The following is a 140,343-nucleotide window of genomic DNA, read 5'->3' as shown; positions in this document are numbered from 1 at the left end:
ATGTTTTGGGAGGAACGGTGGAGGAGAGTATCATGGTGGAAGACCAGCAAAGAAATGTGTTGTAGTTTGTGTTAACGTTTGGTTTGTCCTAAAAGTGTCTGGTTTGAGTCATTTGTAACTCTTCGGTTAGTTATTGGTAACAGCTTATTATTGGGCCCCTGAGTTTGAAAGGCTGCTCTTGCAGATTTTAGTTTGTCATTGTTGGAAGGTCAGTTCAAGAGCTGCTTTCTTAGTCTAGTCCGTGAGGGCTCTTCCTTGCCGCCTCCTTAATATACCTTCCAGAAGGTGATTGCATGGTTTCCTCGTCTTCCACAGAAGAGAAATTGTCCATCCCTTTCCTGTTGGGAAAACACCAGTGTTTTAACTTAGGAAACGGTAAACGTTTGCCCAGATGAGGGCTGGTTCATAGGAGCAGAAGAAGAGGAAGGTTGTGGCCCTTTGAGTCAGATTTCTGGCGTTTCAGGACAGAATGAACCAGCCGATCACCTCAGAGCGACTAAGGGGCACCAATGCCCCAAATGGCGAGGAATTGCTTTGATGCAATTTACTGTCTGTTTGAGCTAGTTCTGTGGGAAGGAGCAGAAAGAGCCTCGGGGCTGCGGAATAGCGCTTGCATAGGCTTTCTTTGGCCTGTTTTGCTGTAAGAGTTTCACGTTAGAGTTTTGTAGTCCAGGTCAGTGGGTGGCTTTATGGATATAGGAGTATAGTTGGTAAACCAGGTAGTGGAATGCATCTGCAAGACTTGTCTGTCTTTGAACAGAATTGTGTGTTAAGGGTTCTTGCTTTGAAGTCTTCCACTGGAGTCATTTTGGGAAGTGATTCTCAGGTAGAGTTCCTGAGTTGTGGTGTTTGTTGCGGTTCTGGGAGCTCGTCCTGGTGAGGTAGAAATGGGTGGGCGCAGGGGTGTCCGTGCGTAGCAGAGTGTGAGTATTGATTCGCGGCGCCTTGGAGATCAGATCAAAGTGTCGTGTCTGTGCTTATGAGTTTAATATAAGATACATCCATGATGGGAGGACTGTATATTAACTTGATTTTTGAAGCGGGGTTAGAACAGAAGCTTGTTTTGTCTGCCCTATGCATTGACCTGGTATTGCAGTGCTTCCAGGAATGGTGTATCTCCTTTAGAGGAGAACCTTCTGGTTAGAAAAGCAGAAAAGAGTTGAAGTGTGATACTTTCTTTAAAGCAAATGTTTTTTGAAGTAGCAGAAAAATCAGGGTGTTTTTCTTTCTTTACAGTTTCTTGGAAGTGTTTTGTGAGTCTATAGATGTGAGAGGTTCTTCTTTTTCTTGCTAGAGAGTTATTTAAGAAGCTGGACTCCTTCTTTCTGCTGTGAGTCTTTTCAACAGTATGAGGGACAAATGCTTTCCAGATTCTGGGTCTGTTGGGGAGATGGGATTTTTGTTTTTTTTTTTGTATTTTTGGGGGGTGGGGTGGGGCAGTTGGTAATATTTGAGGTCACGTGTATATCCACAACTGCATGAGTTACATAGACTTCTCCCCACCCAGCCTATGTTCTATGTATCTTGGTTCGTAAGATCAAGACAAGGCACTAGGTGTCGTGCTGCACCCGGCACACAGGGGCCCCAATCCTGATTCCCAAGCCTACTGTAATCTAAATGCTACATAATAACCCTTAGCTTCTCATTGTTGCCATCCTCATTGGAAAATCCCCAAATCATGACAGTGGCTTACAAATCAGGAGGATTCTTTTTAAAAAATGTAATGTGGGTTCTCTTTCTTTCCCTTCTGGTTTTCTGAACCAGGCAAGCTAGAAACTTACCTTTCTAGTGTGGCCAGAGCCCCAGAGAGCAGCAGCCCCCGGCGCCTGGGGCTGGCAGGCAGCGGGGCTCCTCACGGTTGTGTGTTCCACACTTTGATTTCACCCACCAAGTATCAAGTGTGAACTCCTCAGGCACTAGAACAGCCTTAACATGGAGTCACAGACAGACCCCTTGGGCACCCTGACTCTATCTTGCCACCCAGGGGTAGTAGAAGCTGCTGTAACACGCAAGCTCTGTATGTCCTTTAGGGCTAACCCTAGCCAAATAGCCGGGATCCCTTGTTGCTGCTTAGAAGGTGTGCCGTCTCCCTGAAGTCCAAGCAGCATCGTGGGAGGGGAACAACAGTTTCTTCCTGACAGGGATTTTATTCCATTCCCCAGAGCTCAAGCTGATGGGGGCAAGTGTTGTGCAGGGCTCTGCCTCCTCGTAGGTGTGTGAGGAGGAGCAATCAACCAAGTCTTTTGTCCACGGATGATCCATAGTGGCTTGTCTGATGTCTCAGTCAGGGCCTTCTCTTGTTGGAAAGGAGATGACGCCTCTTCTGGTAAACTACCATTTCACACTTGGTAATACTTCTCTCCTGACTGGTGGCGTGGCGGCGGCAAGGGGGTTTACAGCTTTAGTGCCAATGCTTATATATCACCTTACAACATGGGCTACGGCTATTATAGGTGAGAATAATGCATGCAGCAACTCACGAGCTTGTCATAAACTCTAAACACGTTTTTATAAAGCTAATGCCTGTTTTAACAACACTAACAAACAGGTGAGCAAGACTAGTTTCCAGCCATGCGTTTGTCACTTTTCAGTAAGGCCTAGGAGCCTTGGCATGAGCTGGCACCTGGTCTGCCAGTGTCAGAAGAGGATCTGCCCTCTCTTATCCCCAGGTGTCTGTACTGGGAGCAGTACTGTTCAACTTATTCATAAATGATCTGGGGAAAGGGCTAAACAGTGAGGTGGCAAAATTTGCAGATGATACAAAATTGCTCAAGAGAGTTAAGTCCCAGGCAGACTGCCAAGAGCCACAAAGAGATCTCACAAAACTGGGTGACGGGACAACCGAATGGCAGATGAACGTCGGTGCTCATAAGTGCAAAGTAATGCACATTGGCAAACATAATCCCAACTATCCCTATAAAACGATGGGGTCTAAATTAGCTGTTACCACGCGAGAAGAGATCTGGAAGTCGTTGTGGATAGTTCTCTGAAAACATCCACTCAATGTGCCGGAGCATTGGGAATCATTAAGAAAGGGACAGGTAATAAGACAGAAACTATCATATCGCCTCAATATCAATCCATGGTACGCCCACATCGTGAATACTGCGTGCTGATGCGGTCGCCCCAATCTCAAAAAAAAGATATATGGGAATGGGAAAGATTCAGAAACGGACAACAAAGATGATGAGGGTTATGGACCAGCTTTCATCTAAGAAGAGATTCATAAGATTGGGACTTTTCATCTTGGAAAGAGACGACTAAAGGGGGATACGAGGAGGTCTATAAAACTATGAACTGCGTGGAGCAAGTAAATAAGGAAGAGTTATTTACTCCTTCTCATAACACACGAACTACGGGTCACCAAATAAAATTAATAGGCAGCAGCTTTAAAACAAACAAAAGGAAGTCTTTCTTCACGCATCACACTGTCAACCTGTGGAACCCTTTGCCAGAGGATGTCGTGAAGGCCAAGACTATAACAGGGTTCAAAAAAGCACTAGATAAATTCATGGAGGATAGGTCCATCTATGGCGCTTGCCAGCGGTATCCCTAGCTAGGTATCCCTGTCTGCCAGAAGCGGGGCATGGGCGACAGGGGATGGAGCACTTGATGATTCCCTGTTCTGTTCATTCCCTCTGGGGCACCTGGCATTGGCCGCTGTCAGCAGACAGGATACTGGGCTAGGGCTTTAACTTGGATGGGTAGCTGGGAAGACGATAAATCAGACAGAACCCGTTCGACAAACCTCTTCATTTCCTTGTTATTGCCTGACTCCTTTAATTCAGTTCCTTTTCCTTATTTCCCAGCAGACCGACTAGCCACAGATTTGGGTGTTAGCAGAGGACCTGACGAGCTCCTTCTTTTCGGCAGTGTTGAACTTGCCAGAGCACAGTCAGATTCTGGATGCTCATCTGAATGTAACGCCTAGCGCTCACCTTTATTTCTGTTTCTTAGCTCTTTTGGGCCATCGATCTTTGGTCTGACCCGTAGGATCCCTGCATTAGGAGAGATGGCTAATTAATGAGCCCATAAACCTTGGAAATCAAATAAATCCTGAAGTCCGTAGAGGACCTCGAAAGGCGCTTGGGGGGTGCGGTGCGAGCTGAGGAAGAGTTCCCTGCACAGCTTACCTCTCCATTCTCGTTTTCCTGTCCTGAGCGCAAAAGCCAGGAAGCAGCTCCGGGTAGGAGGGGATACCATATGTGTGTGCAGTGGTTAGACAGGAAACAGCAAGGAACTGGACTCGTATGGAGTGAAACTGTAAGCATCTTCTGTATGCCTGATGACTGCAGGTTTGAGAGAGTTATGTAGGAAGTGGAGGCTTTGGTGGGCTTTCAGAGGAAATGGAATGGAAAGGCAGCCAAAGTGGAATCCCAGGTTTTTAAACAATCCTCCACTAACACGCCAAACAGCTCAGGTCTAGTTACTCATTGAAAATTAGAATAAAGTTACAGCACGATTTCATCATAAATGAAGTCAAACCCTAAAGATTTCAGAACACAACTGCTATAAGGAGCCACGAGGGAAGCAATACAAAGTCAACCTTGCCTCAGAGAAAGGCAGTTAAACAATTTCTCTTTTTTAAAGCAGCATAATCTCCCCAAACGGAAGGGTCCTGTTCCCGGAGAAGGGTCCCGGAGAGGGTTTTCTCGTTGGTGCCGGGCCATCCACCTCCCGAAGGCGGAGCTAGGTCGACGGAAGAATTCTTCCGACCAAGGCGCGGACTGATGTAGCCGCGCCGATTTACGTTCCCCGTGCAGACCAGGCCCGAGGGTAGGTGCGTGCTGAACAGTTAAGTCAAAACAGCTCCGTCCGTCAGAGGTGTGCAAAAGGGAAAACCCGCTCCTGGGCGACGCGGCCACGCCGCCCTAACCCGCAGCGTAGCTAAGGGCATTCGGGGAGGCGGCGGGTGGGCCTCAAGCGATGGAAAGCCCTCCTCCAGCATGGGGTTGTGACAGCCTAGTCTCCGTAGCACAGACAGGGTGGCCACCAAGAAACAGGAACAGACAGCGAAAGCCAAAGCGGCCCCAGGGCAGGGGGCGAGGCTGCCTGTTGGACGAGGAGACCAGGTGGGACAGGCGTTGACAGGCCGTCCTCCACAAAGGAGGAAGAGCCCGAGAAGAAGGGCCGGGCAAGAAGCTACAAGCAGGGAAAGAAGCAGAGCAGACAGGCAGCTCCACTTAGAGCCAAAGAAGGCACCGGTCCAAGCCCCCCAAAAGCAGACTAGAGAGCAGATCAGCTGCAAAAGACCAGGGAAAGCCAAGAACACAGAGAGCCTTATATGACCCAAGTAAAGTTTCAGAGCTGAGCTTTGCTTACAAGGAAGAACATGTGACAAAGATGCCCAAAGGTACAGGACCGGCAGAAAAGAGCACTCCCAAAGGCCCAGAATAACAACTGCTTTTCTGAGAATCTGCTTTGCAGTGCAGTAAGCCTAAGCAGCCCACTTTAGTTGTCTGTTGTTCCAACCAATCACCAGGAGAGCGCGAACGCAGTTCCCACTACCACAAATTATGCAGTTGAGTTTCCCACATTTGGGGAAATCACAGGGGTCAGCACACCCGCAGTGCAATGGATGAGCCTCACCCTGGGAAAACCACCTTCATGATCATGGTATCTCCCCTGCTAGGTAAGTATGAGCTCCTGCTGCCCGGCCTCCGCCTGCCCTCGCTCGCCCCGCACCTATCACACACGGGGCAGACCGCCGGCCTTGCCCACACCGGCCCCCACTGCCGACAGCTGCCCCAACGCAGCCCCCGGAGACCGCCCCTTCCCACGCCGAGCTCCCGTGCTAAAGTCGGGCCCTGCCTGGCAGCCTGCTTCCGCTCCCACAATGCTCTGCTCGCACACAGATCTGCATACCCGCCACGCGGCTCCGCCCCTCCGCTCGGGCCCCGCCCCCTGCCCACCCGGGCCGCCGCTCTTGCCTGCCCTCTAGTGGTAGCCGGGTCCCGTCCCGGGAAGCCAGGCCAGCAGAGAGACCACGTGGCGCACCTGCTGCTGGGGAAAGAGCGCAGCTTGCGTGTCGCTTCTCTCTCTCGCTCTCCCCCTCCCCCCACTGGAAGTTGGTCCCATACAAGAATGACCTCCCCTGCCTTGTCTCACCTCAGCTTCTCCTCAGGGCAGAAGGTCGGGTGTTGTCAGCCACTCTCCAGAAACTGGACGGCCACTCGATCCCTTTTGTTACCTGCCAAGTGAGGCTGAGTGCACTGGCAAGCAGGGCCGCCCAGAGGGGGGGCAAGAGGGGCAATTTGCCCCAGGCACTGAGCCCCACAGAGGCCCCCACCAGAGTTTCGGGGCCCCTGAGCAGGGGCCTTCACTCGCTCTGGGGGGCCTGCAAAACTCTTGCGGGGCCGGGCGCAGGAGCTTCTTCCGCTCCCGGTCTTTGCCGGCGGCTGGGGTCCTTCCGCCCCAGAGCATCCTGTGTGTGTGTGTGTGTGTGTGTGTGTGTGTGTGTGTATGCTCTGCTGCCCTCTTTCAGCGCAACAACTGTTTCTCTGTATGTCACAGCCCCCATACCGTCGACCCTGATGGTGATTTCCCCATGTTACAAGGGCTGGCTGGCCTGACCCTTCTCCCCTCTGCGGAGTGTGGTGGGGCTGCAGCTCACCCCCTGTGGGGCAGGAGGGCCCAGGTGCGGGGTGCTGGGCTCCGATGCACCTGGAGAGCAGCTCACATGAGGTGGGGCAGGGCATGTGGTGTCCATTCTGTGTTGCCTGGTGCTGGGCCATTGCACAATCCCCAGCCATGCTGCACAGCGCACCCCGAGAGGGGACAGGGGGCCAAGCAGACAATCCAGCACGAGGGGGAGAGGATGTGTGGTTGGGAGGAGGAAAAGCCTTGGGCTGCACTGGGGGAGTGCAGAGCAGGGGTGACACCCCAGAAACCTGCAGCAAAGGGATGGACAGGTGGGGTGGGTGGATAGAAAAGGCAGCGGGACTAAAATCTAAAAGGGGCGTGTGGGGTCTGGTGGTTAGAGCGGGGTGGGGTGGGTTTGGTGGTCAGAATTCCTGGGTTCTATCTCCAGCCCTGGGAGGGGAGTGGGGTCCAGTGGTTAGAGTGTGTGTCGGGGGGAGAGCCAGGACTCCTGGGTTCTCTCCCTGGCTCTGACTCTCTTGTGCAATCCCTCGGCAGTTACCCAACTCAGCAGCGTGTGGGAGCGAGGGGCTGGGGCCGGGTTGTGACACAGCCCAGAGTCCCGTACTGCCCCTTTGTTACCCAACCCTGGGGCAGGGTGGGGGATGGCCTGGGAGACCCGCTAAGAAAGACGCTCTGGTGAGTCTGTGTGTGGGTCACGCTGCCCCCTGCTGGATAGACCTCTAGGTCAGAACCAGTCTCAGCCTGGGTCAGATCCTGGGAGCCCAGCGCCCTCTGTCGCCACGGCCATGTCTATTGGTCTCCTGGAAAGGTCCATTCTCATTGGTAGCTGTCCAGTGGCAGTGAGTTCCACAGGCCTCGGCACACGCTGTGGGGGGCAGGAGGTCCTTGTGTTGGGAGTAGTGGGAGTCAACTGTGTGCGGTTGTGTCTCTGAGCACAATTGTGAATATTCTGGTGTGTGTGTCTGTGTGATTGTGAGTATGGCTGGAGATGTGATTGTTTCTCTCTTTGCATGTTGGGCCAGCATGCCCCTCTGGGTGTGTTGTGTGTGAGTGTTCTTGGGATTGTGTGAGTCCCTTTGTGCGTCAATGTGTGTGTGTGTCACTTGCTGCAGGATACAAAATCCTGCAAAGCCACCACACACACACACACACAGAGCGGGGCTCAGCCCCACCAGCAGGAGGCAGCAGGGACACACACGTCTCTCCTGGGCCAGCTTGGACAATTTCCCATCACGACCTGACACAGTGCTGGTGCCCCCACACGGCGGTGGGCAGCGACCGGGCGGGGGGGGGCAGATGTGCTGGATTCAGAAGGAAACACTTTGGGAAAATCAGTCATGGCCCTTAGCAGAGCTGAGACACAGACCCAGTGACCCCTGCACCACCTTGGAAGGGGAGTGGGGTCGAGTGGTCAGAACAGGAGGGGGCTGGGCACCAGGACACCTGGGTTCTATCCCTGGCCCAGGGAGTGGAGGGGGTCTAGAGCAGGGGGACTGGGAGCCAGGACTTCTGGGTTCCATAGGGGAGACTGTTTTTACCTGTGCTCCCTCCTAGAGATTCCAGCCCAGCCCCTAGTGGAGAGTGAGTGGGAGCTGGGGGATTTGCTCTCCCACTTCAGAAACATGATTCAACCTCCCTCTACCATGGGCTGTGACATCATTGACCTCCCTCCCCAGGCAGACAGTAGAAGCCCCGCCCCACCAGAGAAGGGGGCGGGTCTAGTTGCACCCACAACAATCCCACTCATGCTTGCAAAAACCCCACACCCCACATCCCCTGCTAGGACAGGATCTGCTGCTTTCTTTTCACCATGAGCTGCTCCCCGCCAGGCATCACACCCCATTCACACGCCTTTGGTCACTATGCAGCTCAGTAGCAATCACTGCCCCGAAGTGACTCCGGTGCAGGCACTGACAGCACGAGCTCCCCACACCGGAGTCTGTCCACACGCAGAGAATTCTCTCCGCCGGGCTCCTTCGGTTCCTCTCGCTGCTCTCCGTCCTGCCGCCAGACACTGCTCATCTGCATAGCCCCGCCCATGGACACGTGACACCTTCTGTCGTTTTGGTTTCCAGTGAATGAGTCGCCTGCAGAGAGTGAGCCCGTCAGCGCACGTCACCGCCGCCGGGCGGGGACTGTCTGTGAGCCCCGCGGTGGGGGCGGGGCTGCAGGGAGGGACCCAGCCCCGGAGACAGACTGGGGCAGGGAGCTATTGGGGAAGGGATGAGGGGATGGGGAGAAGGGGGAGGGAGAGACCCACCCCCGTAGACCCATACGGGCAGGGAGATATTGGGGTCAGGAGGGGAGAAGGGGGATTGGCAGAGACCCAGCCTGGGGTGCAGGAGAAATGGGGTGGGGTGGAGGGAGACATGTGGGGTGGGGGTGGGGTGTGTGAAATGTTGGTCCAGGGAAACTGAGTCATTCCCAGGACATCGTGTGCAGGGGGGAGCACAGAGGCAGGGAGAGAGCCCCAGCCCCAGCCCCACAGAGCCCCAGAGGGGTATTGGGGGCAGGGGAGGGGATGGAGGGAGGAGAGACCCAGCCCCATAGACCCCTAGAGGCAGCGGGATATGGGGGGGTAGGAGAGGGGATGGCAGAGGAAAGGCCCATCTCCATAGACCCCCCCAGAGGCAGGAAATGAGGGGAGAAGGAGGGAGGGAGGGATCCAGCCCTATAGACCTGTAGGGGCAGGGAGTTATTGGGGGCAGGAGGGGAGAAGGGGGGTTGGCAGAGACCCAGTCCAGGGTGCAGGGAAATGGGCTGGTTTGGAAGGAGCTGGGGAGGAGAAGAGACACAGGACAGGACACATGTTGGGACAGGGAAACTGACTCACTCCGAATACATGCGGAGCAGGGCAGGGCGGAGGCAGATCATGCTGGTCCCAGGGTAATTTCGGGGGGTTCTGATTCCCCACTCAGCCGGGGGGGGGCTCCCCTCTGGGCTGAGGAGCCCTGGGGTGGGCTGGGTGCAGGGGCTGGGTGTGTGTGTCAGGCTGGGGGAGCTGCCTGGGCAGAGGGGCTGGAACTGGGGGGGCTGCAGCAGCCCCTGGCTTGACGTGGTTTCCATCACACCCAGGGGTTACAGTTGGTTGGGTGGCTCAGCCCCCCACTATACAGATTGTTCTGGCACCACTGGCCTAGGGTCACCGTCTAGTGCCCTTTGCCGCCCCGCTCAGGGTCTGCCTGGCTCTCCTAGAGCAGGGCGAGCGCCCAGCTCTCCTGGGTCAGGGCTGGCGAGAGCTCTGGACAGATACTAACAGCGCCGGGGAGCCTGGACGAATATTAGTTGGACAGAGGAGCCTGGAGCAGTTTATCAGAGAGCAGAAATGAATCCTGAACACAGCGCTGGAGCTGCAGTGCTCGGGGTGTGGGCCTGGGTCTCCTGCATAGTCTCCCTGCAGCCCCTTGTGGCATAACAAGTTCCCTGCAGAGAAGCCGAGGTGCGGGACCAAGGGCTGCGGTGGGGGCTGCAGCACCCCCATGTCTCACTGTGAAAGCTCCAGGTGCTGTGGGAACAAAGCCAGCATTATTGTGCGATTCCAGAGAACCCCAGAGCTGTGCTGCCCCTGTGCAGTGTGAGCGGGAATTGCACGTTTTCACATTGCTTGTGAACACACCTGGGTACAGTTCACAGGCTTTCAGCACCCCTGACAGGCTGATTACAACACCTGCAGCCAATCAAGGCAGAGCTAATCAGGATAAAAAGGAGCTCATTCCAGTTTGTGGTGTGAGTGTGAGGAGCTGGGAGCAAGCGGTGCAAGGAGCGGAGAGGGAGAGGGAGAGGGAGAGGGAGAGGGAGAGGGAGAGGAGAGGGAGAGGTGTAGCTGCTGGAGGACTGAGGAGTACAAGTGTTATCAGACACCAGGAGGAAGGTCCTGTGGTGAGGATAAAGAAGGTGTTTGGAGGAGGCCATGGGGAAGTAGCCCAGGGAGGTGTAGCTGTCATGCAGCTGTTACAGGAGGCACTATAGACAGCTGCAATCCACAGGGCCCTGGGCTGGAACCCTGAGTAGAGGGTGGTCCCGGGTTCCCAACAAACCTCCCAACTCCTGATCAGACACATGAGGAGTTGACCCGGACTGTGGGTTCCACCAGAGGGAAGATCACTGAGGTGAGCAAATCTGCCAATAAGCAGGACCCACCAAGGTAGAGGAGGAACTTTGTCACAGCCTCTAATTGCAGCGTTTTTAAACGATCTGCATGCTGCTTGCAGGCTCCTAACACTTGCCACAGCAGCTCCTTTTAATTTCCATCCAACCATCTGTACTTATGCCGATAGGTCAACTTTAGGTCTTTAACTTTGATTGGTAGCTGAGAAGATGGTAAATTGGAGAGAAACCTCTTCATTTCCTTGTTATTTGCTGACTTCTTTATTCATCGCTTTTTCCTTATTTCCCAGCAGATTGACTAGATCTGGGTGCTAGCAGGGGCCCTGACGGTATCCTTATTTTCTGATTTCTTTCGGAAGCATTGAACTTGCCAGGGCACAGTCAGATTCTGGATGTTCATGGAAATGTAACACCTCAGGCTCAGCTTTAGTTCTGTTTCTCAGCTCTTTTGGAAAATCGATCTTTAGTCTGACATGTAGCATCCTTGCATTAGGAGATGGCTAATTAATAAGACCATAAACCTTGGCAATCAAATGGAACCTGAAGTGCACAGAAGAGCCCGAAAGGCCCTTGGGGAGTGGAGTGCAAGTTGAGGAAGACTTCCCTGCACAGCTGCTCTCTCAATTCTCGTTTTCCTGGATTGAGCGCAAAAGTCGGGAATCAGCTCAGGGTAGGGTTATACCATGTGTGTGCAGTGGTTAGACAAGGAACTGGACTGGTATGGAGCAAAACACTTATGTGTGCCTGATGACTGTACGTTTGAGAAGGAGCAGAGAAGAGCAGTGGGGCTGCGGTATAGCGCTTGCATAGGCTTTCTGTGGCCTGTTTTGCTGTAAGAGTTAACAGTGAGAGATTGTTAGTCACAGGTCAGTGGGTGGGTTTATTCAAATTAGGAGCATATAGGGAAACCAGCAAGAGGAAGGAGAGTGAAAGACTTCTCTGTCTTTGAACAGAATTGTGTGTTAAGGGCTCTTGCTTTGAATTCTTCCAGTGGAGTCATTTCGGGAAGTGATCATCACTGAGTTACCTAGTTATGAAGTGTCGTGAATGGTGTTTGGTGCGTGTCTGGGAGCTCCTCGTGCTGAAGTAGAAAGCAGTGGGAAGAGCGGCTGCCTAGCATCCGAGACTCTCAGCATCGCTTCTCTGCTCCTTGGAGCTCAGATCAAAAGTGTAGTGTCTGTTCTTATCAGTTTAATATCTGATAGGTCCTTGATTTGAGGACTGTGTATTAAATTGATTTTTGAAACAAGGGGATGGAATAGGAGCTTGCTCTGTCCACCCCGTGCATTGATCTGGTATTGCAGTGTCTCCAGGACCAGTGCTTCTCCTCCTGGGGAGAATTGTCTGGTTAAAAAGCAGAAAAAGTTTCACTTTAAAGATGCTGATTTGAGAAGATTCTTTTAAAGTAGTTGAAAAATCAGGTTTCTTTATCACTTTGGTTTCTTCATAACAACATATTGTTAAAATTTCTTGGGACTGTTTTCTGAGTCTACAGATGTGAGTTTCTTTGTCTTGCTAGAGGATTGTTTTAAAAGCTGAGATTCTTCTGTTTCCTTTGAATCTTTTTAACAATATGAGGGATGAATGCTTTCCGGACTGAGGGTCTGTTTGGGAGATGGTTGGTGGGGGGTGTGGGGGACACAGATTGGTAATATTCGAGGTCACATGTGTATCAATAACTGGATGAGTTACACAGACTTCTCCCCACCCAGCCTACGTTCCATGTATCTTGACTGAGCCTGTCGCCCACCATCCCAGAGCAGAAGCCTGAGCCCCACCGCACGTGGGGAGGAGGGGAACTCCCGCTGGTTGCCGGCTCCTGCAGTGTTTATGACTCGGGAAGGGGGAAGGGACCAGCCCCTGCAGGCAGCCCAGGGGGAAGAGCTGCTGCTTTGCTGCCCCCGATTCCCCCTCAATTACAGCCCAGGAGGCTGTGGCCACAATAAAAGCCCCTGGTGGCCACATTTGAGAAATGCTGGAGCCTCACAGTAAACAAATCCCAGCAGGTTTGTCACTCCCTGTCCCCCACCCTGGGGATTTCCTGCCCTCTCCCACCCAGACCAACCTTCCTGGAAGTTCCCACCCTCTATGTATTTACGGCCCTTTCTCCCCGCCAAGGGAACCCGCCAGTAACTCCCTGATGATCCTCCTCAACTGGCTCCACTGCAGCCATTTCCTTCCCGGCCCCTGGGAGGACCAAATGAGCTGGAGCAAAACATGGATGTTGCGCTGCAGCCTGTTAGGGCAAAAAGGGCAACTGGGGACATGTCAGAACAGGAAATAATTTCCCAGCACAATTCCCCCCAGGTTCTTTCCCTGCACACGGATATTCCAGCTCATCCTGCATGGGACAGAAACATTCAAATCTAGGGCTGTCAGTTAATCGCAGTTAACTTACACAATTAACTTTAAAAAAAATCATGATTAATCTGTTTTAATTGCACCGTTAAACAATAGAATACCAATTTAATTTTTTTTGTTTTCTACATTTTCAAATATATTGATTTCAATTACAACACAGAATCTGAAGTGTACAGTGCTCACTATATATAGTTTTATTACAAATATTTACACTGTAAAATATAAAGTACTGTAGTGCAATCTCTTTACCATTAAAGTGCAACTTGCATATGTAGATTTTTGTTGTCGTTGCATAAGTGCACTCAAAAAGAAAACAATGTAAAACTTTAGAGTCCAGTCAGTCCTACTTCTTGTTCAGCCAATTGCTGAGACAAACAAGTTTCTTTACATTTACTGGAGATAATGCTGCCCGTGTCTTGTATCGTCACCTAAAAGTGAGAACAGGCTCGCTCATGGCACTTTTGTATCCAGCGTTGCAAGGTATTAACATGCCAGATATGCTAACATCCATATGCCTTCATACTTCAACCACCATTCCAGAGGACATGCTTCCATGCTGATAACGCTCATTAAAAATAATCGTTAATTTGTGACTGAAGACCTTGATGAAGAACTGTATGTCTCCTGCTCCATGGTGTTATCCACAGTCTGCCATATATTTCGTTTTATGGCAGTCTTGGGTGATGCCCCAGCACATGTTGTTCACTTTAAGAACACTTTCAATGCAAATTTGACAAAACACAAAGAAGGTACAACGGGAGATTTCTAGAGATAGCTACAGCGCTCGAGCCAAGGTTTAAGAATCTGAAGAGCCTTCCAAAATCTAAGAGGGACGAGGTGTGAAACATGTTGTCAGAAGTCCTCAAAGAGCAACACTCTGATGCGAACAGTACAGAACCTGAACCACTAGACAGGAAAATCAATCTTCGGTTGGTGGCATCTGACTCAGATGAGGAATATGAATGTACTTTGGCAGGGGCGGCTCTAGCCATTTCGCCACCCCAAGCACGGTGGCACGCCACGGGGGGCGCGCTGCCGGTCGCCTGTCCCGCGGCTCTGGTGGACCTCCACAGACGTGCCTGCGGATGCTCCACCCAGCCATGGGACCAGCGGACCCTCCGCAGGCATGCCTGCGGGAGGTCCACCGGAGCCGCCTGCCGCCCTCCTGGGACCAGCAGAGCGCCCCCCGCGGCATGCCGCCCCAAGCACGCGCTTGGCGTGCTGGGGTCTGGAGCCACCCTTGTACTTTGGATCATTATTGAGCAGTACCTGTCATCAGCATGGAAGCATGTCCCTGGCCTCTGATTGATAGGAGGGGAGAACAGGGGCTGGAGCTCTCCATGGCCGCCTGGTCTGGTCACTCCCTCTGAAGCCCATAGCCAGGGCCAGCCTTCGAGGTGGGTGCCACCAGGGAATTGCCCAGGGGCACCGTGGTCAAGGGCGGTGCTGTACGGTGGCAGAGAGGTGTGTGCTGCAGGTGTAAAGTCAGAAACTGCTCCCGGCTGGCAGGGGAGTGCTGCTTGGGGTGGTGCCCAGATTTCTCCCTGCTCCCTCCCGGCATAGGAACATGAGGGGAGGGAGGGGAAGAGAAGGGGAGATGGCGGTGATGAGCGGATACTGCTCCCCCAATTTTCCTCCGTGCCCCCCTAGGGGGCTGTGAGAGGGCAGCAAGGAGCGACATCAGGGCTCCCTGCCTCCAGGTCACCTTCCCCACCTGGGCTGCATAAGGGGAGGACAGAGGAGCAGCCCAGGTGGGGAAGGTGACCTGGAGGCAGGGAGCCCTGATGTCGCTCCTGCTCCCCTCTCACAGCCCTAGCGATGTGCGGAGGAGCAGTGTTCAGGGGCGGCGGGAGCGAGCAGCAATGCCAGCTACTCTGTGCATCCAGGTCAGTTTCCCCAAGTGGGCACAGGAGGGTGCAGGGTTAGGGAAAGGGGGCACAGTGCGGGGATTACGGGTGCGGGAGGAGGCAGGGGTTAGGGGTGCCAGAGGGGCACAGGGTTAGGGGCATGGGGGGACGCAGGGTGAACAGTGCAGGGTTAGAAGCACAGGAAGGGGCACGGGCTCTCCTGTGGCCCAACCCCACAGGAGACTGACCCCATGTTTAAAGAACAAACCTCTATACTAAGGGCTGCAATATCCACTGGGGTGAGACAAATGGCATCAGCTCCTTGCTGCCCAGCCTGTGAGAGCTCTGACTGTGCGTCTATAAAGGGAACAGCGAATGGAAGTTAAGTGGCTCCGGTTTGCGCTCTGTTAGAGCCCCACCGGGAACAGTGAGCAGAAGTTAAGTTGCCTCCTGTTCTCTAACTGATGGGTGGGGGGGCAGCAGGGATTAGGGGCATGGAGAACGGGGGTGCCTGACAGGTGTTGGGCTGCGGGGTTCCCTGCTGCAGCTCCGCAGACTGGAGCCTGCTCCTCCTGTCCAGGGCCAGCTCCAGCTTTTCTGCCACCCCAAGCAGGAGGGGGAAAAAGGACAAGCTGTGGCTCTTCGGCGGCAGCTCAACCACACTGCTGCTTCTGTGGCAGTTCGGCGGCAAGTCCTCCCTCCCTTCCTCTTTGGCAGCAATTCGGCAGCAGCTCAAAGACTAAGACAGGGAATGAGGGACCTGCCGCCAAACCAAAGACCCAGCCGTGCTGCCCCGATACCGGACGGGCCGCCCCTTTGAATTAGCCGCTCCAAGCACCTGCTTGCTACCCTGGTGCCTGGAGCCAGCCCTGCTCCCGTGACAAGCAGGGGCTGGTGCAGAGCGTGGCAGGGCAGGGAGATGACATCTCCCCTAAGGGCGGGGCCTTTTCACAGCAAGGGCAGCACCTCCCCGCAGGAGCACAGACCCCACCTACTCCTCCTGCTTTCTCCTGACACCAGCACCACCCTTCCCAGCACCGCCTCATGGCAGCATCTGCTTCCGGACGCGCACCAGAAATGGGAAGTCTGGGCCGGGCCGGGCCTGGCAGCGGCTGTCAGGAAATGGAGGCAGGAGACACAACCACTCCCATGGAGCTGTGGGGCCTGTCCTGGCTGGTGGGAGATGGAGGCAGTGGACACAACCACTCCCATGGAGCTGTGGGGCCTGTCCTGGCTGGTGGGAGATGGAGGCAGTGGACACAACCACTCCCATGGAGCTGTGGGGCCTGTCCTGGCTGGTGGGAGATGGAGGCAGTGGACACTACCACTCCCATGGTGCCGTAGGGTTTTCAGGTGGGGTGCTCCCCCCCCCCCGGGTTGGGCTCCAGGGGAGGTTTGGCATCTTAAGGGACTGGGGGGGGGGGGGGTTGCTTGGAAGAAGTTTGAGGACCAACGGCGAAGGGGAAGTTGGACACTTGCCAGAATACCAGGAAACAAGGCAGGTGAGGTGATACCTGTTACTGGACCAGCTTTGAAGCCACACAGGGTCTTCTTCATGCAGGGGAAAGGTGCTCAGAGCACCACAGTTCAATAGAAGGTGGAACACTCTGCCCCGAACACCAGACATTCCCCTACTTCCTGGAAGCGGGGGCCTGTCCCCATTGTCCTGTAAACAGCCCCACCATGTACCCCAGAGGTGGCTGCATCTTAGCACCAAGACACCAGTGGTCACTGCTCCAGAGGAGATGGTACATACAGGCCACTGCCCTACGTGGCCCCCAGACGTCACAGACTGTGCACTGTCTTAGCTGGTCCCACACGTTACTGCCCCAAGAGGTGAGGTACACACAGGCTACTACTCAAACTGGGCCCTGGGCTCACTGCAGCAATGGTTGGGGATACATGCAGGGCACTGCCACACATAGCCACCAGGGGCACTGCTGCAATGGTGGTGGTGTGGGGATGATAAACCGGCCACTGCCTGAATCGGCCACTACCACAATGGTGGGGGGAGAGGGGGAGGGAGATACCAATAGGGCACTGCCACACCAGGGCACCACGGGAGGTCACTGCTCCAATTAGCAGAGATACACATCGGGTAGTGCCCCAACTGGGGCCCTACCCCAGAGAGAGAGGGGCTGGGAGACAAGAGGAAATCAAAGGCCACTGCCTCAGCCAGCCACCAGGGTCACTACCTAAATAGGGGAAAACACACACAGGGCACTGCCCCACCTGACCAGCAGGGTCACTGCCCCAATTGGGGATATACCCCATGGGGTATATCCCCATGGGGATGCCAGGGATCAGTGTCTGCCATACCTGGCACAGGGTTGAGGATAGGGTGACCAGATGTCCCGATTTTATAGGAACAGTCCCGATATTCGGGCTTTTTCTTATGTAGGTGCCTATTACCCTCCACCCCGTCCCGATTCTTCACACTTTCTATCTGGTCACCCTGGGGGGAGGGAGGGGGCTACACACAGGGCACTGCCCTACTTGGCCACCAGTGCACATCCCTAGTGGGGGAGTGACACACACCAGGAGCAGGGCTCACTGCCACAAAGGGGTTGGAAGATACCCAGGGCACTGCCTGACACAGCCACCCAGGCACCCTGCCACCTTGGGGGAGGTGAAGAACACACCTCAGGCACTGACTCCTCTGGCTACCAGTGCTCACTGGCCCAATGCAGGGGTTGGGGGGAGTAAATACACACAGGGGACTGCCCCACCTGGGCAACACGAGTCACCGAGATGAGAGTGGGATACGCAGAGGGCACTGCCCCAATGGCTGATATACATACAGGGCCCTGCCTCACCTACCCACCAGCGCTCACAGGCGCAATGGCAGTGGTGGGGTCACATAGGCAACTGCCCTCAGTGGCCACCAGGGGTCGCTGCAGCAATGCTAGGGGGGATACATGCCAGGCATTGCTGCCGCTCGCCACCAGGAGTCACTGCTCCTACAAGAAGGCACCTACAGGACACTCCCGTGCCTGGCCAGCAGGTGTCACTATCAGTGGGGAGGGGCTATGTGGAAGCTGAGAAAGAGCCACTAACTGCAGTGGGAAAATCGTCATCGACCGGGGAGAAAGAACGGACTCCGCTGGGACATCGCACCAACTCCGGCCAGGCTGGATACCAGCAATTCGGGGCTGGAGCAGCTCCAGCTGGAGGCTGGGCGGAGGCAGGTGACCTCGGTCTCTGTGCTGAGCAGGCTGCTTTGGCAGCGAGGAGGACAGGGAACCCCCCGGCCAGGGTCTTGCTGCCCAAGGAGGAGATCTGTGGCAGGCTTTGGAGTAGCTGGTTCAGCAGCCGTGAGCCGCACGCTTGTCCCTGCCTGAGCTCTCCAGGAGCACATAACACACAGGTGTGCACTGGATGTAGGCACCAGTGTAACAACAGGGCCAGACTCTGCTGAGTGCTGCCTGCGAGAGACAGGGGCAGAGTCAGACGGGCAGATGGGGGCAGGAGATGACAGGGCCAGCGGCCATGAGCTGAACCCATCACAAGTCCAGCCTGTGACGTCACCATCCGTCCCTGCAGCTCTCCATCTGTCCCGCTGTCCGTCCAACTCTCAACCTCCCATCCATCCCCCATGTATGCCCCCCCCCCCCCCCCCTCGGCCTCACACACCCATCTATTTCCTCATGCATCCTGCTGTCCCTCTGATTGGCCCTGCAGTGCCCAGCACAAGGAGGCATAGTGGACCCTGAGCGAGGCTTTTGGGTGATGCAGTAATGGAGCTAGCGGGTGATAAGGGGGGTTCTGGGCATCTCTAATCCTGTGCCCAAAGCCATGACTGCGAGCCCACCCCTCTCAGTCTCAGACCCCACAGCCCCAAAGACATGACTGGCCACTCACGCTGTGACCCAGTTACAGCAATGAGGTCTCCCCGAAGATAGGGGGTGGGAGGAGCAACCCCCTTATCCTGGCAGGCAGGACACATCCTTCCCAGTATGGCAGAGACCTTGCCCGTGGGCAGATAGACCCAGCTGAGCCCATAGGAGACTGGGGGAGGAGGAGCAGAGGAAGAGGATGCAGGCAACTGAACATGACAGGTGTCCATGAAAGGAGAGAGAGAGTTTGAGTGTGAGTTGGCCAACACAGAGAGAGAAACCTTGGAGAAAGAAAGAAACTCAGAACAGGAGTCACCCTCATGGATCCAACTTTCTGCTAGGAGCACACACCACTCCTGGCCAGAGAGATGATCAGCCCCACAAATGGCAACATCATCTCCTTGAAGCCACAGCTAGTCCGGAAACCACACCCAGGTAACAGGGCGTCCCTGCCTGGAACCAGGGGGGCTGTGACCAGAGCCCTCCCCAAAGCAGATACTTCTCTCACCGACAGAGACAGCTACTCTCATCCCAGCTGGGCAGGTCTTGCCTGGCATCAACAGGATTCACCCTGTCACTGCTCTTGCTCACTTTCCATCTCACCTCAGAGCTGGACTCCGTCCCCGCGACTTCTTTTCCCTTGGTATGAAACACAACACAAGAGGAAAAGAAAAAGCAATGGTGGCGAGGCTCCTCTTCTCGCTACTCCCGCACCCCAGGGCTCCGGCTTCAGCCCTCCTCCCATTCTGCCATCACAGCTACAATTAGAAATCTGAGCCCTGGGCTCACACCTTGTTGTCTCCCCAATCCTTGGCGCTGTCCAGCATGTCTCCCTCCACAGAAGTCACGTGGCCTCGTCTTAGACTCCATCTTCATATTGCTCTTCTCCTTCCCAGAGCTCCTGCTCTGCTCCTCAGGCCTGTCTGTGCTCAGCTCTGCAGGCAGAGGGGAAGGGGCATGATGGGAGCACACACGCCCCATTCCAGACACCACACAGCATCCACAGGGCTGCAAACCACGTCACCTTCGGCCAAAACCACCTCCCACCCCGAGGGAGCAAAAGCCCTTTGTGAGCTCGGCACACACAAGCCAGGAAAAGATTAACACCCACACCCAGCCCAGCCAAAGTGGGAGCTTCCCTCACTTCCCGGCCACAGGTCCAGGGGGCTCATGGATGGAGGAGTTTGGTGGGCTGTGGGGGCCCCTGAAGGACTAGCTCAGCGTGTGATGAGTGACTGGGGTGTATGTGGGGGCCGGACTGTGGGTTGGGGTGTCCAGGGGGACCCCAGGGAAGGGACTAGGGGGATTAGGGATAGAGGAGGGTGGGGTTACCAAGGTGCATTGTGGGAATTTGGGATTTAGAGAGCCCTGTGTGGTTGGGGGGGGGCGGGCTGGAGGACCCCACAGGGGCTGAAAAGGGGAACCCGGCAGGTGGGGGGGCAGCAGAGATTGGAGATGAGGAACCTCACATCCTGGGGATGGACTGGGGCAGTGGGGGGATGGGGAAGTGGGGCCCAGCAATGGAGAAATGGGCTAGAGGGAGTTAGGGGCTGGGGAGGAGGGGGCAAAGGAAAGGCCGGGCAGAGCGGACAGGATGGGGAGGGGCGCCGGGGCTGAGGATCCCCACAGATGGGGAGGGCTGGCGAGAGGGTCACAACAGATGGGGAGACACTGGGGGCCTGAAGGGGCCCTACAGAGGAGAGGAGGGGTGGGGCTGATGGCGCCTGGAACTGGGGTCTGAGCCCCGGCCCCGTGCGGAGCCGCCACTCGCCGCCCGCCCCAGCGCCCCGGCCCCGCCCCGCCGGCTGCCCCCGAGCCGCGTCCCCATCCCCCGCTCCGGGACCCCCAGCAGCGCCCCGGCGGGTCCCACTGTCTCTGTCCCGCGCTCTCTCCCCCAATCAGGGAGCGGGGAGGGGCGCGGCAAAGTGACGAGTTACGTCCCCTCCTCCAATAGAGGCCGCATGTGAGAGAGAGAGAGAGAGAGAACTACGCTTCCCAGAGTGCACCGGGAGGGGGCGTTGTCTGAGCAACCGGCGCGTCACTTCCGCTCTGGGACGAGCCAGGAACTACAACTCCCAGCCTGCCCCGGGGCGCCTCCGTCCTCTCCAGCCCAGGTGAGGGCGGGTCCCTGGGTCAACCTGACACCTCCCCCAACGCAACTCCTCATCCCCGCCCCCAGAGAGCCCCGGCCCCGCCCCCCTCCGGCTCCTGACGCGAACTCGCATGTCCGGGGGTCTCGCCCCGGCAGCGCCCACCCCCCGCCTGCTTCCCTTGGCCTCGTCTCTCCCCGCTCGGGGGGGGGCTGTTGGATGGAACCATAGGGAAATACAGGGGAGGGGCAGGGCTGGGAGCCAGGACTCCTGGGGAGTGGGACTAGGGGCTAGAGTGGGGAGGGGTTGAGTTGCCTGCTGCCCTCATTGCAACCAGCAGAGCCCCCCCCCCCTGCAGTTTGTCACCCCAACGCAGCCGCGCCTGGTTCCCCCTCTGCCCAGGCAGCTCCCAGCCCGACACACACCCAGCCCCTGCACCGCCCACCCCAGGGCTCCTCAGCCCAGAGGAGCCCCCGGCTGAGTGGGAATCAGAGCCCCGAAATTACCCTGGGACCAGCATGATCTGCCTCCGCCCTGCCCTGCTCCGCGTGTATTCGGGTGAGTCAGTTTCCCTGTCCCAACATGTGTCCTGCCCTGTGTCTCTTCTCCTCCCAGTTCCCTCCAAACCACCCCATTTCCCCTGCACCCGGGCTGGGTCTCTGCCAACCCCCTTCTCCTCTCCTGCCCCAATATCTCCCTGCCCCTACAGGTCTATATGGCTGGATCCCTCCCTCCCCCCTTCTCCCCTCATTTCCTGCCGCTGGGGGTCTATGGAGATGGGTATCTCCTCTGCCATCCCCTCTGCTACCCCCCCATATCCTGCTGCCTCTAGGGGTGTATGAGGCTGGGTCTCTCCTCCCTCCATCCCCTCCCCTGCCCCCAATATCCCTCTGGGGCTCTGTGGGGCTGGGGCTCTCTCCCTGCCCCTGTGCTCCCCCCTGCACAGCATGTCCTGGGAGTGACTCAGTTTCCCTGGACCAACATTTCACACACACACCCCCCCCGACATGTCTCCCTCCACCCCAGGCTGGGTCTCTGCCAATCTCCCTTCTCCCCTCCTGACTCCAAGATCCCCTGCCCCTACAGGTCTATGGGGCTGGCTCTCTCCCTTTCCCGCCCCCCATCCCCTCATCCCTCCCCCCAATATCTCCCTGCCCCAGTCTGTCTATGGGGCTGGGTCTCTCCCTGAAGCCCCGCCCCCAGCGCGGGGCTCACAGACAATCCCCGCCCGGCGGCTGTGACGTGCGCTGGGGCTGTGACGTGCGGTGACGTGCTCATTCCCCGCAGGCAACTCATTCACTGGAGACCAAAGCGACAGAAGGTGTCACGTGTCCGTGGGCGGGGTTATGCAGATGAGCAGTGTCTGGCGGCAGGACGGAGAGCAGCGAGAGGAACCGAAGGAGCCCGGCGGAGAGAATTCTCTGCGTGTGGACAGAATCCGGTGTGGGGAGTTCGTGCTGTGGGTGCCTGCACCGGAGTCACTTCGGGGCAGTGATTGCTACTGAGCTACATAGTGACCAAAGGCGTGTGACTGGGGTGTGCTGCTTGGCAGGGAGCAACTCCTGGTGACAAGGAAAGCAGTGGGAGCAGCAGATCCGGTCCTAGCAGGGGGCAGGGTGGCTGTGAGGTTTCTTTGCAACTATGAGTGGGTGTGATGTGGGTGCGATTAGGGCTCCCCCCCTTTTCTGGGGGGGCGGGGCTTCTACTTTCTGCTGGGGAGGAAGGTTCCATGATGTCACAGCCAATGGGGCGGGGTTGAATCATGTTTCTGAAGTGGGAGAGCAACTTCCCCCGCTCCACACACTCTCCACTACAGGGCTGGGCTGGGATCTCTAGGGAGGAAGGCCAGGAAAAGTCTCCCCTATGGAACCCAGGAGTCCTGGCTCCCACTCCCCTGCTCTAGACCCCTCCACTCCCAGAGCCAGGGATAGAACCCAGGGTCCGGGTGCCCAACCCCATCCCTGCTCTGACCACTCGACCCCACTCCTCCCAGGGTGGTGCAGGGTCACTGGGTCAGTGTCCCAGCTCCGCTAAGGGCCTTGGCTGATTTTCCCAAAGTGCTTCCTTCTGAATCCAGCACATCTGCCCCCACTCTGCCCAGTCACTGCCCACCCCGTGTGCGGGCACCAGCACTGTGCCGGGTCGTGATGGGAAATTGTCCAAGCTGGCCCAGGAGGCGTGTGTGTCCCTGCTGCCCCTGCTGGTGGGGCTGAGCCCTGCTCTGTGTGAGTGTGTGTGTGTGTTGGCTTTGCAGGCTTTTGTATCCTGCAGGAAGTGACACACACACACATATTGATGCACAAAGGCACTCACACATCCCAAGAACACTCACCCACAACACACCCAGAGGGGCATGCTAGCCCAACCCCCAAAGAGACAATCACACCCCCAGCCACACTCACAATCACACACACACCAGAATATTCACAATCATGCTCAGAGACACAACTGCACACAGTTCACTCCCACTGCTCCCAACACAAGGACCTCCTGCCCCACACAGCGTGTGCTGAGGCCTGTGGAACTCACTGCCACTGGACAGCTACCCATGAGAATGGACCTTTCCAGGCGACCAATAGACATGGCCATGGCGACAGAGGGGGCTGGGCTCCCAGGGTCTGACCCGGGCTGAGACTGGTTCTGACCTAGAGGGGGTCTATCCAGCCGGGGGCAGCGTGACCCACACACAAACCCACCAGAAGCGCCTTTCTTAGCGGGTCTCCCAGGCCATCCCCCACCCTGCCCCGTGTTGGGTAACAAAGGGGCAGTACGGGACTCTGGGCTGTGTCACAACCCGGCCCCAGCCCCTCGCTCCCACACGCTGGCGAGTTGGGTAACTGCCGAGGGATTGCACAAGAGAGAGTCAGAGCCAGGGAGAGAACCCAGGAGTCCTGGCTCCCCCCCGACACACACTCTAACCACTGGACCCCACTCCCCTCCCAGGGCTGGAGATAGAACCCAGGAATTCTGACCACCAACCCCCCTCCCCCGTTCTGACCACTAGACCCCACACTCCCCTTTTAGATTTTAGTCCCGCTGCCTCTTCTATCCACCCACCCCACCTGTCCATCCCTTTGCTGCAGGTTTCTGGGGTGTCACCCCTGCTCTGCACCCCCCCAGTGCATCCCAAGGCTTTTCCTCCCCCCAACCACACATCCTCTCCCCCTCGTGCTGGATCATCTGCTTGGCCCCCTGCCCCCTCTCGGGGCGCGCTGTGCGGTGTGGCTGGGGATTGTGCAATGGCCCAGCACCAGGCAACGCAGAACGGACACCACACGCCCTGCCCTGCCTCACCTGAGCTGCTCTCCAGGTGCATCGGAGCCCAGTGCCTGCACCTTGGCACTCCTGCCCCACTGGGGGTGAACTGCAGCCCCCGCCACACTCCGCAGAGGGGAGAAGGGTCAGGGCAGCCAGCCCTTGTAAGATGGGGAAATCACCACCGGGGTCGATGGTATGGGGGCTGTGACATATAGAGAAACAGTTGTTGCGCAGAAAGAGGGCAGCAGAGCACACGCGCGCACACACACACACACTTGCAAACATGCACAAACACATGCATGAATCCAGCCACACACACACACTTGCTAATATACACAAACACCCGCACAAATCCAGCCAACATCAACACAACTGCTAACAGATGCAAACACATGCACAAATCCAGCCACATGAACACACACACTTGCACAGCCACAAACACAACCCCCACAGCTGTAATAACACCCCCCCATACACAAAACCCTTACAGAAAACCACACATACACAAATACATGCAGAAATCAATCAATCAATCAATCAATCCATCCACACACACACACACACACACTCCATCCCCATTCTGTGCACACACCTTGGGTCACTGCGACACTGAATACTTCAATTGGATGGGGGGCCCAGCACCATGGCTATTCCCTCCCCCCCTGGGCCCGCTGGGGGTGGATGGGGGGGGCACCGGGGGCACAATCCCGTGCCAGCCATGGGGTGGGGGGGTTAGAGGTGGAGATGAGGCCATGGTTTGTGCACCACTCGGTTCCTGGCACAGTCTCCTTTTAGGATTTGCATTTCTTGGTAGTTTTCACCTCATCACCACTTCCTGCCCAGCTCCCTCCTGCTGTGCAAGATGGTTTGGGGAAGGGGATGGGAAGAACCAGGAGTCCTGGCTCCCAGCCCCACCTGTGCTAAGCTACGAGACTCCACTCTAACCCCAGCGCTGGGAATGGAACCTAGGAGTCCTGACACCCATCTTCCTTTCCTCTAACCACTAGACCCCACTCCCCCCCCTTTTGGGGAGCCAGGACTCCTGGGTTCTGGCCCCAACTCTGGGAGCAGAGTGGGGTCTAGTGGTTAGAGCAGGAGGAGCCAGGACTCCTGGGTTTTATTCTCAGTGCTGCTGTGTGACACTGGGTCTGTTTCTCCTCCCACTTTTTGGGTATGGAGCCTGTAAACTCTCTGGGGCATGGCCTGTCTCTCGCTGTGTCTGGGCAGCGCCTGGCCCAATGGGGGCCTTGATTCTGCCTTGTCAACGGCAGCGCAGAAAGCCCTAGTGCCAAAAGAAGATGTGGGGGGGGGGGAGCTTTGCAAAAATCGGTCACACCAATAGGAAACCAGCCCCAGCAGTTTGTGACTTCACTTCCCAAAATTAGATACACGCACACACACACACACACACACACAGACCCCTGCTCAAACCGCCCCCTTTGCCAATGCACCACCTCATCTCGTCCAGGCAGGTCTAGGCGGGAAGCTCCATGTGGGAGCGGTGATGGACGGCACCATCAAGGTAGGTTCTGGAGATGGTCCTCCAGGTGTGGGCGTCTCGGGCTGTGCTCAGTTCCTCTCTCTGGTGTGCGCCCCGGCTCCACAAATGCCCCCGCCCCCTGCTCTTTCCTTCTGGTACTAAAAATATCCTCTTCCTTCGCCCCAGAGAGACACACCCACGGTGCTGCTCAGCACACGGCTTCCCCCCACCTTCCCCCATTCCCAGGAGCGTGCAGGAAGGGAGTCATGATTGGGGAGAGCCCGTGTCCCGAGGGGAGGGTATGGGGGGGCTTGTCCCCTCCTCGCAGCATGGAAGTGCCAGTAGACACCTATGGATGGTCAACCCAAGCAGGGCCAGGATGGAAATGGGAGGACTGTGCCCCCAACATGGAGAATCGGGTGCAACCTTACTTAACGGGTCAGTCTGTCCTTTCTCTGACTCTCCCATTCCAGCTTCAACTAGCGCTTGTGGTTCATTCGTTCTTTTTCATTCCTTTCCTTCTCTATCTTGTATGTTCTTGCTTTCTTTTTTCCCCTCTACCTTTCATGCTCTTCCTTTCTTTCCTTCTTTTTCTAATTTTTTTTCTCTCCCTTTATTTCTTTCTCTGCCTTTCACGTTCTTTTCGCTCTCTCTCTCTCTCGCTGGTTATTTTTTTCACTCGCTCTTTTTCCTCGCTCCTTCCAAGCCAAGTGTGTTCTCCTCGCACACAGATTTTGACAGGTTTTCCTCCTGATCAGCAAGTGGATTAAGCATGTCTTCAGTGGGTGGTTGGCATGGCAGGGAGCAGGCTGGCTGGGTGTCTTTGTGGCCGTCTGGTGGCCATGCATAGGCATGGTCCTGCCCTCCTCTGGCCCTGCCCTCAGTTGCTCTGTGGCTTTTAAGCCTTCACTTGGAGCTGTCAGCACCAGCCACCTCTGCTCTAGGTGCCCAGAGGAGGAGAGGTGTTGCTGGGTCACTTTTACAGATGCCCCTTCCCTGCTACTGCCCTTGCTCAGCTGGGCAGAGGAGCTTCCATCCCCAATCCCTGCCTGTCACTGCCCAGCAGCCCTCTGGCACCATTCCTGAGGGTCACCCTGCCTCACTCTCTCCCTGCCGTGTTGGGAAAGACAGCTCCCATCTCTCCTTGTTAAAGGTCAGGTGGGCCAACAGCCCATTCTATGTTTTCCTACTGCAGAGCCCAAACTCAGAGACTCACCTTGGGTGCAGGCACTGCTGTGCTCCCAGAAAACAAGCCACCCCTGCACAAAGAGGGATGACAAGGCCTGCCAAAGCCTGGGATTGAACCAGGGACCTTTAGATCTTCAGTCTAACACTCTCCCAACTGAGCTACTTTGGCAGCTGCATTGAAGTATTTTGGCCTGTTGCTTCTCTGTCCGGGATGTTTTTGTCAGCAGTTGCACACAAAAAGGACAGGAAAACAAACGGCTGCTCCACACCCCCACCGGAGGAACCCGACGCCCTTAGCTGTGGGGAGTAAGAAGTGGCTGTTGGCTGACAGGGCATGTCCCCGAGGAGCTGGAACAGCAGCTGCCGCCTCCCCCTCGGCTCCAGGCTGTGGGAAATGCTCATTGCCTGGCTGCATGGGCGGCTGCTGCTCCGTGCTCTGGAGAGCGTCTGTATTGCTCTGTCAACCCCCCGTCTTCACTGAGCCAGTCTGGTAAGGTCCCAAGTGCCCCCTCCGGCCTGGCAGCTGAGAGTCTGTGCAGACATCAGCCCCCCTGCCAGCCCCACAGGCAGCAGCGGCGCCAGCCCCCCAGCACCACAGGGGCACTCGATGCACTTCCTGTGGGGAAATGGCTCCTTGGCATCCAGCTGCTAGAGTGAGAGCCAGGAGAGAGCAGTGTCTGGCTCACCGTGGGGGAGAGAAGAGACCTGGTGAGTGCGGATCTCCCTCAGCCTCCCCCGCAAGGCTGGTCAGTTGTATTGTCACTGTGATAGTCGGTGCTTCCCTTCAGGGTCCGCCCTAGAGGGGTCTGGGACAAATCCCCCCTTTCCTCCCCAGGCCCTGCCCCCACTCCACCCCTTCCCCCAAGCCCCCACCCCTGTCCCATCTCTTCCCGCCCTGCACCTTCCTGCCCCATTCCTCTCCCTCCCCACCTCTTCCTGTCTCTACTCCTCCCCTCCCCACCCAGCACCTCCACCCCACTGAACAGCTGATCACTGGCAAGTGGAAGTCACTGAAGGGGTAGTGGATGTGCTTGTCAGCAAGGCCTGTAGTGGGGGGGGGGGGAGCTGGCTGCCAGTGGGCGCTGAGCACCTATTTTTTCTCTGTTGGTTGTGCTGACTTGGTTACTTTCACACTCTAGAGAGGAGCAGAACCAGGGCTATGGCTGATCTATGAGGTGAGTGGCAGAGGCTTCAGGCACTGAGAGTTTTGCCTGACCCTCAGGGACACAGTGTGAGGGGTGTCCCAGGGATCTCTATGAAAGGAGCAGAACAGGATTTCCTTGGGGTGGGAGAGAATTGAGAGTGTCTCAGGGGTTGTACAGAGGTGTTGCCCAGGTGAGAGACTGGCTAAAACACAGGCCTCGCTGTGGCGAGATTCAAATGTGCGCTGGGGAACCCTATTGGATTTCAACTCCAACGCCTTAACCACTCGGCCATCACAACTGTGAACATAAAATTGCCCCAATGCCAGAGAAACTGGTAAATAATCACAATGGCCAGGCTTGAAGTCATCTGAACTACAGAATTCCCATGCAAACCTGGCTCCCAAAGCACAGGGGATTTGGGGTTCGTTCTCTTTGTAGCCATGTGCAGTAGCTCATGCGCCAATACGTCTGTTAGTCTATAAGGTGCCACAGGAGTCTTTGCTGCTTTTACAGATCCAGACTAACATGGCCCCTCTGATACTCCTAGTGACACTCTCCAATGGATCCCCATCCTCCACTCACCGTGAGGTAGGTAGGAGCGGATCATTATTATTCCTACTTGAAAGAGGAGAAGCTAAGGCTGAGAAAGGAGAATTGACTTGTCTTAGGTCACACAGCCAGCCAGTGGCAGAGTTGGGAGTAGGATCCAAGAGCCCTGATTTTGAAACTAACCATCGGATCTTGAATTTCAGACATTGAATGACCTGAATAAGGTGCTCTCACATGAGCTCCAGACCAACAACAGTGCACAGGAATTATTCAGCAAGTATTTGAGGATAACTGCAAGGTTAGAGAGAATCATGAACTGCTCAGAGACCATTAATGCAGAGAAGCAGCAAAATTTGTCAAACATAGAAGTGGTTCTGACTTATTTACTTGGTCTTAAAAGAGAACAACAAGGACCTGAGTCTCCTCCCTGTCAACAACCCCCTGCTCAGCCAATCAGGATAGAAACTGAGGACGGGAGGCTGAGGGTTCTCGCCCAAAGGATGGCCCAGGTTACCGGTGGGGATCACTGCCCGAGCACTATTTCAGCCCCACATTTTTGGGTGGACCTCCCACAGTGGGAGCTGCAGAGCACTCCCCATAACACACACACACACACACACACACACACACACACACACACACACACACACACACACACACACACACACACACACACACACACACACACACACACACACACACACACACACACACACACACACACACAGCTCCTGGTGTTGGGAGGCCAACAGTTCAGATGACAAAACACTCAAGAGACAAAGAGAAACGAGAGAGCGATGGATAGAGGAAAAGGTGAAACAAAAATGACAAACCCTAATGTCCCCAGTGATTTTAAGAGACAAAATCCCAGGTGCGGAATAAAATTCTGCCTCCTTAAGCTCGTGTTTTCCATGCCTAGAATTCAACTGTCACCAGATGGATCAGACTGAACAGGTTTCAAACCTCGAGGAGGCTCTTACCTTCTAAACAGGGATGGCTGTTTTCTAGTAAAATCAGGAAAAGGGGAGGAGAAAACTCGAAAGAGGTTCCTCCTGGAGCTCACGTACGTGAACCTGAACACTCTCTCAGTCCTGAGAGACCTGGAGAAGGAGACTTGCTGAAGCAAAGCCACAGGGGTCTCTGAGGTTTCCCTGGCCCCTCGCCCCCGTCCTGCCTGGCTGATGTCAGCATCTCTCTGTGAGGTCACCACCTCCCCACCACCTTTGACCAATAGTCTGAGGTCCTGCAAAAAGCCTTTGTGATGTCACTGCCACACCCCTCCCTTGCTGTGCTAATGTCCTGCCCCTGGCCAGGCACTTTGGAGGTTTGAGCTACTCCCTGTGGATCACCCCACTCAAGGAGCGTTCGTTCTAGGAAGCAAGCCGGCTAGAGAGGTAAATATCAGACGCTGCTCCCAGTGCTACACTCCGTTTTTCAGAAATTAGTCGACTTTATGGTCAGAAGAGACCATTAGAGCAGCTAATTTGACCCCCTGCATATCACAGGCCTCCTGTATGACACAATAGATACTTTTTGAGCAAACACATTCCAGAAAGGCATCTAGTCTTTATTGAATGACATCAGGAGATGGAGAATCCACCACTTTCCTTGGTAGCTTGTTCCTGTGGTGAATCATCCTCGCTGTTGAATATTTGTGCCTTAGTTGTAATATGAATTTGTCTCTTTTCACCGTCCAGCCATTGGGTCTTGTTATGCCTTTCTCTGCGAGATTCAAGAGCCCTTTCATACCCAATCTTTTCTCTCCATTAAGGCCCTTCAACACTTCAATGAAGTCACTTTTCATTCATGAAGGACCCCGCCGCCGAATTGCCGCGAAGACCCAGAGTGGAAGAATTTCCGGAGGCCCGGACCCCACGAGTTTTCCAGAGCTCCCGGAGTTAGTGAAGGACCCCACTCCAAGAGCCCCAAAAACTCTTGTTGGGGCCCCTGCGAGACCAGGGCAAGTGCCCCACTCCACCATCTGGGCAGCCCTGATGGGACCTGGAGCTACTGTTATTTCAGAGCTTGCCAAGAGACCTGCTGGATAAAAAGCAGATCCAGCATCCAGTGCTGTCTTGCTGAACGTGCCTCCTCTTGTCACCTTTTGGTCGATCTTTTTTGTTAATGGAGAAGCCCGACTCTGGCTAGCCATGCAAATGCTTGCAAAAAGCGGGTCTTTTGCTGACAAGTGTAGAAAAGAGGCATCGGATAAACATGGAAACAAGATCAAGGTCGCTGTAACTCATCTTGCATCTGCAGCTCTTGGAGCTACAAGGCACTAAGCACAATATTACCACGGCTGGTCATAGGAGAGTCTCTGTGTGGTGGGATCTGTGGGGTACAAACCCAAACAGTAGGACTGCTCTGTCCTCTTATCTCTCCAGCCTGGGCTGTATCTTACAATGCTGCACTAGTGACAAGCAGCAAAACCCCCTCCATGTGCTGTGATCACTCAGCCAACAACATGCAGCAATGCACCCAACTAAGTAGAATGAATGCTCTATAAGCCACTCCTCAATTATACATAGAGAGACACCAGCATATCTCCCCAGCCCTCAGCCTTGCACCTCAGAAATGTACCGTCTTACACTGCTCAAAACCTCTTAAAAAGTGCAAGCTCATTAATTAATTCGCCACTTTCTCAAAAAGAAAGTGAACATGCACCAGCCTTTTAAATCTGAGCAGCTTTCCCAAGCACTTTGGACAATTTCACAAGTCAGTGTAAAACATTAAAATAAGTTTATTAACTACAGAAATATAGATTGTAAGTGATTATAAGTGTTAGGCAGAGAGGTCAAAGTTGGTTACATAAGAAATGAAAATCGAATCTCAGTGTGACATTCTAGACCTTTGGGGGAGCGGCTGTAACCAACATATTCCTCATTTTCATATAATCGTGATCTTACATATAAAGCATGACTTGTAAGTTATCAGGGGAAAGGATATGATCTGCTGCAAGTCATTTCTCTACCCATCTATGTAGACCATTCATGCATATGACATTATGAGAATTGTGTAGTGTGGTTGTCACTAGGCTGTAAGTTGGGGGAATCAGCCAGATATTAGCTCCCCAGTGGCAACAGCAAGGAAAGTAACCAATGCCCGGACAGGGTGTCAAACAACCCATCAACAGCCATTGCCCAGCAAGGGAGCTACAACGCAATGACTCACCTGCACGAGGCCACACGAGGAATTGCTCAGCCTTGCTTGGAGAGACGCAGTGATGCTCACCTGACTCTGAAGGGGTGGGGGCAAAGCCAAGAGGAAGAAAGGACATGATAAAAGGAGAGACATTCACCAGGCTTTTCCTCTCTCCAGCTCCACCTACAGACATCACCACACCAAGCAACTGGCGCTGATCAAAGGGGAGAGCCCGGCTGAAATCTGAGCAGCTTTCCCAAGCACTTTGGACAATTTCACAAGTCAGTGTAAAACAAGCAACCAGGCAGCCTGTGGTGAGAAACATCTAAGTTTGTAAGGGCACTGAAAGGGTTAAGATCAGCTTAGAATGCGTTTTGCTTTTATTTCACAAAAACAGCGAGGAGTCCGGTGGCACCTTAAGGACTAACGGATTTATTTGGGCAAAAGCGTTCGTGGGTAAAAAGCCCACTTCTTCAGCTGCATTGGGTGAAAATTGCAAATACAGGCATAAATATTTTTGGAACATGACATGAAGGAAGTTACCCTACAAGGGGAGAACCAGTGTTGAAGGCCAATTCAGTCAGGGCGGATGTGGTTCACTGCCAATAATTGATGGGGAGGTGTCAATACCAAGAGAGGGAAAATTGCTTTTATAGTGAGCAAGTCACTCCCAGTCCCTATTCAAGCTCAAATTAATAGTGTTATGTTTGTAAATAAATTGTAACTCTGCAATTTCTCGTTGAAGTCTGTTTTTGAAGTTTTTTGAATGGCCACTTTTAAATGTTAATGAATGTGAATGTGTAAATATGTTCTTAATTATGCAAGTTCCATATAGTCTAGTGGTTATGAGTCCTGGTTTTCACCCAAACAGCCTGGGTTCAATTTCCAGTGAGGAAAAAGTGCACATCTTTTGCTCAGAGGGAAGAAAGGGATCCTGCCAACAGGGGAGTTGGACAGTGTTAGGAGAGGATCCCACAGTCCTTCACTCACTCCCTTCAACATACACACACTCCTTCATATCCTCCCCTCAACACACACCAGGGCTCCCTGCATCCAGGTCACTTCCCCACCTGGGCTGAGCTAAGACATCAGGAGCAGCTGCTCTCCTGCCCTCCCCTTACACAGCCTGCAGGGAAAGTGACCTGGGTGCAGGAAGCCCTGACATCGCTCCTTGCTCCCCTCTCCCAGCCCCCAGGGCTGCGTGGGGAGGGAGCAGCAGTCCAGTGGGGGGGCGAGCTGCAATGCCAGCTGATTTGTGAGTCTAGGTCAGGTTCCCCACTTGGGTGCAGGAGGATGCAGGGGTTAGGGGCAAATGGGGCATAGGGCAGGGGCTGGGGGCTCAGGAGGGGCAGGGGTTGGGGTGCGGGGGCAGACATTAGAATTGAAGGGGTGTAGGGATTAGGGGTGCAGGAGGGGGAGAAGGCATTTGGGGCAAAGGGGCACAGTGCAGGGGCTGGGGGCTCAGGAAGGGGCAGGTGTTGAGGTGCAGGGGGCAGGGTTTGGGGTGAAGGGGGTATGCACCATGCAGGGGTTCAGGGTGCAGGAGGGAGGTGCAGGGGGTATGAGTGAAGGGGGCACAGTCCTGGGCTTAGGGGCACATGAGGGAGGGGAAGGGGTTGGGGTGAAAGGGCACAGTGCAGGGCTTAGGGGCACAGGAGGGGGCAGGGGTTGGGAGGGGCTGGAGGGGGCAGAAGTTAGGAGCGAAGGGGGAGCAGGTATTTGGAGCGAAGGGGGCACAGTGCAGGGGCTGGGGGGAGGGAGGGGGAGGAGCCTGGGGAGCCCATGGGGGACAGAAGGAAGGGGGGGTGCCATGCCCATGGGAGCCAGGGGCACCAAAATGCAAGTTTGCCCAGGGTGCCATGTCCCCAAGGCCGGCCCTGCCCACATCCCATCCCGACACTCAGTAGGAAGGGAGGGAGCTCCAGCCAAGCTGCCAGTCATCATCTGTAGGAAGCCAGGAGTGAGATCTGCTGGGGACTGTCCTGAGCTCACAGAGTCTGTGTGGGGAATCCCAGCTGGTTCTCTCAGGCACTGACAGTTTCTGGGTTGATTTCATGTTTCCTCACCTGTCCAGGGACTTCTCAGGATCTCGCTTTCCTCTGAACCCTGAAGATCCAGGACCCACGGCTCTTCCCCTCCTTCCAGCTGGGAGATCACAGAGGGTTTGGAAACTGGAAACCCTGCTCAAGGGAAAGAAAACAAGGGAGGCAGGAGGGTACTTTGCCCACCTCTGGTATAGATGGTGACTAAACTTAAACCTCTGCGAACCAGGAAAGGAGAAGTTAATATAAACGCCCCCCCTCCAATGCAACCTTAACTTTGCCCCCAACCGTTAACCCTGCAGCTGGCAAGAACCACTGAGGATGGTTCTGTGTGGGCCGTGCAAAGGTTAACAAACTGCCACAGGGACTCAGGTGTTCAGCTCAATGGAGCAGTAACGGGATGAATTCTATGGTCTGTGGTATAAAGGACGTCAGAGTAGATGACCTAATAGTCACATCTGGCCTTCAAAGCCATGAACCTATAATCGATCTGAGAAAAGACTAAGAGAACGTGCCACTGTCTGTGCTGTGTTCACAGGTGGGAATCCCAGCATCTATCCGCATGCCTCCAGCTGTGTGCACGGGGCCAGCTGGAGCTGTGACTGGCTGACGGAGGGATGGGTTGCAGCAGCTGTGCCTGTGCTATGCAGAGAGGTGCATGTGAAACTTGGGGGCCAATTCTGCCTCAGTTCTGTGCTGAGTGTTGCAGGCTTTGTCAGCAAAGGTGGCCAAGGGCGTGTTCTTGCCATGGGGGTTGTCAGCACCCTGGGGGCGTATGTTCCAGTGATCTGTGGGGCTCAGTGAGGGGTAAGTGAAGCAGTGACTCCAAAGGAAAACTCAGGTTGAGGGCAAAGAGGTGGTAACACTGACAGTCTCAGCTGGTCTGTGTGCAGGAGGTTCAGTACCGGAGAGCAGGCCAGGGGGATGAAGCTTCTATTTGCTATGACGGAGACGAACCCGAATATTATCTTAGCACAGAGAAGTCGTGAGACTTTCTGCTGCACTGCTCTGTTCCCAGAGCGCTCTGTAACCGGGGAGGGGAGAGGGCTAGTGTGTGTCTCTCTGGCATGTTGGGGTGATGCTGAAACAGGGCAGAGCAGAGGTGGCATTGTGGGAGTGCCATGAACCTTAACTCTTCATTTCCCCTTCTAAGAAGGGAGGGGACGGGAATCCTTACCCAGCGAGGTCACATTCTCAGAGTTCTCCTGCATGACGTCTCTGTAGAGGGCTCTCTGAGCGGGGTCCAGCAGAGCCCACTCTTCCCTGGTGACATACACAGCCACCTCCTTGAAGGTCACCGGCCCCTGAAAGAGCAAGAGTCCAACACCTGCTGCCCCACTATTCATGGAGGAAAGGAACCAATCAAATGGAAGCTCTGAGACAGAGACAGTCAGCACAGTCCTATCCCCACACTGCTGAGAGGAGCCGGGGGGCACCACGGTGAGAGAACAAAGAGAGACCCCCTGTCTCTGCCAGCAGATCCATCACACGGCTACGAGCCAGAGGCTGATCCAGCCCCATGGCAGGAACCCAACACCCTCCCCACTGCCAGGAGCTGGAGGTGAGGGGCCAGGACATCTTCCCTACACCTCCCAGGTGGGAGCCCCCTTTCCATGTCACACCAGCCCCTGGCTCGCAGGCTGAGGGGTTAGGCACTGGAAGTCTGGTCAGTTTTCCCAGCCCCACCCAGGGGGTTGCTTTGTCTGTTTCCTGTTTCACAAATTAGGGAATTTTCTCCCCCAACACCCAAGCCTTTGTTCTGAGGATCTAGGCCCCCGTTAAACAAGTCCCAGCAGGTTTGTCACACTCTGTCCCCTCCCTCTCCTCACCCAGCATATTCCCTGCCCCCCCCAGACCTAACTCCCCAGAAGTTGCCACCTCTTCAGTGTTTACTGCCCCTCTCCCTCCAGCAGGAACCCACCAGCCGCCCCCGAATAATCCGACCTGAGCTGGCCCCACTGCAGCCAGAGAAGCCCCCGCCCGGCCCGGAGGGGTTAATGTCGGGCTCCCCCCCCCCAGACCCCGCTGGGGAAGCAGCAGCTGCTCCGCTCCCAGCTCCCGATGGAGGCAGCAGCGTCTGGTCTCTCCGGAGCTGTCGGGGGCTGATGCTCCCGGTTCTGTGCGCTCCCGGCTCCTGCCTCCCGCCCCGCCGCCCCAGCCCCTTCCCGGGCCCTGCAACCCCCCGGGCCCTGCACCCGGGCCCCGCGGGGGTGGAGCTGCTACACCAGCCCCGCCCCGCTTTTCCCCTGGGGAGACCCCGCCCCTCTCCTGCCCCCTCCGGGCTGAGGCGGGTCCCGCTTCCCCGCGGGTCCCAACCCCCCTGCGAGGGGCCCGGGGGCGGGGCCATGGCCGGGCGCGGGGCGGGGACACGCGTGGGGCGGACACGCTCCTGCCGGGCGGGGTCGGGGCCGGGGCCGGGGCTGTTCGGGGCCGGTTATTACGGGGGGGTCACGAGCCCCCCCGGCTCTGCCGCTCCTCGGGAACAGGCGGGGGGGGGGTCTGAGAGGCACCGGCTGGGAGAGGGGGCGGGGCCGGGGGGAAGGATGAGTGGTGGCGGGGCTCGCACGGAGCATGCGCAGTACCAGCTGCTGACCCCTCCCTTCCCTGGGCTGGGGAGGGCGGAAGCGCCCCCGGGGCAGGCTGGGAGATGTAGTTCCTCACGCTCCCTGGACAGGAAGTGACGTCGGCGAGGGAGGCGGAGCCGGACTGCGAACTCGCGCGGGGCTGTTGGCGCCTCTCCCGGAGCCGGAGAAGAGTTTTGTGTCTCCCGGCTCCGGGCATGCGCAGATGGGGGGCGGGGCGGAGCGTGATCAGCTGCTGGGTGAGCGCCGCGCGTTGCTCCAGTGTGAGCCGGGAGCCCGGGCGGGGCGGGGGGTCTGTGCCGGGGGCCCATTACCCCCCCCAGGGGGCGGGGCGGGGGCCGGGGCCGGGCGGTGACTGGGGTCCCGGGGGGTTGGGAAAGGGGCGGGGGAAGTGTCGGTGCAGCCCGGACATGGCGGGGAGCCGGTGACCCCGAGGAGCGGGGAGAGAAAGGGGGCTGAGACCCCTCGGATTTACTGCTCCCCGTGGGGACCCCCCCCGCCCTGCCCCTTTCTCCCTAGAGCCACGAGCAGCCCCAGGGTGACCCCCTCCCCAACCCCTGAGAAGTTCCCTGTCCCCCGATTGTGCCCCATTTTCTCTCCCCTTCGCCAGTGGCCAGTTCAGAGCTCGGGTTTGGGGGTTTTCCCCCCATTTCCCCTGCAGGGATTTGTCCTTGTGCGGGTGGGAAATGGTTCCCCCGAGCGATTCCTGAGCTGGGCAGAGGGTGAATGGGCAGAGGCTGGGGGGCCTGAGACAGGGACACCTCGGGGCTGGGCTGGGGGGGGCCTCTCTCTGCTGGCAACGGGGCCTGGGAAGGGCCAGGAAGGGGGGGAGGAGCAAGCGTCCCCCATGGAGACGGCCCAGCCCAGCCCCAGGTTTCCCAGTCCAGCTACTTCCCCTCCCCCCCCCGCCCAACCCAGCAGCCCCCCCCCCCCGCCCCAGTTACATTCCCAGACCCCACAGCCAGTGACTTTCTGAGTCACAGCCAGCGACCTTCTGACTCCAGCCCCACTCCTCTCCCCGGTCAAAGCCACAGGGACCCAGGGCTCCCTCCTGGTCATGGGAATGTGAGGCAAGAAGAATCCATCCCATTCTGTTGTTGATTCAATATCACTGTATAATCCCCTCAAATTTCCCCTCTTTTCTCTTAAATGGTTGAATGGTGACATAAAATTGCCCCAGATGTTAATGTTTGTCCCTTATATTGGCAAATATTTAGTTTGTGCCCCATTTTCTCCTCTGTTCTGAAATACTGATATCGAATTCTCAAAAATCTTCCTGCTTTTCTCTCCAGGTGTGTGACTGAGATCAGGGCTCTTATCGTACTGAGCGTGGCCCTGTTCTGCCAGGTGCTGCAGAGACCCCAACTGAGATCTGGGCTCTGATCTGCCAGGCACTGCAGAGACCCCAACTGAGATCTGGGCCCTGTTCTGCCAGGCGCTGCAGAGACCCCAGCTGAGATCAGACCCCACTGTTGTGCCAGGTAAAACTGAGACCTGGACCGAGATCACGGCCCCCCCTTGTGTCAGGCAGTGCACGACTGCGACTCAAAAGCTGCACCCATTGTGCTGGGCACTTCAGAGACCTCAACTGAGATCTGTGTCCCCATTGGGCCTCGCACTGCACTGATCCCAACCCAAATCATGTTGTACCACTGTACTGGGCACTGCACAGACCCTGACAGAGCTCCTGGCCCCACATTTTGCCAGGTGCTGCAGGGACCCCAAACAAAATCCGGGATCCTGTAATGCCGGGAGTTGCAGAGCCCCCGACTGAGATCAGGCCCCCTGTTGGTCAGGGCTCTGCACAGACACTGACCAAGGTCAGGGTCCCCATTGTGACAGGTGCTGCACAGACACCCAGGGTATCTCTACCCTGCCATTAACTCTCCCCCCCCCCCCCCCCCAGCTGGCCCATGGCAGCTGCCTCAGGCTCACAGGGCTCAGGGGAAGGGGCTGGTTAATTGCCGGGTAGATGTCTGGGCTCAGGCTGGGGCCAGGCTGTAGGACCCTGCGAGGTGGGAGGGTGCCAGACCTTGGGCTGCAGCCCCAGCCGGAACATCGACACCACCATTAAACAGCCCCACAGCCTGAGCCGTGTGAGCCCAAGTCAGCGGGCACGGGCCAGCCGCCAGTGTCTGACTGCAGTGTAGACGTGCCCACAGGGACAGAGAGGCCTTGCCACAAAAAGCTCAAAGGCTAAATAGGCCAATGGTGGGAGGCGACTCTCCATTTTACAGATGGGGAAACTGAAGCTCCAAGAGCTGAAGTAATTTGCTGAAGTTTGCATAGAGAATTTGGGGCAGAACTGGGAACTGAACCCAACTTGTTTGAATTCTTGCCTCTCCCCTTAACCCTAAGCCCAGCGTGTGTGTGTACAGCTTGTTTTGGGCTGTGTCTGCCTTGCATTGGCTTCCGAGGGAGGCTGTGGCATTTCCTTCACTGGAGGTTTCTAAGACCAGGTTAGAGATACACCAGTCTGGGAATGTCTAGGGATACTTGGTCCTGCCTCAGCACAGGGGGCTGGAGTAGACGCCTTCTCAAGATCCCTTCCAGGCCTACACTGAAATATTTCTGTTTTGTGCTGTGCCCTGTTCTATTCTGAGCTGTTTTGCATGGTGCCATTTGTGACTGCACCATGTTGTGTTGCATAGTTTTATGGTGCATTTGTTTTGCCTCAGTGTGTTTGGTGCCTGTGTTGTGCTGGTTTGAGTTGAGCTCTTTTCATTGTGTAATTTGGTCCTAGGGTGTATTAGTGAGCATTGTGTTGTTTTCTTTTCCTTTGTATTGTCATTTTATGCTGTGGTTTTTTTTTTTTCCTGAATTGCCTGACATGTTGTGGGTTTTACTCAGTACTTTGTGTTTTATACGTATCTATTTCATAGCATCAGAGACATGTAGGGCTGGGCAGGAGCTCAAGATGTCATCAAGTCCAGCTCTCTCTGCGGGGGCAGGACCAAGTCTATGTAGATTCCTCTGACAGAGCTTTGTCCTACCTGCTTGTCACGGAGTTCCCGGGCGATGCTCTGGAACTGCTCCCCACGAAGCCAGTCAGGACTTTGGGGAGCCTCCTCTCCCTTGGAGCAGACTGTCTTCAGGGTAAGAAGCTCCCACGGCTTCACCTCCTGGGTCTCTCCTTGGAGCATTCAACATATGCCCCTCTGTGTGCTTCCCACAGCGAGCCCGCCCAGGTGGGGTCCTGGGGAAGCCACAGGGTCCTGCCCCCCCACTTCGCAGTCAGACGTGACTCTTAGCCAGCCAGTAACACAGAGGTTTATTCGATGACAGGAACACGGTCTAAAACTGAGCTTGTAGATACAGAGAATTGGACCCCTCAGCCGGGTCCATTCTGGCTCGCTGGGCCCCAGGTCTGCCCTCACTCCTCGTCCCCAGCCAGCTCCCAAACTGAAACCCCCTCCAGCCCCTCCTCCTCTGGGCTTTGTCTCTTTGCCGGGCCAGGAGGTCACCTGATCTCTCTGTTCACCTTTAGCTATCCCCTTGCGGGGGGAAGGGCCCCAGCCATTTGTTGCTAGGATACAAAGTGTCGGCCATTTATGCACACTGGAGACTTAAGTAATGCCTAGGGGAAACTGAGGCACCCACACAGTATTCAGAGGAAACATTCAGAAGAGCCCCACTTCGTCACACTGCTCTTAAAAACTTCCAGGGAAAGAGACTCCACAGCCCCTCTTGTAAGACCATTCCAGAGCTGAGCAAGGACTGTCCCTCTCTGTCTGTGCAGCGCCCAGCGCAACGCAGGTGCTGATCTCAGTCAGGGTCTCTGCCGTGCGCAGCACGATGGGCCCTGAGCTCCAGCAGTGTCTGTGCAACGCAAGGCACAGCTTATAGACTCACAGACTTTAAGGCCAGAAGTACTAACCCTTCCCTGTGTCTACTGGCAATACCTCGCCTGATGCATCCTAGGACGGCATTAGCCTATTTCACGGCCACACCACACTGGCAGCTCATAATTATCCTGTGATCAACCAATGCACTTAGGTCTTTCTCCGCCATCACTTCCAACTGATAAGTCCCCCGCTCATTGCAAAATTTCTTGTCAATAGTCCCTAAGTGCATAATTTTGCAATATTAATTTTCATCCCATTTCTATTACTCCAGCTTTCAAGGTCATGCAGTTCTTCTGGTATGATTTTCTTGCCCTCCACATTGGCAATCCCTCCCAGCTTTGTGCCCGACTCCCACTTTTTGTGCCACTAATAAAAATGTTGAATAAGATTGGTCCCAAGACTGATCTCTGAGGAACTCCACTAGTAACCTCCCTCCAGCCTGACAATTCACCGTTCAGTATGACCCCCTTGTAGACTCCCCTTTAACCAATTCTTTATTAACCTTTAAGCTCTCATATTAATCCCCATCTTCTCCAATTTAACAACTAGTTTCCCATGTGGAACTGTATCAGATGCCTGTATCAAATGCCAGGTTTCTCTGGCACCATCTACCGTTTGTAACACCATGTTTTATTTATTTATAGTGCTGAAGGCTGGAAGGAACTGTTAGCAATGGCTGAGATTGGCCATGCGGAGGTTGGGGAGAGGATGGCAGACAGTGGGGAGGTGGGGAAGGGGATGGGATGTTGGAGGTGTATCTGGGATTTTGTTTTGTAGGAGTCCATGTCTCTGCTCCCTGTGGCCGTGGTGCCTTCCGTACCAAAGCAGCACGTCAGCAGAGCAGACGCACACACCATAGCTCCATCTGGAACACGCAGCATTCGCTGCCACACAGGCTGGGCGATTTTTCACGGGCCCAGCTTGATATGCCTGGCTTGGGTGGGTTCAGTTGGACGGGAGTCTGGGGGTCTGATAGTTTGGGATGTTCCTTTTTGCATAGTCAGTTCTTTCCCTTTATTGTTTTACCCCCACCTATGCCCGATGCCGTTCCCTTCTTAACTTGTCTTGGTTATTTCAGTTCCAGTTTGTAAATGGGATCTAAGAATTGCAAAGCAGAATGAAAGATAAACAAACAGAACCATTTGAATTTTGGCACCTAGCTGGTAGAATGATACCTCGTGAAGGTCGGCTGTAATGACCTGGTTACCTACAGCATTTTCTGGTGGGGCGGATAAAGCAATGTCACAGAGCCAAAAGCACTTTTGAGGGCCAAAGGGCTAAACGCATGAGAACTGAACTGACACCTAATTTCCATTTCTTAATGCCTAAAATTTTGACACTCACTCTCACCATCTTTTTTTTAAAGCGATGCACAGCACACAGACAAGTTAATTCATGAAAGCTCACCCATTATTGACTGCTTTGTGTTGCATGAGCATCTGATTAAGCACCTAATTAAAACTGTACCACTGTAAGTGGAAATGCATCAACCCAGCTTAGCTCCAAGGTGTTTAAATGTGAAGGAAAAGTTTCTAAATTAAATACATGGCAGGGTGTTTAATGGGGGAAAATACATTGAAGTGCCTCTACCCAGTCCTGTTGGACAAATCGGCTCCCAGTCCCACATCAGCTGTGCCCTCTCCCAGCCTAACCGATTTCTACTGCAATTCTTCACCCCCCTCGTCAAGGCAGGGGGTTGGCGCTGCAGCCCCTAAGGTACCTGTGTTAATCACTGTCTCACACTGGGGCTATTTAGATTTCAGGGAGCGTGTCAGAGTGTCACCTTCTGATCATGCTACTGCCCTCAGCAGAGCTCCCAGACAGGAGCTACATCATGAGGGGGTTACGGTACTAAGAGTGAAATACATCACAGGGAGGGTGTAATTATCCTGAAATGGAGCATTACAGTCCAGGAAGTGATGGAATTCAAGTACTTCATTACTTAAAATGATGCTTGAAAGGATTGGATTGTTATGAATAACTTGCAGTCAATGTTGATTTCACTGTACGCACACAGATGAAAAACTATTTCTGTAGGTAATATACAGAAATGCTTCTGGAGAAAGTCCAGTTTGATTTAAGGATATTTACACTGTATATTTTGCATGTGACATTGACAATTTCTCTTTGAATAGTTCTATGATTTGGTTTTTGGAATCGCAACAGTTACTGTTATTAAATAATTGTTGTCTGACGACCCCCATAACTTCCCACAGCTCTGAACATTGAAATTGTAAACATTGAAAAAAGGGCTTAAAAATAAATATCACTATCAATTGAAATTAACAGAAAGAAATAGACAAAATGTATTTTGTCAAACCCACTTAACAGCAATTGCAATATGCTAGGGGATGGAAATTCACAGCTAAGGCACCAACCTTAATTCTGCCCTGTAGTGACACCAGGCAATTGCCGTAGGGCTACGAATTAGGCATTTCAGGGTATAGAGTTCCAGATTAGATTATACTGATTTGTAAAGACACGTGAAATCTTTCCCTCAGAATATCACCTTCACTAGGTTTTTTTTTTCATTGGTGATTCCCAGAAGTCAATAGATAAATAGCATTCTATCAGTTATGAAGTGGCCATTTCATATTTCTGGGGAGTGTCTGTAATTTTGCACTAGGGGCCAGGTCCTTGGAGAGACAGAACCTTGGTTCCATTTTATCTTGTCCATGCTCAGCAGCTTCTGGAATTTGGTTCAAAGTATTTACATGTTTCCCTGGCCTGTTCTTAAAAGTGCTGCTTTAGAAAGTGGGGAGGGGCAGGAACTCACTGCAGGATCAGTAGCTGAGTCCCTTAGATATTTATAGCTCATGGGAAGGAGGACGGGGATTGGTGGGTGTCTGGGGATTTAATAATAAACACACAAATATCATTGTTCTTAGTGGATTTTCAACTTCTAATTCCCATAACCCACTAATTATCCCTAGCTGCCCCCGGCAGTCTGGGGAGGGAGAACTAGTAAACTCCTGGGGCCAGTGTGGAACCGAAGGCACAAGGATCTTTTTGTGGCCGGCTCATTGTCACCCAGAGTAAAATTAACTTCCCTGGATAAATCCCTAGTTGCTGGGCTCTGCAGAGGGGTGGGGAGGTGAATTCCATTCCCCATTCTTGAGCATGGACCCCCCCTCCCAATCCTCACTCCAATCACAGACAGTACCCCACCTTCCCCTGCAGTGACGGACCCACTTGATGCTGCCAGAGCCATCTGCCATGGGACCTATGGGGACAGAGGCCCAGCTCCAAAACTGCTACCCCTGCCCACGGCCCCCAAGCTGTGCTGGAGTTGCCCTTTCCAGTCTGCAGATGGGTCTAGCTGTACCCAGCCCATGCACCCACCACACACAAACGTCCTCACAACACACATCCCAGGCTGGGAAAGGACCATCTGGGGCTGGCTGCAGTCTCCCTTTGCTGCTGTGAGAGGAATGGGGTGGTCCCTCATATAGGACACAAACATACCTGGAGCAGAAGGGAAATGTTGTTTCTTCCAGGGGCTTGAAAATGTTTGATTTAGAGTCCTGAGCTCTGTCTTCCTGTTAGTCTCCTTCTGCCACTTTCAGATCTCTTGGAGAGACAAGGTGGGTGAGGTCATTTCTTTTAGATCCAATTAAAATCCCTCCCTTTGATAACTTGGGACCAACATGGCTACAACAACTCTTCCATTTGTACCCGCTTCCCCTCTTATCTCCCCCTGAGCTGAGACTGTCCCATGTGATGGGAGAATAAGGGTTCAGTCCTGTCACTGGATTGGGTCATGCCAGCACTGACGGGAGTGAAAGCCTGTGTGCGTTAATGACAGCAGCAGCTCTGGGACTCGACGCATAGGGAGAAGAGATGGGAATGAGCAGGTTATGTTTGTGCCGGGTGTGAGTTACTCGTGTGGGAATTCTGGGCCACTGCGTACGCACAGAATTCACGTCCAGTGCAGAATTTCTTTTTTTTTTTTTGCATGAAGAAAATAAATTCTGCCTGAGAAGTGCTGCTGTTCTGTCTTTCACCCACCCTGTCGCACCAGAACAGGCAGCAGCCAGCTGGGTTCATCTTGGTGGGAAATTGTTACCCGGAGCTAGACCCCAAATGGGAAGAGAGTTAGTGGGTGCAGCTTGGGAGAGTCCTGAGACACGGCTGCCGCTGGGGGTGGGGACAGGGTGGTCATTATCGACTCGCAAGAGGGTGTGGAAAGGGCAGAGGAGGAGCCAGTGTCCCCTGTGGAGACTGCCCAGCCCCAGGTTATCCAGTCCCAGGCGCTTCTTCCCCCACCGTACCCCAAACCTCTTCACCCCTCCAACCATCAGTTGCCAGGCTTCCCTCGCTGCTCCCCCTTCCTGACTGGCAGAGACCCTCTGAGCCAGTCGTGTGTCAGGGCTCAACCCTCTGGCTGAGGCCTCAGGGCACTTTCTCCCCCTCTCGGGGCACCATGCCACAGGGGCCCCACAAATCTACATTGCTCAGGCCTTGGCTTCAGCCCTGGTGGTGGGGCTCAGGGCCCTGGACTTCAGCCCCATGCGCTGGGTCTTCAGCTTTCTGCCCTGGGCCTCAGCGAGTCCAATGCCGGCCTTGCTTGGCAGCCCCCCTGAAACCTGCTAGTGTCCCCTGAGCGGGCCCAGGACCCCTGATTGAGAACCACCGCCTTACCCCTGGGCTTACATTGCAGTGTAGACGTACCCTGAGAGGGCATCTATACTGTGATAAAATCCCTGTGGCCCGGCTGGCCTGGATGATCTGATTTGGGCTCCTGGGGCTCAGACTGGAGCGCAGGCTTCGAGACCCTCACCCCTCGTGGGGTCTCGGAGGCCACACTGTAATTTTATAACCCTGCAGCACAAGCCCCACAAGCCTGAATCAACTGACCCAGGGTTTGAGAATAGTGACTTGGGTGTGTTAATGGCAGTGTAGACATAATGCCAGGCTATGTCCACACTGTGATGAAACACCCACGGCAGCCCCGTACCAGTGCAGGCTCCCAGGCTAGGGCCGTGGGGTGGTAAATTTGCAGTGTAGACATCTCAGCTCAAGCTCAGCCCTCAAGTTAGGGAGGGAGTTTAGCAAGCAAACAAGGTAAAATGGCAGTGGAGTATTAGCCTGGACTCAACGGCATTTCTCCATTGGTCTGTCTGCTTTGGGGCAGGGACAATAACACGTCCTGCTGCATTTGTTATTTCAAAGGGCGGTTTAGGATTTTCATTCTCACACACGGTGCACGAAGCAGGACTCAACCCTCGGTGCAAACTAAATGAGCCGCTCACAGATTCTGGCAGCCACAATGAGCCCTTTGGTGTGAGAGCCCAGACCTGCCCCTGTCCCAGAGGGAGGGGGGTTTATCTGTGTTGGGCTGGACCACTGACCTATCAGCTCTTAACTCTCAGACTTTCAGTAATTCTGTTATCAGTATAATTTAAACAGCCATACTGGGCTGGACCAAAAGCCCATTTAGTTCTCTGACAGTAGCCAATACCAGGTGCCCCAAGAGGTACTCAACAAGGCACCACTGGGAGTTGGACCCAGGATCTCCTGTTTACAAGGCAGGTGCTTTAGCCAGCTAAGCCGTGGTGCCTGCTTGTGGCTAAAACTCAGTGTCTGGCCACACCTGACTCCCTGCCATCCCCACCAGGGCCTGACAAGCTTTGCTCGTGTTTGGATTCTGCAAAGCAGAGGAGCAGGTGAGGTTTTCCTTGCAAGCTCTGTGTGTGTGAGAATCTTTGGCCAGGTCTGCACTACAAAGTTATTTCAGCATCATTATATTGCTCAGGTATGTGAAAAACACACACAATTCCCTCAGTCAGCAGCTTTTGGCTGGTGCACACACTGCAATGCCATGTCTGGTGACAAAACTGCCCTGTTTTGGTGACAAAATAAAACCACCTCAATGGGAGGCCTAGAGCTTTTTGCAGAAAACTTAAAGTGACAAATTGTCAGTGTAAATGCTGCTGGTCATTATATCACCATAACTGGCCTCCACCAGTATCCCACAATGCCTGCTGTGAACTCACCTGCCCTGCATTTCTGCTACAGAGGCTGGGCCCCTCCCCTTTCATAGCTCCAGAAAGTTCTGACAGCTGAGCTGCTATCTACACCGGGATTAGGTTGATAGAACTGCATTGCCAGCCTAAGTAATGTAATTACACCAACCTAATTTCATAGTGTAGACCTGTCCAAAGAATCACACACACACCTGGGGAGCAAAACTTCACCTGCTCCTCTGCTTTACAGAAGCCAAACACGAGCAACACTTGTCAGGGCCCAGTGGGGATTAGCAGAGAGTCAGGTGTGGGCAAACACGCTGCTTTAAGTAACAGCAGGTTCCATGGCTTGGCTGGTTACATCACCTGCTTTGTAAACAAGATCCTGGGTTCAACTCCCAGTGGTACCTTGGGGAGTGGCTTTTGGGGCACCTGGTATTGGCTACTGTCAGAAGACAAGATTCAGAGCTAGATGGACCTATGGTTTAAATTACACTCGCAGGCACTGATAAAGGGTTACTGAAAGTTTGGGTGATAGGTCAGTGGTCCAGTACCCTCAAGGTGGTTTTAGCTGGAAACACACTGGGAGGACAAAGACTGAACTGAACTGATTCAGAAATCAGAAGAGAATAATAACAATAATACTTTCAAACCAAAATCCCCAAACAGATTAGTATTGGTTTTTCAGTTTGGGAAATTTTGTTTTCTCAGTCAGAGCTTGCCAAGGGAAGCAGGGAGAAAATGTTTGAGTTGCCTCCTTCAGAACAGCTTGGCCTAGACACTAGCTCTGGTTCACTGCTCTGGCCTTGCTCGGGTTGAGGGTATTTTAATAATTTGGGCAGGTCCCAGGGTGTTTGGAGGAGATGATGAGGATGTTCCCTTTTGAGATAAAAATTAAGAAATACAGGGCTAGAGAATTTTTCTTTTTTTAAGAAATCTGGGATTTAGACATTTTATTTAAAGCAAGAGAGTTCTGAGTTTCTGAGAAGGTTTTTGTTTGCAAGAAGCAACATTGTACTAAAGGGGAACATGGTTGTCTACAAAGGAGGAGTAATGACTAAACGCATCCAATGAGGATGGGATTTGAACCCATGTGTGCAGAGCACAATGGAGTAGCAGTCCATCGCCTTAATCACTCGGCCACCTCATCTGACTTGTTAAGAAAAAGACAGGAGGAAAAATCTAAGGCCAGCAGAGCTAGGGACACTAAGGAGTTTTTAAATACTAAGCAGAAGCAGGGGCTGAATGAGCTCCCCCCTCACATCTAGTGAGGAGCTGGGGGAAAGACTTCAGGAACAGACCGTGTTTGCACAGACACACCTACTCTGCCTAGGTATGCAGCATGATGGGGCCGCTTTCCCAAAATGACCAGTTTTGGCTGGTGGTGGGTTACAAATCACTTTAGGATTGAGTGGAATGAAATGTTATTATCCTTCCTGCATGAGTGAAGGGCAGCAGAACATACCTAGTCTGTCCTGATGGAGGGGTAGGTGGGTGGGTGAGGAATAGCTTTTATTGGACTTCATAGAAGTGATTGAGAACATCACCCTAAACCAGGGGTCCCCAAACATTTCACTCTGTGCCCTCTTAGCCATGGCTGTGGCCCCTCGGAAGCTGCAGTCAAGAACCGGGGCTGGGAGTGGGGCCATTGCTTGCTGGGGAGAGGGGTGCAGACAGGGGTAAGGGGGTCGAGGCCGAGCTGGGAGCCAGAGGCCCAGGCTGAGGGTAGGGTGGGGTTGGGGAAGAGCTGGGGCAGAGTGGGGCTGAGCGCTGCTCCCTCCATGGGGGCTGGCTCAGGCCCTGAGGTGCCCCCATGAATGTTCCTCTGTGTCCCCCTAGGAGTCATGCCCCACATTTTGGGAACCACTGAACCCTACTCACTAATCAGGAGCTAGTGATGCCAAAGCCCAGGGAAAGGGAGAACAAGTGCGGGGCCCCCAGCACTGGAGCCATGTGCAGGGGCTGCAGGAGAGGGGCAATGGCTGGTGGCCCAGGGAGTTAAGGGCAAAGGGGGCACAGGAGGGGCAGGAGTTAGGGGTGAAGGAGGTGCAAGGGTTGGGAGTGCAGGAGCTAGCGGTAAAGGGGGAGTGGGGATCGTCCAGGGGCAATGGGGAAGCGCCAAAGTACAAGCTTTGCCCAGGGCACCATTTCCCCTAATGCTGGTCTGAGCAAACAATTGGAAATGACCCTTCAGTGAGACCAGAACCATAGTGTAGAAAAGCCCCTTTGTTAACTGGCTGTGGCTGAGGGCTTAGGGAGATGGGTTAAAAAACAATGGGTGTCTTTCTGTGGAGGTTTGATTCTTGCCTGCTAGGCAAGGCTGGTGTGTGGTGTTTCCATGGCTGTACTTTCAGTGTCTGATCTGCCACAGGGAGCCAAGTCTAGACATATTCAGAGGCTCTATGCCAGGGTTTCTCAAACTTCCTTTCACTGCAACCCCTTTTTGCAAAAAAAAAAAAACCTACATGACCCTAGAAAGACACACCAAGCCCCTCAACACTGAGCACAGGCAGAGGAGGCAAAGCCTGAGCCCTGCCCCAGTTAGGGGAGGGCAAAACCAGAGCTTGAGGGATTCAGCCCCAGGCACCAACAAGTCTAATGGCAGCCCTGGCGACCCCATTAAAACAGGGTTATGACCCACTTTGGGGTCCTGACTCACAGTTTGAGAACCACTGCTCTATGCTGAGGGGAGAGAGTTTTCCTGGGGGTGTAGTTAATCCACTTCCCAAGAGGTGGCAGCTATGTCAGTGGGAGAAGCTATATCGGTGGGTGTGCAAGCTGTGGTGTTTGCCACATTTAAGAAGTTTAATCAAACCCCATTTTTAAAACCACCTGTGGTCTGGGAATGGCAAAGGACTTCAATGAAGCAGGATCTGTCCTTCAAAGTGCTGGACATCATGATTCCATAGTCCTGTTGTCATGGGGATATTGCTCAGTGTTAGAGTGCTTGACTGCAGTTTAAGTAGTCCTCAGTTCAAACCTCCGTGTTCTCTTATAACCCTCTTTCCTTTTTTTAAAAAAAAGGAAAACATTTTCATTTCCATTCTCCATTATGTTCAGGGGCTCCTCTATACAGGAGTGCTTGATATCAATGTAAACACTCAACATTTCACTGTCCAAATGCATAAAAACCTAGCAAAGCTGTCCATCAGCTGAAATCAGTTTCAATCCTCAAAGTGTCAATTTATGTTTTCATCAGTTAAACAAAGGTATCATACGAATGTACATTTGCAGATCCCTCTTCTCCAGGAGCTATGTTGTGCAGAAGAACAAGAACCACATCCAGCTGCAGTTCAGGAGTCTGATGACCAAAGAGCCACAAAGTGTTCTGAGGGCTGGAGAAAAATGCTTTTTAGTGAGCTATTGAACGATCTCAACCTGTTTAGCTTATCAAAAGAAGATTGAAAGGTGACTTCATTGAAGTGTTGAAGGGCCTTAATGGAGACAAAAGATTGGGTATTAAAGGGCTTTTTAGTCTAGCAGAGAAAGGCACAACAAGACCCAATGGCTGGAAGAGACAAATTCATAATAGAAATGACACAAATATTCAACAGCGAAGATGATTCACCACAGGAACAAGCTACCAAGGAAAGTGTTGGATTAGCCATCTCCTGATGTCATTTAATGAAGACTAGATGCCTTTCTGGAATGTGTTTGCCCCAAAAGTAGCTCTGGTGTCATACAGGAGGCCTGTGATATGCAGGGGGTCAGATTAGATTCTCTAATGGTCTCTTCTGGCCATAAAGTCGACTAATTTCTGAAAAACTGAGTGTAGCATTGGGAACTGTGTCCGATGTTTTCCTGTCTAGCCGGCTTGCTTCCTAGAACGAACGCTCCTTGAGTGGGGTGATCCACAGGGAGTAGCTCAAACCTCCAAAGTGCCTGGGCAGGGGCAGGACATTAGCACAGCAAGGGAGGGGTGTGGCAGTGACATCACAAAGGCTTTTTGCAGGACCTCAGACTATTGGTCAAAGGTGGTGGGGAGGTGGTGACCTCACAGAGAGATGCTGACATCAGCCAGGCAGGACAGGGGCAAGGGGCCAGGGAAACCTCAGAGACCCCTGTGGCTTTGCTTCAGCAAGTCTCCTTCTCCAGGTCTCTCTTTGAGGACTGAGAGAGTATTCGGGTTCACGTACGTGAGTGCCAGGAGGAACCTTTTTCGAGTTTTCTCCTTCCCTTTTCCTGATTTTACTAGAAAACAGCCGTCCCTGTTTAGAAGGTAAGAGCCTCCTCGAGGTTTGAAACCTGTTCTGTCTGATACATCTGGTGACCATTGAATTCTAGGCATGGAAAACACGAGCTTAAGGAGGCAGAATTTTATTGCGCACCTGGGATTTTGTCCCTTAGAATCACTGGGGTCATTAGGGTTTGTCCTTTTGGTTTCACCTTTTCCTCCATCCATCCCTCCCTCCTTTCTCTTTGTCTCTTGCTTCTTTTGTCCTTTCTCCTGTTCCCCTCCCAACACCAGGAGGGGTGTGTGTATGTGTCTCAGGGGAATGCTCTGCAGCTCCCACTGTGGGAGGTCCACCCGAAAATGTGGGGCTGAAACAGTGCTCGGGCAGTGATCCCCACCGGTGACCTGGGCCATCCTTTGGGCGAGAACCCTCAGCCTCCCGTCCTCAGTCTCTACCCTGATTGGCTGAGCAGGGGGTTATTGACAGGGAGGAGACTCAGGTCCTTGTTGTTCTCTTTTAAGCCCAAGGAAATAAGTCAGAACCAGTCATATGTTTGATGAATTTTGCTGCTCCTCTGCATTAATTGTCTCTGAGCAGTTCATGATTCTCTCTAACATTGCAGTTCTCCTCAAATACTTGCTGAATATTTATTGTGCACTGTTGTTGGTCTGGAGCTCATCTGAGAGCACTTTATTCAGGTCATTCAGTGTCTGAAATTCAAGATCCGATGGTGAGTTTGAAAATCAGGGCTCTTGGGTCCTATTCCCAACTCTGCCACTGACTGGCTGTGTGACCTAAGACAAGTCAATTCTCCTTTCTCAGCCTTAGCTTCTTCCTCTTTCAAGTAGGGATAATAATGATCCGCTCCTACCTACCTCACGGTGGGTGGGGATCAATTGGAGAGTGTCACTAGGAGTAGTGCATAATATGCGGTGTCCTATCACATTTACTCAGAGCAGATTATGACATAATAGAATAGCTGAAATAGTCTATTTGATTTGTATTTTTTTATTTTGAAATTGTTAAGAGCAGCAACTACTTAGCTCAGACTGAAGCATCTTATCTAATGTTTGAGATCTCAGTGTCTCCTCTTTGTGTGCGACGAGACAATTTAACACACTGTGACAAACAGGAGATGCTTTTGTTTTGCAACAAAATATTTTTGCAAAGAACTTTCATCTCACTTGTTTTGATTTCGAGAAACAAACTGGTTTAGTCTGAAGGGGATTTTCTGACAGAAATGGTTTCAATGAAATTTCCCCACCATCTCGATTCCTGGGCTCTATCCCTTTCTCTGGGTTTTTTTTTTGTCCATTAGAACAGGAGTCAGGACTGTTGGCTTCTCTTTCTGGCTCTGCCACCAGCTTGCTGTGTAGGCCCTTGGGAAGGTCACTTCCCTTCTTTGTACTTCAAGCTTCTCCCCATCTGTCCAATGAGAACAGGGACAGTTCTCGAACTCTGGGCAGTCATTTTCGGCGGGGCCCCAGCAGGGATAACTAAAAATTTATAAGACTTTCATTTCTTAGGAACCGGTTCCCTATAAAAAGTTCTGATTTAAGGGATGTGCCACAGTATGTATTTTTTGTGCCAATAGGGTTACCATGTGTCCGTATTTTCCCAGGAGGAATTTTTAAATTTTTAAATTTTAAAAATTCCCCCCAGACAGTGATTTAAGAACCAAAAAGCCTGACATGTCCAGGAAAATACGGGTGTATGTTAACCCTACCTAAAGTTCTTTTTTAAAAAGATGGGCCTGAACTAGAAACGAGCTCCGTTTTACATGTGTGGGTCCCTGCCACTCCCTGGGGCTGTGCTAGGGTGACCAGATGTCCTGATTTTATAGGGACAGTCCCAATTTTTGGGACTTTTTCTTATATAGGATCCTAATAACCCCCACCCCCTGTCCCGATTTTTCACACTTGCTGTCTGGTCACCCTAGGGTTTGCACATGTGTGGGTCCCAGCTGCTCCCTGCCCCCCTCATTGAAACAGGTGAGCAGGGTTACTGCCCTGGGAACTGCAGGCATCAGTGGACATGGGGCTGGCTGGAGGCAGGGCAGGGGCTGACAGGAGGTAGGGTCTGGCTGCAGGCAGGGCAAGGGGTGCGGGGCTGGCTGGAGACAGAGGAGTGCGGGACTGGCTGGCTTCAGGCAGGGTTGTGCAGCAGGGGCTGGCTGGAGACAGGGCAGGGGGTGCGGGGCCGGTGGTGTAGGGCTGGTGCGGGCAGGGGGGTGTGGGGAGCTGGCTGGCTTCAGGCAGGGCCGCAGGGGGCACGACAGGGGTTGGCTGGAGACAGGGCACGGGGTGCAGGGCTGGCTGCAGGGGGTGCAGGGCTGGTGCAGGCAGGGTGTGCAGCAGGGGCTGGCTGTGAGCAGGAGGTGCAGAGCTGGCTGGAGACGGGCTGGCTGCAGGCAGGGCAGGGGGTGCGGGGCTGGCTGGAGTTGGGCTGGCTGTGGGCAGGAGGGGTGGGGCTGGCTGGAGACGGGCTGGGTGTGGGCAGGGGCTGGTGCAGGCAGGGCAGGGGGGTGCAGCAGGGGCTGGCTGGAGGCAGGGGCTGGTGCAGGCAGGGCAGGGGGTGTGGGGCTGGCTGGAGGCAGGGGCAGGTGCAGGCAGGGCAGGGGGTGAGGGGCTGGGTGCAGGCAGGGGGTGCGGGTACAGAGGGTACAGCCCACCCTGTACGGTAAGTGCCCCCTCCTCCCTCCCTCAGCACCGGGGTAGCAGCAGCAGCCCGGGGCTTGGGGGCTATTTAAATGGCCCGGGGCTCCCCTGCTTCCACTACCCCGGCCCTGTAAATAGCTGAGGGAGCCCTGGGGAAGTGGCGGGGCTCTGGGGGCTATTTAAAGGGCCGGGCAGTAGAAGTAATGGGAACCCTGGACTTTTTAAATAGCCCCCAGCCCCCCGCAGCCCTACCCTAGCCCCTGCTGGGAGCCCCAGGCCCTTTAAATTGCCCCCTGAGGAAGCCGGGCCACCCTGGTACAGTGCACCAGCTCTTGCCAGTACGCAGTACCAGGGCTTGGGCACGGGGCCCTCTTAGGGGTGGGGCCCGATTCAGGGGAATCAGGAGAATCGGCCTAAAGCTGGTCCTGTGTGGTGGTGGGGTGGGGTGGGGCAGGACTTGGTCCCATTCTGGGCACCACCAAAAATTATACAAACCTGCCGCCCCTGTCCAGCCCAACTTTCTGCTGATGCACCTCAGCCCACACCCCTGCAGGGTTTGAAGCTTCCATTGCTTAAACTCCAGGACACTGAGGGATTTCAGCTCCCCTTTGCCCACAGGGAACCTTCACCCCACTCCCAGCCAGGTTCTTGTCCATGGGATCACTGTAGGGGGGCTGGGTCCCACTGGGTCTTTTCTCTCTCTGTGATGGGCCAGGGTGCAATAACTGGGGCATCTGAGCACCCAGGACCTTCTGTGGGGCTGCCATTCCCCTTCCCCTTCTGTGGTCTCGTCTGTCATTGACTCCAGCCTTTTTTCTATCCATCGTCAGCACCATCCCAAGCAAGCTGCACTCACCTCAAAAAGACAGTGTCCCCTGGTGGGTGTAAATCACTGACCTCCCTCCTCTCTGAGCACTGACTGCCCCTCTGTTTCCTGGCCTCTCAGTCTGTGCAGATGGGACCTTTCCCTCCAGTGCTGGAGGATTTGCCCTTCTCATCTACCCTTGTCCCAAGCAGCACAGCGGGTGGGAATCTTACATGTACTGAGGTGACTTAGGAGCAGAAACCCCACCAGACCTTCCATGCAATTGGCACTTGCCCCTCACTGAGCAGGATTGAAATTCCTGCAGGGAGATTGCTGGGCCACATCCCAGCTGGGCATGAGCAAAGCAGCAGGGTGAAAAGAACTTGGAGATGCTGGGGATTGAACCCAGGGCCTCATACATGCAAAGCATGTGCTCTACCACTGAGCTACATCCCCAGATAGTCTTTGCTTGTTATGGGTTACACCAGGGGTAGGCAACCTATGGCACGTGTGCCGAAGGTGGCCCACAAGCTGATTTTCAGTGGCACTCACACTGCCCAGGTCCTGGCCACCAGTCTTGGGGGCTCTGCATTTTAATTTAATTTTAAATGAAGCTTCTTAAACATTTTAAAAATCCTTATTTACTTTCCATACAACAATAGTTAGTTATATATTATAGACTTATAGAAAGAGACCTTCTAAAAACATTAAAATGTATCACTGGCATGCGGAACCTTGAATTAGAGTGAATAAATGAAGACTCGGCACAGCACTTCTGAAAGGTTGCTGACCCCTGGGTGACACTCAGAGCCCTCTTGTTTCCAGAGCATCCAGTGGCCTAAGAGCAGCATGGGGGACACATTCCCTGCTCTGAGGGCCAAACCTGCTGTCCTGGAGGCTGCTGGTTCTTCGGGGTCACTTTGCAGCAGGGCCAGATTCGATGTGTGGGGCAGAGAGAGTGGGTGCCCTGGACTCAGGGTGCAGAGATGCACTCAGCCCTCTCCCCTGCATTGGGTGGGGGGTGCTGCCACCCCCTGCTGGAAGGTAATGGGAGGGGAGGGGTGCTGTGAGTCACTCAACCCCTGACCCTGGTGTCAGCAGTGGTGTGGGAAGCTCCAGGTGTTTCTAGGATCTGCTATTGCCACCTGCCTGTGAAGTCCAGCTTTCCCCAGCACATTCACTGCAGTGCAATTGGGTCACTGTTTCCATGGCTGAACAGCAAAGAATCACTCCCAGTTTCCCTTCTATCTGCAGCAGGATTAGCCTGTGTTGGTGGATCTAGTTGTAGATTGTTATTCATTCCCCACCTTGACAATTCACACCGTCCCTTTCCCATGCAGATTCCCAGCGCCTCAGTGATCCTGGTAGCAGGGGTTGGGTCCTGAGATTTTCAGGGTTCTTTTCCCCTCCACCTGGAGTTAACTCAGCTTTTCCCCCATCCCAGACAATCCATGAAATAACAACAGGGGCATAAAGAAAGAGGGGAGGGAACATCTCACGGCCAGGGCTGGATGTGCCCAGGGCCCCCTGCTTGTCCATTGTTTCCATGGAATTTGGCCCCCTACTTTGCACAAGGGACAGAGAAAGATCTTGCTGTTCCTGTGTCTGTGCAAGGAAAATTGTGCTTCTGTATGAAAGAGAGGCAGGAAATGGCCCCATGGTGGGACAATAGCCTCAGGATTAAGACCTAAGGACTCAGGCTGAGAACTGATAGAACTGCACTCATCTGGGATTTAACAAATTGTCTTTCATGGAGCAGGGCCAGTTCCAGTGTTTTTGGCACCCCAAGCAGAAAAAAAAAATAAAAAAGCTGCAATCAATGGCAGCTCTACCTCTGCCGCTTTTGGTGGCAAGTCCTTCCCTCTGAAAGGGACTGAGAGGGCTGAATTGCCGCTGAAGCCTCCCCTTTCCATTGACCAGCCTAGGGACCTGCTTGCTGCGCTGGTGCCTGGAGCCAGCCCTGCCATGAAGACGCTGGGAAGATGGGGGGAAATCAGGAAAATAACATGGATTTGTTTACATTGCAAGTGAAGAATAATTGAAGTTTTGCTGGTTTAAAGTCACTTTTCCCTGGCTGGGAATTGAACCCAGGCCTTGGCAGTGAGAGTGCCAAATCCTAACCACTAGACCACCAGGGAGATGATGATATGGTTTTTCTTCTCACTTTTACTACACTTTCTTAGGCTACTTTCTAGCCACTTTCTGAAACTGTTCCACTGTCCACTCCCTGAGGGGCTAAGAGCAGAGAACCCCTGTGCTCAGGGTCACAACCTCAGCCCAACCCAAGTCACTGAAACAAACTCAAATCATGCTTTCTCCAGCAGGATCACAGAGCCACACAAAAAAACCCCATGAGGAACAATCCTCCTCTGCCTTCATTTACCCCATCGCAACCCTCTCAGCAGCCGACTCTCGCGGGAAGGACTGAGCTGATAGGAGCTCTGGCACAGAGACCAAGGGAGGGGTGTTGCTCCCCCTGGGTGTGAGCTGATCACATTCTGACTCTGTGTAACGGGGCTCTGAGCTTTGCCATCTTGTGAGTTCTGAGCACTGAGCCCCCCGGACCCTTCTGCTGGGAGCATGGGGATTGCACAACAGCTGCAAGCCCTTTTCCCGTCTCCTTGTCCTCCTCGGCTTCCCCAGACCTTCCCCACAAATGGTTCTATCAGGCGCTGGAGGGATCTAAGAACCTGCAGGTTTCCCGAACCCACCTCTTAAGGCAAACAGTGATTCCCTTCTCTGACACTCCTGGGCCAGGCTTCTTTTGAGTTTTTCCCTAGGGGGCCTGACTCCCTGTGAAAATGTGTGTGTGGCATGTGGGGAACTCAGACTCTCCCCCACTAGATGAGTCCAACAGCACCTCCCCTTGGTGGGAGATTCCTAAATTCCACCCTCCCACCCTGGTTACTCTGACCACCTGATGGCGGCAGCATGCTAAATCAACCCCAGCTCTCTGGTCTAGAAAGCAGCATCTAACCAGCCTTGTGACAGCTCCGGTTTGCTCGCTGGAGACATAATGAACCAGGAAAGAAGGCAAATGTCAGACAGGGAACCTCAGCTCACAAATAAACACCCTCAGGCTCCTTCTACACTGCGACTGGGCAGTTGACTGACTTTAAATCTAGCTAGCTCAGTTGGTAGAGCATGATGCTCTTAATCCCACCATCATCAATCCAAGCCCCATGGTGGGTGGTAGCAACAGCCCTTAGGTGTCACTCTTCTGCTAATAGTCACAGACCAAAATGAAACAAACTCTCTATGCTCTTCGGCAGGTCATGTTTCCTCCTCTCTCTGAGCTTCAGTAAAACATGAAGAGAGACCAAACTGACATTTGCATCCTCTGTTAAGAGAGGATTTTCTCCTCTTCCATTCTACCCCAGGCAAGAAGAGGGGATAATAACCATTTAACGGATGATTGCAGAGAGAAAAGTTTGGTCTTTATAAATAGGACGATGATCAGTTGGTCTCCATTTCCACTGACGGTAGGACAAGAAGTAATGGGCTTAATCTGCAGCCAGGGAGATTCACGTTAGATGTTGGGAACAGCTTTCTAACTCTGAGTGTAGTTAAGCTCTGGAATAGGCTCCCAAGGGCGTCTGTGGAGTCTCTGTCCTCGGAGGTTTTTAAGAACAGGTTGACCAAACCTCTGTCAAGGATACTCTGCATATACTTGGTCCCATAGACAACCTGCTCTGGCTCTGGTTCCCTCCTTCTGTTCCCTGCCTGGGCCGGCTGCTGTGGGCACTTGACCCCACATGGCCCTGACGCATCGTCTCTGCTTGGCCCTGCCTCAGCAGCGAGGGCTGGATTTCATGACCTCTCCAGGGCCCTTGCAGCCGTACAGCTCTGTAATTCGATGCCATCACAATATAATATAAACAACAACAAAAGTGGAAACACCCCAATCTAACATCTAACAATTCAGCGTGAACTGACATTCCACAGCACAAAGTGACAATACATAGGAGTGCAAAGCCCGACAGTTCAGCACCACGCAAATGAACGCCCCAGGGGCAAAATGACACACTGCAAAAGAGCTCAGCTCAAACCAACGCAACACAAGGCAGTGCAAAAACCATACAACATGAAACAATGTGTCAGAGTGCAAAGTGACACTGTGCAAAACAGCTCAGAGCGGGACAACGACACAGCACAAACCCACACCACAGAATCCTATAGAAAGGTAGGGAAGAGAGGGACCCCGAGAGTCAGGGCCAAGTCTCCCTAGGCCACCCTGACAGGTGTTTGAAGAACAGGGAAACAAAGGGCACCACGAACGTATGTTTTTTGGATGAGCCAAGAAAAGGGAGTAGCATTGTCCCCCTCTGGTAGCCCTTGTTCAGTTCCAGGTCAGAAAGCAAAACTCTTCTGCAAGAATATTCAAAATATATTGTGTTTCACTTTACTTCAGAAGTACAGTTGTGTGGCTGTCAGAGTCTACCCTCACTTGAAACTGGGGGGTTTCAAGGTGAGGACCCGCATGTCTTCCCCCACCCCAAAATCTTAGGGTAGGTCTCCCTTTTGCTGCCACCACCTCGGTCAATTACATGGGCCGGGACACCCCTGTTTTCCCCCTGTCTCCCTCAGAAGACACTCCCTGGGGAACACAGATCAACTCACAGAGGAGGAACCTCCCCCCTCCCCTCTCTGCCCGGAGATAAGCTGTCTCACCACCGAGAGAGAATGTCTTAGCCCCTCCCCCTATATCCACAGTAGAAGGGATTTAATCAAATCTTTAGAGAAAGAATTTATTAAAAGAAAAACAAGAAAATACAGAATCTCTATGAGTCCAAGCTGGACACTCATAGGGTATAACCTTGCTAAGTTCTGGAGAGAATCCTCTCTCCTTCTCAGTACAACCAGTACAGGCAGAATTAAGAATAATCAATAACAAACACACAGAATTGCAAACATAGGATTATTAGATAATGACACAAAGTATCTTTCTAATACTCACTATCTTGACTAGAAGAAATTAGTTCAGAAAGGTAGAAACTTGTAGACTTGATTAAAACATCTGGACTCTTGTAACTCCAAACGGCTAAAGACAAAACACACACAAACAGAGGGAAAAAGTTCCCTCCTAGGAATTTCAAATTCTCTTCCCTGATTGGTCCTCAGGTCAGGTGCCCACCAGGTACTATGTTTTAACCCTTTACTAACTATTCATGAAAGTGGCAATTAAATGATGACCCTAAAGTTTCATAAAAGTGTGGGAAATATGGACGTATCTGAGAAAATGGCTTGGAATGAAGGAAGACAAAAAATTGATCGGTCGAGAGAACAGGCCCTGTTTCCCCCTGGTTTGGAGCTTCTCTCACAACTACTGGAATAGCAAAGCTAAGCAAATGGGGTTCTATTATTGCAAAGGAGATTGAAGTGAGGCCATTTTCTCCCGATAGAATTAAATGGTAATGTCAGGAGTGGGATTTGAAACCACATCTCTATGCAGAGACCAGAACACCCAAGGGATTGTGAAAAAAAGAGTCTTATAACTAGCACTTTAGACCAGTCCACCATCCTGATACTACAAAGAATGTGACTTATCAACCCTAGTTTTCATTAATAGTTGATGAACTCTTTAGGGCGGTCGAGATGGCACATCTCTTTCAACTCCTAGAGACCTTCTACAGCACAGCTGATTTTTAGACACACTCACCCGGACCTAAAGTTACACGTTTCCTGGAGCTCCATGAGTTCTGTGGTGTTGGAATCTCCCTGCTCACATTTTAAGTGAACAAAAGATGGGTGCTGGCATTCTGAGACAGTAATGGTGAACCTCAAAATCCTGCCCTGGGGGCCAGACAGTTAAGCAACCAGCACCCACAACCTCTACCATGATAGCATCCTGTCTGGGAACAACTCACAGGTCAACAGCTGGGGTGTGAAATCCTCATTTCTTTGTTGCTCTATCACTGTAGTCCCCACTTTCCTATTCCTTGTCTGTATAATCTCTGTCTGGTGCTGTGACTGTATCTGTCTGCTGTATAATTAATTTGTTGGGTGTAAACCAATTAAGGTGGTGGGGTATAATTGGTTAGATAATTATGTTATAATATGTTAGGATTGGTTAGTTACATTTCAGTAAAATGATTGGTTAGGGTATAGCTAAGCAGAACTCCAGTTTTACTATATAGTCTGCAGTCAGTCAGGAAGTAAGGGGGGAATGGGGGTAGAGGAATTAGAATTATGTTTTGCTAAGGGGGGGATAGGAACAGGGAAGGGGAACAGGGACACAGGCAAGGCTCTGTGGTGTCAGAGCTGGGAAGGGGGACACTGAGGAAGGAAATTGGAATCATTGCTTGCTGGAAGTTTACCCCAATAAACATTGAATTGTTTGCACCTTTGAACTTCGTGCATTGCTGCTCTCTGGTCACGCGAGAAGGACCAGGGAATGGGAGGGTGATGGGATAAACCCTCTAACAAGTACGTCTTTCAGAGTGTGAAAACCCCCAGAACCAGTATAATTAATCTGACCTAAGCCGTGGTTAGATAGTGCTAAATGAAAGGAAAGATTGTTCTGCCAATGCAGCTATTACAGGGATGGAAAACCCCTCCAGTCACTGTAGCAACTGTCTACTCCACAGTGCTACAGCAGTATTTTAAGTGTAGACAGCCTCAGAGTGAGACCAGATCTTGCTCCATGGAAGCTCAGGCACTAAGACAACAGCAATGACAATACACTGATGCTTCCATAGTTGGCAGGATTCAAATCTGCGTGGGGAGACCCCAATGGATTTCTAGTCCATCGCCTTAATCACTCAGCCACAACTACTTGATGTACAGCTGCTTCACTACACAATGTTTCTGTTCTCACAGAATTGTCACTTCAAATTGCTCAGACCAGCTCCCCCAGCACACTCACGGCTGCATTAGTGTAAGTGTGTCCATGGTGAACAGCAAGAGTTCCTGCCCATTTCCCTTCCAGCTGGAGCATGATTAGAGTGTGTTTGTGTTAATGACATTGCTATAGGTTGTTGTTCATTCCCCACACTGACAATTCAGACAGTCCCTTTCCTATTCAAATCTCCACCATATCATGCCAATAGCCGGGGTCAGGATTTCTCTGGGGCACTGAACTATTTCAGGGGGTTGATGCATGAACTCAGCCTTGCATTCCATCCCTGATGTTTCATGGACTAACAACAGCAGCAGAAAGAAAGAGCCGAGCCAATATCTCCCTGGCAGGGATGCAGGTGCCACGTCCCCTCTGACTGGCCATCACCATTGCAGGACAGAAGGGTTCACTGGAATCGAATACCCTGGCTCAGACCAGAGACACAGGGAGGTTTTGCTGTTCATGGATCTGTGCAAATGAAATTGTGTCTCTGTGTGAAATTGAGGCGGGAAATGAAATGTCCACATGGTGGCCCAGTGCCCTAAGGAATGTGGGTGAGGGACTCTGGCTGAGAAATTATGTAACAGGAATTGGTATCAATGTATTGCCCTGATTAAAGGCTATGGCTAAAAGGCAGCCACTGTTGTTAGTACTTGAACCTGCGTGAAGACATCCGAGTGGGTATCAAGTCCATTGCCTTAACCAGGGATAGTCGATTATTTTATCAAGATCCAAATTTCTTGGTCAAGGTCCAGTCAATGTCTAGACAGCAGAGAAAATAATACACTGATGATAATAAGAAGTATATAGAAAGATTTTGCAGTCACTATGGGCATAACTATGGTGATTGTTTCGTGTTTCACTCTTAATATCGGGCACCACCACTGCCTTTCCCTTTAGTCTTGTAGTTAACAAAGGGTAAAACTAAACATCACTTCAGATACAAGGGAGTGTTTGTGTTTATTCCTGTTAGCTACACAGGGGTTTGATGTAGCTGCTTTCAGTCCTCTGGCTCTGCTGGGATAAGTAACATTCCAGGGAGTCACTGAACTGAAGGAGGGAGATCACTTTTTGACAGGTTACGCCTCCTCTTAAGGGTGTTTGTCTGGCTGGCAGCCCTGGTTCCCAGGTGTCTCCTGAGGGAAGAAAGTTTCTGTGCAAAATACCAAAACTTTTAACAGAGAGGAGGGAAAGGCGATGGCCACATGATGGGGCCAGTATGTACCACAACATGGTTCTTCTATGGGGGATGACTCTGAACACTGACTGATCTCCACTCCCTTGGATTTGAAGAGATGTTTAGCTGTACTCTTGGGAACCTATAAGGCTGAAGCAATTTTATGGATGGTGAGACCACGATTGAAGGGTTATTTAATGTTGTAAAAATTGTTAAAAAACACTGAGCTTAAACTGGAACTGCCTGTTATTAAAGGCTGGTTTTCCCACATCAGTTCCATAAGCTCTGCTAGAAACACCCTGGGTTCTCTCCTGCCTCGGTGGGAACTAGAGGGAATCGTCCCCTGCTGCCCTTGGCTCCAGGCTGGTTTTTCTGGGGAGGGGACGTAGAATTGATTTGTTTTCTGTTGAGAAGGGAGCTGGGCCCGGGCCAGTTCTCAGGGAACGAGAACTCCCAGCATCTTCCCAGCCCAGCCCAGGCTGCTGCCCTGTCCCAGCCTCTGTTCCCCTGGTGGCCCCGCGCGTTTGACTCTAGAGCAGGCCGGGAGCAGCAGCTGAGGCAGAGGACAGCCTGAGCCGGGCAGATAAGAAGGAGTTTAGCCAGAAAAAAAGGTAAAATGGCAGTGGAGTATCACCTTGGACTCGACAGCATTTCTCCATTGGTCTGTCTGCTTTGGGACAGGGACAATAACACGTCCTGCTGCATTCGATATTTCAAAGGGCGGTTTAGGATTTTCATTCTCACACACGGTGCACAAAGCAGGACTCAACCTTTGCTGTAAACTAAACAAGCTGCCCACAGATTCTGGCAGCCACAATGAGCATTTGGGTGAGAGCTCAGACCTGCCCCTGTCCCAGAGGGAGACAGGGGTCATCAGTGTGGGGACTGGACCACTGACCTACCTGCTCCTAACTCCCAAACTTTCAGTAACTCTATTGTCAGTGCCTGTGAGTGTTATTTAAACCATAAGAAAAAACACGCTGGGCTAGACCAAAGGCCCATCTAGCTCTGAAACTTCTCTTCTGACAGTAGCCAATAACAGGTACCCCAACATCCAGCTAACAAGGCACCACTGGGAGTTGAACCCAGAATCTCCTGTTTACAAAAAAGATGCTTTAACCAGCTAAGCCATGGTGCCTGTGTGTGACTAAAGCACTCTGTGTGCCAATACCTGACTCCCTGCCACCGGGGCCTGACAAGCTTTGCTTGTGTCTGGATTCTGCAAAGCAGAGGAGCAGGTGAGGTTTTCCTTGCAAGTTGTGTGTGAGTGAATCTTTGGCCAGGTCTGCACTACAAAGTTGTTTCAGCAGAATGATATTGCTCTGGTGTGTGAAAAACACACAACACTCCCTCGGTCGGCAGCTTGTGGCTGGTGCACACACTGCAATGCCACATCTGGCGACAAAACTGCCCTGTTTTGCTGACAAAATAAAACGACTTCGATGAGAGGTCTAGAGCTTTTTGCAGCAAACTTAAAGTGACAGAGTGTCAGTGTAGATGCTGCTGTTCATTATATCACCATAACTGGCCTCCTCCAGTATCCCACAATGCCTGCCGTGAACTCGCCTGCCCTGCATTCCTGCTACAGAGGCTGGGCCCCTCCCCTTTCATCGCTCTGGGAAGTTCTGACAGCTGAGCCTGCTGCTCTGCTCCGGCAGCCAGGAGCAAATCACTGCCGTGGATGCTGCTCTCTCCCACCCTGCGAACACAGAGCAGGTTGTGGGAGTTTCCTTACAGTGTAAGGGGGCCACTGGAATCCGAACTGTGACATGCCCAGGACATCCCTTCCCTTGAGGAGGCTCTTACCTTCTAAACAGGGACATCTGTTTTCTAGTAAAATCAGGAAAATGGAAGGAGAAAACTCGAAAGAGGTTCCTCCTGGCGCTCACCTACGTGAACCCGAATACTCTCTCAGTCCTCAAAGAGAGACCTGGAGAAGGAGACTTGCTGAAGCAAAGCCACAGGGGTCTCTGAGGTTTCCCTGGCCCCCTCGCCCCTGTCCTGCCTGGCTGATGTCAGCATCTCTCTGTGAGGTCACCACCTCCACACCACCTTTGACCAATTGTCTGAGGTCCTGCAAAAGGCCTTTGTGATGTCACTGCCACACCCCTCCCTTGCTGTGCTAATGTCCTGCCCCTGGCCAGGCACTTTGGAGGTTTAAGCTACTCCCTGTGGATCACCCCACACAAGGAGCGTTCGTTCTAGGAAGCAAGCTGGCTAGACAGGAAAACATCAGACGCTGTTTGGATGGACAGGGTGGGTCTCAGGGGAGGGGCAGAGAGGGTGGGTGGGGGAGAACTGAACGCAATGCTCCAGATGTGGCCTCACCAGTGCTGACTAGAGGGGAATAATCACTTCCCTCCATCTGCTGGCAACGCTCCTACTAATCCAGCCCAATATGACCAGTTACCCATATTGAATGCAGACACAGCAATATCTGATACATTGGTTCCTGTCCATTCAGGAGGTTATTTCCCACCTATTCATAAATAATGAAGCTGCTCTAAGCGGAGGGGAGAGAGCTGTCCCGTCCGTGCAGTTAACCCATCTCCCGGAGAGGTGGTAGCTATGTCACCGGGGGAAGCTATGCTGGTGGGTGTGCAAGCTGTGGTGTCTCCATGTGTATATAAAGTTTAATCAAACCCCATTTTTAAAACCCCTGTGGTCTGGGAATAGAAAATGAGCTCTCTGAGGCAGAGCCTGTCCTTCAAAATCCTTAAGATCATTGACTTGCTTCTGCAAATGTCATGGGGGTATAGCTCAGTGGTAGAGTGTTTGACTGCAGATCAAGTGGTCCTTGGTTCAAATCCAAGTGCCCCCTTACAAACATGTTACTTCAGTAAAAATAATTCTATTTTCAGGAGCTCCACTAAATAGGGATCCCTGAAATGAATGGACACACTCAATGTTTTCCTGTGCAAATGCATAAAAACCTAGCAAACAAGTCCCCCAGCTGAAATCAGTTCCAATCCTCTAAGTGTCTAGGTTTGTTTTCATCAACTAAACAAAGGCCCATGAAGACACATTTGCAGGTCCTTGGCCTCCATGGGCTACAATGTGCAGAAGAACAAGAACCACATCCACTTGGGAGGCATGGACTAGTCTGTATTACATTTGGTAAGTAAGTTGCCATTGGGACTGAAAGCTCTACTGGGGGTGGACAGGAGCCTGTTACAAAAATAAAATAACCAAGATTTACCAAACTCCCTGTTACACATTCAATCCCCTCTTTTTTCTATTCTATTAAACTGGGAGCAAGTTACCAGTGACCCAGGGCTGGGGCGGAAGGAGGGTGCAGGTGGGGGGAGGAGCCCAGGGCTGGGGCAGCAGGGTGTGTGTGGGTGTGGGCATGGGTGGCAAGTTTGTAGAAATTTTGGTGGTGCCCAGAACCCGCCCCCCCTAACTCCGCCCCCCCAAACTCTGCCCCCACCTGCCTAAGGCTCTGGGTGGGGTTTCAGAGGAAGGTATGGGGTGCAGGTCCTGGGCTGGGGATTAGGGTGCAGGAGGGGTGCAGGCTTTGGGATGGAGTTTGGGTGCAGGCTCTGGGCTGGGGCTGGGGGTGTGGTAAGGGGTGCAGGCTCTGGGAGGGAGTTTGGGTGCTGGGTGCAGGCTCCGGGCTGGGGCAGGGTGTGGGTGTGTAGGAGGGGGTGAGGGGTGCAGGCTTTGGGATGGAGTTTGGGTGCAGGCGCTGGGCTGGGGGTGGGGGCGTAGGAAGGGGGAGGTGGTGCAGGCTCTGGGAGGGAGTTTGGGTGCTGGGTGCAGGCTCCGGGCTGGGGCAGGGGGTGGGTGTGCAGGAGGGGATGAGGGATGCAGGCTTTCGGACGGAGTTTGGGTGCAGGCTCTGGGCTGGGGGTGGGGGCGTAGGAAGGGGGAGGTGGTGCACGCTCTGGGAGGGAGTTTGGGGATAGGAGGGAGTGCAGGGTGAGGGCTGTGGGGCTGAGGATGAGGGGTTCATGCTGTGGGGGGGCTCAGGGCTAGGGCAGAGGGGTGGGGTGAGGGCTGTGGGGCTGAGGATGAGGGTGCGGGGGGATGAGGTTTCTGGCTGGGGCTGGGGGATGAAGGGTTCATGATGCAGGAGGAGGCTCAGGGCTGGGGCAGAGGGCTGCTTAGGCTTAGTGCACTGCAAAATAGACTCTAAGGAGAGCAGGGTTTTTTTCTGTAATTTTGGGAGTGCTCTTTTTCCACAGGTCCTGTACTTTTGGGCACCTTCATCATTCTTCCTTGTAACTTCCCAGACACGCAGATCCTTCTGTTCAACGCGCACTGGACGGACGTGTGAAACACAGTCTTTTTCAGGAGAGAATGTGCAGCTTTTGGACCCTGGCGCCCAGCAAGAAGTCCTGAGACTCTTTTTCTGATGGATGGACCCCACTGACTTGCCTTTACCAAGCAGAAACTGAGGACCGGCTGATGGCTCTCTTTGCAAACGGACGCCATCAGACTGAGCCACGAGGCGTGCTGCAGGATAGACCCTCCCCACCAAAAAGCAATGCCGTGACCCGGATTCGAACCAAGGTTGCTGCGGCCACGGCGCAGAGTACTAACCGCTATACGATCACGGCCAGGTGCTGGGATGGCAAGCAGCAGCCTAGCGCAAAATGCTCAGCTCTGTGCTCTCAGGGCAGCCACCTACCTCGCCGGCGGCCACAGGTCTTTCTCAAGTCTCCCCATTACAGTCACAGGTCAAATGCTGAGCAAAGGAAAAAAGACAGGAAGCCAATCCCATGCCTGTCCCTTTTTCTGTCTTCCTCCACCCCTGGACCAAGTCCCTCCCCGTTTGTCTGGGCCATTGTCCTCATGGCCCTGGCCAGCCTATTTCCCTTTGCCGCTCTGAAACGTGCCCCCACGTGCAGGCCCCGGGGGAGGCTTTGGCTAGGGCGAGCGTGTCCTTGCGAGGTAACTGTCTCTCTGGAGGTGAAAGTCATCAGTGCGGGGTGCGAAGGGAAGTGGCCGTCGAAGGAGAATGCAAGGCATGTGGCGGGCAGGCCAGGGATTTCTTTGTCTCCCCTACAAAAGGGGTCACCCTCCCCATCAGGGAATCGAACCCCGGTCTCCCGCGTGACAGGCGGGGATACTCACCACTATACTAACGAGGAAAGGGGCACGGTGAGTGGCCCCAGCTCCCACAGACCAGCTATGGTCAGCGTACACCTACACCGTCGCATGGACCCCAGCAGGCAACAGCACCCCTGGCCCTCTTCTGCTTCCCAAAGGCTTTGGCCGCAGCAACAGCCCTGGCTCTCCTCACCTGCCCTTGCCCAGCACGACGCCTTTTCGGGCCTACACAGCTCCTCACACAACACCCGCCTGGGACCTTGCCCTCCCCTACCAGTTCAGCAGCACCTTTTTTCCTCTCAAAACCTCCTCTTGCCACCCTCCCCCTTCCACACTTCACACTCACCTCATCACAAACTCACCCACGGCCCCTTTGGCTTCTCACGCGCCTCTGAAGGGACGCAGCTTCCCAGGCACGCAGATCCTTCCCTTCAACGCGCACTGGACGGACATTCGAAACACAGCCCTTTCCAGGAGGGAATGCGCTGCTTTTGGACCCTGGCGCCCAGCAAGAAGTCCTGGGACTCTTTTTCTGACCGATGGACCCCACTGACTTGCCTTTACCAAGCAGAAACTGAGGACCGGCTGATGGCTCTCTTTGCAAACGGACGCCATCAGACTGAGCCACGAGGCGTGCTGCAGGATAGCCCCTCCCCACCAAAAAGCAATGCCGGGACCCGGCTTCGAACCGAGGTTGCTGCGGCCACGGCGCAGAGTACTAACCACTATACGATCACGGCCAGGTGCTGGGGGTGCAGGCAGCACCCCACTGGAAAATGCTCAGCTCTGCGCTCTCGGGGCGGCCACCTACCTCACCGGCGGCCACAGGTCTTTCTCAAGTCTCCCCATTACAGTCACAGGTCAAATGCTGAGCAAAGGAAAAAAGAGAGGAAGCCAATCCCATGCCTGTCCCTTTTTCTGTCTTCCTCCACCCCTGGACCAAGTGCCTCCCCGTTTGTCTGGGCCATTATCCTCATGGCCCTGGCCAGCCTATTTCCCTTTGCCGCTCTGAAATGTGCCCCCACGTGCAGGCCCCGGGGGAGGCTTTGGCTAGGGCAAGCGTGTCCTTGCGAGGTAATTGTCTCTCTGGAGGTGAAAGTCATCAGTGCGGGGTGCGAAGGGAAGTGGCCGTCGAAGGAGAATGCAAGGCATGTGGCGGGCAGGCCAGGGATTTCTTTGTCCCCCCTTCAAAAGGGGTCACCCTCCCTGTCGGGGAATCGAACCCCGGTCTCCCGCATGACAGGCGGGGATACTCACCACTATACTAACGAGGAAAGGGACACGGTGAGTGGCCCCAGCTCCCACAGACCAGCTATGGTCAGCGTACACCTACACCGTCGCATGGGCCCCAGCAGGCAACAGCACCCCTGGCCCTCTTCTGCTTCCCAAAGGCTTTGGCCGCAGCAACAGCCCTGGGAAAAGCCCTGGCCCTCCTCACCTGCCCTTGCCCAGCAGGACGTCTTTCCGGGCCTACACAGCTCCTCACACAACACCCGCCTGGGACCTTGCCCTCCCCTACCAGCTCAGCAGCACCTTTTTTCCTCTCAAAACCTCCTCTTGCCACCCTCCCCCTTCCACACTTCACACTCACCTCATCACAAACTCACCCACGGCCCCTTTGGCTTCTCAAGCGCCTCTGGAGGGACGCAGCTTCCCAGGCACGCAGATCCGGCCGATGGCTCCCAAGTGTGCAAGTCCGTCCCCGCAGAGCTGCCCCATAGGGTGACATTGAAGAAACTGTGGAAAACGGGACGGGGGTGGGGGGCAATAGGCTCCTATATAAGAAAAAGTCCTCCCAGACCGGCCTGTCCCTTTAAACATGGGACATCTGGTCATCCTGGAGCAGCCCCACACTCCTGCTCCCCGGTTGGTGCGTTTGTAACCCGGGGGCTGAAGCCGACGCGAGAAATGGAAGGGAGCGAGCTCGGAGCTCTCCGGCGCCACCTGCTGGGAGCAGAGGGCAATGACTGAGCGACGTCCTGGCTAATTTAAATATCACCTGGTTCTCTGCCGGGTGGCTCCACGGCAGAGCTCGGGAGTGGCCTGAGTGTGGCAGCTCCTTATTTGCATATATTAAAAGCGGCAGTTTGGGTCCATTGGGGTAAAATATGAGTAAGTTTTGGGGTTGGGCCCCACATGTTTAGTGCAGGCTGTGGGGAGCCGGGCTGAGCAGAGCCTGCCCCGACGGGGTGTGTGGTCACCCTGAGCTGGGAGCGTGTGGCCAGACATGGGGAAGGGGCTGGGGTTTGGTGGTTGTGTGAAGCAGAAAGTGTTCCCCCCTTTTTTGGTGTCTGGGTGGGTGTCTCGTTACCTAATGAAGAGCAGTGGGGGTGGGAGGGGAATTGAGACTCTGGTTTGGGGGTTGCTGTGGTGCACGACACGAGCCACCCGGCGCTGGCTGCTGCTGTGGGGCATAGGACAGGTGGGGGCGGGGCTGTCTGGGTCCTTGAGATGAGCGGCGGTTCCTGGTTGGCTGGTGCCGGCCTGCCTAGTGTTTTCTGACAGCTGATCTCCCATTGGCCCTCATGTGGGGCGGGTCTCTGAAAGCTGGTCTCCCATTGGGCCCTCCCCACCTGACGTTTCTGACAGGCTCAGCTCCCATTGGTGACGTTGTCTGACTGCGATGCGGGGCGGAGCCGCCAGGGCCTTGTGCGCTCAGAGCTCAGCGCCGCCCGCGAGAAGCGGCGCGAGGCCGCGCGGGGCGGGTCCCGCTGCCGGGCGGAGGGACCGAGACCGCAGCCGCGGCGCCGCCTCCCGCCTGGCGCGAAGCCGCAGCACCAGGGGGGGTCACAGGGTGCGAGGCGCTTCCGCGCGCGGCTGTTTCCTGCCGGTCGCGGGGTGACGGGTCCTGCCCGGGGCGGCCGCGGGGTCCCGCTGGCAGCGGGGGGCTCTGGCGTCCGCCCGCCCGCGGCGGCTGGGAGCTGCGGGGCCACCTGCACTGGCCGGGGGCTGCGGCTCCTCCTCACCCCCCCCCCCCCGTGACGGGGAGCTCCGGGCACCGCCTGCGGTGTCGTAGCCCCCGGGGCTCCTCTCCCGCCCGGGGCGGCCGGGAGCTCCCGGGCTGCGGCTCCTCCTCACCCCCGGTGACTGGGCGCTCCGGGCGCTGCCTGCGGGGGCTGTGCGCCGGGGGCGCCTCTCCTGCCCGGGGCGGCCGGGAGCGCCCGGGGCGGCGGCGCCTCCGCACCCCCCACCCCCCGGTGACTGGGAGCGCCGGCCCCCGCCTGCGGTGTCTGAGCGCCCGGGGCTCCTCTCCTGCCCGGGGCGGCCGGGAGCTCCCGGGGCTGCGGCTCCTCCTCACCCCGGTGACTGGGAGCTCCGGGCTCTGCCTGCGGTGTCTGAGCGCCGGGGGCTCCTCTCCTGCCCGGGGCGGCCGGGAGCTCCCGGGGCTGCGGCGCTGCAGGGTCTGTGAGCAATGACGTGGGGCTGCGGGGTCCTCCCGCCATCAAGGCCTGTTGGGAAATCCCGGGTCCATCCGCAGCGGCTGGGAGCTCTGGGGTCCGCTCGTAGGAGCTGCAGGGTCCATACGCAGTGGGGTGGGGCTGGGGGGGCTCCCCGGCCACCCATGGCTGCTGGGAGCTCCAGGGTCTGCCTGTGGGAGCTGTGGGGAGATGAGGGGTTTGGGGTGGAGGAGGGGGCTCCAGCCTGCAGGGTGGGGCCGAGGGATTCAGAGTGCAGGAGGGGGCTGTGGGTTGAGGCAGGGGGTGGGGGTCCAGGACGGGGTGATGGCTCTGGGGTGGGGGCAGGGATGAGGGGTTCCAGGTGTGGGAGGAAGCTCTGGGCTGGGGCACGGGGGGTGAGGGCTCTGGGGTGCAAGAGGGGGCTCTGGGTTTGGGGGGGTTCAGGGCTGGGGCAGGGGGTTGGGGTGCAGACTTACCTCGAGCGGCTCCTTGTCACCGGTGCAGCAGGGGGGACCTACTGGCCAGTTCCAGGGCACAGTGCGGTGCCCTAGGACACGTAGGGACCAGCCTGCCTGAGCCCCGCAGCAACGCTGACCGGACTTTATAACCCAGTCACCCCACTGGGAGCTCCAGGGTCCCCCTGTCCCATGTGGTACCTGGGAGCTCTGGGATCCACCCACAACAGCTGGGAGCTCTGGGGGCATCCCGCTGCTCACAGTAGCTGGGAGCTGTGGGGTCCATCCGTGGTGGCATGGGCCTGTGGGAGCCCCTTCCGACACTGGTGGCTGATGGCCGGTGGGGGCCTCACAGCTGACAGCTCCAGTCTTGCTGCCCCAGGGCTGAGGCGGAAAATGTCACTGAGATCTCTGAAAGTCACAGATTCTGGGACCCCCTTTATATAATCTTAGCCTTAATAGTTGTTGACTGTCTCTCTCAATCTAGAGGTCTGTTCTAGGGCAGATGGGACAGGGAAGACAGAAGCTCACCCCCCAACACAGGTTTGGGCAGCAATGGCTCTTGGGCTATTTGCTGTGCATGCAGAGGACTTGTCTAGGCCGGTGAAGCAGCTCAGCCAGATGAGGAGCTGGAAGAAGGAGACCTGAGCAGCCTGGACATCCCACTTTTTCTCCACAGCCACTGCCTATCAGCAGGGTTCCTCCTTCTCCTCAGTGAGACCAAATCTAAGCACCTAGATAGCTGGTCTGTCTGCTGCACCCCAATCCCTCATGCCAGAGCCTCCCTGCCAAAGTCCTGTACCTGGCTCCAGAGAATTGTCTCACATCTCGCTGGGAACTCGACTTCTTGTGCCCAGAGAGTCTCGGCCCCATTCAGTAGAGGACGTGAGAAACACAGTGTCTGCCTTTTACAAAGAAGTACTTGGAAAGGTTTTGTTCCTGTGACCACATGGCCTAATGGGTAAGTTGTCTGACTTTGGATCAGACGATTGAGGGTTCAAGTCCCTTCGTGGTTGTGTTTGCCCAGTTTTACCTTTGTGCTGAAAGTCCTGCTCCCTTCAGGGCTAGAACCTCTTCTTGGCCGCTCAGGCCAATGCTCTGGCTTCAGCTAGAGCCCCGGGAAGGAGTTGGGGGTTGGGTGTCACAAAGGCTGGGGCATGAGCCCCAGGTGCTTCCAGTCTTGCCTTTGCCCTTCCTGACTTGCCAAAGAAAATGGGCGGCTGCCCGGGCTAGCGTGTGGAGCAGTTTCCCTCTTCCAAGTGTGCGCCTGTCCCTGTGCTGGAGGGTACTTGCTAAATAGCACCTTGGGAGCCTGGGTGTTTCTCTGCTTGTCGCCAGCTGGGGAAAAGCCTCTTGGGGTAAAATCTCCTGCCCCACTGCCAAAGTCAGCACCATGAGTGGGAACGGTAAGAGGCCCCACCAGGGGGCTGGCCCTGCTTTCCTACCATCTTCTGATGTTGGCCACAAAGCATCAGCAGCTGGCTGTGGGTGGTTTTCAGTGGGTGTTCGGCATGCCAGGGAGCAGGGAGCAGCCTGGCTGGGTGTCTCTGTGGCTGTCTGCTGGCCACGCATAGGCATGGTTCTCCCCTCCTCTTGCCCTGCCCTTGGTTGCTCTGTGGCTTTTAAGCCTTCCCTTGGAGCTGTCAGCACCAGCCGCCTCTGTCCTAGGTGCCCAGAGGAGGAGAGGGGTGCTGGGCTCCAGCCTGGGACTCTTCCTCCCTCCTGCCTTTCCCTGACTATGAAACCTGGCCCTGACACTCCTTTCTTCAAGCGCCATGTGGGCAAGAGGAAAAGTGTGGTAGAAAGCACAAGGGCCAAACTTGTCAGCATCAGAAATCCCAAACACCCAGTCAAACCATAGCCACTTCTAGACCCCATTCCAACCAAAGACCTGGCTCCAGTGGGTATGAGTCACTCAGCAAAAGGTAAACAACTCATTTTTATACAGCTGGAGATAGGAAAGCGCTTGGATCTCCAGGGATTTACCATAAGGTCCCACTGAGATTTGAACTCAGATGTCAGCATGCCAACCATTACACCATGGGCCCAGCTTGTGCTAGTTTCTCTGAACATTGGTGACCCCATCATAGAATACCAGGGTTGGAAGGGACCTCAGGAGGTTCTAGTCCAACCCCCTGCTCAAAGCAGGGCCAATCCACAGGCAGATTTTTATCCCAGATCCCTAAATAGCCCATCTCAAGGACTGAGCTCACACACCTGGGTTTAGCAGGCGAATACTCAAACCACTGAGCTCTCCCTCCCTCACAGGCCCAGGTTGTGTAAGGGACTGTTGGCCCTTTACTAAAACTGAGTGGGGTTTTTTTGGTTGGCTAGTTCCCAGTCCCAATAGAAGGGGGAAGGGTCAATGGGAAATCAGGACCCTGAGACTGACAGGCCCCTGGGGCGATGGTCACCAACTGGTAGGGAACAAGTGAGAATTTGTTAATGAGTAAAATTCCTGGTGAAAATTGGCAAAGCTGTGGAGAGTTTGAAAAGTTCCAGTGAATTTACACATGAAGATACAAACAGAGAGACAACTAGAGAGAAAGAGAACATCACAGACTGCACAGGCCCACACAGACATAAACAACCAAACCCACACAGCACATAGAGCCATAGACACATAAGGGAAAGCCACACAAAACATAGAACAAATCCACACCAAACAATACAGCAAAAGCCCACAACAGGAAAGCACAAAAACCACATACCAAAAGAATACTTAGCAAAAAACAATCTGCATGCAAAAGTCACACACACACAAAACTATGCCAGGCATCCACAAAAATCACACAGGACCCACATGCACATCAATACGTCAGACAATAAAAACCACCGACATACCGAAAGCCAGGCAGGGTTTGAGTCTCACAGCGAAGAGGATGAGCACACAGGTGGTTTGGGGAGCAAAGACTGAGGGGGAGTCGGGGGCAGGACTTAAAGGAAACTTGTGCTGGAGGTGAGGTTTGAACTCACAACCTCAGCAACACTCCACTCAGCACTGCTCTGTAAGTACTGGGCACTAACCCATTGCACCACTGAGTCCTGCTTTCAGGAGCTTGTCTCCATGTTTCACAGATGGTTTAGCGGAGTGGGGGGGTTGCATTAGCTAAAACAAATCCATATTAAAGGCTGCAGGATGGCAGCAGCAGAGGTTGGGAGCCTCCTTCCATGTGATAGAGCTGGTTCCCCTTTCCGTTGCTCAGGGGAAGGTTGGTGCTTTGAGCCCACCCGGTGCTGGAACATCCCATGGGTGAGATTAACGGGACTCTTGGGAAGGGAGGGGAAGTATTTTCTATCCCTGCCTAGCTCCATTGGTCTCCTGTGGCCCTTTTGGCTCCCTGCTCCCCTGTTGGGGAGATGCAGAGACAAGCCCCCATCTGGGAGAGTCACCGAGAGGCTGTGTCCCCTGGCGTGGGGGGGGAGAGGGGGCGGGGTGGGATGGGGCTCAGGGAGAGAAGGTTGTGTGTGACAGTGTGTGGGGGAGGGGGAGGGTGTGTTCCTTAGGATAGAAATGATGGAAAACACAGGGGAGGTGACAGTGAAGCCCCATGTCTGAGTGTTATGACCCTGTGTGGTGCCGCCATTCACCTTCCCCTCCTATGGGCTCAGCTTTAATTGAATCCAGCATTTTTTCACCTGTCCTCACCACAGAGGTGCCCCACGTGCCTCAGCTACCGAGTGTCCCTCTTAGAGACGCCGAGGACTGGAACTGATTTCAGCTGCTGGACAGCTCTGCTAGGTCTTTATTCATTTGCACGGGAAAATGCTGAGTGTTTAAATTCATTTCAAGCCCCCTGCCCCCATTCAGCGAACTCCTGAACATACTGGAGATGGGTCTGGAAATTGATTTTCATTCAAAAAAGTTTTTAAAGGGACTCACTTGGATGGGAACTAGGAACCCATTACCCTGCAGGAAACATTCACCCACTAAGCTACCCTCACAACAGAGAGTGTCCTGTATAGCCCAGAGCAGGAACAGCTTTGAACCTGGAGGTTAGTAAACTTTCTCTCTTCTATACAAACACCACAGCTTACAAACTCCCCACCCCCGCTCTGTGTCACCAGAGCACAACAACAACTCTCCTTGGGGCACACACAGCTCCCCAGCTCCCTGCCCGTCAGTCTCTCCAGCATTACTCCAATCCCTTAAAGCAGGGTCTCAACCTCAATTTACCTTAGGGCCAGGGCCAGTCCTCCAGTCCTCCCAGTGGGCCAATAATGTCACTCATACTGCCCAGACCCCGCCCCCCAAAACTCCACCCCCCCACCTGCCTAAGGCTCTGGGAGGAGTTTGGGTGGGGAGGCGGTCTCGGGTGCAGGCCCTGGGCGGGGGATTGGGGGGCAGGGTATGGGGGGAGTTTGGGGGCAGACGGGGTGCGAGGCTGGTCTCTGTAAGGGAGTTTGGGGGGGGGAGGGGTTCTGGGGTGCAGGCTTTGGATGGAGTTTGCAGCGCTGTAACAAGGGCGAGGCGAGTGAGGCACTTGCCTCGGGCGCGCAAAGTGGAGGGGCGCAGCTCTACCACGATCAGAGGCGCTTCGGCGGCAGCTCTACTGCTGCCACTTCTTCGGCAGCAATTTGGCAGTGGGTCCTTCTCTCCGAGAGGGACTCAGGGACCCGCTCCTGAATTGCCACCGAAGGATGAATGAAGCAGCGGTGGCAAATCAGTGGCAGGTGATTCCCTCCGACAGGGACTCAGGGACCCCCCGCCAAAGAGCCTGGAGCCGGCCCTTGCATCGGGCACAAAAATTCCTTGTTCTGGCTCTGGGAGTTTGGGTGCTGGGTACAAGCTCTGGGCTGGGCCAGGGGGTAGGGGGAACAGGAGGTGGGGTGGGGGTGCAGGCTCGGGGAGGGAGATTCGGGGGGGGGGGAGGGTGTGTGTGGAGGGAGAGGGTGCAGGCTGTGGGAGGGAGTTGGGGGCAGGTGTGTGTGGACCGGGGTGCAGGCTCTGGGAGGGAGTTTGCGGGGAGGAGGGGGTATGTGGGGAGGGGATGGTGGTGCAGGCTCTCGGAGGGAGTCAGGGGTATGGCGCTTACCTGGGGCTCCAAGGCGGGGTGGGCTGGGGGGCCGCCATGTTCTGCTGCCCCCAGGCATCACCCCTGCAGTGTCCCATTGGCTGCAGGGGCTCGGGGTGGGGGCAGCGCACAGAGGCAGCGACCCACCCCGCCCTGCCATGGGGAGGGGCCGGCAGCCACTGGAGCGAGCAGGCAGATGCTGCTCAGCTCCACTGCACTGATGGGGCCTTTGGGGGGGAGCACCTGGGGGCAGCCGGTGGGGCCAAGGGAGTGACCCAGTCCCAAAACTGCTGGAGCCCCACGGGCGAGACCTGGGAACCAGGACTGCCAGCCAGACAAACACCTTTAAGAGGAGGTGTCCCTCTCCCTGTCAAAAACTGATCTTCCTCCTTCAGTTCAGTGACAGCCTGAATCGTTCCTTATCCCGCCAGAGCCAGAGGACTGAAACAGCAACATCAAACCCCTGTGTAGCTCGCAGGAATGGACACAAACACTCCCTGGTATCTGAGGGGATGTTCAGCTTTCCCCTTGGTCAACTACAAGGCTAAAGGGAAAGGAGGTGGTGCCAGATATAAAGAGTGAAACACGACACATCATAGTTATGCCCATGGTGGCTGCAAAATCTTTTATGTACTTCTTCTTATCAGCAGTGTATTGTTTTCTCTGGAGCCTAGGCCTTGACCAAGTAATTTGTACTTTGCTAAAATAATCGACTGCCCCTGGTGAAGACAATGGACTTGACACCCACTGGGGTGTCCCTACACAGGTACAAGTACTAACAACAGTGGCTGCCTTTTAGCCATAGATTTTAAACAGGGCAAATTGAAACAAACCCCTGTTAAATCATTTCTCAGCCCGAGTCCTTCACCCACATTCCCTAGAGCATTGGGCCACCGTGTGGACATTTCATTTCTGACCTCAGTTTCACACAGAGACAAAATTTCCTTTGCACAGATCCATAAACAGCAAAACCTCCCTGTGTCTCTGGTCTGAGCCAGGGCATTCGATGCCAGTGAACCTTTTTCTCCTGCAATGACGACGGTCAGACAGAGGGGTCATGGCACCTGCATCCCTGCCAGGGAGATATTGGCTCCGCTCTTTCTTTCTGCTGCTGTTGTTAGTCCATGAAACATCAAGGGTGGAATGCAAGGCTGAGTTCACGCGCCAGCCCTCTGAAAAATTTCAGTGCCCCAGAGAAATCCTGACCCCTACTATTGGAACGATGTGCTGGAGATTTGACTAGGAAAGGGACTGTCTGAATTGTCAGAGTGGGGAATGAACAACAATCTACAGCAATGTCGTTCACACAAACACACTCTCATGCTGCTCCAGCCGGAAGGGAAATGGGCAGGAATTCTCGCTGTTCAGCCAAGGACACACTTACACTGATGCAGCCATGAGTGTGCTGGGGAAGCTGGTCTGAGCAAACAATTTGAAGTGACAATTCAGTGAGAACAAAATCATCATGCAGTGAAATGGATGCATGTCAAGTAGTTGTGGCCGAGTGGTTAAGGCGATGGACTAGAAGTCCATTGGGGTCTCCCTGCGCAGGTCCGAATCCTGCCAACTACGCAAGCGCTGTTGTTGTTGTTATTATTGTAGTCTTAGTGCCTGAGCATCCATAGTGCGAACTGGAGATAAATCTAGTTTCACTCTGTCTACACTTAAAACGCGGCTGTGGCACTGCTATAGCACTTTGGAGTAGACAGTGACTGGAGGGATTTTCCCATCCCTGTAATACCTGCATGGACACAACAATTCTTCCTTTTCCTTAGCACTATCTAACCCGGGCTTAGGTCACCTTAACTATATGGGTTTGTGGGGGGGTCACACCCTGGAAGACATCGCTTTGCCAGTTCAGTGCCCAGCGTACACCAGCCCTTAGATCCCTCTTGGTATTTCAATGCAGGCACTGACCTGTGAGAGGAAAACATCAGCTCATAAACACAGAGACTGAATTTCCCACATTTAATCTCGCTGCACTTTCCAGAAAGTCACAAAATTCAATTCATTCTTGCTAGGACAGAGAAAAAATAAGTGATACTTAGTTTTTGGCTTGATTAAATAAAATTAAGTGTTTAATTAATATAGTAAAAATCTGTACTGATTCCTCTAACTAACACCATAGCGTGAAATAGGAACAGAGACAAATCTTGTCAGTGACGACTAATTTCACAAATGATCTTCCCATTATTAATTTCCACATTGCCCCTATTGGAGGTCTGGGCATCTCCAGTGTCATTGCTCTGCGTTCACCTTCCCCTAGAATTGTTCTCGGACATTCGACTTCCTCTGCAGCATGGGGCACGGGGTCACTTGCTGGAGGATTCCCTGCACCTTGAGGTCTTTAAGCCACAATTTGAGGACTTCAATAACTCAGACATAAGTTAGGGGTTTGTTACAGGAGTGGGTGAGTGAGATTCTGTGGCCTGCATTGTGCAGGAGGTCAGACTAGATGATCATAATGGTCCCTTCTGACCTTAAGTCTATGAATCTATGAATCTAGTCCCAAATTTGGAAAACTGTGCAGTTCAGAATGAGAATAGTGATCCCGTCTCCTTCCTGCACCTGCTCTACATTGCTCCACAGCAGCTTCTCTACCTGCAGAGTCACCCCAGCACTGTAGTTCAGCCGCCCAGGGTTCAGCAGGGGCCTCTGGCAAGGACAGTGGGTGCAGCTAACAGCCCAGTGTGCCTGGCCCTGAGGCAGCTGTAAAAAAGCAACACTCCCCCCAGAAGTACAGAGACTGAATTCCTTAACTTTAACATCATGACCCCCTGTAGAAAGCCACACGTGTCAGTTGTAGTTTCACAGGGAGATGCAAAAATCAAGTGACCAATTTTTAAGTTGAGTAAATAAAGTTGAGGAGATAGTTATTAACCTCACAAAAATATACTAAAGATCCCTCAACATAACACCTGAAGGTGAAATATGAACAGAGACAAATCTTGTCAGCAAAGGCTCATTTCCCAAACGATCCTCAAAATGTTACTAATTCCCACCCCTCGTCCACAGGAGCTCTGTGCAGTGTAACTGTTCTGCAGGCAGCTTCCCATTAAATGCTGTTGTGGGACATTCCCAGGCCTGGAAATGTACCAACGACAGAATTTGAAGAGCAAACCTGGCTCCCCGCACCAGGCGGGATTTGAGTGTTTTGTCCCTGTCACTTAGTCTGTGTCAATAGTACAGACCCCAGGTGTCCTGGAACCACCGGTTCTAAAAAGGCTTCTAAATTTAACAACCGGTTCTTGTGAATGGGTGTGAACTGGCTGGAGCTCACCACTGGCTGTAAGTTGGGGGAATCAGCCATCACCTGCATGAAGCCACACATAGGGAATTGCTCAACCTTTTTTGGAAAGACACATGGTGCTGGGCCCCCCATCCAACTGAAGTCTTCAGTGTCACAGTGACCCAAGGTGTGTGCACAGAATGGGGATGGTGTATGTGTGGGTGGGTGGATGGATGGATGAATTGATTTCTGCATGTGTTTGTGTGGTTTCTGCAAGGGTTTTGTGTGTGTGTGGGGGTGTTATTACAGCTCTGGGGGTTGTGTTTGTGGCTTTGCAAATGTGTGTGTGTTCATGTGGCTGGATTTGTGCATGTGTTTGCATCTGTTAGTAGTTGTGTTGATGTTGGCTGGATTTATGTGGGTGTTTGTGTATATTAGCAATTGTGTGTGTGTGTGGCTGGATTCATGCATGTGTTCGTGTATGTTTGCAATTGTGTGTGTGTGTGTGTGTGTGTGCATGCTCAGCTGCCCTCTGCCAGTGCAACAACCGTTTCTCTATATGTCACAGCCCCCATACCGTCGACCCTGGTGGTGATTTCCCCATCTTACAAGGGCTGGCTGGCCTGACACTTAACCCCTCTGTGAAGTGTGGCGGGGGCTGCAGCTCACCCCCTGTGGGGCAGAAGGGCCCAGGTGCGGGGCGCTGGGCTCCGATGCACCTGGAGAGCAGCTCAGATGAGGTGGGGCAGGGCATGTGGTGTCCGTTCTGTGTTGCCTGGTGCTGGGCTGTTGCACAATCCCCAGCCACGCCGCACAGCGCATCCCGAGAGGGGGCAGGGGGCCAAGCAGATGATCCAGCACGAGGGGGGTGAGGATGTGTGGTTGGGGGGAGGAAAAGCCTTGGGCTGCACTGGGGGAGCGCAGAGCAGGGGTGACACCCCAGAAACCTGCAGCAAAGGGATGGACAGGTGGGATGGGTGGATAGAAGAGGCAGCGAGACTAAAATCTAAAAGGGGAGTGTGGGGTCTAGTGGTCAGAGCGGGGGCGGGGGGTTGGTGGTCAGAATTCCTGGGTTCTATCTCCAGCCCTGGGAGGGGAGTGGGGTCCAGTGGTTACAGTGTGTGTCAGGGGGAGAGCCAGGACTCCTGGGTTCTCTCCCTGGCTCTGACTCTCTCTTGTGCAATCCCTTGGCAGTTACCCAACTCACCAGCGTGTGGGAGCGAGGGGCTGGGGCCAGGTTGCGACATGGCCCAGAGTCCCGTACTGCCCCTTTGTTACCCAACCGGGGCAGGGTGGGGGATGGCCTGGGAGACCCGCTAAGAAAGGCGCTTCTGGTGGGTTTGTGTGTGGGTCACGCTGCCCCCTGCTGGATAGACCCCACTAGGTCAGAACCAGTCTCAGCCCGGGTCAGACCCTGGGAGCCCAGCCCCCTCTGTCGCCATGGCCATGTGTATTGGTCTCCTGGAAAGGTCCATTCTCATGGGTAGCTGTCCAGTGGCAGTGAGTTCCACAGGCCTCGGCACAGGCTGTGTGGGGCAGGAGGTCCTTGTGTTGGGAGCAGTGGGAGTGAACTGTGTGCGGTTGTGTCTCTGAGCACAATTGCGAATATTCTGGTGTGTGTGTGTGTGTGATTGTGAGTGTGGCTGGGGGTGTGATTGTTTCTCTTTGGGGGTTGGGCTAGCATGCCCCTCTCGGTGTGTTGTGTGTGAGTGTTCTTGGGACTGAGAGTCCCTTTGTGCGTCAATGTGTGTGTGTGTGTCACTTGCTGCAGGATACAAAATCCTGCAAAGCCACCACACATACACACACCCCCACACCCCCACACACAGAGCAGGGCTCAGCCCCACCAGCAGGGGGCAGCAGGGACACACATGTCTCTCCTGGGCCAGCTTGGACAATTTCCCATCACGACCCGGCACAGTGCTGGTGCCCCCACACGGGGGTGGGCAGTGACCGGGCCGGGGGGGGGGGGGCAGATGTGCTGGATTCAGAAGGACGCACTTTGGGAAAATCAGTCAAGGCCCTTAGCAGAGCTGGGACACCGACCCAGTGAGGGGAGTGGGGTCAAGTGGTCAGAGCAGGAGGGGGCTGGGCACCAGGACCCCTGGGTTCTACCCCTGGTCCTGGGAGTGGAGGGGATCTAGAGCAGGGGGACTGGGAGCCAGGACTCCTGGGTTCCACAGGGGAGACTGTTTTTTCTTGTGCTTCCCTCCCTAGAGATCCCAGCCCAGCCCCCTAGTGGAGAGTGAGTAGGAGCGGGGGAAGTTGCTCTCCCACTTCAGAAACATGAGTCAACCTCCCCTCCACCATGGGCTGTGACATCATGGACCCCTCCCTCCCCCAGGCAGACAGTAGAAGCCCCGCCCACCAGAGAAGAGGAGGGGTCTACTTGCACCCACAACAATCCCACTCATGGTTGCAAAAAACCCCCACATCCCCACAAACCACTGCTAGGACAGGATCTGCTGCTTTCTTTTCACCATGAGCTGCTCCCCGCCAGGCACCACACCCCATTCACACGCCTTTGGTCAATATGCAGCTCAGTGCCAATCACTGCCCCGAAGTGACTCCGGCGCAGGCACCCACAGCACGAACTCCCCACACCGGATTCTGTCCACACGCAGAGAATTCTCTCCGCCGGGCTCCTTCGGTTCCTCTCGCTGCTCTGCGTCCTGCCGCCAGACACTGCTCATCTGCATAGCCCCGCCCATGGACACGTGACACCTTCTGTCGTTTTGGTCTCAAGTGAATGAGTCGCCTGCAGAGAGTGAACACGTTAGCGTACGTCACAACCCCAGCACACGTCACAGCCGGCGGGCGGGGATTGTCTGTGAGCCCCGCGCTGGGGGCGGGGCTTCAGGGAGAGACCCAGCCCCATAGACAGCCTGGGGCAGGGAGCTATTGGGGGAAGGGATGAGGGGAGAAGGGGGGAGGGAGAGACCCAGCCCCATAGACCTGCAGGGGCAGGGGATCTTGGGGTCAGGAGGGGAGAAGGGGGGTTGGCAGAGACCCAGCCTGGGGTGCAGGGGAAATGGGGTGGGGTGGAGGGAGACATGTCGGGTGGGGGTGGGGTGTGTGAAATGTTGGTCCAGGGAAACTGAGTCACTCCCAGGACATCGTGTGCAGGGGAGAGCACAGGGGCAGGGAGAGAGCCCCAGCCCCACAGAGCCCCAGAGGGATTTTGGGGGCTGGGGCGGGGATGGAGGGGGGAGAGACCCAGCCCCATAGACCTCTAGAGGCAGCGGGATATGGGGGGGCAGGAGAGGGGATGGCAGAGGAGACACCCATCTCCATAGACCCCTAGAGGCAGGAAATGAGGGGAGAAGGGGGGAGGGAGGGATCCAGCCCTATAGACCTGTAGGGGCAGGGAGATATTGGGGGCAGGAGGGGAGAAGGGGGGTTGGCAGAGACCCAGCCCGGGGTGCAGGGGAAATGGGGTGGTTTGGAGGGAACTGGGGAGGAGAAGAGACACAGGGCAGGACACACCTTGGGACAGGGAAACTGACTCACTCCGAATACATGCGGAGCAGGGCAGGGCGGAGGCAGATCATGCTGGTCCCAGGGTAATTTCAGGGGGTTCTGATTCCCCACTCAGCCGGGGGGCTCCCCTCTGGGCTGAGGAGCCCTGGGGTGGGGCAGGTGCAGGGGCTGGGTGTGTGTGTGTGAGGCTGGGGGAGCTGCCTGGGCAGAGGGGCTGGAACCAGGGGCGGCTCCAGGCACCAGCACCCCAAGCGCGTGGTTGGGAGGCAAGCTGCAGGGGGCGGCTCTGCTGGTCACCGCGAGGGCAGCAGGCAGCCCAACCCCTCCCCCACTCTACCCCCCTCGCCCCACTACCCTCCCAGAGCTGGGGAGAGAACCCAGGAGTCCTGGCTCCCTGACTTGCCCCTCCCCCACTCTACCCCCCTAGCCCCACTCCCCTCCCAGAGCTGGGGAGAGAACTCAGGAGTCCTGGCTCCCTGACCTGCCCCTCCCCCACTCTACTCCCCTCGGCCTACTACCGTCCCAGAGCTGGGGAGAGAACCCAGGAGTCCTAGCCCTGCCCCTCCCCCACTCTACCCCCCTAACCCCCCTCCCCTCCCAGAGCTGGGGGGAAACCAGGAGTCCTGGCTCCCAGCCCCGCCCCCGAGTGGGGAGAGAGGAGGCCAGGGGAGAAGCAGGCGTGGGGGGTCGCTGGGGGCGCGGCGCTGTTGGTGGCACCAGGCATGACCCAGTGTTGACAGAGGGGTGGAAAATGACAGTGCCAATGAAGGCTCCCTGTATTAGGCCTCTGCTTGTCCGAACCGCGTCCATGTTTAGACTTTAATTAACCCCACAGGCTAGATGGAAAGAATGGAATGTGTGGCAACTAGTTATCAGTACCAGGAGGCAATTATACAGCCTGCTTGCACCTGGCTAAAGGGAGTGAAACAGAATGACCGGTCAAGAAAAGTTACTAACGAGATAATATGTTTTTTGCCAAGTATGATCTAACCTGTTTAGAGTAATTGCTGCTTCATAATGTATTTGCTGTATGGGAACTGAAAAGGAGGGAGAAGAGGGGGGGGAGGGGGGAGCTGGGCATTGGGGGTAATAGACATGCTTAGCTAAGATCATGTATAAAGACAGAGAGCTGCTTGTATGAGGTGTGCTTGATCTGAGGTGTGTTCCTCCAAGCATCCTGCGCTTTGAGATCTCAAATAAACCTTTTTTTTGCTTCTCCACCCTGGTGTGTCTAATTGGAGCGAGGCACTCCGGGCAACGAATCACTGTTTGCTGTAGCCTCAGGCCTTGTGCCGGCAACAGTTTTGGCGTCCCTGGGTGGGCTTGAGGCTAAATTTAGCCTTGCCGGACCCTCCTGGAGGTCGACGGATTGCGGCGACGACCGATGCCTAGCGCGCACCGGTGACTTCATCGGGGGCCTCGGCGGAGACGCGGTGTGGTCGACCCCGGAGGGCACTACGGTGCAACGCGCTCAGATAGTGGAGAAGCAGCTGCGGGCGACGGTGGGGAACCGGTCTCGTGAATAAGGTAGGAACAGTCCAGTGCTGTTAACCTTTTGTTTGCCTGTTAAGACCTGGGGACGCCCAGTGTCTTCCCATAGGTATGGGGCAGGGACAGAGTACAGGCAGGTACGGTGTACACCCTTAGAATGCATTCTGATGAATTGGAAAGTGTTTGAAAAAGATCCATTGACTAAAAGTAAACTGAAAAGATTCTGTACAGTAAACTGGCCTCAGTATCAGCTAGAGGGCCAGGAAAGGTGGCCACCGGAGGGATCACTTAATTACAACACGATCCTTCAATTAGCTTTGTTTTGTCAGCGAATGAATAAGTGGAATGAATTTATGTATGCACAGTTGTTTATGTTGTTGAGAGATAGGTCAGATCTGTTGCAAGAGTGTAATCTGACTCCGACAGGCTCGGCAGTCACTGTTGTTAGTTACCGAACCCCTCCCGGTTGTAATGGCAGAGTCGGTGTCCCCTTCGGCTCCTACACCCCCACCGTATAAAGACCAGGTGCCTCAGGTTTCAGAGATTGCTCCTTCAGTGGGATTTTATCCGTTGATTACTGAGACTGTGGTGGCTCGCCCGGGAGCAGAGGGGCGCCGGGCCACTACTATGCTAGTTTACTCACATGTGCCTTTTAACCCAGTGGACCTAGCAGCCTTTAAGGCACAGGCAGGGGAATTCTCCACGAATCCCAGCAAGTTTATTTCGGTTTTGAGGATGTTTTGCCAGTCACAAGCCTGACTGGGATGACTGTAATATCCTTATGAGGACCCTGTTGTCTGCAGTAGAGAAAAGGAGGATTTGATGGGCATGTCTGTGGCACAGATTTTGGAAACTGCAAACAAGGTTTACAGCCTTAGAGAGGGAGAGAAGGAAAAAAGGCAAGTGAAGATGATGGTTGCAGCAGTACAGGCCAGTGACAAGAGGAAGTTTCAGGAAGGAGGTGGAAGGGGCCGGGGGATGAGAGGTCGTGGACGTGGGCGCCCTGGCTCACAGGAGAGGCGTTTGGGTCGCAATCAGTGTGCCATATGCCGGAAGGAGGGACACTGGAAAAATGAGTGCCCCGAGAGGGAAGATACCCCTATGATGGCAGCAGAGAATCGAGACTAGGGGTGTCAGGGGAGACGGACTATCCTGCCCCCGGAACCCCGAGTAAAAATGCGGGTGGGAAATTCTGAAATAGACTTTTTAGTAGACTCTGGAGCAGCTCGAACCGCTGTAAATCAACCCCTCCAGCTGCCCGTGGCAGATTCCCTCACTGTGGTCGGCGCTACAGGAAAAGGAATCAAATGTCCAGTGTATGCCCCAGCAGAATGTGCTTTGGGAGACAGAACTCTCTCCCACAAGCTGGTTTACCTCCCCGACTGCCCAACGCCTCTACTGGGACGGGATCTGCTTTGTCGCTTAGGTGCCACCCTGCACTTCACCCAAGATGAAATCACTCTCACCCTGCCCCCAGAGAATGCCTGGATAATGACTCTTGCAGTTGAGCCCTCAGCCATGCAAGCCCCAGAGTGGAGCCAGTGGGAGGACCAGGTTTTCCTCTAGTATGGGCATCGGGGGTCCCAGGCAAGGCAGTACATCACCCCCATTAAGGTTCAGCTCCTGCCAGGAAAAGGTCCGGTGCGGATCAAGCAGTATCCGATCAAGAGGGAGGCCAGAGAAGGGCTGCAGGAAACTATAAATCAGTTTCTGAAGTACAGGGTACTGCGAGAATGTCAGTCAGCCTGGAACACCCCCATCCTGCCTGTTCGAAAGCCCAATGGCACCTATCGGCTGGTCCAGGACCTGAGGGCAGTTAATGAACGGGTTAAGACTCTGCACCCCCTTGTTCCAAATCCATATACACTGTTGGCATCTATAGGAGGGCAGTACACCCACTTTTCGGTCCTAGACCTGAAAGATGCTTTCTTCACAATTCCGGTCGACACACAATCTCAGGAGATTTTCTCCTTCGAGTGGGAAGACGACCGAAGGGTTAAAAGGCAGCTTTGCTGGACTGTGTTAGCCCAAGGATTTAAGAACTCCCCCACGCTGTTCGGCCAGGCTCTGGCCAAAGACCTGGAGGAGTGGAATACTCCGGATGGGATTCTCCTCCTGCAGTATGTTGACGACCTGTTAATAGGGGCGGTGGGATTAACCCCTTGCCTCCACGCCACTGTGAGCCTCCTGAACTTTGTTGGACTCAGAGGATACCGGGCAGCTCAGAGCAAGGCTCAAATTGCCCTCTCAGAAGTACAGTACTTAGGATTTTACATAAGACAGGGGGAGAGACAGCTTTCAAATGAAAGGAAGGAAGCAATCTGTCAGATTCCTGTCCCAAGCAATCGTAAACAGCTCAGGGCTTTTCTGGGCATGGCAGGCTTTTGCAGAATATGGATCCCAGAGTTTGGACTGTGGGCTAAGCCCTTGTATGAATGTGTTAAGGGAATGGATCACGACACCTTTCACTGGTCCTCAGAAGATGACAAGGCATTTAAAGTATTAAAGAGAAAGCTAATGGAAGCCCCGGCACTCGGCCTGCCTGACCTTTCTAAGCCGTTTCAACTGTATGTGCATGAAAGAAAAGGAGTAGCCCTGGGAGTGCTTACTCAATTATTAGGCACTTGGAAACGTCCTGTGGCATATTTCTCTAAACAACTGGATCAAGTTGCCAAGGGGTGGCCAGCTTGCCTGCGAGCTGTCGCGGCAACTGCCCTAGTGCTTGGTGAAGCAGAGAAACTGACTTTGGGGGGGACTGTGCAGGTGTATACCCCTCATATGGTTCAAGCCCTGCTGGACACTAAGGGTGGTCTCTGGCTCACGCAGGCTCGGGTAGCTCGGTACCAGGCTAAACTCCTAGAAAATCCTGAAGTTACCCTGCAGACCTGCCCCTCCCTCAACCCAGCCACTATGTTACCAGAAACAGAGGAGCAAGAACATGACTGTTTAGAAATCATAGATGCCAAGTACTCGCTGAGTGTTTAGTCTGTCAAAAGAACAACCCTCGACCAGGAGTGTCAGTGCCACCAGCCACTCTGGAACCTACCCCAGGGCCAGGATTGGTGTGGCAAGTAGACTTCACTGAGTTCCCCCGAACCCAAGGGTTCAGGTACCTCCTTGTCATGGTGGATCGATTCAGCGGATGGCCTGAAGCCTTCCCATGCCGAAACAACACTGCCAGAACAGTGGCTCTCAAGTTTGTCAAGGAGATCATTCCTCGCTTTGGACTCCCCCAGTGGATGGAATCTGACAATGGAACACACTTCACATCGCAACTCATTCAGGGGATTTCGGATGTTCTACAGATCACCTGGAAGCTCCACACTCCATGGCGACCACAGGCCAGTGGAGTAGTGGAACGTACTAATCAGACACTCAAGCGGCATCTCTCAAAGGTCTGCCAAGAGGCTTCTCTTCGGTGGCCTGATGCCTTACCCCTTGTTTTGCTCCGAGTTCGTGCTCTCCCAAAGGGCAGGTTAGGGCTTAGTCCCTTCGAGATTATGTTTGGGAGGGCATGGCCTATGAATGGTACACCGGTTCTGTTAGGGGAGTGGGAGGTAGGCTGCGGTTTCTTATCTCAGTACATGTGCTCTCTGTCTGCTGTTCTCTGTTCTCTCCACAGGTATACCAAAGATTTGCAGCCTCTCCCGCTGGATGCCCCTGTCCACTCCCTGCAGCCTGGTGACTCCGTTCTCGTTCGTACCTGGAAGGACGAGCCTCTCCAAGAGAAGTGGAAGGGACCTCACACCGTCCTGCTGATCACCCACACAGCAGCAAAGGTTGAGGGATACAAGAACTGGATCCACCACTCTCGTCTGAAAGCAGTGCCAGCTCCTGAACGGTGGACCGTCCAACCTGCGGAGAAGACTGCCAACGACGATCTGGGACTTAAGCTGTTATTCAGGCGACAGTAAGGCCTGCTGGGAATGCCCTGTGACCCCTTTGGACAGTTACAGTGCACTCCCCGTGAACACTCTGAGCGTTGGCTGTGTTTATTTTCACAGGGCCAGCCTAAACTGTGGGCCTGGTCCCTTTTGTTTTTAATCTGCTTGTTGTTAGTGGTAGTAATTTTGTGGGTATTTGGGGAATTGTAATTGTTAGGCCTTAGGATCACTTGCCCAGTATGGATCCAGGCCTAGGGTTTACCACAATGTTACTCTTTGCTATGGGAACACTCCTCTCGTTAACTCCCGTTTCTCCCCAGGCACATGCGGGATGGAGGGGAATCCCTAACAAATTAGAGTCAAATACGTATGAGAACCTGAAGATCAGTTTTGCCCAAGAGTTTAATCTCTCTAACTGCTCCTCCGTAAACTTTGTACCCCCCGTGCCCCGAAGGTCCCTATGTACCCTCTCATTGACAGCCCCAGCTCCATAGAACTCAATTATGTTTTGTCCACAGTATATGAGAACACTCAGCCAAAGGTTTGTTGAGTATTCTCAAAGGAGGGAATTGTTGGTGGCACCAGGCATGGCCCAGTGTTGACAGAGGGGTGGAAAATGACAGTGCCAATGAAGGCTCCCTGTATTAGGCCTCTGCTTGTCCGAACCGCTTCTATGTTTAGACTTTAATTAACCCCACAGGCTAGATGGAAAGAATGGAATGTGTGGCAACTAGTTATCAGTACCAGGAGGCAATTATACAGCCTGCTTGCACCTGGCTAAAGGGAGTGAAACAGAATGACCGGTCAAGAAAAGTTACTAACGAGATAATATGTTTTTTGCCAAGTATGATCTAACCTGTTTAGAGTAATTGCTACGTTATAATGTATTTGCTGTATGGGAACTGAAAAGGAGGGAGAAGAGGGGGGGGGGGGGGAGCTGGGCATTGGGGGTAATAGACATGCTTAGCTAAGATCATGTATAAAGACAGAGAGCTGCTTGTCTGGGGTGTGCTTGATCTGAGGTGTGTACCTCCAAGCATCCTGCGCTTTGAGATCTCAAATAAACCTTTTTTTGCTTCTCCACCCTGGTGTGTCTAATTGGAGCGAGGCACTCCGGGCAACGAATCGCTGTTTGCTGTAGCCTCAGGCCTTGTGCCGGCAACACACCCAACAAAATTAATTATACAGCAGACAGAAACAATCACAGAACCAGACAGAGACCATGCAAATAAACATACAAAACAATACAGAAGGGAGGATTTCACAACTACATCTATACAGACAAGGGTTTTTCAGCTGTGTCTATTGATAAGTGAGTTCTTGCCAGACAGGGTGCTACCAAACTAAGTTTCCCTTTCTCTGGAGGTGATGGAATATCAGGGCAGGATTGTATTCCTAACAGCCCAATAGCACCTTAGTTCAATGTGACTAGTTGGGAATGTGAGGATGTGACCATACACTTCCCACCTTATGGCTGCCTTTGCTGCTTAGCCGAAGAACCAGGCCTCAGACTGTCACAGTGAGAGAAGGCCACTACACAGACAGACAGTGATTTTTTATTCTTTCTTTTATACCTTTATAACTAGCTAAGTGATAAAAATACACCTAAATTCTTAAAGTACAGGCCTTTGCAGACTGGCCTGAATATCTGTATCCTAACAGTCCTCGAGGTCAGGCAGCCTCTGGGTAAGGGGGTGGGGACTCAGATCCTTTCTACAGCCAATTGCACCAGGGTCGTGTATAAAGCAGGGAAGTTCCCCACAATAGCCAGACCAGATGCCCCCTTTACACTTATGCTCTGTCCTCATTGCTTCTCTCTCTCCCTTCCCCCCATCTCTGCTGCTCCCCCTCTGGGCTTTCTCAGCACCTGGCCCCACAGCACTTCCTGGCAGCCAGAGACTGCGCTTTCTGCACCTGCTCCTGGGGATGTGGCCTCTCTCCTGACTGCTAAGGAAAAGAACCTTCCCAGGAGATGGCCACAGCTTCTGGGAATCTGCATGTGGTTGTGAACAGAGTTTGGCTCCTGGCACACCAGGCAACTTAAAAGCTGAGCACCCAGACAGGGCCTTGAACCCTGGACCCTCAGATTAAGAGCCTGACACTCTACCAACTGAGCTACCTGGGCTCCCTCATTACACTGCCTGGCCTGTCAGTGTGGCTAACTTGGAGCTTTGGCCTCTCCCCATTGCCCCTGGGAACTGTCAGTCGCTGGGTCCTGATTTCCCATTGGCCCTTCCCCCTTCTATTGGTGCTGGGAACTAGCCAACCAAACCCCCCACTAAGTTTTAGTAAGGGGCCAACAGTCCCTTACATGAGCCAGCCCTGTGAGGGTCACCAATGTGCAGAGAAAGCAGCAGAAGCTGGTCCCATGGTGTAACAGGAAGCACTCAGGACTCTGAATCCTGCAATCTGAGTTAAAATCTCAGTGGGACCTTGTATTGGCTTGTAGTAAAGCCCTGAAGCTCACAGTGCTCAACTTCCCTGTCTCCAGCTGTGCAAGAGCCAATCTTTCCCCTCCTGCTGGGTAACTTGCCCACCGGAGCCAGGTCTTGGGTTGTTTGGCCATTTTGCTTGCAGCCACATGTTACCTCTTGTCCACCTGGCACTTGAAGGAAGGAGGGCCAGGGCCAGGGCCAGGCTTGATAGTCAGGGCTAGGCAGGAGGGAGGCAGAGTCCCAGGCTGGAGCCCAGCACCTCTCCTCCTCTGGGCACCTAGAGCAGAGGCGGCTGGTGCTGACAGCTCCAAGGGAAGGTTTAAAAGCCACAGAGCAACTGAGGGTGGGGCAAAAGAAGGAGAGGACCATGCCTATGTGTGGCCAGCAGACAGCCACAAAGACACCCGGCCAGCCTGCTCCCTGCTATGCCAACCCCCCACTGAAGACGTGCTTAATCCATTTGCTGATCAGGAGGAAAACTTGTCAAAATCTGTGTGCGAGGAGAGGCTGCACCTACAGAAACCAGGGCAGAATCAAACCCTGCTTGTGCCGGGGGCTGCACAGACACAGAGAAAGTCCCTGCTCCAGCTGAGATCAGGCCCCGTTGGGCCAGGCGCTGCCCAGACACAGCGAGAGACAGGCCCTGCCCCAGAGAGTTTACAGGCTCCACACCCAAAAAGTGGGAGAAGAAACAGACCCAGTGTCACACAGCAGCACTGAGAATAAAACCCAGGAGTCCTGGCTCCTCCTGCTCTAACCACTAGACCCCACTCTGCTCCCAGAGTTGGGGACAGAACCCAGGAGTCCTGGCTCCCCAAAGGGGCGGGAGTGGGATCTAGTGGTTAGAGGAAAAGATGATGGATGTCAGGACTCCTAGGTTCCACTCCCAGTGCTGGGGTTAGAGTGGAGTCTCATAGCTTAGCACAGGTGGGGCTGGGAGCCAGGACTCCTGGGTTCTTCCTATACCCCCCGAACCATCTTGCACAGCAGGAGGGAGGCTGGGCAGGAAGCGGTGATGGGGTGAAAACTATCAAGAAATGCAAATCCTCGAAGGAGCCTGTGCCAGAATCCGGGTGGTACAGAAACCACAGCCCCAACCCCACCTCTGATCCCCCCTTGGCTGGCACTGGATTGTGCCCCCTGTGCCCCCAATCGGCCCCCTGCAGGGAATAGCCATGGGGGGCAAGGCATAGCCATAGTGCTGGCCCCCCCATCCAATTGAAGTATTCAGTGTCGCAGTGACCCAAGGTGTGTGCACAGAATGGGGATGGTGTATGTGTGGATGTCAGGAGTGGGGCTGGGATCAACACTTTGTCACTGGCAGATCATGCTGGTCCCAGGGTAATTTCGGGGGGTTCTGATTCCCCACTCAGCCGGGGGGCTCCCCTCTGGGCTGAGGAGCCCTGGGGTGGGCGGGTGCAGGGGCTGGGTGTGTGTGTCAGGCTAGGGGAGCTGCCTGGGCAGAGGGGCTGGAACTGGGGCGGCTCCAGGCACCAGCACACCCAGCGCGTGGTGGGGGGGCACGCGGCAGGGGGGGGCTCTGCTGGTCGCTGCGAGGGCAGCAGGCACCCCAGCCCCTCCCCCACTCTACCCCCCTCGCCCCACTCCCCTCCCAGAGCTGGGGGAGAACCCAGGAGTCCTGGCTCCCAGCCCTGCCCCTCCCCCATATTTCCATATGGCTCCATCCAACAGCCCCCCCCCCCACCCCGAGTGGGGAGAGACGAGGCCAAGGGACACGCGAGTTCTGGTCCGGAGCCGGAGGGGGGCGGGGCCGGGGCTGTATGGGGGCGGGGCGGGGATGAGGAGTTGCGTTGGGGTGTCAGGTTGACCCAGGGACCCGCCCTCACCTGGGCTGGAGAGGACGGAGGCGCCCCGGGGCAGGCTGGGAGTTGTAGTTCCTGGCTCGTCTCAGAGCGGAAGTGACAGGCAGGTTGCTCAGACAACGCGCCCCCTCCCGGTGCACTCTGGGAAGCGTAGTTCTCTCTCTCTCTCTCTCTCTCTCTCTCTCACACGCGGCCTCTATTGGAGGAGGGGCCGTAACTCGTCACTTCGCCGCGCCCCTCCCCGCTCCCTGATTGGCGGAGAGAGCGCGGGACAGAGACTCGGCGCGTGGAGGGAGGCCCTGGTTCCCTCGCCCCGAGGCTTCGCTGCCCACCCCCGCCTGCCGGGCGCGCGCTGCGGCCGTTGGGATTCGAATCCCGCGTGGGATCCGGGGGGGGGGGGCGCAGGGCAGAGGCAGCGCAGAGTGAAAGGGCTTCACCCCCCCCCAGCTGGGCCTGGGGGGGCAGCAGCGGGGGGCGGGGCTGAGCTGCCTGGGAGCAGCCCCACAAGCCCCTCAGCCCCAACCTGCCCCGCAGTGTCCCCGCTGTGACCCTCCCGCCAGCCCCGCCCCCGGTGTCCCCTCCCCCACCCTGTCCGCTCTGCCTGGTCTGTCCCTTCGCCCTGCCCGCCCCCGTGCTGGGAGCCAGGGGCCCAGGCTGAGAGTGGGGTTGGAGAAGAGCTGGGGCTCAGTGGGGCTGAGTGCTGCTCCCTCCATGGGGGCTGGCTCAGGCCCTGAGGTGCCCCCATGCATGTTCCTCTGTGTCCCCCTAGGAGTCATGCCCCACATTTTGGGAACTACTGAACCCTACTCACTAAGCAGGAGCTAGTGATGCCAAAGCCCAGGGAAAGGGAGAACAAGCGCGGGGCCCCTAGCACTGGAGCCATGCGAGGGGCTGCAGGAGCGGGGCAATGGCTGGTGGCACAGGGAGATAAGGGCGGAGGGGGCAGGAGTTAGGGGTGAAGGAGGCGCAATGGTTGGGAGTGCAGGAGCTAGCGGTAAAGGGGGAGTGGGGATCATCCAGGGGCAATGGGGAAGTGCCAAAGTACAAGCTTTGCCCAGGGCACCATTTTCCCTAATGCTGATCTGAGCAAACAATTGGAAATGACCCTTCAGTGAGACCAGAACCATAGTGTAGAAAAGCCCCTTTGTTAAGTGTTGGTAGCTGAGCGCTTAGGGAGATGGGGTAGAAAGCAACAGGCATTTTTCTGTGGAGGTTTGATTCTTGCCTGTTAGGCAAGGCTGGTGTGTGGTGTCTCCATGGCTGCACTTTCCGTCTCTGATCTGCCACAGGGAGCCAAGTCTAGACATATTCAGAGGCTCTATGCCAGGGTTTCTCAAACTTCCTTTCACTACAACCTCCTTCTGCCAAAATAAACTCACTACATGGCCCTGGAAAGAGGGATCAAGCTCCTCGAAACTGAGCAGAGGCAGGGGAGACAAAGCCTGAGCTCTGCCCCAGTTAGGGGAGGGCAAATCCAGAGCTTGAGGGATTCAGCCCTGGGTGGTGGGGCTCAGACGTTTGGCTTCAGCCCCAGGCCCAAACAAGTCTAATGCCAGCCCTGGCAACCCCATTAAAACAGGGTCACATCCCACTTTGGGGTCCTGATCCACAGCTTGAGAACCACTGCTCTGTGCTAAAGGGAGAGAGTTTTCCTGTGGGTGTAGTTAATCCACTTCCCCAAGAGGTGGCAGCTATGTCAGTGGGAGAAGCTATATCGGTGGGTGCGCAAGCTGTGGTGTTTGCCACATTTAAGAAGTTTAATCAAACCCCATTTTTAAAACCACCTGTGGTCTGGGAATGGCAAAGGACCTCGATGAAGCAGGGTTTGTCCTTCAAAGTCCTGAAAATCACAATTCCCTACTCAGCTCATTGTGCTGGTATACCTCAGTGGTAGAGTGGTTGATTGCAGCTCCAGTGATCCTCAGTTTAAACCCCAGTGTTCTCTTATAACCTTCTTTCCTTTTTTTTTAAAAAAGGAAAACATTTTCATTTCCATTCTCCATTCTGTTCAGGGGCTCCTCTATACAGGAGTGCTTGATATGAATGTAAACGCTCAAGATTTCGCTGTCCAAATGCATAAAAACCTAGCAAAGCTGTCCATCCGCTGAAATCAGTTCCAATCCTCTAAGTGTCCAGTTTATGTTTTCATCAATTAAACAGGTGTCATATGAATGCACATTTACAGATCCCTCTTCTCCAGGAGCTATGTTGTGCAGAAGAACAAGAACCACATCCAGCTGCAGTTCAGGAGTCTGATGACAAATGTTCTGAGGGCTGGAAAAAATGCCTTCTAGTGAGCTATTGAAACAGCTCAACCTGTTTAGCTTATCAAAAGAGATTGAAAGGTGACTTCATTGAAGTGTTGAAGGGCCTTAATGGAGAGAAAAGGTTGTGTATTAAAGGGCTCTTTAATCTAGCAGAGAAAGGAATAACAAGACCCAGTGGCTGGAAGGTGTAAAGAGACAAATTCATATTACAAATAAGACACAAATATTCAACAGCAAGGATGATTCACCACAGGAACAAGCTACCAAGGAAAGTGGTGGATTCACCATCTCCTGATGTCACTTAATAAAGACTAGATGCCTTTCTGGAATGTGTTTGCCCCAAAAGTAGCTCTTGTGTCATACAGGAGGCCTGTGATATGCAGGGGGTCAGATTAGATGCTCTAATGGTCTCTTCTGGTCATAAAGTCGACTAATTTCTGAAAAACTGAGTGTAGCATTGGGAGCAGCGTCTGATGTTTTCCTGTCTAGCCGGCTTGCTTCCTAGAACGAACGCTCCTTGAGTGGGTGATCCACAGGGAGTAGCTCAAACCTCCAAAGTGCCTGGCCAGGGGCAGGACATTAGCACCGCAAGGGAGGGGTGTGGCAGTGACATCACAAAGGCCTTTGGCAGGACCTCAGACTATTGGTCCAAGGTGGTGGGGAGGTGGTGACCTCACAGAGAGATGCTGACATCAGCCAGGCAGGACAGGGGCGAGGGGCCAGGGAAACCTCAGAGACCCCTGTGGCTTTGCTTCAGCAAGTCTCCTTCTCCAGGTCTCTCTTTGAGGACTGAGAGAGTATTCGGGTTCACGGACGTGAGTGCCAGGAGGAACCTCTTTCGAGTTTTCCCCTTCCCTTTTCCTGATTTTACTAGAAAACAGCCGTCCCTGTTTAGAAGGTAAGAGCCTCCTCGAGGTTTGAAACCTGTTCAGTCTGATCCATCTGGTGACAGTTGAATTCTAGGCATGGAAAACACGAGCTTAAGGAGGCAGAATTTTATTCCGTACCTGGGATTTTGTCCCTTAAAATCACTGGGGACATTAGGGTTTGTTCTTTTGTTTCACCTTTTCCTCCATCCATCCCTCCCTCCTTTCTCTTCGTCTCTTGCTTCTTTTGTCCTTTCTCCTGTTCCTCCCAAAACCAGGAGCAGTGTCGGGTGTGTTTGGGGCGGGGCAGAAGAGGGGGATGGGCGGCACTGGGGAGGGGAGCTTGGGGGTGTTGGGGCGGGGCAGAAGAGGGGATGGGCGGCATCGGGGAGGGGAGCTCGGGGGTTGGGCACGGGGCAGAGAGGGGATGGGCGGCACTGGGGATTGGGTTCTCGGGGTGTTTGGGCGGGGGTAGAGAGGGGATGGGCGGCACTGGGGATTGGGTTCTCGGGGTGTTTTGGGGCGGGGTAGAGAGGGGATGGGCGGCACTGGGGAGGGGAGCTCGGGGGTGTGTTTGGGGCGGGGTAGAGAGGGGATGGGCGGCACTGGGGAGGGGGAGCTGGGGGTGTTGGGGCAGGGGCAGAAGAGGGGATGGGCGGCATCGGGGAGCTCGGGGTGTTTGGGGCGGGGCAGAGGGGATGGGCGGCACTGGGGCAGGGGGCCTCGGGGGTGTTTGGGGCTGGGGCAGAAGAGGGGATGGGCGGCACTGGGGAGGGGTCCTCGGGGGGATGATGGGGCGGGGACAGAAGAGGGGATGGGCGGCACTGGGGAGGGGGAGCTCGGGGGTGTTTGAGTTCGGGAGCAGAAGAGGGGATGGGCGGCATCGAGGAGCTCGGGGGTGTTGGGGCGGGGCAGAGAGGGGAGGGCGGCACTGGGGAGGGGAGCTGGGGGTGTTTGGGGGTGGGGGCAGAAGAGGGGATGGGCGGCACTGGGGAGGGAGCTGGGGGTGTTGGGGATGGGGCAGAAGAGGGGAGGGGCGGCACTGGGGAGGGGAGCTTGGGGGTGTTGGGGAAGGGGGCAGAAGAGGGGAGGGGCGCTGGGGATGGGGACCACGGGGTGGGGTTGGGGCGGGGACAGAGAGGGGATGGGCGGCAGTGGGGAGGGGAGCTCGGGGTGGTGTTTGGGGCGGGGCAGAGAGGGGATGGGCGGCACCGGGAGGGGGCGCTCGGGGGTTGGGGGCGGGGCAGAGAGGGCGATGGGCGGCAGTGGGGAGGGGAGCTCGGGGGTGGGGCGGGGCACAGAGGGGATGGGCGGCAGTGGGGAGGGGAGCCTGGGGTTGGGGCGGGCAGAGAGAGAGGGGATGGGCGGCACTGGGGAGGGGAGCTCAGGGGGTTGGGGCGGGGCAGAGAGGGGAGGGGCGGCAGTGGGAGGGGAGCTCGGGGGTTGGGGCGGGGCAGAGAGGGGATGGGCGGCACTGGGGAGGGGCGCTCAGGGGTTTGGGGGCGGGGCAGAGAGGGGAGGGGCAGCACTGGGGAGGGGAGCTGGGGGTTGGGGGCGGGGCAGAGAGGGGATGGGCGGCAGTGGGGAGGGGAGCCTGGGGGTTGGGGGCGGGAGGAGGGGATGGGCGGCAGTGGGGAGGGGAGCTCAGGGGTTGGGGGCGGGGAGGAGGGGAGGGGCGGCAGTGGGGAGGGGAGCTGGGGGTGTGTTTGGGGCGGGGGCAGAGAGGGGATGGGCGGCAGTGGGGAGGGGAGCTCAGGGGGTTGGGGGCGGGGCAGAGAGGGGATGGGCGGCAGTGGGGAGGGGAGCTCGGGGGGTCGGGCTGCTCAGGAGCCGCCTCGCGAACGCTTCAAGGCCACGTGACGCCCTCTCGAAACTCCGCCTCTCCGAGACAGCCAATAGGAAGAGGAGGCAGAGCCCTGACCAATGGGAGCGCGAGAAGAAACCTTCCCCCGCCCAGTTCCAGTGTGAGGTTGGGGCTGCAGTGACCAGACCCCAGCAGGGTGCATCGGGGGCTGCAGTGACCAGAGCCCCCAGCAGTGTGCAGCGGGGGCTGCAGTGACCAGAGCCCCAGCAGTGTGCAGCGGGGGGGGGGGGCTGCAGTGACCAGACCCCCCAGCAGGGTGCATCGGGGGGGCTGCAGTGACCAGAGCCCCCAGCAGTGTGCATCGGGGGGGGGGGCTGCAGTGACCAGATCCCCCAGCAGTGTGCATCGGGGGCTGCACTGACCAGACCCCAGCAGGGTGCATGGGGGCTGCACTGACCAGAGCCCCAGCAGGGGCTGCCGGCCGGGGGGTTCCCTGCAGTCGGGTGCCATTCACAGGGAGACCCGCAATAGCCTGACCCCCCCACCCCTGTCTGAGCTCCCGCCCTGCCCCCCAACCCACTGCCTCTTGAGCAGCCCCTGCGGTGTCACCACTACCCCCATCTGTGTCCCCCGCAGCTTCCCAGCCCCCAGCTCCTCCGGTGGCCCCACACTTCCTCCCTGCAGCCTGCCCCATTCCCACCCTGAGTCCCAGCTTCACCCCCCGACCTCTCTCCCACCCCCCTCCCCCCCTCGCAGCCGCGGCCCCCCCGTGCCCGGCCCTGCGCCCCGGGGGGGGCGTGAGAGGCCCCCCCCCCCGGGCCGCGCCACGCCCCCCACTGGGCCGCTGCTGGCGCTGAGGAAGGGGTCTGGGCCAGGCCAGGTGCTGGGCCGATCCTGGTGAAAGAGAGACGAGCCGGCAAGGCTGAGAGGCCCCTCCCTTGTCTGGGGGGGGGACAGGGGCTCCCACAATTTGGCCAGTGTCACCCTCCCCATCCAGAGGAGACGTCCGCTCCCAGCAGGCCGTGCTCCATCTCCACCCCGCAGGGGGGAGCCCCCAGTCCAGCAGTGCCCCCCACCCCGCCCCCATCAGCAGCCAAGCCGGGAACCTGCCCCTTCTCCCCTGCGAGGGCTGCAGGACTCCCTGCCCCCGCAGCACCAGCCTCCCCCCATGTCCCCGGGGTGGGGTGGGGGAAGGGGGGATTCCTTCTTCCCATTGCCCAGATCCCACCCCCACCCCGGGCTGCCCAGACGGGAGCCAGGGGCTGCAGCAGTTGGCTGCTTCCCCAGGGCTACCAAGGAGCCGCCAGGAGAAGGGACGAGATTCTCCACGGCGCTGCAGCCGTTCACACTGGGACCCGTCTCACACGGGGGAAACTGAGGCACCAGGGAGGGCGAAATGGGCTGCACCAGCTCAGATTGGGAGTCTGTGGGAGAGCCAGGAATAGAACCCAGGAGTCCTGGCTCCATGGGCAGCTTGGGACTCCTCCACTTGGGAGGCTGGGCGGGCCGGACTGTGGCCCTGCCCCAAGGCCTGCTGCCACTCAGCCTCCTCCTGCCAAAGCCCCGCCCACACGCCCCCTCCACCCCGCCCACACTCCCCCTTCAGCCCCGCCCACACGCCCCCCTCAGGACCCCTTTGTTCCACTCCCCTGACCCCCCCCGCCGACCTCTCACGTCTCTTACCCCGAGGCCCTGCCACTTGTGCCTCTTCGCCCCCACCCCAAGGCCCCCCCCGCCTGCCTCTCTGCCCTTTGCACCCCCGGCCTCTCCCCCCACGGCCCCATGTGGCCGGATGGAGCTTGGGGAAGGGCGAAGTGAGGATGGGGCCTTGCGGGGGAGAGGACGAGTGGGAGCAGGGCCTCTGGGTGGAGCACGGGCCAGGTGCCTCCCCGGGCCCCTTACACCCACCGCCCCTGCCTGGCTCCCGGCCTCCCCGGCTCTAACCACTAGACCCAGTGGCACTGGGACAATTTGTACAGTGGGAGGTGCTGAGAGCCAGTGAACAAACCTGTAAACCCTGCACAGGATGGAAACCACTTCAAGCCGGGGGGGGGCACCACGACTCGCCCCCACTCCCTTCCCAGAGCCAGCGGTGGGACCCGGATACCCTGGCTCCCAACCCCCCACTCTAACCACTAGCCTGCACTGCCCTCCCACAGCTGGGGAGAAGAACCAGGAGTCCTGACTCCCAGCCCGGCCGTGGGTGGAGCAGGACGTACTGGCCATGGGGTCAGCTGGGCATCGCTTACCATCAGGCTGGATAGTATCCCAGTGCTGACCTCCAGCCCCACAGCTCTGCTGGTGCCCCTCACTCCCGACCCGCAGCCCCTTGGTTACCCCAGCACTGACGGTGCCCCTCACTCCCGACCCGCAGCCCCTGCTATCCCAATCCTGATCTCCAGACCCACAGTTCTGCTGGTGCCCCTCACTCCCGACATGCAGCCCCCTGCGCTCCCTCCAGCTCTGACGGTGCCCCTCACTCCCAACCTGTAGCAACTGGGCTTCCCGCAGAGCTCCCCAGTCACTGTGCTACCGGTGCCCCTCACTCCCGACCCGCAGCCCCCTGGATTCCTCGCTGAGCTCCCCAGTTACTGCGCTGCCGGTGCCCCTCGCTCCCGACCCGCAGCCCCTACTATCCCAGACCTGACCTCCAGACTCACCGCTCTGCTGGTGCCCCTCACTCCCGACCCGCAGCCCCTACTATCCCAGACCTGACCTCCAGACTCACAGCTCTGCTGGTGCCCCGCACTCCCGACCCACAGCCCCTCCTATCCCAATCCTGATCTCTACACCCACAGCTCTGCTGGTGCCCCTCACTCCCGACCCGCAGCCCCCTGGTCTCCCTCCTGCTCTGCTGCTGCCCCTCACTCCCGACCCGCAGCCCCTCCTATCCCAATCCTGATCTCCAGATCCACAGCTCTGCTGGTGCCCCTCACTCCCGACTTGCAGCGACTGGGCTTCCCGCAGAGCTCCCCAGTCACTGTGCTGCGGGTGCCCCTCACTCCTGGCCCACAGACCCCTGGGCTTCCTTCAGCTCTACCGGTGCCCCTCACTCCCGACCCGCAGCCCCTGCTATCCCAGTCCTGATCTCCACACCAAGAGCTCTGCTGGTGCCCCTCACTCCCGACCCGCAGCCCCCTGGATTTCCCGCTGAGCTCCCCAGTTACTGCGCTGCCAGTGCCCCTCACTCCCGACCCGCAGCCCCTACTATCCCAGTCCTGACCTCCAGCCTCACAGCTCTGCTGGTGCCCCTCACTCCTGACCCGCAGCCCCCTCGATTCCTCGCTGAGCTCCCCAGTTACTGCGCTGCTGGTGCCCCTCACTCCCGACCCGCAGCTCCTTAGGCGTCAACCAGCTCTGACGGTGCCCCTCACTCCCGACCCGCAGCCCCTGCTATCCCAGTCCTGACCTCCAGACTCTCAGCTCTGCTGGTGCCCCTCACTCCTGACCCGCATGGGTCACCCCTGGAGCAGGTTAAAGCTGCAGGGTGACAGTGGGGTTGCTGCCCCTGTGAACAGCTGCTGTAGCACCGCCTGGGCAGGACAGGGAGACCCAGTTATACCCCTCCCCCGCCCCAGCCTGTATCGGGGGATGGGAGCGCTCACACCCTGGGGCCCCTGAGTTGGGACGGAGGGAGGCCCCCGTGCACCAGGGATGCTGTAAGGGCGAACAGGGGCACCCACCCACGCACCCGAGATCTTCTAGGGGGGGAGAGTGGCACCCACACACTCAGGATCTTGTAGGGGGGGACAAGGGCATCCACGCTCCGGTATCCTCTGCAGAGGGACGGACACCCACAGAGCCAGGATTCTGTATGGGGGGCAGAGGTACCCGGACACCTGGGCTCCTGGACAGGGGATGGGGGGCACCGAAACATCCGGGATCTTACCTGGGAGGACAGCGGTGCCTGCAGCTCGACATGAGACGGGGGCGAGGGGAGCAGGAGCATTTCCCAGTTCCAGGCTGTCCCCGTCTGGCCAAGGCACAGAGCTCACAAGCAGAGTTTAAAGCTTGAGCTGCCAGACAGCAAAACAAGCCGGGCTCCCTGGCTGGTGCCTGTGATCCCAGCGCCTGGGGAGGCTGAAGCCAGCAGATCGCTTGAGCTCAGGAGTTCTGGGCTGCAGGGGGCTGTGCCGATCGGGTGTCCGCACTAAGTTCAGCATCAATATGGTGATCCTGGGGAAGCTTAGGGTCCCCAGGTTGCCTAAGGAGGGGTGAACCGGCCCAGGTCGGAAATGGAGCAGGTCAAAACTCCCCTGCTGATCAGTAGTGGGATCACACCTGTGAATAGTCCCTGCAGCATAGCCTGGGCAAGACAGTGAGACACGGTCTCTTTGTATACAGACACCCCCCGCAGAGCCTGGAGGGGGGATGGGAGCACCCACACGTTGGGGATTCTGACTTGGGGTGAGGGACGCACCCAAGCAACACAGATCTTGAAAAGGGGAACAGAGACACCCACAGATCCTGGATGGGGGCAGGCAGGGAAACCACACACGGGAGCTAGTTCATGGGGTGGGGGACAGAGACACCCACCAGAGATCCTGGATGGGAGCACCCACATGATGGGGATCTTGAACTGGGAGGAGGGAAGCACCATGTACCAGAGGTTCTGAAGGGGGAACAGGGACACTCACACACCAGGTGTCTTGCAGCAAGAGCTGCGGTCTTGATTTACACAGGGCAGTGATGGGGATTTAACCAATTCCTGCGCAGAACTTGTTCCACTAGATAATTAGCCTCACGGTTAAAAAATGGTAATTTCCAGTTGGCGTTTTGTGACATTGACTGCAAACCAAGGGGGTCGTGTTCAACCTTTGTCTGGTGAATTAAAGAACCCTTTCAAATCAGATATTCCCCCCTCTGGGAATTTTTAAAACTGTGTATTTAAAATCAGTGACTAAATCCCCTCTTAACCTCCAGTCAATGAAATCAATTGAGTTTCTTCAATCTCTCGCTGTAGACAGAAGAGACCAATGTACATTTTCCTTGTTTTTAAAGGCAAAAATCCTGATCTTTCCAAGGGGATCTTCTGCTTCAACTGTCAGTTTGGGGAAGGATTTGGCTTCCTGGGCTATAATCTGCCCGCTGGGTTATAATCTGCGGTCTGAAGGGTCAAATTTAGATGAGGCCGTTAGTGCTGCCCCCGTGTGGCTGGAGAGGAGAGCTGACAAGCAGAGTTGAAAGCTGGAGCTGGGAGGGCCCTGGCTGGACACGCGGGGCACAAAGGCTCTCGCGTGGGATCCTCGCTGTGCAGCAGGAGGCGGAGGGAAGCTGGTTGTCAGGGCTCAGGGCAGCTCCCTGCCAGGCTGAGCCGGTGTCTGTGCTAATCTCGACATCAATCAGGTGATTCTGGGCAGTTCGGGGTCCCCGGACTCCCACAGGAGGGTGAAGTAGGTCACCCCTGGAGCAGGGTAAAGCTGCAGGGTGACAGTGGGGTTGCTGCCCCTGTGAACAGCTCCTGTAGCACCACCTGGGCAGGACAGGGAGAGCCAGTTATACCCCCCCCCAGCCTGTATCGGGGGATGGGAGCGCTCACACCCTGGGGACAAACCCACCAGAGATCTAGGGGGGGGTGGGGGAGAGTGGCACCCACACACCCAGGATGTTGTAGGGGGGGACAAGGGCATCCACACTCCGGGATCCTCTGCAGAGGGACGGACACCCACTCATCCAGGATTCTGTAGGGGGGCAGAGGTACCCGGACACCTGGGCCGGGGGATGGGGGGCACCGAAACATCCGGGATCTTACCTGAGAGGACAGCAGCGCCTGCAGCTCGACATGAGATGGGGGCGGGGGAAGCAGGAGCATTTCCCAGTTCCAGGCTGTCCCCGTCTGGCCAAGGCACAGAGCTCACAAGCAGAGTTTAAAGCTCCAGCTGCCAAACTGCAAAGCAAGCCGGGCTCCATGGCTGGTGCCTGTGATCCCAGCTCCTGGGGAGGCTGAGGCTGGCGGATCACTTGAGCTCAGGAGTTCTGGGCTGCAGGGGGCTGTGCCGATTGGGTGTCCACACTAAGTTCAGCATCAATATGATGATCCCAAGGAAGCTTGGGGTCTCCAGGTTGCCTAAGGAGGGGTGAACCGGCCCAGGTCAGAAATGGAGCAGGTCAAAACTCCTGTGCTGATCAGTCGTGGGATTGCACCTGTGAATAGCCCCTGCAGCGTAGCCTGGGCAAGACAGTGAGACACGGTCTCTTTTTAGACACCCCCCACAGAGCCTGGAGGGGGGATGGGAGCACCCACACGCTGGGGATTCTGACTTGGGTGGAGGGATGCCCCCTGCCACACGGATCTTGAAAAGAGGAACAGCGGCACTCACACACCACAGAGCCTGGATGGGGGCAGGGGAACCACACACGGGAGCTAGTTCATGGGGTGGGGGGACACACCCATATGCTCCATTTCACCATTCTTAATGAGAAGAACGGGGGCATCCACATAACACGGATCCTTAATGGGCAGGGGGACACCCACACACTCCACTATTAACCAGCAGGGACAGGGGCACCAGACACCCCCCATAGCGTGGAGAACCCCCACATCCACCGGATCCCTCATGGGGGGTAAGACAGAGGGGATTATAATGGGGCCCAGCACACCCACGCACCAGGGATTGTTAAGGGTTGAAGGGACAGGGACACCCACACACACTGAGATCACGTCCTTGGAGGAACACAAACCCTCCACAGAAGGACCTGGTCTGTTCCATGATGGCAGCCCAGCCTGGGTGAGTCAAAGTCTCTTTTTATACAGGCACGGCCCAGAGATCCTGACTAGGGGAGAGAGACACCCACCCACCAGAGATCCTTAATGGTCTAGGGTGCACCCACACACCAGGGATTCTTATGGGTGGGAGGAATGGAGACAGCCAGTCACACTGAGATCACTTCCTCCAAGGAGCCTGGGCCAGACAGGGAGACACAGTCCCCCTTTACAGATCTGCCAGACAACCTTCCTCCCACCCCCTCCACACAATGTTCTTATCTGGAGGTGAAGCCAGGGAAACCACATGGAGGATTCTTATCTGGGGAACTGCGGGGACCCACTTACCACCAGAGATTCTTAAGGGCAGGAGGAACAGGGACTCCCACCTCTGCAGCATGGGGGTGGGTCGCCTGCTGGGATCATCGGGGCATATTTCACCTCGTCAGCTCCCTGCCATTGCCTTGGGGGCCCCTTGTTCGCTGCCTCTGGCACCCAGTTTAGCCTCCTTCCTGAGGGCTGAGACGCTTTGATCTATCTAAGGTCTGTGGGATCAGTGTGTGTCATGGTGTAATTCTGTGTTATTCGGGGGTCAGACTAGCTGAGCTAATGGCCCCTTCTGCCCTTAAACGCCATGAAAACATTTCCCTGGTTTTCCCTTGTGCCTGACAGACACCACGGTGAGGGGACCGATAGAAGATCCCGCACACAGCGCTCTGGCTCTTACGTTACTTGGGGACGTCAGCACTTTCCTAGCAAAGCTGCTGCTAAAGCGCTGGATTTGGGGAACGGTTCGGCTCCGGTTCAGAGATCTGCCTGCGGGGTGTGAACCTGCCACGAGGAGCGGGAAACGCAACCAGCAACGGGAGGCATTGGCTGAGCTCCAGGCTGCCCCCGTGTAGCCAAAGCTTAGAACTGAGCAGCGGAGTTTAAAGCTGGCGCTGGGAGCGACCTGAACACACGGGGCACGAAGGCTCCTGCTTGTAATGCTTGTTGGGTGGGCAGCTGAGCGTAGCTGATTGCTGGAGTTCAGGGCTGCACCCAGGGGTGCTGAGCAGGTGTCTGTGCTCAGGTTGGCCTCGCTATGATGGTTCCTGGGAAGTTTGGGGTCACCAGTCTCCCTAAAGAGAGAGGAGCCAGGTCAGCCCACGAAAGGAGGCCGGCAAAACTCTGGTACCAATATACAGTGGGACTGCCCCTGTGAAGAGCCACTGCAGCCCCGCCAGGGAGAGCCGGTCTCTCTTTATGCAGCCCCTACCTGTGCAGAAAGCCAACTTGCTTGTGAAAAAGACGCCTCTTTCAGCTCCCCTTCCAAACTTCCAAATGCCTCCAAATGGGAAAACACACACACTGAAACACCCAAACGGTCCTAACGCTGGGGCCAGGTGAAAAAGAAAAGCAAGGAAAAGATTTCTAAATGGCCACCCTGCCAGAGTCGTACAGCTCTGCAAGTGAAACCCGTGGGAGGGACATTACACAGAAAAGGGGAATGGAAAGCTGCCCAAATTGAGATGCTGTGGAAAGCTACAGCCCCATCGCTACTCCTACTCTGCACACTTCTTGCAACTGCTGATGAACAGCCAGGTGCTTTTCGCATCCAAGCCCACACCAGGGAAAGACCTTGAGAAGCTTCCCGTGGCTTGCCTGGTTCAGCTGGTCAGAGTGTGGCACTCGTGGAGGCAAGATGGTGCAGAGGAGCCCCTGGGTGGCTGTGGGCTTGGGGAGGGTGGCTTTTGATTTTTCGGCCTGACCGCTACGGGCAGCCAGGCCAAAAGTCAGATGGCCGGCTCTCCCGTCCACCAGGCTCATCAGGAGCCCTTAGTTGACCGGCTCGGAGAATGCGGGCGGCGTCCCCCACTACCTCTCGCATGCAAAGCGAGCGCTCTGCCGCTTGAGCTAATTCCCCGCAGCTGGCCTGACTCTCAGGCACTGGGCAAAAAAAGGCAAGGGCTCTGCGGCCTTAAGCAGAACACAGCCTGAAATGGGGGGGAGGGGGGCGTGCTACCCAGAGCTGGGGAAGGGGGTCCGAGTCCCAGCCACGGTCCTCGGCACAAACACCAACGCTCCCTCCCTGGAGTGTGTCTGGGCTGAGAGTTAGCCCCTGAAACAAGCACCAAGCTTCAGAAGACAACGCAGGGATAGATCACTTGACGATTGCCTGCTCTGGCCATTGCCTCTGAAGCGCCTGGCATCGGTTACTGTCAGAAGACGTGATAGTGGCCTAGATGGACCATCGGTCTCACCCAGGAGCGCCGTTCTTATCTTCACCACTTTCCTCTAACCCAAGCAAAGCCAGAAGCAGGCCCAGCTCAGCAACTCTAGCAGGCTCCCTGGCCCCTGGCCCAGCATACAGCAAAACGACCCTGCCTCTGCCAGGATAGACAGCCACCGACTCCCTCTTCCAGACCAACGCAGCCCTTCCCCGCTTTGGCTGTCTCCAAGCTGTCTGCGTGCTCTGCTCTGCTCCACGGCTGCCATGCTGCCTGAGATCAGGAGGCTGCGAGGTCTCACGGTCTCAGCTGAGCTGGTATCGCGTGCCACCCCGCCCATCTCCTCATTCTCTTCATGGACCCCTGGGATGTGAGTAATTCTGTATTTGAGTGGCTCTCCCTCCCAGCCAATGAGCTTGGCGTAGACTAGCAGGGAGGGAGGAGGAAAGGGATTGTGCTCCAGTGAGAGCTCAGAAAGAAAGGGGCAGGTCCCCCACTAGAGCCCAGCCCAGCAGAGCAGAGCAGGCTGGAGAATGTGTGTCTGGGTCTGACTACTTCTCCCATGCTCTTCCATTTGAGCTAACTTCCCAAGCTGTCGCCAGCCTCCCAGTCAGCGCAAGGGAGAAGGGCCGGGTGGAAGAGGTTTGTGCTCCGCAAGGGCTGGCCGTTTGGGAGGCCAAGCGGGGAGAGGGATGGAGGCCACTGGAGGAGCTGAGCCGGCTGACTGTCCATGGCTTCTAAAAGAAGGGCAAGAGAAGGTCCCGCGGTTGCCTTGCCACTGGAGGACGCGGGCATTGATCCCCGCTGCCTCTTGGAGTGCGGGGGAGTCCAACTCTGCACCCCTCTTCCTGGGACTCACAGTGATTTTCAGCCAGCCAGTAAAACAGAAGGTTTATTGGACACAGGAACACAGGCTACAGCAGAGCTTGTGGGCAGAGCCAGGACCTCTCAATCTGGCCTTTCTGGGGGGTTCAGGGTGCTTGGATCCCAGCCTAGGATTCTCTGAACTCCCCTCACCCAGCCCCAAATCGAAACTGACTCTCCCTCTCCAGTCGGCTCTCTCCTTTGTCTAGCTCCCCTGGCAGAAATGTTGACCTCCCCTCCCCCCTGCCTAGCTGAGGTTACAGGCTGGATACCGGTCCCTCACCTAATGTCCTCCCGGCTCCCCAACCCCACACAGACAGCCCCTACTCCAGCACATCTCTCCCCTTTCGAGACTGAACTGAGCAGGGTCACTCTGCCCAGTGACCCGGGAAGTTCAGGGCCCCTCTCGGGACAGCGCGTCTGCTATCAGGTTGGCACTTCCCTTCACGTGGACCACGTCCATGTCATAGTCCTGCAGGATCAGGCTCCACCTCAGGAGCTTGGCGTTGGCTCCTTTCAGCTGCTGCAGCCAGGTCAGGGGAGAGTGGTCGGTGTACACGGTGAAGTGGTGCCCAAAGAGATATGGCTCCAGTTTCTTAAGGGCCCACACCATGGCCAGGCATTCCTTCTCGATGGCCGCGTAGTTCTGCTCCCGGGGTAGCAACTTCTTGCTCAGGTACACGATGGGGTGTCTCTCCCCTTTTTCATCCTCCTACATCAACACCACCCCCAGCCCCGTGTCTGAGGCGTCAGTGAACACCATAAAGGGCTTGTCAAAGTCTGAATTTGCCAGAACTGGGCCTCTGAGCAGAGCCTCCTTCAGCGCCTGGAGAGCCTGCTGGCACTCCTCGGTCCAGACCACCTTGTCTGGCTTCCCCTTCTTGCACAGCTCAGTGATGGGGGCGGCTATGGCGCTAAAGTGGGGCACTAAACTTCGATAGTACCCCGCCATCCCAATAAAGGCCTGGACCTGCTTCTTGGTTTGGGGAGCAGGCTAGTCTCTGATCACCTCCACCTTGGCTGGTTCCGGCTTTAGGCAGCCGCTCCCCACCCGATGGCCCAGGTAAGATACTTCAGCCATCCCCACCTTGCACTTCTCAGCCTTTATGGTTAGCCCAGCCTCTCGGAGTTGGTTCAGCACTTGTTTAACCTGGGACACGTGGTCCTCCCAGGTCTGGCTGAAGACGCAGATGTCGTCAATATACGCCACAGCAAAACTCTCCATCCCCCTCAGTTGCTGATCCACCAGACACTGGAAGGTGGCCGGCGCTCCCTTGAGGCCGAAGGGCAGGGTCAAAAACTCGTAGAGCCCCAGAGAGGTGATAAAGGCCAATTTCAGCCTGGCATCTGCTTCCAGCGGCACTTGCCAGTAGCCCTTTGTAAGATCCATGGTGGTGAGATACCAAGCGCCTCCCAGCTTGTCTAGGAGCTCGTCAGGCCTGGGCATGGGGTTGGCATCAGATACAGTGATGGCATTGAGCTTTCGATAGTCCACACAGAACCGGATCGACCTATCCCTTTTGGGGACCAGGACCAGCGGCGAGGCCCAAGGGCTGGAAGATGGCTGGATCACCCCCAAAGCCAGCATTTCCCTGACCTCTCTTTCTAGGTCCTGGGCAGTTTTTCCTGTGACCCGAAAAGGGGAGCATCGTATGGGGGGGGTGACCCTTTCTCCACCCGGTGGACAATCAAATTAGTGCGCCCGGGCTGGTTGGAAAACAGCTGTCGGTACAGATGCAGCACCCCTCTGATCTCAGCCTGCTGGGCCAGGGTCAGCTGATCAGAGAGGGAATCGCCTCCAGGGGAACCAGCCTTTGTCCCCGGGAATAGATCAACTAAAGGGTCATCTCCCGGCTCCTCCCAAAGTCCACACACGGCCAACACCACATTCCCCCTGTCATAGTATGGCTTCATCATGGTACACCCGGCAGTGATGAGCCCGGTTAGACAGCTCCACCACATCGTTTACCTCATTTAGTTGCTTGATAACCTTGAAGGGCCCTTCCCAGGCAGCCTGGAGTTTGTTCTTTCTCATGGGGATGAGAACCATCACTTGACCCCCAGTGGCGAAGGCACGGGCCTGCACCGTGCGGTTGTACCAGACCTTCTGCTTCCTCTGGGCTCGGGCCAGATTCTCCCTGGCCAGGCCCATGAGCTCGGCAAGTCTTTCCCGGAAAGTCAGGACATACTCCACCACTGACTTGCCATCGGGCAGCCTTCCTCCCATTCGTCTCTCATCAGGTCCAGGGGCCCCCTTACCCGCCTCCCATATAACAGTTCAAAAGGCGAGAACCCGGTAGATTCCTGGGGTACCTCCCTGTATGCGAACAGCAGGTGAGGTAAGAACTTGTCCCAGTCCTGTGGGTGCTGGTTCCTAAATGTTTTTAGCATCATCTTTAGCGTCCCGTTGAACCTTTCCACCAGCCCATTGGTCTGGGGGTGATACGCTGAGGCCCAGTTGTGCCGGACCCCACATTTCTCCCACAGGGACTGGAGCAGGGTCGACATGAAGTTGGACCCCTGGTCCATTAAGACTTCCTTGGGGAACCCCACTCGGCTGAAAATGGTCAGCAGCGCATCTGCCATGGTGTCTGCTTCGATAGAGGACAAGGCCACCGCCTCGGGGTAGCGAGTGGTGAAATCTACCACCACCAGGATGTATTTCTTCCCTGACTGGGTCACCTCGCTGAGAGGTCCCATTATTTCCACCTTCTGGAAAGGTTCTTCTATGATGGGCAAAGGCCTCAAAGCTGCTTTCCCCTTGTCCTGGGCCTTCCCCACCCTCTGGCAGGGGTCACAGGATTGGCAGTACTGTCGGACATGGGTAAAGACCCCAGGCCAGTAAAAGTTCTGTAGCAGCCTCTGCCTGGTGCGCCGGATTCCCTGGTGCCCTGCGAGGGGGATGTCATGGGCCAGGTACAGGAGCTTGTGGCGAAACTTCTGGGGAACCACCAGCTGCCTCCTGATCCCCCATGACTCTACTTCCCCGGGGGGAGCCCATTCTCGGTACAGGAATCCCTTCTCCCACAGGAACCTCTCCTTGCAACCTCTCCTCATGGTCTGTACCGCACTGAGGTTAGCCCGGTCCCTGAGCTTCCGCAAGGAGGGATCCTTCTGCAACTCGGCCTGGAACTCGGCAGCTGGGACAGGGATGGGGACCTGCTCTCTCTCACCAGCTAGGTCTGAGGTAGCAGCCTCTCTGGGTCGTGTCCCTGGGCGTTCCCTCCCCACCAGGTTAGGGTCCGGCACCTCGGGCAGAGTACCTTCCCCGTTGTCAGGGCGCAGTGCCCTGCGCCGACTCTGACTACGGGTCATGACCAGGGCACCCCGGGCGTTGCTTGGCCAGTCCTCGAGGTCCCCCCCATTAACACCTCCGTGGGCAAATGTGGGTGTACCCCCACGTCCTTGGGGCCCTCCTTGGCCCCCCACTTCAGGTGCACCCTCACCACGGGCAACTTGAATGGGGTCCCGCTCACACCCCTCACGGTCAGGTAGGTGTCGGGCACCATCCGATCTGGGGACACCACCTCAGGCCGGGCCAGCGTCACCTCTGCGCCCGTGTCCCAGTACCCAGTGACCTTCCTCCCATCCACCTCCAGGGGAACAAGGCACTCTTTCCGGAGGGGCAGCCCCATGCCCACCCTGTAAACCAAAAACCTGGAGTCTGGAGCATCCAGCCCCCCAGAGGAGCAGACCTGGGGCCCTCCTCCCTCCTTCGCAGGTGGTACGCGGCCAGCCCCCCTTTCCTGGGAATGTTGCCCCTCATCTGATTGGGTCTCTACCCAGTCAACCCTCTGCGGGTTGGGTCTGCTCGATCTGTCCCTGAGCTTGGGGCACTGGGCCCGTATGTGGCCTTGTTGGCCACAGTGATAGCAGCCCATGTCTCGTGGGTCCCCTCGAGTGGGTCGGATGGACCTGACGCTGGATGTTCCCCTTTGGTGGGGGTTCTCCATAGGCCCCCGCTGGGAGGTCCCATGGTGACTTTCTCTCTGCGTTGAGGCAGGCCTGCTCCTTCGAAACTCCTCTCTGCCATCCCCTGTCCGACTGTCCATGTATTGGTCGGCCAGCCGGCCTGCGTGCTGCGGGTTCTCCGGCTTCTGGTCCATCAACCACAGCCGCAGGTCAGAGGGGCACTGCGCATACAGGTGCTCCAGTACAAATAAGTCAAGCAGGTCCTCTCTAGTTTGGGCCCCAGCTGTCCACTTGCGGGAGTATCCCTGCGCCCGGTTGACCAGTTGTAGGTATGTGACCTCCGCGCCTTATGTTGACTCCGAACCTCTTCCGGTACATCTCCGGGTCAGCCCAAACTCGCGGAGCAGGGCCTCTTTGAACAGGTTGTAGTCCCTGCCTCCGCCTTTCATTCGGCTGTACACCTCCATGGCGGTGGAGTCCAGTAAGGGGGTGAGAAACTGGATCCTGTCCGCAGGGTCCACCAGGTGCAGCTCGCAGGCATTCTCAAAGGCCGTCAGGAAGGTGTCTATGTCCTCCCGCTCCTTACGCCGGGCCAGGAAGCTCTTATCAAAGCTCTTTGTAGGCTTGGGTCCCCCCTCACTCACCGTAGCCGGGGCCTTACTGTTGTTCAGCTGGGCCAGGTCCAGCTCATGTTTACGTTGCTTCTCCTTCTCCCTCTCCTCGTGTTCGCGTTGCTTCTCCTTCTCCCTCTCTTCGTGTTTACGCTGGTTCTCCTTCTCCTCCAGCTCACGCTGGCTTTGTCTCTCCTCATGTTCCCTCTGTTCCTTACGCTCCTCCAGCTCTCTCAGTTTTATCTCTCTCTCCAAGTCCAGCCGCCTGTGCTCCACGGAGGCCGAGCATCGCCAGGACGATCCCCTGCTGGGGGGTGAGCTTCGTCGGGCCGACCCCCTGCTGGCCAGGGGGGTCACGGTGCCCTCAGTAGCTGGGCTCCTCCTCCTCCTCCCCCTAGGCCTAGGGGTGGGAGGTCTCGGGAAGCCCTCAGCGGCCCGCTGACCACTCCCAGTGGGGACACACACTGGTGCCTGCGCTGCATCTGCCCGGCTGCTTCCCTCAGAGACAGGGATTGGTTCATTCACACGATCTGCGTCCTCCAGCTGGGCAATCAGCTGGGCCTTGGTGAGCTTCCCACAGTGCAGCCCTCTCCGCTGGCACAGCCCCACCAGGTCGCACTTGCGCTGCTGGGCATACATCTTCCTGCTGGCCGCTCGCAGGCCGGGGTGCTCGCCGCTCCCCAAGGGTTCCAGGGGGACCCCTAGTGTGCCAGTCCTTGAGGTCACCACCTCTCTGCCAGGGTCGAGCTGCAGACTCCTCCGCCCCTGGGATCGCTTGCTGTGATCCCCCGGGGGACCCTGTTACTGCAAAGTCCTTCTCTCTGGTCACACTCTCCCGGGGGTTAATCACCCCTTCGTTTTACTGCGCCCCAGTCACTTACTGCAGGAAGCGCTGTCCACGGGGTGCAGTCGATTCCACCACTGCAACCAGTTGTCACGGAGTCTGGGGGAGTCCGGCCCTGCACCCTCTTCCTGGGACCCACAGTGACTCTCAGCCAGCCAGTAACACAGAAGGTTTATTGGACAACAGGAACACCGGATACAGCAGAGCTCGTGTTCAGAGCCAGGACCCCTCACTCTGGCCTCTTTGGGGGTTCAGGGTGTCTGGATTCCAGCACAGGTTCCCCTGCAAACCCACCACCCCGGTCCCAAAACCAAAGACTGACCCCACCCTCTCCACTCAGCTACTTTTCTTTGTCCAGCTCCTAGGCCGAGGTGTCACCTCCCTCCCCAGGCCTAGCTCATGTTACAGTCTGCAGACCTGCGTCTCACCTAAAATCCTCCCTGCTCTCCCATCCTCCCTGCCTCCCATCCCCCACATAGAGAGTCCCTACTCCACCACAGTGGGTTTCCGGTACAGGGTTGTGTTTATGTGACCATCTCTTATCAGCACAGTACTGTCAAGGAACTGAACCACTTGAGTGAATTGATGTAGGCCGAGGTAGATGGAGGGATGGAAATTGTTAAAATTATGGTGGAATTCCTCAAGGGCTTCTTTTCCATGAGTCCAGATGATGAAGATGTCTTCAGTGTAGTGCAAGTACAGTAGGGGCATTAGGAGATGAGAGCTAAGGAAGCGTTATTTTAAGTCAGCCATAAAAATGTTGGCATACTGTGGGGCCATGTGGGTACCCATAGCAGTGCCGCTGACTTGAAGATATATATTGTCCTCAAATGTGAAATAGTTGTGGGTGAGGACAAAGTCGCGAAGTTCAGCCACCAGGTTTGGCATGTAACTAGTTCACAAAACTGCAGGGGGTGTTGGGAAATCACTGCTCATGCCCTGGCCAGCCTATTTCCTTTGCCGCTCTGAAACGTGCCCCCACGTGCAGGCCCTGAAGCTGGGCCCAGGGGCGGAAGGCCAGGGAGAGGCTTTGGCTTGGGCCAGCGTGTCCTTGCGAGGTAATTGTCTCTCTGGAGGTGAAAGTCATCAGTTCGGGGTGCGAAGGGAAGTGGCCGTCGAAGGTGAATGCAAGGCATGTGGCGGGCAGGCCAGGGATTTCTTTGGTCCCCCCTTGAAAAGGGGTCACCCTCCCTGTCACGGAATCAAACCCCAAGTGACAGGTGGGGATACTCACCACTATACTAACGAGGAAAGGGGCTTGGGGAAGGGCCTCAGCTCCCACAGACCAGCTACGGTCAGCGACACCTACACCGTCGCATGGGCCCCAGCAGGCAACAGCACCCTGGCCCTCTTCTGCTTCCCAAAGGCTTTGGCCGCAGCAACAGCCCTGGGAAAAGCCCTGGCCCTCCTCACCTGCCCATGCCCAGCACGACGCCTTTTCGGGCCTACACAGCTCCTCACACAACACCCGCCTGGGACCTTGCCCTCCCCTACCAGCTCAGCAGCACCTTTTTTCCTCTCAAAACCTCCTCTTGCCACCCTCCCCCTTCCACACTTCAGACTCACCTCATCACAAACTCACCCACGACCCCTTTGGCTTCTCAAGCGCCTCTGGAGGGACGCAGCTTCCCAGGCACGGAGATCCTTCCCTTCAACACGCACTGGACGGACATTCGAAACACAGCCCTTTCCAGGAGGGAATGCGCTGCTTTTGGACCCTGGCGCCCAGCAAGAAGGCCTGGGACTCTTTTTCTGATGGATGGACCCCACTGACTTGCCTTTACCAAGCAGAAACTAAAGACCGGCTGATGGCTCTCTTTGCAAACGGACGCCATCAGACTGAGCCACGAGGCGTGCTGCAGGATAGCCCCTCCCCACCAAAAAGCAATGCCGTGACCCGGATTAGAACTGAGGTTGCTGCGGCCACAGCGCAGAGTACTAACCACTATATGATCACGGCCAGGCGCTGGGGGTGCAGGCAGCAGCCCACCACAAAATGCTCAGCTCTGCGCTCTCGGGGCGGCCACCTACCTCGCCGGCGGCCACAGGTATTTCTCAAGTCTCCCCATTACAGTCACAGGTAAAATGCTGAGCAAAGGAAAAAATAGAGGAAGCCAATCCCATGCCTGTCCCTTTTTCTGTCTTCCTCCACCCCTGGACCAAGTCCCTCCCTGTTGGTCTGGGCCAATGTCCTCATGCCCCTGGCCAGCCTATTTCCCTTTGCCGCTCTGAAACGTGCCCCCACATGCAGGCCCCAAAGCTGGGCCCGGGGGCGGAAGGCCAGGGAGAGGCTTTGGCTAGGGCCAGCGTGTCCTTGCGAGGTAATTGTCTCTCTGGAGGTGAAAGTCATCAGTTTGGGGTGCGAAGGGAAGTGACCATAGAAGGAGAATGCAAGGCATGGGGTGGGCAGGCCAGGGATTTCTTTGTTCCCCCTTGAAAAGGGAATCACCCTCCCATTGGGGAATCGAACCCCAGTCTCCTACGTGACAGGCAGGGATACTCACCACTATACTAACGAGGAAAGGGGCAAAGAGAGGGGCCCCAGCTCCCACAGACCAGCTACGGTCAGCGTACACCTACACCGTCGCATGGGCCCCAGCAGGCAACAGCACCCCTGGCCCTCTTCTGCTTCCCAAAGGCTTTGGCCGCAGCAACAGCCCTGGGAAAAGCCCTGGCCCTCCTCACCTGCCCTTGCCCAGCAGGACGCCTTTCGGGCCACAGCTCCTCACACAACACCCGCCTGGGACCTTGCCCTCCCCTACCAGCTCAGCAGCACCTTTTTTCCTCTCAAAACCTCTGTTTGAGGTACGAACAGTGGGACTGTTCGTACTGGGGGCTGGGAATGCTGGATGCAGGCCTCTAAGTATCTAGCAAAGGAGGAGGCCGGTGCAACCGAATGCCTGACACTCTGTCTCCTAGCAACTGATGGCCCAAGCAACTCCCCTGCAAAGGTGCATCTAAAGGTGTTGGAGACAAAGGGGTCAGGTGACCTCCTGGCCCAGGAAAGAAGCTGGGCAGAGAGGAGGGGCCGGAGGGGGTTGGGCAGAATGGGGCTGGCTAGGGAAAAGAGGGGAGGCAGAGAGAGAGGGCTCTGATCCCCAAGGGGGGCTGTGGGGCTCCGGGGCCCCAAGATGGACCTAACAGGGGGGATCCTGTTATCTGTGCCTGCAAGACCTGTGTTGGACTGTGTTCCTGTCGTCTAAATAAACCTTCTGCTTTACTGTCTGGCTGAGAGTCCTTGTGAATCGGCAGGGAGCCCGGGGGTGCAGGGCCTGACTCCCCTACACTCCGTGACAACTGGTGGCAGCGGTGGGATCTACTGCACCCCGTGGACGGCGCTTCCTGCAGTAAGTGACTGGGGAGCAGTAAAACGAAGGGGCGATTAACCCCTGGGAGAGTGTGACCAGAGAGCAGGACTTTGCAGTAACAGGGTCACCCGGGGGATCACAGTGAGCAGTCCCAGAGGCGGAGGAGTCTGCAGCTCGACCCTGGCAGAGAGGGGGTGACCTCAAGGACTGGCACACTAACGGTCCCCCTGGAACCCGTGGGGAGCGGCGAGTACCCCGGCCTGCGAGTGGCCAGCAAGAAGATGTATGCCAAGTGGCACAAGTGCGACTTGGTGGAGATTTGCAAGCACAGGGGGCTGCGCAGTGGGAAACTCACCAAGGACCAGCTGATTGCCCAGCTGGAGGAGGAAGATCACAGGAATGAACCGATCCCTGTCTCTGAGGGAAGCAGCCAGGCAGATGCAGCACAGGTACCAGTGTCTGGCCCGGCTGGGCGTGGTCAGCCGGCTGCTGAGGGCGTCCTGAGACCCCCCATTCCTATGCCTAGGGGGAGGGGGAGGAGGAGCCCAGCGAGCACCAAGGGCGCCGTGACCCCCCCGGCCAGCAGGGGATCCTCCCGGTGAAGCTCACCCCCCAGCAGGGGATCGTCCCGGCGACGCTCATCCGTGGAGCGCCAGCGGCTGGAATGGGAGAGAGAGATAAAACTGAGAGAGCTGGAGGATCGTAAGGAACAGAGGGAGCATGACCGGAAGGAGAAGGAGAGACAGAGGGAACATGAGGTGCGACAGAGGGAGCAGGAACTGGAGGAGAAAAAGCGACAGCGTCAACATGAGCTGGACCTGGCGAGGCTGGGGGGCAGCAGGCCCCGGGCGGTGGTGAGTGAAGGGGGGGCCAGGACTGCGCGGAGCTTGGATAAGTCCATTCTGGCCCCGCGCAAGGAGGGGGAGGACATGGGTGACTTTCTAGATGCCTTTGAGACGGCCTGCGAGCTGCACCAGGTGGATCCTGCGGACAGGCTCCGGGTTCTCACCCCCTTACTGGACCCCAAGGCCGTGGCATTGTACCGCCAGCTGGGAGAGGAGGAGAAAGGGAACTACGAACCATTCAAGCAGGCCCTGCTGCGCGAGTTTGGGCTGACTCCTGAGATGTACCAGGAGAGGTTCCGGAGTCAGGATAAAACCCTGAGGTCTCCTATCTGCAACTGGCTGTCCGCATGGAGGGTACGCCAGCAAGTGGGCAGATGGGGCCCAGACGAAGGGACCTGGTTAAACTGCTGGTACTGGAGCAGCTGTATGAGCGGTGCCCATCCGACCTGAGGCTGTGGTTAAGGGACCAAAAGCCAGAGAACCCGCGACAGGCAGGGCAGCTGGCCGATGACTATGTGAAGAGCCGGTTGGGGGGTGGCAGGGAGGAGCCCCAAAGGAACAGGCCCATCGCGACGCAGAGAGAGAGTCATCCTGAGACCACCCAAAAGGGGAATTGGGAGAACCCCTCCCAAAGGGAACGGCCAGCACCAGGGACAACCGACCGGTTCGAGGGGACCAACGGGACATGAGCTGCTATCACTGTGGCCAGAGGGGCCACCTGCGGTCCCAGTGCCCCAGACCCATGGACAAACTGAGCAGACCAACCCCCCACCGGGTTAACTTGGTAGAGACCCAGTCAGATGAGGGGCAGCATTCGCAGGAAAGGGAGGCTGGCCGCGTACCACCTGCGAAGGAGGGAGGGGGGCCCCAGGCCGACCCCTCCGAGGGGCTGGATGCTCCCCGCCCTGAGTTTTGGGTTTACAGGGTGGGCACAGGGCTGCCCCTCTGGAGCGAGTGCCTTGTTCCCCTGGAGGTAGATGGGAGGAAGGTCACTGGGTACTGGGACACGGGCGCAGAGGTGACGCTGGCCCGGCCCGAGGTGGTGGCCCCAGATCGGATGGTGCCCGACACCTACCTGACCCTGATGGGTGTGATCGGGACCCCATTCAAGGTGCCCGTGGTGAGGGTACACCTGAAATGGGGGGCCAAGGAGGGCCCCAAGGATGTGGGGGTGCACCCACATTTGCCCACAGAGGTGTTAATGGGGGGGGACCTCGAGGACTGGCCAAGCAACGCCCGGGGTTCCCTGGTCGTGACCCGTAGTCAGAGTCGGCGCAGGGCACTGCGCCCTGACAACGGGGATGGTACTCTGCCCGAGGCGCAGGATCCTAACCTGGCGGGGAGGGAACCCCAGGACAGGGCTCAGAGAGGCTGTGGCCTCAGACCCAGCCGGTGAGAGAGAGCAGATCCCCGTCCTGCCCCAGCGGCTGAGTTCCAGGCGCGATGCGGGAAGACCTCCTTGCGGAGGATAGGGACCTGGCCAACCTCGGGGGACAGACCATGGGACGCGGGGGCCGGCACAGGTTCCTGTGGGAGACGGGGCTCCTGTCCCGAGAAGGGGCTCCCCCAGGGGAAATGGAGTCAGGGGGGATCAGGAGGCAGCTGGGGGTACCCCAGGAGTATCGCCACCAGCTGCTGTGCCAGGCCCATGACATTCCCCCCTCTGGGCACCAGGGAGCCTGGCGTACCCAGCAGCGGCTGCTGCAGACCTATTCCTGGCCTGGGGTCTTTGCCCATGTCTGGCAGCACTGCTGCTCCTGTGACTTCTGCCAGAGGGGGAGGAAGGCCCGGGACAGGGGGAAGATGGCTGTAAGGCCCTCGCCCCGCCCTGAGGAGCCTGTCCGGAGGGGGGCCAGGGTCAAAAGGGGGGCTCTGAACCGAGAGAGCCCGAATCACAGCCCCCCAGACTGGAACGTGGGGAGAAGGCCCCAGCCCAGCAGGCACCCCAGGGGTATTGGGGTGGGGAAAGGGCCCGGGCGGCATAAGGCTTCCCCCCTGCAACCTGCAAGTGCCCTCGAGTCCCCCCGACCTACAGGGGGGCAGGAAACTGGAATGACCTGGGGTAACTCTCCCCCCAGATCGGGGGGACCCTGGGGCAGCCATGGGAATGTAGGTGGGTTCGAACTTCCCCAGGTCACTGGCTGGAGTGACCCCGCTCAGTTCGGTCTCAAAGGGGGGAGAGGTGTGACGAAGTGGGACTGGTCGCACTGGGGGCTGGGAATGCTGGGGGCAGGCCTCTAAGTATCTTGCAAAGCAGAAGGCCGAATGCCTGACACTCTGTCTCCTAGCAACTGATGGCCCGAGCACCTCCCCTGCAAAGGTGCATCTAAAGGTGTTGGAGACAAAGGGGTCAGGTGACCCCCTGGCCCGGGAGAGAAGCTGAGCAGAGAGGAGGGGCCGGAGGGGATTGGGGCAGACTGGAGCTGGCTAGGGAAAAGAGGGGAGGCAGAGAGAGAGGGCTCTGATCCCCAAGGGGGGCTGTGGGGCTCCAGGTCCCCAAGATGGACCTAACAGGGGGGATCCTGTTATCTGTGCCTGCAAGACCTGTGTTTGACTGTGTTCCTGTCGTCTAAATAAACCTTCTGCTTTACTGTCTGGCTGAGAGTCCTTGTGAATTGGCAGGGAGCCCGGGGGTGCAGGGCCTGACTCCCCTACATTCCGTGACAGACACCCTCCCCCTTCCACACTTCACACTCACCTCATCACAAACTCACCCACGGCCCCTTTGGCTTCTCAAGCGCCTCTGGAGGGACGCAGCTTCCCAGGCACGCAGATCCTTCCCTTCAACGCGCACTGGACAGACATTCGAAACACAGCCCTTTCCAGGAGGAATGCGCTGCTTTTGGACCCTGGTGCCCAGCAAGAAGTCCTGGGACTCTTTTTCTGATGGATGAACCCCACTGACTTGCCTTTACCAAGCAGAAACTAAAGACCGGCTGATGGCTCTCTTTGCAAACGGACGCCATCAGACTGAGCCACGAGGCGTGCTGCAGGGTAGCCCCTCCCCACCAAAAATTAATGCCGTCACCTGGATTTGAACCGAGGTTGCTGCAGCCACGGCGCAGAGTACTAACCACTATATGATCACGGCCAGGCGCTGTGGGCACACGCAGCAGCCCAGCAAAAATTGCTCAGCTCTGCGCTCTCGGGGCGGCCACCTACCTTGCCGGCGGCCACAGGTATTTCTCAAGTCTCCCCATTACAGTCACAGGTAAATGCTGAGCAAAGGAAAAAATAGAGGAAGCCAATCCCACGCCTGTCCCTTTTTCTGTCTTCCTCCATCCCTGGACCAAGTCCCTCCCCGTTTGTCTGGGCCATTGTCCTCATGCCCCTGGCCAGCCTATTTCCCTTTGCCGCTCTGAAACGTGCCCCCACGTGCAGGCCCCAAAGCTGGGCCCGGGGGCGGAAGGCCAGGGAGAGGCTTTGGCTAGGGCCAGCGTGTCCTTGCGAGGTAATTGTCTCTCTGGAGGTGAAAGTCATCAGTTTGGGGTGCGAAGGGAAGTGGCCATAGAAGGAGAATGCAAGGCATGGGGTGGGCAGGCCAGGGATTTCTTTGTTCCCCCCTTGAAAAGGGGTCACCCTCCCCATTGGGGAATCGAACCCCAGTCTCCCGCGTGACAGGGGGGATACTCACCACTATACTAACGAGGAAAGGGGCAAAGGGAAGGGCCCCAGCTCCCACAGACCAGCTACGGTCAGCGTACACCTACACCGTTGCATGGGCCCCAGCAGGCAACAGCACCCCTGGCCCTCTTCTGCTTCCCAAAGGCTTTGGCCGCAGCAACAGCCCTGGGAAAAGCCCTGGCCCAGCCGGACGCCTTCGGGCCTACAGCTCCTCACACAACACCCGCCTGGGACCTTGCCCTCACCTACCAGCTCAGCAGCACCTTTTTTCCTCTCAAAACCTCCTCTTCACACCCTCCCCCTTCCACACTTCAGACTCACCTCATCACAAACTCACCCACGGCCCCTTTGGCTTCTCAACCGCCTCTGGAGGACGCAGCTTCCCAGGCACGCAGATCCTTCCCTTCAACGTGCACTGGACGGACATTCGATACACAGCCCTTTCCAGGAGGGAATGCGCTGCTTTTGGACCCTGGTGCCCAGCAAGATGTCCTGGGACTCTTTTTCTGACGGATGGACCCCACTGACTTGCCTTTACCAAGCAGAAACTAAGGACCGGCTGACATAGGCGGCAGGTTTGTATAATTTTTGGTGGGGCCCAAAATGGTGGTGCCCCCCTGCTCCCGCCCTGTAAGTTGATATAAAATGAAGCTACAACGCGTCAGTGCCACAAGATTACAAGGGTCAATTAAAAGTGGAAAGTCAGATGCAGCACTTGCCTACTTCAATATACAGTATTATATTTTGTTGCACCTGTTGTGATGAAGTGGAATGTTCTTAATATTTTCTCTGAATACTGTGTGGGTGCCTCAGTTTCCCCTGCAAGATGCCAACTGAAGGTGTTGCGAAGAAAGAGATCAGGTGGCCTCCCTGTCTGGAAGAGACACAGAGGCCAGAGGAGGGAGTGTCAGTTTGGAGCTGGCTGGGAAATGGGGAGAGACCCAGAACTTGGTTCTGGGCTCCCCACCCCCCAAGATGGACCTGACAGAGGGGTTCTGTTTTCTGTACCAACAAGCTCTGTTTAAACTGTGTTCCCGTCATCTAATAAACCTTCTGTTTTACTGTCTGGCTGAGATTCACATCTGACTGCGGAGTTGGGGTGCAGGGACCTCTGGTTGCCCCAGGACCAGCCTGGGCAGACTCGCTGTGAAAAGTGCATGATGTGGAAGGGCATGCTGAATGCTCCGAGGTCAGACCCAGGAAGGTGTAAGCTTCTTGCCCTGGAGACAGTCTGCTCCGAGAGAGGAGGCTCCCCCAGAGTCCTGACTAGCTTTGTATGGAGTTGTTCCAAAGCATCCCAGCATCCCCTTCCACACCATGCGCTTCCCGGAAGTCCGCACAGGCACTGACACTCCTCCTCTGGCCTTTGTCTCTTTCCAGGCATTAGGAGGCCACCTGATCTCTTTGTTCTCCAACACCTTCAGTTGGCACCTTGCAGGAGCGTGGCCCAGGCCATCAGTTGCCCGGAGAGAGGGTTGCGCCATTCTCTGTGCAGATGGCATCACACTGGCCCTCTAGGGCTCTACAACAATCACACCCCTTATCCCACCAACTAGATCCTTGAGAAATGCATAGGGGAAACTGAGGCACCCACGCAGTATTCAGAGAAAACATTAAGAATATTCTCACTTCGTAACACCTGTATACGACTAGTTATACACTTTAAAGGGTGTAAAATAATCAAGTATTGTGCTAAACACAATGATACTCCAAACTGACCACCAAATTTAAATTGAGTGTTTTTCCCCTCAAGTGAGGGCTCTGGGGTGGGGCTGGGGATGAGGGGTTGACAGTGCAGGAGGGTGCTCAGGGTTGGGGTGCTGGGGGTGCAGGCTCTGGGGTGGGGCAGGGCTGGAGATAAGGAACTTGGGGTGCAGACAGGCTACCCCAGGGCTAGGGCCAGAGAGGACCCCAGGCAGCACACTCCACTCTGCACCACGGTCACTGCACATGCTTCACAATCATCATCACTGTCAAGTATCAGAGAGGTAGCCGTGTTAGTCTGGTTCTGTAGAAGCAGCAAAGAATCCTGTGGCACCTTATAGACTAACAGATGTTTTGCAGCATGAGCTTTCGTGGGTGAATACCCACTTCTTCGGATGTGTATCAGTATTAAATTGTTTGTTTAAAACTTATACTCTGTGTGTGTGTGTGTGTGTGTGTGTGTGTATATACACACAAACAATCTTTTGTCTGGTGAAAAATATTTCCCTGGAACCTAACCCCCTCATTTACATTAATTCTTATGGGGAAATTGGATTCGCTTAACATTGTTTCACTTAAAGTCACATTTTTCAGGAACGTAACTACAAGGTTAAGTGAGGAGTTACTGTATAGACTGCTAGTTGGAAAAGCGAGAGGGGAGAGCACAGACTGAGTGGTTAGACTTTGTATACTGAATAAAAGAAGGAGTTTTTTCAGTGTACCAGAAATCTAGTTATGAGGAAGGTTAGATATAATAGCTTTATTTAGAAACTTGCATAACGCTTAGGTGCAGATAGTCTGGTTTTCTTTTTGCTGGGATGGGTTTTGAGTAAATCATTAGTCTGCTTGGTTTCTTTCATAATCTGAAGTGGATTGAGCCTCTAAATCCTTCTACTCCTCCCCTCTCCCCCAAATGTGAAGGGAACAACCTCAACCTTTTGTCTTATTCTGCTTTGTAGGAGAAAGATGCTCTATTTAAATAGTCATGATCCATTTAGGTTAATTCTTATGCTGAATGGCGGGTAGGAGAGGGTATAAATCATTGGAGACTCTTGCCCCACTCCCTGTGTGGCCTGTGTTTTTCTTTGTTTTAAAATGAGACTGTCTAGTTTTTATGTAAATATATTTGGGGGGTTTCACTCATATTTATATTGCTATGAATTTCATGTGCTCTTGTCTCACAGCAGACAGGGGGGAAAAGCCTGTGGCAATGGACTTTGCAAAATTATAGACTAGTGATTCTCAACCTGTGGCTCAATCAACAGCTGCGGCCGATGTGGCATCCTCAGGGCCATACAGGTAGTATATAGTGTGTGGATTCTGCTCACATAACACAGAGAAAGTTGCCTATGCAGCTCACAATAGTAAATAGGGTCAGACCAGAAGATATCTTCTTTCCAAGTGGGAATTGTGCAGGGACGAACAACAGACCTAGTGCAGCTGTGTTGCCACTGTCTGCTAGCACTGAACTGGTTCAGAATGCCTTGGTTCAAGTGGCACCAGTTCTAAAAGTAAGGGTGATTTAGTGCTGTGGTTCTCAAACAGGGGTATCCAATGGTCTTCCAGGGGGTACATCAACTCATCTAGATATTTGCCTAGTTTTACAACAGGCTACATAGAAAGCACTAGCAAATTTGTAACAAATTAAAATTCATACATTGATTTGTTTATACTGTTCTCTATACTATACACTGAAATGTAAGTACAATTCAAGTGATTTATTTTTATAAATATTGCATCTGATTTTGTAAGCAAGTAGTTTTTAAGTGAGGTAAAACTTGGGGGTATGCAAGAGAAATCAGACTCCTGAAAGGGGTACAGGTGTCTCTAAAGGTTGAGACCCACTGATTTAGTGCAGGTACCACTGGTAATATAGAACCCTGCAAAACTTTTAGTGCAGATGAATTTGAGAGCAAGCTGGAGAGAAACAGCTACGGAGCATGCTAGAAAGGGCTGACCTGTCCGCATTGTCTGTGCCTGACAAGCTGTCATGTGGTACGGAAGAGCCTGTGAGAGGTATGGCAAAGCAAGAGGGTTTGATTAGTTGCTAGGAGCTCCACATGCTAATCAGGAGGTGTGTTTCTGTAAATAGCGACATAAACATCTTCTAATGGCCAGTCTTCTAAAGCTGTCTCAATTGTGCTTTAATGAAATGGGAACCTGGTTTTAGATTTTGTTCTTTAATTCGCTGGGGGTGAAACCCTTGTATGAAAACATTCACCATGGGAAGAAAGCTTGCACATTAGCCTGGGTGTGTAGCCGAGCACAGCTTTATTAAGACTATACTTTCAGGGGTCCTTTCTATAGTTTGTAACTAGAGAATTGTGGTTGAAAGTGTCTGACCTTGCTAACCACGATGAGGAGTTAAAGTGTTCTCTTCTGAGCATGAAGTGTGTGGACAGTGTTGCTTTAGTGCATCTGCTGTCTGCTATTGATGACTGTTCTTGCTTTCCTTTTAGGAAGTTGAGAAGAAGAGAACACAGACTGAGTGGTTAGTCCTTATAAAACAAATTTAAAAATAAATGTTTTGGTTTTCTTTTTTGTTATCTGAGCTTGTTTAAAGCTGTTGTTTAGTGGCAAGTCTTAATTTCTTTTAGTAGAATTTGGAAGAAAAGTAAAGGTAGTGTGAAAACTGGTGTTTTAAAGGTTTCTAATTCAGTTCTTACTGAAAGTTTTTTAAATTTTCTTTATGCTGCTCTCTCTCTTTTTTTCTTGTAATCTATTTCAGAATTTAGGTAGGGTTCTGTGTCTGCATGTTCTTTTCCTTTTGCACTTGCTTCTCTCTTCTTCCCTTTTTTTGGGAAGCCCCTATTTTTACTTCTCCTGCTCTGGCAGGGGGTACGCAGTTTGCTCTTGGCCCCAAGCCCATCAGACAATCCACACAGGATCTGAGAGTTGCTGTCTCTTGGCCGTATAGTGGGTAGAGGGTTCTAAAGCTGTGTCAGGGTATGTCTACACGATGGGATTATTCCGATTTTACAGAAACCGGTTTTTGGAAACAGTCAAGTGAATGCGGCCACACTAAGCACATTAATTTGGCGGTGTGCGCCCATGTACTGAGGCTAGTATCGATTTCCAGAGCGTTGCACTGTGGGTAGCTATCCCATAGCTATCCCATAATTCCTGCAGTCTCCCCCACCCATTGGAATTCTGGGTTGAGATACCAGTGCATGATGGGGCAAAAACAGTGTCGTGGGTGATTCTGAGTAAATGTCGTCACTCAATCCTCCCTCCATGAAATCAACGGCAGATAATCATTTCGCGCCCTTTTCCCTGGATTGCCTGGGCAGACGCCATAGCATGGCAACCATGGAGCCCGTTCAGCCTTTTTTTCACCGTCACTGTATGCCTACTGGATGGTGCTGACAGACACGGTACTGCAGTGCTACACAGCAGCATCCTTACCTTTGCAAGTTAGCAAAGATGGTTGTTAGCCATACTGTACTGTCTGCTGCTTTGCTAATTGACAATGACAGTTATAAGTTATACTGTACTATCAGCTGCTGTCATGGGTGCTCTTGGCCAGCCTCAGTGAGATCAGCTGGGGGTGCATGGACAAAAATGGGAGTGACTCCCCAGGTCATTCCCTTCTTTAAGTTTTGTCTAATGGAAAGTCAGTCCTGTCTAGACTATCAGGCAAGCCAATTAAAGACCCAGACAGGCAAATGGTGGCTCCAGGTCAGAGCCCCAGACATCCAGCAGAAATGATGAGCTGCATGCCATTCTAGGGGGTGCCCCTGCAACAACCCCACCCATTGCTTCCCTCCTCCCCCATCTCTCCTGGGCTACTGTGGCAGTTATCCCCCCATTTGTGTGATGAAGTAATAAAGAGTACATGAATTTGAAACAACACTGACTTTATTGCCTCTGCAAGTAGAATTCAAAGGCAGGAAGGGGAGGGCAGCCTCCACCTGCTATGATATTCCAGGCAGGACTGAATCTCCATTAGACAAAGCTTAAAGAAGAGAATGACCTGGGAGTCATTCCCATTTTTGCTCAGGCACCCTGGCCGACCTCACTAAGGCCAACCAGGAGCACTCACGGGACGCACGATGACAGATATCAGTCCTCACATACCATCTGCCCTCAGGAAGGGAAAGAAAGGGATGCTGCTGTGAAGCGCTGCTGCACCGTGTCTGCCAGCAGCATCCAGTAGACATACGGTGACATTGAAGAAAGGCGAGAAACAATTTTTTGCCGTCTGCTTTTTTGGGGGGGGGGGGCCGACATAGACCCTGAACCACCCGTGACAATATTTTTGACCCTTCAGGCTTTGGGAACTCACCCAAGAATTTTCTTGGCTAGCTTCACCTCTGCACCAACTTGCACTTTTCCTATGTGAGCCTGGCTAGCTCAGTTGGTAGAAACAGCAAAGAGTCTTGTGGCACCTTATAGACTAACAGACGTTTTGATATAAACTCGTAGTGTTGACCGGGCCAGAGAGAGCAGCAGGTTTCCCCTATTGTTTCTTGCTCGTGTTTTCTTGACTAGTTTCTCCTCTGCACCAAGTTGCTCCTGTGCTTCATGAGCCTGACTAGCTTAGTTGGTAAAGTATCAGACTTTTAATCTGGGGATCCACAGTTCAAATCCATGGTCAGGTGATAAACTACTCATGAAGATCTTAAACTGTCTTTCTCATGTCCTCTTTGATGTTACTTTTTCTCTGCAGGATTTTGCCTTTCCTCAGAAGGGCCTTTTTCTGTGTGGGTTTGAAGGGGCAACTTCCTGACAGCCCCTCTGTCCTTGCAGCCTGGAGGAATAAAGGCCTCTGGGCATAGAGCATGTTCCTCCCCTGCACACACACACACACAGAATATCCCTAAGCGATTAGAATCACCTGCTGCCTTCCCCTGTCCTGCTGGATCCGGAAATGAAGATGCTCTTCAGCCTAAACCCATGTCCCCTCTTTTCCCAGTGCCCCTCAGTCCCTCCTATGCTCACTGCTCCTCACTCCCAACCAGAGCCTGCTCCTCTTCACCCTTTTCCTCTGTCCCAACCCACAGCCCCCTCCTATTCCCAGTGCCCCTCAATCCCAACCCACAGGCCCCTCCTATTCCCAGTGCCCCTCAATCCCAACCCACAGGCCCCTCCTATTCCCAGTGCCCTCAATCCCAACCCACAGGCCCCCTGTTCCCCGTGCCCCTCTGTCCCAACCCACAGGCCCCTCCTATTCCCAGTGCCCCTCAATCCCAACCCACAGGCCCCTCCTATTCCCTGTGCCCCTCAATCCCAACCCACAGCTCCCTCCTTCCCTCCAGCAGCAGGTGCTTCAGACCCCCTCAGGAAGATTTTCTTGCAAGGTTTCGTGTAGGAGTCTGCATGTGGATTTACAGTATGTTGGAAATAGGTTGGGTTGCTTGCCGAAATGATCACTGGTGGCTGGTGTTGGATTCCCAGTCTCCATGTTACAGGGGCAGGAGAAATAAAGGGTTGTTATCCTTGTTGTGTGAAGCGAGGGCAGCACAACTGTGCTTGGCAGACCCCGATTGGAGGGACTCACCCTCAATTCAATAGCACTTGCTAGGCAGGGGACGGGGGTTCCAAAGCCAAGTGGGCTGGGGTCTGGGTCCCAATACTAAAATTTAGGTGTTAGACCAACGTTAGGACAGGGTGGCTGGGGAGGGATGAGTGAGTCCCTAGACAACATAGTGAGTAGGGTGCCTTCTTATTTTCCCCCTTTTCCTCCCAGGCTGGCAGGTGAACTGTACAGAGGCACCTCTGGGCTTGCTCTGACTAAGGACAACAGCTGTGAGTGGGGTGCAGAGAGGGGATGACTCATGTTAAAGGACTTTTGGTTGCTGGAATTACAAATCGTAGGGAGAAGGACACTGCCCAGCTTATTTGGGGGTGGGTCTTTCCCTCGTGGTTTATGTTAATGTGTTGGGGCTGCTGACATGACTTCTGCTAACCCTGGGCTTACATTGCAGTGTAGACATACCCTGAGAGGGCATCTATACTGTGACAAAATCCCGCTGGCCTGGATGATCTGATTTGGGCTTCTGGGGCTCAGGTTGTGGGGCTAAAAACTGCAGCGTAGACATTTGGTCTCAGACTGAGCCCAGGCTCGAGACCTCACCCCTCGTGGGGTCTCAGAGGCTGGGCTGAAGCCCAAGTGTCTACACTGTAATTTTATAACCCTGCAGCACAAGCCCCACAAGCCTGAATCAGCTGACCCAGGGTTTGAGAATAGTGACTTGGGAGTAATGGCAGTGTAGACATAATGCCAGGCTATGTCCACACTGCAATGAAACACCCAGCGCTGTCCCGTGCCAGTGCAGGCTCCCAGGCTAGCCATGGGGTGGTAAATTTGCAGCGTAGACATCTCGGCTCAGGCTCAATACTGGGCTCTGGGAGCCCTCAAGGTTGGGAGGGAGTTTAGCAAGCAAACAAGGTAAAATGGCAGTGGAGTATTACCCTGGACTCAACGGCATTTCTCCATTGGTCTGTCTGCTTTGGGGCAGGGACAATAACACGTCCTGCTGCATTTGTTATTTCAAAGGGTGGTTTAGGATTTTCATTCTCACACATGGTGCACAAAGCAGGACTCAACCCTCGGTGTAAACTAAATGAGCTGCCCACAGGTTCTGGCAGCCACAATGAGCCATTCAGCCTGAGAGCCCAGACCTGCCCCTGTCCCAGAGGAAGCAGGATCATCTGTGACAGGCTGGAACACTGACCTATCAGTTCTTAACTCCCAAACTTTCAGTAAGTCTGTTATCAGTGCCTGTGAGTATAATTTAAACAACTATACTGGGCTGGACCAAAGAGCTCTGTGTTTTGTCCTCCCACAGTAGCCAATACCAGGTTGCCCAAAGGTTAGTCAATAAGGCACCACTGGGAATTGAACCCAGGATCTCCTGTTTACAAGACAGGTGCTTTAGCCAGCTAAGCCATGGTGCCTGCCTGTGGCAACAACACACTGTCTGCCCACACCTGACTCCCTGCCAACCCCACTGGGGCCTGAAAAGCTTTGCTTGTGTTTGGATTCTGCAAAGCAGAGGAGCGGGTGAGGTTTTCCTTGCAAGCTCTGTGTGTGTGTGTGTGTGTGTGTGTGTGTGTGTGTGTGTGTGTGTGTGTGTGTGTGTGTGTGTGTGTGTGTGTGTGTGTGTGTGTGTGTGTGTGTGTGTGTGTGTGTGTGTGTGTGTGTGTGTGAGAGAGAGAGAGAGAGAGAGAGAGAGGGAGAGAGAGAGAATCTTTGGCCAGGTCTGCACTACAAGGTTACTTCAGCATCATTATATTGCTCAGATGTGTGAAAAACACACAACGCTCCCTCGGTCAGCAGTTTTTGGCTGGTGCACACACTGCAATACCACATCTGGCGACAAAATTGCCCTGTTTTGGTGACAAAATAAAACCACCTCGACGAGAGGCCTAGAGCTTTGTGCAGCAAACTTAAAGTGACAAATTGTCAGTGTAAATGCTGCTGGTCATTATATCACCATAACTGGCCTCCACCAGTATCCCACCATGCCTGCCGTGAACTCACCTGCCCTGCATTCCTGCTACAGAGGCTGGGCCCCTCCCCTTTCATAGCTCCAGAAAGTTCTGACAGCTGAGCCACTATCTATACCGGGATTAGCTTGATAGAACTGCATTGCCAGCCTAAGTAATGTAATTACACCAACCTAATTTTGTAGTGTAGACCTGTCCAAAGAATCACACACACACCTTGGGAGCAAAACTTCATCTCCTCCTCTGCTTTATAGAATACAAACACGAACAACACTTGTCAGGGCCCAGGGGGGATTGGCAGAGAGGCAGGTGTGGGCCAGCTTTATCCCAGGAGAGATGGACTCTAAGGGTACGTCTCCATTGCAATGTAAGCCCAGGTGTGGCACGCTGTGCTCAGAGCAGCACCTGGAAGCCCTATATTCACCACTCTCATATAATGATGAGATGGTTTGTACAAAGTCTGCCTTGTGAGGTATCATTTCAAAAGTCTTGATCTGTTGAACATTAATATCGTGTTGGATTGTGTGTGCTCACATTGGTTGGGAAGTTATAAAGCTTTGCTCTGTGTGTGTTACTGAGATATGTTATGAGGTTGAGAAATGCCCCCCACCAGCCTTTCAGGTGCCACAAGGGAGGAGCCAGACTCGCTGCTGGCCCATTGAAGGGATCCACACTCCCAAGGACTAGCCCAGGAACCGTGTACAATGCAGGCTTCTCCGAGATAGCACAGAGACAATGGACACTGCTTGACTCACATGGTAGCAAAGGAGCTTCCTAGCAAGTTGGAAGAAGCTATGAAAGAGGGGAAGAGACATCATGACTTGGCCTCTCTCCCCCACAACTCAGCAGCTGGAAACACACCTGGAGGACAAGGACTGAACTGAACTGATTCAGAATCAGAAGAGAATAATAACAATAATACTTGCAAACCAAAGTCCCCAACCAGACTAGTATTGGTTTTTCAGCAGAAAATTTTCAGTTTGGGGAATTTTGTTTTCTCAGTCAGACTTTTCCAAGGGAAGCAGGGAGAAAATGTTTGAGTTGCCTCCTTCAGAACAGCTTGGCCTAGACACTAGCTCTGGTTCACTGTTCTGGCCTTGCTCGGGTTGAGGGTATTTTAATAATTTGGGCAGGTCCCAGGTTGTTTGGGGGAGATGATGAGGATGTTCCCTTTTGAGATAAAAACTAAGAAATACAGCACTAGAGAATTTCTTTTTTTAAGAAATCTGGGATTTAGACATTTTATTTAAAGCAAGAGAGTTCTGAGTTTCTGAGAAGGTTTTTGTTTGCAAGAAGCAACATTGTTTGATCTGTCATTGTACCAAAGGGGGAGACGATTGTCTACAAAGGAGGGGTGAAAATTCAATGCATCCGATGAGGATGGGATTTGAACCCATGTGTGCAAAGCACAATGGATTAGCAGTCCATCACCTTAACCATTCGGCCACCTCATCTCAGTTGGCAATGAAGAGACAGGAGGAGAAATCTAAGGCCAGCAGAAATAGGGACAATAAGGAGTTTTTAAATACTAAGCAGAAGCAGGGGCTCAATGAGCTCCCCGCTCACATCTAGTGAGGAGCTGGGGGAAAGACTTCAGGAACAGACCGTGTTTGCATAGACACCTACTCTGCCTAGCTATGCAGCATGATGGGGCCGCTTCCCCAAAATGACCAGTTTTGGCTGGTGGCGGGTTACAAATCACTTTAGGATTGAGTGGAATGAAATGTTATTATCCTTCCTGCATGAGTGAAGGGCAGCAGAACATACCTAGTCAGTCCTGATGGAGGGGTAGGTGGGTGAGGAATAGCTTTTATTGGACTGCATAGAAGTAATTGAGGATGTCACCCTAAACCAGTGGTCCCCAAACATTTCACACTGTGCCCTCTTATCCATGGCTGTGGCCCTCGGAAGCCGCAGTCAAGAACCGGGCTGGGAGTGGGGCTGTTGCTTGCTGGGAGAGGGGTGCAGACAGGGGTAAGGGGGTCGAGGCTGAGCTGGGAGCCAGAGCCCCAGGCTGAGGGTGGGGTTGGGGAAGAGCTGGGACAGAGTGGGGCTGAGTGCTGCCTCCCTCCATGGGGCTGGCTCAGGCCCTGAGGTGCCCCCATGAATGTTCCTCTGTGTCCCCTAGGAGTCATGCCCCACATTTTGGGAACCACTGACCCCTACTCGCTAAGCAGGGGCTAGTGATGCCAAAGCCCAGGAAAGGGAGAATAAGTGGTGCCCCAGCACTGGAGCCATGAGGGGCTGCAGGAGAGGGGCAATGGCTGGTGGCACAGGGAGATAAGGGCAAAGGGGGCACAGGAGGGGGAGGAGTTAGGGGTGAAGGAGGTGCAAGGGTTGGGAGTGCAGGGGCTAGCGGTAAAGGGGGAGTGGGGGTCATCCAGGGGCAAGGGGGAAGTGCCAAAGTACAAGCTTTGCCCAGGGCCCCATTTCCTAATGCTGGTCTGAGCAAACAATTGGAAATGACCTTCAGTGAGACCAGAACCATAGTGTAGAAAAGCCCCTTTGTTAAGTGGTGGTGGCTGAGGGCTTAGGAGATGGGTTAAACAATAACAGGCATTTTTCTGTGGAGGTTTGATTCTTGCCTGCTAGACAAGGCTGGTGTGTGGTGTCTCCATGGCTGCACTTTCAGTGTCTGATCTGCCACAGGGAGCCAAGTCTAGACATATTCAGAGGCTCTATGCCAGGGTTTCTCAAACTTCCTTTACTGTAACCCCTTCTGCCAAAAAAACCTTACTACATGGCCCTGGAAAGAGGGACCAAGCCCTCCACACTGAGCAGAGGCAGGGGAGACAAAGCCTGAGCCCTGCCCCAGTTAGGGAGGGCAAACCAGAGCTTGAGGGAATCAGCCCTGGGTGGTGGGGCTCAGACTTTTGACTTCAGCCCCAGGCCCCAACAAGTCTAATGCCAGCCCTGGCAACCCCATTAAACAGGGTTATGGCCCACTTTGGGGTCCTGACTCACAGTTTGAGAACCACTGCTCTATGCTGAGGGGAGAGAGTTTTCCTGTGGGTGTAGTTAATTCACTTCCCAAGAGGTGGCAGCTATGTCAGTGGGAGAAGCTATATCGGTGGGTGTGCAAGCTGTGGTGTTTGCCACATTTAAGAAGTTTAATCAAACCCCATTTTTAAAACCACCTGTGGTCTGGGAATGGCAAAGGAGCTCGATGAAGCAGGGTCTGTCCTTCAAAGTCCTGGAAATCACAATTCCATACTCATGTTGTCATAGGGGTATAGCTCAGTGGTAGAGTGCTTAACTGCTAATGAAGTAGTCCTTGGTTCAAACCCCTGTGTTCTCTTCTAACCATTTTTCTTTTCTTTTTTTAAAAAGGAAAACATTTTCATTTCCATTCTCCATTATGTTCAGGAGCTCCACTATACGGGGGTGCTTGATATGAATGTAAACACTCAACATTTCGCTGTTCAAATGCATAAAACCCTAGCAAAGCTGTCCATCAGCTGAAATCCGTTCCAATCCTCTAAGTGTCTAGTTTATGTTTTCATCAATTAAACAAAGGGATCATATGAATGTACATTTGCAGATCCCTCTTCTCCAGGAGCTGTGCTGTGCAGAAGAACAAGGACCACATCCAGCTGCAGTTCAGGAGTCTGATGACCAAAGAGCCAATAAATGTTCTGAGGGATGGAGAAAAATGCCTTCTAGGGAGCTATTGAACGAGCTCAACCTGTTTCGCTTATCAAAAGAAGATTGAAAGGTGACTTCATTGAAGTGTTGAAGGGCCTTCATGGAGAGAAAAGATTGGGTATTAAAGTGCTCTTGAATCTAGGAGAGAAAGGCATAACAAGACCCAGTGGCTGGAAGGTGAAAAGAGACAAATTCATATTACAACTAAGGCACAAATATTCAACAGCCAGGATGATTCACCACAGGAACAATCTACCAAGGAAAGTGGTGGATTCGCCATCTCCTGATGTCATTTAATGAAGACTAGATGCCTTTCTGGAATGTGTTTGCCCCAAAAGTAGCTCTTGTGTCATGCAGGAGGCCTGTGATATGCAGGGGTCAGATTAGATGCTCTAATGGTCTCTTCTGGTCATAAAGTCGACTAATTTCTGAAAAACTGAGTGTAGCATTGGGAGCAGCATCTGATGTTTTCCTGTTCAGCCGGCTTGCTTCCTAGAACGAACGCTCCTTGAGTGGGGTGATCCACAGGAGTAGCTCAAACCTCCAAAGCATACTGGCCAGGGGCAGGACATTAGCACAGCAAGGGAGGTGTGGCAGTGACATCACAAAGGCCTTTTGCAGGACCTCAGACTATTGGTCCAAGGTGGTGGGAGGTGGTGACTTCACAGAGAGATGCTGACATCAGCCAGGCAGGACAGGGCGAGGGGCCAGGGAAACCTCAGAGACCCCTGTGGCTTTGCTTCAGCAAGTCTCCTTCTCCAGGTCTCTCTTTGAGGACTGAGAGAGTATTCGGGTTCACGGACGTGAGCGCCAGGAGGAACCTTCTTTGAGTTTTCTCCTTCCCTTTTAGGAGTTTACTAGAGACCAGCCGTCCCTGTTTAGAAGGTAAGAGCCTCCTTGAGGTTTGAAACCTGTTCAGTCTGATCCATCTGGTGACAGTTGAATTCTAGGCATGGAAAACACGAGCTTAAGGAGGCAGAATTTTATTCCATACCTGGGATTTTGTCCCTTAAAATCACTGGGGACATTAGGGTTTGTTCTTTTTGTTTCACCTTCCTCCATCCATCCCTCCCTCCTTTCTCTGTCTCTTGCTTTTGTCCTTTCTCCTGTTCCCCTCCCAAAACCAGGAGCAGTGTCGGCATGGGCAGCAGGTTATATATTTGTGTAGGGCCCGGCCCCAGCAATATTCAGGGCTGGGTGCCCTGCTCCAGCAATAGTTGAGCTGGGTCTCTTCCTGCCCCCGGTCCTGCTCTGGATCGGCCCGGCCACCGCAGGTCTCCCCGCCGCCGCGACTCCCTGCCTGGAGCAGGTCCCAGCCCCGCCTGCCACCCCCTCCGCGTGTTCCCCCTCCGCCGCGTTGTGTTGCGTCCCTGCCTGACAGAACGCAGTGCGCTGCTGCCCCGAGGGCTCCCAGCAGATTTGCTGTCTGTCGCAGGGTCCTAGTGCCTGCTCACCGCCAACACTGGCAAGGCAGGCTGCCCCACTCCTGAGCTCTCCAAACCCAGAGAGGGGAGAGGGGATGGGTGCGCTGGGGGAGGGGAGCCCGGGGTGTTGGGGCGGGGTCAGAGAGGGGAGGGGCGGCACTGGGGAGGGGGAGCTCGGGGGTGTTTGGGTGGGGGGGCAAAGAGGGGATGGGCGGCACTGGGGAGGGGGAGCTGGGGGTGTCGGGGGCGGGGTCAGAGAGGGGAGGGGCGGCAACTGGGAGGGGGAGCTGGGGGTGTTGGGGCGGGCCAGAGAGGGAGGGGCGGCACTGAGGAGGGGGAGCCTGGGGTGTTTGGGGTGGGGCAGAAGAGGGGATGGGCGGCACTGGGGAGGGGGAGCTGGGGTGTTTGGGGGCGGGGCAGAAGAGGGGACGGCAGCACTGGGGAGGGGAGCCGGGGGTGTTGGGGGTGGGGTCAGAGAGGGGAGGGGCGGCACCGGGGAGGGGAGCCTGGGGGTTGGGGGCGGGGTCAGAGAGGGGAGGGGCGGCACTGGGGGAGGGGAGCCTGGGGTGTTTGGGGCAGGGGCAGAGAGGGGATGGGCGGCACTGGGGAGGGGAGCCTGGGGGTGTTGGGGGCGGGGGCAGAGAGGGGATGGGCGGCACGGGGAGGGGAGCCTGGGGGTTGGGCGGCAGAAGAGGGGATGGGCGGCACTGGGGAGGGGAGCCTGGGGTTGGGGGTGGGCAGAGAGGAGATGGGCGGCACTGGGGGAGGGGGAGCCTGGGTGTTGGGGCGGGGCAGAGAGGGGGATGGGCGGCAGTGGGGAGGGGAGCCTGGGGTTTTGGGGCGGCAGAGAGGGGATGGGCGGCATTGGGGAGGGGAGCTCAGGGGTGGTTGGGGCGGGGGCAGAGAGGGGATGGGCGGCAGTGGGGAGGGGAGCCTGGGGTTGGGGGCGGGGCAGAGAGGAGGGCATTGGGGAGGGGAGCTGGGGGTGGCTGGGGCGGGGGCAGAGAGGAGGGGCGGCAGTGAGGGGAGCTCGGGGCTGGGGGCGGGGCAGAGAGGGGATGGGCGGCAGTGGGGAGGGGAGCCAGGGGTTGGGGCGGGGGCAGAGAGGGGGATGGGCGGCAGTGGGGAGGGGAGCCTGGGGGTTGGGGCGGGGCAGAGAGGGATGGGCGGCAGTGGGGAGGGGAGCCTGGGGGTTGGGGGTGGTGCAGAGAGGGGATGGCGGCACTGGGGAGGGGGAGCCTGGGGGTTGGGGGTGGCAGAGAGGGGATGGGCGACAGTGGGGAGGGGGAGCCTGGGGTTTGGGGCGGGGCAGGAGGGGGATGGGCGGCACTGGGGGGGGGGAGCTGGGGTGTTGGGGCGGGGAGGAGGGAGGCGGCATTGGGGAGGGGGAGCTCAGGGTGTTGGGGGGGGCAGAGAGGGGAGGGCGGCAGTGGGGAGGGAGCCTGGGGGTTGGGGCGGGGAGGGGAGGGGCGGCAGGGGAGGGGGACCTCGGGGGTGTTGGGGCGGCAGAGAGGGGATGGGTGGCAGTGGGGAGGGGGAGCCTGGGGGCTGGGGGCGGGGCAGAGAGGGGATGGGCGGCAGTGGGGAGGGGAGCCTGGGGTTGGGGGCGGGGCAGAGAGGGGGATGGGCGGCAGTGGGGAGGGGTGCCTGGGGGTTGGGGGGGGCAGAGAGGGGAGGGGCGGCAGGGGAGGAGCTGGGGTTGGGGCGGCAGAGGGGAGGGGCGGCACTGGGGAGGGGAGCCGGGGGTTGGGGCGGGCAGAGAGGGGAGGGGCGGCAGTGGGGAGGAGCCTGGGGCTGGGGCGTGGCAGAGAGGAGGGGCAGGGGGAGGGGGAGCTGGGGGTTGGGGCAGGAGGGGAGGGGCGGCAGTGGGGAGGGGGGAGCTGGGGGTGTTGGGGGCGGGGCAGAGGAGGGGCGGCAGGGGGAGGGGAGCTTGGGGGGGTTGGGGGCGGGGCAGAGAGGGGAGGGGCGGCAGTGGGGAGGAGCTCGGGGGTTGGGCTGCTCAGGAGCCGCCGCGAACGCTCAAGGCCACGTGACGCTCGAAACTCCGCCTCCCGAGACAGCCAATAGGAAGAGGAGGCAGAGCCCTGACCAATGGGAGCGAGAAGAAACCTTCCCGCCCAGTTCCAGTGTGAGGTTGGGGGCTGCAATGACCAGAGCCCAGCAGGGTGCATCGGGGGCTGCAGTGACCAGAGCCCCAGCAGTGTGCATCGGGGCTGCAGTGACCAGAGCCCCAGCAGGGTGCATCGGGGCTGCAGTGACCAGAGCCCCAGCAGGGTGCATCGGGGGCTGCAGTGACTCAGAGCCCCAGCAGGGTGCATCGGGGGCTGCAGTGACCAGAGCCCCAGCAGTGTGCATCGGGGGCTGCAGTGACCAGAGCCCCAGCAGTGTGCATCGGGCTGCACTGACCAGACTCCCAGCAGGGGCGCTGCCGCCGGGGGTTCCCTGCAGTCTGGTGCCATTCACAGGAGACCCGCAATAGCCTGACCCCCACCCCTGTCCGAGCTCCCGCCCCTGCCCCCAGCCCACTGCCTCTTGAGCAGCCCCTGCGGTGTCACCACTACCCCCGGCTGTGTCCTCGCAGCTTCCCAGCCCCCAGCCTCCGTGGCCCCCACACTTCCTCCCAGCAGCCTGCCCCATTCCCCTGGAGTCCCAGCTTCACCCGCCACATCTCTCCAACCCACCTCCCCATCGCAGCCTCTGCCCCTCAGACAGTGCCCCGGCCCTGCTCCCCGGGGCTTGAGAGGCCCCCACCCCGGCCGCCCACTCCCACACGGGCAGCTGCTGGCGCTGAGGAAGGGGGTCTGGGCCAGGCCGGGTGCTGGGCCGATCCTGGTGAAAGAGAGACGAGCCGGCAAGGCTGAGAGGCCCTCCCTTGTCTGGGGACAGGGGCTCCACAATTTGGCCAGTGTCACCTCCCCATCCAGAGGAGACGTCCGCTCCCAGCAGGCCGTGCTCCATCTCCACCCCACTGGGTGCCCCCAGTCCAGCAGTGCCCCCCACCCTGCCCCCATCAGCAGCCAAGCCGGGAACCTGCCCCTTCTCCCCTGCGAGGGCTGCAGGACTCCCTGCCCCCGCAGCACCAGCCTCCCCATGTCCCCGGGGTGGGGTGGGGAAGGGGGATTCCTTCTTCCCATTGCCCAGATCCCGCCCCACCCCGGGCTGCCCAGACGGAGCCAGGGGCTGCAGCAGCTGGCTGCTTCCCCAGGGCTACCAAGGAGCCGCCAGGAGGCGGGACGATTTCCACGCGCTGCAGCCGCTCACACTGGGACCCGCCTCACATGGGGGAAACTGAGGCACCAGGAGGCGCGAAGGGCTGCACCAGCTCAGATTGGGAGTCTGGGGGAGAGCCAGAATAGAACCCAGGAGTCCTGGCCCATGGGCAGCTTGGGACTCTCCACTTGGGAGGCTGGGCGGGCCCGACTGTGGCCCTGCCCCAAGGCCTGCTGCCACTCAGCCTCCTCCTGCCAAAGCCCCGCCCACCCACCCCCTTCCACCCCGCCCACACTCCCTTCAGCCCCGCCCACACGCCTCAGGACCCCTTTGTTCCACTCCTGACCCCCGCCCACCTCTCATGTCTCTATCCCGAGGCCCTGCCATCAGCCTCGCCCCACCCCAAGGCCCCCGCCTGCCTCTCTCTGCTGTTTGCACCCGGCCTCTCCCACGGCCCCATGTGGCCGGATGGAGCTTGGGAAAGGGCGAAGTGAGGATGGGGCCATGGCATGGGGAGAGGACGAGTGGCAGGCCTCTGGGTGGAGCACGGCCAGGTGCCTCCCCGGGCCCTATACCCATCGCCCCTGCCTGGCCCCGGCCCCGGCTCTAACCACTAGACCCAGCGGCACTGGGACAATTTGTATAGTGAGAGGCTGAGAGCCAGTGAACAAAACTGTAAACCCTGCACAGGATGGAAACCACTTAGCCAGGGGTGCACAAGACTCGCCCCACTCCTCTTCCCAGAGCCAGCGTGGACCCGGATACCCTGGCTCCCAACCCCACTCTAACCACTAGTCCGCACTGCCCTGCCACAGCTGGGGAGAAGAACCAGGAGTCCTGGCTCCCAGCCCGGCCGTGGGAGCAGGACGACTGGCCATGGCTCAGCTGGGCATCGCTACCATTAGGCTGGATAGTATCCCAGTGCTGACCTCCAGACCCACAGCCTGCTGGTGCCCTCACTCCCACCCGCAGCCCCTTGGTTCCCCAGCACTGACGGTGCCCCTCACTCCCACCCGCAGCCCCTGCCATCCCAGTCCTGGACCTCCAGACTCACAGCTCTGCTGGTGCCCCTCACTCCCACCCGCAGCCCTGGTCTCCCAGCACTGGACGGTGCCCTCACTCCCGACCCGCAGCCCCTGCCACCCCAGTCCTGACTCTCCATAATTACAGTTCTGCTGGTGCCCTCACTCCCGACCTGCAGCGACTGGGCTTCCCGCGAGCTCCCCAGTCACTGTGCTACCGGTGCCCTCACTCCCGACCCGCATGGGTCATCCCTGGAGCAGGTTAAAGCTGCAGGGTGACAGTGGGCCGCTGCCCTGTGAACAGCTGCTGTAGCACCGCCTGGGCAGGACAGGGAGAGCCAGTTATAACCCCAGCCTGTATCGGGGATGGGAGCGCCACACCCTGGGGCCCCTGAGTTGGGACGGAGTGAGGCCCCTGCACCAGGGATGCTGTAAGGGCGAACAGGGGCACCACCACGCACCCAGATCTTATAGGGGAGAGTGGCACCTACACACTCAGGATCTTGTAGGGGACAAGGGCATCCACACCCGGGATCCTCTGCAGAGGGACGGACACCCACACACCCAGGATTCTGTATGGGGGCAGAGGTACCTGACACCTGGGCTCCTGACAGGGATGGGGGCAGCCAAACATCCGGGATCTTACCTGGGAGGACAGCTGCGCTTCTGCAGCCTGACATGAGACGGGGCGGGGAAGCAGGAGCATTTCCAGTTCCAGGTTGTCCTCCGTCTGGCCCAGGCACAGAGCTCATACAGAGTTTAAAGCTCCAGCTGCCAGGCTATAACACAAGCTGGACCCCTGTGGCTGGTGCCTGTGATCTCAGTACCTGGGGAGGCTGAGGCTGGCAGATCGCTTGAGCTCAGGAGTTCTGGGCTGCAGGAGGCAGCCGATCAGGTGTCCGCACTCAATTCGCATCAATATGGTGATTCCAGGGAAGCTTGGGGTCCTAGTTTGCCTAAGGAGGGTGAACCAGCCCAGGTTGGAAAGCCAGAGCAGGTCAAAACTCCCATGCCAATCAGCAGTGGGGTCGTGACTCTGTGAATAGCTCCCTGCAGCGTGAAAGCCTGGCAAGACAGTGAGACACGGTCTCTTTATACAGACACCCCCACAGAGCCTGCAGGGGGATGTGGAGCACCCACATCGCTGGGGATTCTGACTTGGGGGGAGGGACGAATTCCAAGCAACACGGATCTTGAAAAGGGGAACAGAGACACCCACAGATCCCAGATGGGGGCAGGCAGGGGAAACCACACATGGAGCTCGTTCATGGGGGGGGGACAGAGACACCCACCAGAGATCCTGGATGGGAGCACCTTACATGATGGGGATCTTGAAGTGGGAGGAGGGAAGCACCATGTACCAGAGGTTCCTGAAGGGGGAACAGGGACACTCACACACCTAGGTGTCTTGCAGCAAGAGCTGCAGTCTTGATTTGCATACAGGCAGTGATGGGGAATTGTAATCCACGCCCCTATGCGGTGGAGCTTGTCTCCACTCAGATAATTAGGGCAGACTGGGATAACAGGGGCTGCATGGTCAGGAGTGAGGGGCACCAGCAGAGCTGACAGAGTCTGGAGGTCAGCACTGGGATAGCAGGGGCTGCGGATGTCGGGGAGTGAGGGGGCACCAGCAGAGCTGTGAGTCTGGAGGTCAGGACTGGGATAGCAGGGGCTGCGGGTCAGGAGGAGGGGCACTGGGCAGCGCAGGTGACTGGGGAGTTTGTGCAGGGAGCCGCAGGGGCTGCAGGTCGGCAGTGAGGGCACCGCTAGAGCTGGAGAAACCCAGGGGCTGCAGGTCGTGGGGGAGTGAGGGGCACTGTGCAGAGCTGTGAGTCTGGAGGTCAGGACTGGGATAGGACGATGAGCAGAGGGTGATTAGTGGATGGGCCCATCTCTGCCCTCTGGGCCAGGAAGAAATGGATGGGGTTGAGTCTTGTTCTTGTTCAGTCTCTCCAGCATTGTCCAATCCCTTAAAGCAGGGTCTCAACCCCAATTTACCTTAGGGCCAGTGCCAGTCCTCCAGTCTCTCCCAGTGGGCCAATAATTATACCTTCATACTGCCCAGAACCCG

The 140,343-nt window shown here is 55.5% G+C and overlaps 15 non-coding genes across 15 annotated transcripts; 5 read left to right on the top strand and 10 right to left on the bottom strand.

Annotated features, from left to right (window-relative positions):
* Positions 1 to 929: 929 nt before the first annotated feature.
* On the top strand, positions 930 to 1,121 carry LOC120376496. The gene has a single exon (XR_005587359.1). It is a non-coding gene; the product is annotated as a U2 spliceosomal RNA (small nuclear RNA).
* Positions 1,122 to 5,478: 4,357 nt separating this feature from the next.
* On the bottom strand, positions 5,479 to 5,640 carry LOC120376205. Its single transcript, XR_005587110.1, has one exon. It is a non-coding gene; the product is annotated as a U1 spliceosomal RNA (small nuclear RNA).
* Positions 5,641 to 11,844: 6,204 nt separating this feature from the next.
* On the top strand, positions 11,845 to 12,039 carry LOC120376364. Its single transcript, XR_005587246.1, has one exon. It is a non-coding gene; the product is annotated as a U2 spliceosomal RNA (small nuclear RNA).
* Positions 12,040 to 26,866: 14,827 nt separating this feature from the next.
* TRNAF-GAA lies at positions 26,867 to 26,939 on the bottom strand. Its single transcript has one exon. It is a non-coding gene; the product is annotated as a tRNA-Phe (tRNA).
* Positions 26,940 to 47,108: 20,169 nt separating this feature from the next.
* TRNAS-GCU lies at positions 47,109 to 47,190 on the bottom strand. Its single transcript has one exon. It is a non-coding gene; the product is annotated as a tRNA-Ser (tRNA).
* A 6,871-nt stretch (positions 47,191 to 54,061) lies between these two features.
* On the bottom strand, positions 54,062 to 54,133 carry TRNAA-UGC. The gene has a single exon. It is a non-coding gene; the product is annotated as a tRNA-Ala (tRNA).
* Positions 54,134 to 55,743: 1,610 nt separating this feature from the next.
* Positions 55,744 to 55,815, bottom strand: TRNAE-CUC. Its single transcript has one exon. It is a non-coding gene; the product is annotated as a tRNA-Glu (tRNA).
* Positions 55,816 to 64,441: 8,626 nt separating this feature from the next.
* On the top strand, positions 64,442 to 64,513 carry TRNAC-GCA. The gene has a single exon. It is a non-coding gene; the product is annotated as a tRNA-Cys (tRNA).
* A 2,203-nt stretch (positions 64,514 to 66,716) lies between these two features.
* On the bottom strand, positions 66,717 to 66,788 carry TRNAD-GUC. Its single transcript has one exon. It is a non-coding gene; the product is annotated as a tRNA-Asp (tRNA).
* Positions 66,789 to 67,949: 1,161 nt separating this feature from the next.
* Positions 67,950 to 68,021, bottom strand: TRNAD-GUC. Its single transcript has one exon. It is a non-coding gene; the product is annotated as a tRNA-Asp (tRNA).
* Positions 68,022 to 77,105: 9,084 nt separating this feature from the next.
* Positions 77,106 to 77,187, top strand: TRNAS-AGA. Its single transcript has one exon. It is a non-coding gene; the product is annotated as a tRNA-Ser (tRNA).
* A 12,564-nt stretch (positions 77,188 to 89,751) lies between these two features.
* Positions 89,752 to 89,824, bottom strand: TRNAK-CUU. The gene has a single exon. It is a non-coding gene; the product is annotated as a tRNA-Lys (tRNA).
* Positions 89,825 to 123,795: 33,971 nt separating this feature from the next.
* LOC120376549 lies at positions 123,796 to 124,012 on the top strand. The gene has a single exon (XR_005587407.1). It is a non-coding gene; the product is annotated as a small nucleolar RNA U3 (small nucleolar RNA).
* Positions 124,013 to 128,345: 4,333 nt separating this feature from the next.
* On the bottom strand, positions 128,346 to 128,419 carry TRNAT-UGU. Its single transcript has one exon. It is a non-coding gene; the product is annotated as a tRNA-Thr (tRNA).
* Positions 128,420 to 130,343: 1,924 nt separating this feature from the next.
* TRNAS-GCU lies at positions 130,344 to 130,425 on the bottom strand. Its single transcript has one exon. It is a non-coding gene; the product is annotated as a tRNA-Ser (tRNA).
* Between the last annotated feature and the right edge of the window lie 9,918 nt (positions 130,426 to 140,343).

This window comes from Mauremys reevesii, linkage group 12, assembly GCF_016161935.1.
Source record: "Mauremys reevesii isolate NIE-2019 linkage group 12, ASM1616193v1, whole genome shotgun sequence".
Classification (NCBI taxonomy): domain Eukaryota; kingdom Metazoa; phylum Chordata; order Testudines; family Geoemydidae; genus Mauremys; species Mauremys reevesii.
The sequence above is the reverse complement of the archived record's forward strand: the minus strand, read 5'-3'. Positions and strand labels throughout refer to the sequence as shown.